Genomic DNA, 144,179 nt, shown 5'->3' with positions numbered 1-144,179 from the left:
GGAATCACAGATTATCTTTCTCACTCACTCTCTCTCTCTCTCTCTCTCTCACACACACACACACATACATACACAGACACTCTCTCCATATATATATATATATATATATACATATACATATATATATATATATATATATATATATATATATATATAGGCATTTCGAAATAAACATCATCCAACCTCCCTATGTTAAGAATGGCTTTCGAGATTGGGGGGGTTATTCCGAAAGCCGTTCTTAACATGGAGAGGTAGGAATGTTTATAATATGCTGGGGCAAGTTGTAAAAATTTGCCTATATATATATATATATATATATAATATATATATATATATATATATATATATATATATATATATATATAAATCGATCGAATAAAAGGTGTCATTAGCCTTGATAGAGAAATCATTAGTCATACTCATACTCATAGTCATCGATAAACCCAAGTCATATAGATAAATTATTTTTATTTTTGAAATCACAATTTTATAATATAAAAAAATCGAAAGAAAATTGACTTTATAATAATATACAGCAAATCTGCATAAATTAAATTTAAGCGTATTTTACGGCCGGGTTACGCCGGGTGTCCCTGTTTATATATATATATATATATATATATATATATATATGTATATATTTAAACCACGCGCGACCACGTGTAATTATCCGGCTAAAGGTAAATCTGTAGCTAACATCATGTGGACTCAACTCAAATTCTCCCATTCAAAACCATGGCGAAGAAAAAGAGAAAAAATATATAGGCATATATATATAGAGAGATATTGAAAAAGGAGTGTATATCTCAAAAATATATCTCTCTTTAAAAGTAAACATTCGTTTATTTTATAAAGGTAAAAAAAATTCGCGTTGCAGCTTTTTGGCTTTAAAGTGCTCAATGTAACACGTATCTTATTTAATTTTCTAATTTTACTCAACGCCTTTTAATGGATAACCTACCCAGATCTTCAACTCACGCGCGACCACGTGTAATTATCTGCCTCCAGATAATTCCGCAGCTAACATCATGTGGACTCAACTCAAATTCTTCCATTCAACACCATGGCGAAGAATAAGAGGGGGAAAATATAGACATATATATCGATTGAAAAAGGAGTGTATATCTCCGAAATACATCTCTTTATAAAATAAACATTCGTTTATTTTATAAAGGTAAAAAAGAAAAAAATCGCGTTGCAGCTATCTGACCTTAAAGTGTTCACTGTTACACGAATCTTATTTAATATATATATATATATATATATATATATATATATATGTATGTATGTATGTATGTATGTATGTATGCCTACATGTATGTATGAATGTATATATATATGCATATATATATATATATATATGTGTGTGTGTATATATATATATATATATATATATATTCAAAAGCGGAATTCCGCTTTTGAATATAAGCGTTGTTGCCTGAAGAGGTCTCTAGTAACTAAACATTAGAAGATCGAAACATGCTCATGACTGTTTAGCAACACATTATTGCTTATGTAAAGACAAATTAAAAGTGTGTATATATATATATATATATATATATATATATATATATAATATAATTAGAAAAAATATCCCAATGGTTTAATATATTAAAATCTATTAGCCAGTGGCAATCTACATATATCAATAAAAATTAAGCCAGGTAAATTGATTCAACTATAAGGCTATATGATTAACATTTCCGTAATAAAGCATTTATATATATATATTTAAAAACCCAAAAACAACAAGGAAAAAAGCTTACATCATATTTTGTATTTTTTCGAATGTTTCAAATTGTTTCAACATCAACTAGACAATTTTAAATGTTGTATTCTTTAAATATCTTTAAGGTTAATACGTATCTAAACATGTTAATATACGTATTTACCTCATATTTCTTTCTATAAGTCTGATGAGATGCCAACCTTGAAGATATTCCCATTGCCATATGGTATGAAATAGATAAAAATAAAAATAAATGAAATAATTAAAACTAAATAAAATTAATAAAAATAAAATAGATAAAACTAAAAATAATTAAAAATAAATAAAATAAATAAAAATAAACCAATAAATAAATAAAAATACATAAAATGAATAAAAATAAATATAAAATGAAATAAAAATAGAGTAAATAAACAGCTAAAAAATGAATAAAAAAGTATAAATAAAAAATAAATAATAAAATAAAATAAATAAAAAATAAATAAAAAATTAAATAAATAATAAATAAACAAAAAATAGAATAAATAAATAAATGAATAAAATAAATATAAATACATACAAATACTCTTATTGATTTGTAAATATACGATTTTTACAGACACAAAAATCAATATCCTCGACGCCTATTTGATTTGGAACCTGATCGATGAACGCACCCAGTGACCGCAAAGAATACACTCGTTTCAATAGATCAAATTGATTCTCATCATATTGCTGTCGAATAATCAATTTTGATTTTTTTACCACCGATTGGAAAATTCTTTCTCTCATTACTTTTGGATCACTTTGATATGGACATTTAAATTAAACCATATATATATATATATATATATATATATATATATATATATATATATATATATATATATATACATATATATATATATATATATATTTTATGAGGTGGTTTCTGTTTTGTTTTCGCCCCTTTAATAAATTTATTATTTTCATGTTTAATATGCATTATTTCACTTCTATTCTTCCTTGCTATTAAATATTATAAAATATTATTAACTATTAATTAAATATTAATTAAATATTTATTAAATATTATTAAATCTCATTACGAGATAATCTGAATATTCTTTATTATATGTTAAGGATAATGGCTTCCTTCACTGAGATTGGATGGTTTGATCTATAGTCAATAAAATAATATAGTGTTTGATTTATAGTCAATAAAATAATATAATATTTGATTTATAGTCAATATAATAATATAGTATTTGATTTATAATCGCTATAATAATATAGTGTTTGATTTATAATCACTATAATAATATAGTGTTTGATTAGGTTTATAGTATGCTTCATACGTATTGTTAATTAAGTGTGATATTTAAAACATTACTATTTTATGATTTTTATCAACGGTTATTTTAAAATCGATATCTGTAAAGATATTGTTTAGCGTTTGAATGTTTTTTTTTTTAATTTCTATTATGAAATATTAATTATAAAATAGAAATAAAATAAAATTTTCTATTAGAAAATATAAATTATGAATGATTTTGTGTACGTACTTAAAGGAATAAATTGTAAGATGGTCAACATCATGTAACTTGTAAGGTAGACTTTTGTCATTTATACACATATATATATATATGTAGCCATTAATGTTTGTATAAATAAAATTAATATATATATATATATATGTGTGTGTGTGTGTGTGTGTGTGTGTGTGTGTGTGTGTGTGTGTGTGTGTGTGTGTGTGTACAGTAGAACCCCAGGTACGGCATATTAATCCATTCCAGGGTTGGTGTAATCGCCGTATGGCTGGGACTAAGCAAAATTTTATACATTAGTAACAAAATAATACACATGTATGTAAGCAATAACATTATAAATAACACCGTCCAGCGGTCAGTTATCAAGTTTTTGGATTGTTGAAGAGTGTAAACGAGTTGATATTCATAAGAGAATATCAGCTATATATGATGCCACGTGTTTCAACCGAAACAATGTCTACAAGTTGGCATCTATATATTCAACGGATTTTTGACCTACAGACTTGAAATCTGGTATATAGGATATTCAGAACAGTTCCAAGATAAATGTAGGCCTGGGAAGTCTAGAGAAGTGAGTTCTCCTGAGGTGATCGTATCAGTCAATGACCTTATTAAGTCTGACACAAAAAGAACAGTAAATGACATTTCAAAGGTTTTGAGGTTATTTGTTGGGTTAACACACACAATTGTACATTGATGACATTGTCTACTCGAAGATCAACTGCCGATAGGTGCCAAAAATACTTACTGCAGAACACAAACGGAAGAGGGTCGACTTGTCCTAGCAGTGTCTCACCCGCTATGAGCAGGATAGTGATGAATTACCGAAGAAGGTGGTAACATGTGACGAGACACGAGTTTGGCACTATGAGTCCAAAAGACATTCCTTTGAGTGGAAGCATGTAGGCTCTTCAGTGAATAAGAAATTCAAGTCCCAGCGATCCATAAAGAAGTTGGTGTTCACGGTTTAGGATATGCAAGACACAATCAACATTTAATTAATTGAGAAATGAAGTACTAAACAGTGCCAACTACTGTGAACTGCTGCGGCAGGCCAAGAAAAACATAAAAAACAAACGTAGAGGTTATCAGTCAAAAGGAGTCATCTTGCATCATGACAACTTAAGGCCTCATACAGCTGCCCAAACAATACAGACTGGGGAGAACTTGAATGCCTACTGGGGAGAACTTGAATGCCTACTAGACACTATCCTTGAGTGTCTAAGGTCTCTCTGTGCAGGGGTTTGTCAGAACAATCTGGCATGAGGATACTTTTCTTTAAAAGTAGACCCTGACCAAATATTCAAAATCACATACTATTCGCAGCCAAAATAAGATCTCCTCACTACGGCTACCCCACAGCTTTCCCGAGGAATGGTGCACCTTCTACAAGTGATATTACCTTAAGTAATAGCACGAAACTGGATACTTCACCAGACTAGATAAATTCTTGTCCTGGAATCCAGTAAGACCATGAGACCAACATGAACTATATACTACAACATATAAAAATGGTTAATTGGGGAGAGGAAAATTGTTCTCAATTTCTTTACTAACACAGTGCTTGAGAGATAAAGAACTTTAATGGAACATTCGAATATCTATGTATCTCATATAGACTTCAAGTGTTAGCCCCAGGTCGTGGACCCCTTGATTTCTGAGTACTTCGACTGAAGTAAAACAAAACAAAAAAAAAATACAGACTATCAACGAGTTTGAGAACTGCTCTCTTATCTCCCTCACAGCCCAGAGTTGCCCCTTCGGACTTTAAACTTTGGTCCCAACAAATCAGCCTCTTTAAGATTTTTCATTTCAGCTATACTATTAAAAATGCCTTGCTCAGGTTACAATCGTTCTCTCCAAACTCTTGAATAAATGTCTTATCGAATCTTGCTTTCCGAACTGCTGGAAAATTGCTTCTGTGATACAAGTTTTCAAGAATTTTGGCGAAATAACTGACCCACTGAACTATCGCCCCCTCCCTATCTTTGCCAAAATCTTGGAATTCTCAATCAATCAAGCAATAGTCCACTATCTCATAAAAAAGAGACAGTATGAATTTAGGTAAGCCTATTCTACTGCGGATATCCTTACTGTAATCTCTGAAGTATATAACATGCACCGGGAAAGGCAGGAGAGGTTAAGGCAATAGTCCTAGATATACCTAAGGTTTTTAACAGGGTATGGCACGACGATCTTCTCATGAAAATTAAATTATATGGTATTAACGGAGTGGGGGCGGCGTTGCTCGGTCGTAAAATACTCTTAAATATGATATTTTAATTTGTCTAGATTTTGTATGTATTATTATAAAGTCGTGATTTCAAAAGTAAAAAAATAAGTATTTGGGTGCCATCTGCTAGAATCGAAACCGAAGCATTAAAAGCTGATGACGTTACAAATGTACCAGCGTGGTACACATATGAAAGGATTAAATATTTGAAATAAACTAAAGATAAATATATAAAATGTGTAATTTTTAAAAAAATTTTCCCCGATTTTTGGCCATTTAAAATTATTTTTACCGACTAAAGATCTATAAAAGAATGCTCCGTAAAAATCCGCTCTGCGAATTTTAATTTCGGAAGCGATAGAGTTTGAAAATATGAGGACAGAAAGGCATATAGCCTGTTATGTATAAGATTACTAGACAGATACTTAACATAATGAAATCCTTCTTAAATAAAAGAAACCCCCAGGTTGTCCTCGATGACAATGCATCAAATTAACATGATACAAGTGCCGATGTGCCATTACAGTCGATACCTGAACCTTTATTGTTCCTCATATTCATAAATGACCTCAGTGATTACATTGTTTCCGAGATGGGTATACTTGCTGATAGCACCACACCCTATAACATACACGAAGGAAATGCAAATGAACATACATCTAAGAAAATTGGCTGAAACCTTAGAGGAAGACTTCCAGTCTGTAGTGGAATGAGGGGAAAATGGACGGTAACACTCAATAATAGTAAAAGTAAGCTTCTTTCCTTTCATTATTACAAGCAACCATCTCAACCACTGATAGCTATGTTAAATGAAAAACTGCCTGAAAGCTCTTCATTTAAACTCCTCGGTTTAACATTCATGAGTAACATGAATTGAAATAATTAAATAGCAGGCATTGCCAAGGCTGCAGTATAGAATGTTGGGCTCTCTCTACCGTGCTAGAAAGATACTCGCACCTGAGTGTCACTATATCTGTAAAAGATCACCATGCGCCCATGCATGGAGTATTGTGGTCCGGTGCATCTGTTACTAGTTTCTCACACTTAGATAGGGGTCAAAGAGATTCGCCAATCTAATAGATCCCCCACTATCATCCAAACTTAATCCTCTGTCACATCGCCGAAATGTTGCTTGTTTTACAAGTATTTTAATGCGATATCCTCCGATGAACCCCAAGCATTTTCCCCTCCTGACATAAATACCTCCGACTAATCCGACAAACAGTAAAATCCCACCCCTATACCGAGATCCCTAGATGCCAGAAAGCATTTTACTCAAATAGTTTCTTCGCTCGAACTGCAAGATTTTGGCATTCACTCCCAACGTACAGCTTTCCTGATTGTACTGACATGCAGAGGTTCAAGTGTAATGTGACCATATATCTTGCTGCCCAACTCCCTACATAGTATTCCTTTAAAATGTGTCTCAAATAGTGGCTCTTTACGTCAAATTAGCTTATTTGAGGTGAAGAAAAGAGTACACTAATGAAAAAACACCCACATTAGAAATTATTGCCGTGTATTCATTTATTAGAAAATCAACAAAATATGCTATTAAGTAATATCGCAATTATTTTGGGAAGTCTAGAGATTGCTATAAATACGGTCTATAAAATATTAGTTTTTCATTTTAATTCTAATGAAGCCTAACCGGTTTTCAGTTTAACATTTTTCAGATTAACATAGTTAAGACTGATGCTTATAGTTGGAAAAAAAAACACTCTGGATTGGGACAAAATAAGCATTGCTTTAATCTAGTAGGAATTCTCCTTACCTGCCCAAGACAAAAAAAAAGTGAAGCGTACGTTCAGTACATATACTATAACTTGCTCTTACCTAAAAGGCTAAGATGTGATGTCTCTATTTACTTGAGTCCCCACGAAGACAAACTTGATGCTGTCTTTTTTTTTTTTTTTTGTGAAGAAAATCGAATTCCCTAAAAGTTCTGGATTTAGATAAAAATTAATACGGTCTAAAAGAATATTTCTTTCACTGACCGAGCACAGACATAATGAAATGCAGTATCAGAAAGATATTACAATCAAAATGCCAAACCTTTACCCGCTCACAACCAATCATTAAGAACCCGAAATGCATTTAAGCCGCAAATGATTTTTAAAGGTTAATATTTCTTTTTCTTTTGTTCTAAAGAAAATCGCTCCGGACAAGCATAAAGCCACTTGATGTAAGGAGCTAAACAATAGCACTGCAAGGTAAAAAAAAAAAAAAACCAAAAAAAAACGTAACAGCGATAAGTGTTAGATTAAATAGATTCTGCTCCAGAAAATTGCAATTCTTTCCTCTTTGTCAGAAACATAGTTCTTGGAATATGAGGACAAATGTGGGGAAAAAATAAAGTAAGAGAGTCTTACGCGACTGCCGATGGTAAACCCACTTTCTACTTTCCTCTGCCGTAAAACGTAGATATAAGACCAACATTCATCGAGCTCTGCTTAATTGGTTTGTCGACCTTCATCGATTATTATTTTAATGGCTGGAAATCTAACCTTTGTTAAAGGAAATATTTATTGCGTCTGCGCTGCTGTATCACTTATTAATGTTTTCACTGTTTTTGCACGCGTCTTTTTTATATCTGGCTATTTAAGTGTTTGTAATCTCTTTCTTCGTGGATGTGCTTGCGTCATACGACAATAGAACAAATTTTTCTCTATTTTCTTTTGTATTACTTTAGATAATTGTTTTCTTAAAAGGTTCAGGACCAACTTGCAATATTTATATACTTTTTACTAGCTGAAATAGCCAACTCAGGAAGAGTTCATTAAAGTAAGAAATATTTGGAAGCCATTTTTATTTTACTAGTGGGTTACATCTAATCCAGACCTTTCGTAGAAAAAAGGTCAATGAGTTTGTCATTTGGATAATGAGTGTCACCAAGATAGGATTAAAAACAATGGATGGAATGGTAACAATTTGATTATCAACAAGTATTTATTAACATAGGACTTGAATACACCTATATTGTTGACAAGATGGGAAGCAGCCTCATGGTGCTTTCTTTCGCAGATGTGATGTTCTAAGAAAAATACTTTCCAAGAACTACCCATCTGTGGAACACGGAGTTGCTTTTCAGTTAATTTCGTTTTGAAGTCGAAAATTATTTATACCCCGCTCACGACGGGATGATGTGATACACGAGTGAGAAAGAGGAACTCTAAAAAAAGGCTAGAACTCTAAAATAAGAACACTCTAGCCCGCTAAAAATGTTTGAGCTGTCCTGTCAGCATTCATCTACAGGGGAGCCTCAGATAGTCATCAATAAATTAACCCATTCTCAATGAGAAACGGTAAAGCCTGAGAGGGTGAAACTCTTATAACTGCACATGATCAGATGAATACCTTAACCAACAGGGAGCAAGTCATCTCAGGAATGGCGTAGACTCTATTAGCTTTGGTAACGAGGAAAATGTTAACAAAATTTGTTCAGAGCTCCTCTTAAATAATAAAATTCTGTTCAGTTTTAAACATTCTCTAACATCCCCCGAGGTGGTGTTTCACCGTCCACGTACATTCATTGACCTATATCCTCGAATGGCCTTTCGGCTTTGATAAGAAGTGATTCATTAAAAATATACGCATATATTTCAAGTGTACATTGCATTACACGGAAAATTCTACTTCTTCTGTTACTTTACCGTATCTACGTTAACATCAAACTATACCACATGAAACAATGTAAGAATCAAGTCCGTTTGTCATTGCTCAGAAAAGTACGTACTCTGATTAGGGATAAATTATGTTTCATGTTAGAATGATTTTTTCCTTTGGCTGAGAAGAGAACAACCATTGCATTTTTATCAGAGTCTTAAAAACCCGGAAGTTGGAGTATTTTAAGAAAAATTATCTGAATGAGTTTTTCTAATGCGAAGATATCCGTTCTGTATAAATATTTTGTTTTTATTTTACTCACGATGTACACCGCGATACAAGTTTACTTTTTATCAAGGGTATTTTAAAAGCCAAACTGTCTTTATTTTTTTGTATGTGAAAGTTTTTTCCAGCTTGTTCACAAACAAGTTCAAGAACAAGGTGTGTCGGAGACGCCCCTCCATGAGATTAATGGACTATCTCATGACGTCACTTCCTCTGGTGACGTCACTTCCGGTATCGAATACCGGTGCCCGGCAGTCTGAGATTGGCACGCGACCAAGCTGGTCGTGTGCAAACGTACTACCGTTGAGCAATGGTATTCTCAACTCGACTTTGCCTGTAATATATATGACTACATATTCGTTTCCTAAAAATTCTGTGTTTCCTTTCGTTTATTACCGTTTGACCCCATAACAGTAAGAAAACAGCCTGCTTATGAATAAATCCAAGAGCAACGTTGTCCGGTCAATTACTAAGGTTTCCAACTGAATGGGTTATTTCAAATATTATATTGATCTTTTAAAGACAACGCGGACAGAGATTTGTTTGGAAACCATGTGGTCATCGCAGCATGAGACAGCAAGTGAACTTACATACACTCTGGATTGGGACAAAAATAACAATTTCATTACTCTAGAGCTATTTCTCTTTCTCCAGCCGAGGATAAATCAAATAGTTTACATTTGATCTCAGCCTGAAGACGATTTGAGCTTTTTTTTTTTTTTTTTTTTTACACAGTGATCACCACTTATCAAGGCCCGGAAGCCACTCAGGGATAAGGGTTATTGCAAGCACATTACGTTAGTGTGGAGATTTGATGAAGTGTTTACTTAAGGGGGCGGTTCATTAGGAATTTGTTAACGTTGGACTTAAAGACATCCAAGTTGTAGTCCGGTGGGAAGCAGGCAAACGGAACAGAGTTCCACAGGCGTGCAGTTCTAAGAAAGAAGCTTTGTTCATGGAATCCGCGTTTTGATTTAGGCACAGATAAAGAGTGGGGGAAATTTTTCACAGTGGATTCATCTAGACGGGTGTTTTTCGTGAAAGATTGGCGAGAGGGGACCAGAGATTGGAGTTCAGACGAGCACGTGCCATGAAAATAACGATAAAACAAGGATAGGCTCGCAACGTCTCTTCTGTGGGAGAGAGGTTGCAGGGTAGAGAAAAGGGCATCCCCCACTAAGCCACGAAGTCTATTTTGTACTCTGTCAAGGCATGATAGGCTGTTTTTGGTCGCTCCTGTCCAGATATGGCAACAGTATTCCATCCTTGGACGTACTTGGCTTCTATATAGATAGAGAATTGCATCAGTAGTGAGATATCTTCTGGAGCGATAGAAGGATCCCACCATCTTTCCAGCGACCTTGGCAACAGACTTGATGTACGTGTTCCATTTCAGATCAGGAGTAAAGGTCAAACCCAGAAGCTTGTCAAAACACGAGGCCTCACCCAGACGAGAGCCATCCATCACAATTGATGCCAGATGGGGATCAGAGCGTTGATGATGTAAGGATAGGAGTTTGGTTTTAGATGCATTAAACGTAACCAGCCACATCTTCCCCCACTGAACCACGCGCTCGAGATCAGAGGAGAGAGACTCAGAGAGAACTTTGTCATTTACAGCCTTTGATGTGTTGCCGTAGATGGTCGTGTCATCAGCATAGATGTCAACGAATGATTTAAGTATGTGTTAGGTTTTCTGGTGTTTGATTTTAGTATGTGTTTTAGCTTTCTGATGTTTATTTTTTTTATGTAAAACTATCTGTCCTGCAGGAAATAGTTTGTTTTGTTTGCACGCTGAAGTATGACGCAAGTTTTAATAGTGTAAGTGGAAACGTCGTAAATGAATGATCCTTCTGTTCAAGGAATAGTGGGAAACAGCATGTGAATTATCGACAACTCATATAGCGATAGCGTTTGGTGGCTATCACCGCCGAGATATCAAACCCCGTGCGTTATGTTGATGTATTGCTCAAGCTTCGTGAAACAATATGAGGTTGACGCGTTTTAGTTACGATTGAAAAAGCACGAATTTAATGAGGGTTTTTTTTCTGTCAATACGTTTCTACCTACGGAATTAATACTTGATTCTGGTTCGTCAGATTTTCTTAGTGATCGATAGACCATGTTGTTAAGAACAATAAAATGTAATTCGATTTAATCTTTTTCTATAAAATAATTTATCCGGATCGGAATTATTTTCGTATGGCCACCATTTTCCTTAAAATAAAGATGAATCTGTATCTTTTCATGGAAACCGCTCTAGACAAGGTATGAAGCCACTTGATGTAAAGAGCTAAAAATGCCAAAAACTAACTAATCATAAGTATTAGAAAGATAGATTATGACCTAGAAAACAGCAATTCTTCCTCTTTGTCAGAAAACATCGCTTATATAGAATGTGAAGGCTAAAGGAAAATATAAGGGAAGCGAGTATTACGAGACTGCCGAAGGTAAACCCAACTTCTAATTTCTAATCGATTAAAAATTTTCTTTCTGATTATTTGGGAGAAGTAAGTAATGTTTGGGTAGAGAAAGGGGACGGGAAAATGTATTAGTCCCTTGCAAGTATATTTTCTTTAATCGGAAAATAAAATTAAGAAAAAACAAAAAAAAAAAACAGCATAATTTAATAAGAAAGAAAAGTTTAAAATAACTCCAAGTTAAATACACTAGTGAACCTCAAACTGTATGTAGATCATCTAAAGTATTATTGAATTTAAACGATATCATTTCGAGAACAATAATAATCATCTTTTACCCGCGTGGACTCATAGTGCTACCAAATTTCCAGTTACATATGCTTTGAATATATTTTAGTACTGCATTTACGAGTTATTTGAGGCTCGTCACATCATACGTAGATTATTATGAGATTGATCACGCTTATAAACCTCTGAACAGCTTCACAACGTTTGTATACGTTAAAACCAACATAAACTCATATTTGTGAGCATGACGTTTATTTAATAAGTTTTAGAGCAGTTGATGTTTAAATGTGTTTGACAGACAACGAAGAGATTAACCAAACTGGTCTCGACAGATATTCACTGGGAAACAAATATTTTAATTCTTTGAACATTTGCAAGGTATGCAAACATACGCATATCTAGTTATTCAGATATATTATTCAATATGTAAGAATATCATCTCTCTCTCTCTCTCTCTCTCTCTCTATATATATATATATATATATATATATATATATATATATATATATATATATATGATTGTTTGCTAATATACCGGGAGACCGATGTTCAAAGACTTAAACATTGATACTTGATGTAACCTTGCTAAGCATTATAAGAGGAAGGGGAAGATCAAGGTAGTATCCATGGAATGGAGTGATGACTTCCGCTACATCGCAGCTTTAAGATCAGTCTCAATCTTTAATAAGCTATTTAGATGCATTTAACCTGTGTAATGTATTAGCCATTTAGATATATTAAAACCTGTATATCGCTTTATTGCAGGTCAATATTTTTTTAATTTTGAAATTGCTATGAAACCCTGAGAAGTAAAATTTGGTGCACTGGAAGAGCATAACAAGGTGCCTTATTTCCCTAATTTTGGTGGAACTTGAACAGATATTTTGAAATTTATGCAATTTTTTTCTATTTTCTGATAATTTGATTGTGGTAAGTGTCTATAAATGTATATTTTCGGTAATAAAACAATATTCTAACTTCATATTTATATGAAATAAAGAACATATTTACTTACAATATTAACCAAAAACAAAAACGAATATTACATTATTTTGTTTAAGGATATATCTGTTTATCAATATAAATCCCAAGCTTCAAAATCACTTTGAATAAACTCTTGTCAACCAATGATTTGTGATTATGTGATGCTATAGGCAAGTTCAAATATCTTCCTCCAAAGTTCATTCTTCGATGAAAATTAAACGCCTCGTTCGTAAACTTTCATCTTTATTATTAACCAGAGCTGCTCAATTGGGTTTATATCTGGAGAAAAAGGTGGCCATGACATCAAATTTTCTCCACTAATCCCTAATAACTTAAGGTAGGATGTTGTAGCCTTGGCTGAGTCGGATGGCGCATTGTCGCTCATAAAAATCAATTTGCGGTGACGCGCCAATGGAAGGTCATCAAGCCATGGTGTCTAATCCTCATTTAAAAATAAAATATAAGACTGGCTTGTCAGTTTGACACCTTCTGGCACTCGAAATGGTCCAATTTGTTCATCGCAGATTATTCCTCGAGCCAAAAACATAACACCTCCACCTCCTTGATGACGGAATCATTAAGGGGTATGGAATACAAGAGAACTCCAAACTTTAGCCCACCCATTTCATTCATTAAGGGTTGCTCTCGCCTGATCGGTGAAAAGAACGCTGGTTTTCATGTATTTCTGAGCCCAAACGTTTTTCCTGATGAGTTTGGTTTTAAACAGGTCTTGCTATGGGCTTAATCCTTCTTGCAATTTCGTTTAAGCCTTCCTGGTCAAGGAAAGTATTCCTGCTTTGTCAACTATAGCAGCACTATTAATGACAATCTGCTTGATAAGTTGACGGCGACTTTTTCTAACATAACGAGCATAAACTGACTTTCTTGTATTTTTGTCCTTTATTGGTGTGATGTTTGGATTTTAAACGAATGAAAACAATGTTCTTCTATCTCTTCGAAGCTCCGTAACTAGATATACGAGAGATAAACCTTCTGCAAAGCTTGTAACAACACGTTTATTTTTCACTAGCTGTTAATCGACCCTTTCCATGCATTTTGGGAGACCTGCAATGAAGTGATACAGACTTAAAATTACCGGAAAATAAAATAGTTAGCATAACTTTCAAAATATGTATTAAAATTTCATAAAAATCAGGGAAATAAGGCACCCTGTAAGGCTCTTCCAGTGCACCAAATTTCATTTTTCTGCGTTTCATAGCAATTTCAAAATTAAAAATATATTGACCTGCAATAAAGCGATACACAGGGTTTATATATATTCAACCATTCAGAGACCACTTTTAACAACATGCCAAGAAGTAGATGGACTGAAATAACAACAAACTTTAAAAACGGTCAGAAAAAAGAATATCCGCCTTAATACAAAGCTGATAGTTTATTTTGGTGTCTTTAACCCCCCCCTCACTTTTTTGCTGATGCGGAGACTTTGTTTAAATATAAAAAAAAAATCTTTTTATCAAATTATTGTTCAAAACATATTGTTTGATTTTATATATATATATATATATATATATATATATATATATATATATATATGTAGTGTATCACAAAAGTGAGTGCACCCCTCATATTTCTGGATATATTTAAATATATCCATGTATTGGGCAACACCGACAAAATAATATATAACTCAAAATATAACACTTAAAAGCTACCCCCCTGCCAACAAAAGTGTTATTTTATCCCTGTAAATTTACAATGAAGAGATATACTTAAATATTTGCAGAAATGTTAGGGGGTTACTCACTTAGGGAAAGTTGTCAATATCAGCATACACTGTACTTAATATTTTGTGTCGCTCCCATCATTATCCAGAACTGCTTTTACTCTTTTGGGCATGGAGATTATCGGAACTTCACATTCCTGTTCCATTTTTCTATGACGATGTTGCAGTGCTGGTGAATATCTGAGACTTTGCACACCTTCACATTCCGCTTGAGAGCCTCCCAAAGATGTTCTATTGAGTTCAGATCATTGCATACCCGCTACCATGCTTACCTGTAACCCTGACACGCTTATCCTTGTACTTCTCACCTGGCAGCCGCCACATATTCTTGCATCAATCGAAACAAAACAAATTGATCTTCATCTCATCAGACCATTCATAAAACATGTTTCCAGTAATCCATGTGCTTTGTTGACATGACTTCAGCAAAGTGTTTGCCGGTTTTCTTGTGTATCGTCTTCAGAAGAGGCTTCCTCTTGGGATGACAACCATGCAAAAACATTTGATGTAGAATGCAGCGTATAGTCTGAGCACGAACAGGCTGACCCCTCCCCCACCTTTTCAACTTCTGTAGCAATGCTGACAGCACTCCTACACCGATCCTTCAAAGAAAGCATTTTGATGTGACGCTCAGCATGTGCGCTCACTTTCTTTGGACGTCCTACCAAAAGTCTGTTCTGAGTGGACTCTACTCACTGTAGATGATCTTAGCCACTGTACTGCTGCTCCGTTTCAGGGTGTTGGCAATCTTCTTGTAGTCTTGGCCATCTTCATGTAGCGCAACAATAGGTCTTTTAAGATCCTCAAAGAGTTCTTTGGCTTCTGGCGCCATGTTGGAACTTCCAAAGATCAGTATGAGAGGGTGTGAGAGCTGCATTCCAAATTTGGGCACATCTGCTCTCTATGCACACATGGGTCTTGTAACACTAATGAGTCACATGACATTTTAGACAGAAAATGACAAACAGTACTCAATTTGTACATTTATTGGTGTAGTCTCTTAGAGGGTGTACTCACTTGTTGGCAGGGGTTTATCTTTTAAGGGTTATATTTTTAGTTATTTCGAGGGAAAAAATAAATTAACTTTGTTATATAAGCTGTACACAGACTACTTTTCATTGTGTCAAAGTGTCATTTTGTCAGTGTTGTCCCATAAAGAGTTACACTTAAATATCTTCAGAAATATACGAGATGTAATTTTTTGTGATACATTATATATATATATATATATATATATATTATTTTTTTATTTGAGGGTAAGCAGTTACATATGGTCGTTACAAATAGACATCTGTTTCAGTCAATGAGACTTCGTCAGACGACCCGGAACCTCTCGACGCCACAAAGAAAAATGGAAAAAAAATTGAAAGAAATTTAAAATAAGGAAGAATATATATATATATATATATATATATGTATATATATATATATATATATATATATGGGGGGGTTCATGAAGAGGGTCTATTGTCTGATTTATACAAACCAGACATTTATTTTCGTTACGTTGACGACACTTTCTGCTTATTTGACAACGAGACGAATGCGGATGCTTTTTGTGTCTCTTAATAACGTTCATCCAGCCCTTCAGTTTACGGTAGACAAGGAAACGAATTCTACTCTTCCGTTTTTGGATGTTTTTGTGTCCAAGACATCCTCGTGTTTTCTTACTTCTGTTTATCGTAAACCAACTTTTACGGGTCTTTATACGCGTTGGGACTCTTTTTGCCCTATAAAGCAAAAATATAATTTAATCAAAACTTTAGCACATAGGGCCCAGATGATTTGTTCTGAAGTTAATTTGGATGACGAACTCAACTTTATTACGAAGACCCTTTGTAATAATGGTTACCCCTTGGATATTATTGAAACTACTATCAATAAGAAAGTTTCTAATTTTCATAAACCCAATGAAATTATAGCTAACAGATGTCCTGTGTACCTACGTCTACCCTGGCTAGATAACATCAGTGAATGTTTTGTTAAGCCAATTTCTTGGTCTGTACAACGGTGCTATTTTGCATCGAACCTGCGTGTTGTTTTTTCAAGTAGGCCTATGTTGCCGTCTATTCGCAAAGATGTTCTCCTCTCCCACCATAATAATTCTATTATTTATTTATTTAAATGTAGTTGCAGTGCGCATTATGTTGGGCGAACATCGCAAAGATAAGAGTTTCGTTTGAAACAGCATGTGCCTTCAAAGATTCGTTATGCAATTTTTTCACACTCGGGTGTTCTGAGTAATACGTATGGTTCTGCGATTTGTGACCATCTTATAAATAACCATGCGTGTGCCACGAATTTCAGTGCTGACATGTTTACGATCCTTAGTAAGTCACACTCTCCCTATCATTTGAAAATTTTAGAGACCCTTTTTATTAAGTTTTTGTAGACCTCTTCTTTGCAAGCAAAAAGAAAATCTTCTTGGACTTAATTTAGTCGCTATGTAATTTCCCCCCGTTTATTTCTGTTTTTTTTTCTACCCCCACCATTCTCATGACTTTTTTGTTTTAAATCGTATTTTCCTCGATTTAGCTTTGATAAGTGAGGAACGAAACCTGGTTAGCTAACCTTTTATTTCATTTTTTAAACTCATTATGCTTTTTGGTCTGTATTTAGCCGTTATATATATATATATATATATATATATATATATATATATATATATATATAGTATTATTCTTTTCTTTTACGCATTAGGGATTTCCTGCTTCTACCACACATTCTGTCTGGTATTTATTTTCTTTAAACTGTAAAGCAATACCTGCTTTTCTGATTAGCAGCCTTACCGCAGAAGCATGCGCTTTTCTTCGGCATCTCTTAATTCTGACTGGGTCTGTGCTAGTATTAGTTGCTAATTCATAATTAAATTAAAAAGGAAACATCACACACAAAAATATAGAAATTGTAAATATGACTTGTTGAACACGTGTGTGTTTGACTTTGGGATTCGGTTGTTCAGGTCTCTACTTCTGAGCTAAACTTCTCATCTTTCAAATTCAGGATACCAGTCAAGCCTCGTGTTTACCTTTCAACGTTTTCTCCTCGACTCTCTTAACCCATCTCTCACATCGTTCTCATAAGATTTCTCTCTCCTAGTTTTCCTGAACCCTGACGCTATTCTTCTCTCTTATTCTCCTTGAAACGCACTCCCGTAGTCATCTTCAACCTATGTCGCGAAAGAGCAAGTTTCTATCAAATATATCTACCTTCGTCCGGAAATCATATATGTTCATTCCTCTCTTCGGTTATTCTTAGCTGACTATTTGAACTAGCCACACATGCCCGTTTCCAAGCTCACTGTTACAGAGAAATCGGTACTTCCTTCCAAATTCTTACTCTTGACTAATTATTCATGGTGTCACTTGGTCTGTATAACACAATGAATATGTCGCTTTCATATTGACATACCATATATTTCAGCATATAAGACGACTGTCACCTAAGACAAGGTACAAAATTGGAGCAAATTTCAATAAATTTATCATATATAGGTTGTATAAGGCGACTGCTTAATCACGAAACTGTGTTTGTTTAGCGGTATCTTATGAAACATTGGTCTTTAAAGATGCTTTTTTAACTTTAAGGGTCGTCTCATACGCTGAAATATACGGTATATATCCTAACTAATTTTTCTCAGCGATCCTGACTGTAAGGATGGGGCGCTCTATATTATAACAAACATCTCATGGACATTTCATTTTTTTCCTAAAGTAAAAAAAAAAACACAAAATATATGCAGATTACATAAATTACAAAATATTCATTTTGAACCCCTTTAAAGAAAATTACAACCAACTATCAATATATTATTTTTACATAGAAACATTAAGTTTTTTCCTCGCGTGTTTCTCTTTTCATTTGTTGGTCAATCTTTCCCTCTCGTATCTTCGAAGCCAGACAGCGATCTCACTACACGCGAACCCCTTTAAAGATTTAAGCACGCACACAGTTAATTGAACCCCTTACTGCTATCACGGGATTCATCTATCATTAATATCTATTACCATAAAATATCTACGCATGTTCATCGCTCCCCTCTCTCTCTCTTTGTTCGCCTTTTTTTCTTTTTATAAACTTAATCACGGTTTTAACTTCTAATATTTTGGCAAACCAATTTTTAAAGTCCATTAGATATGAATTGATATCTGTGATAATTGAACTATTTACTATCTAAAAAGCGCCATTGAAAAATTGAGATGTTTAGCAAGAGCTGTTTTTTTTTTTTTTTTTTTTTTGCAGAGTCAGAAAAAAATTCATTCACTCACTATTTTCTTTTTAAATTTTTGATCGCTGATTTTTCTTTTCTGTGTACGCATCCTTTTTATATAGCTATTGTCTCTATTAACCACTGTTTTAAAATAGAAACAATTGATTTATTGTGTTTCTTTCAGCGTGTTGATGTATGTAGATTTATCTATTTTGTTTACTTTATAGTTGTCCTTTTTTTATAAGCGTCCCATTATTTGTCTATAGAGTTTTATTTTTCGCTCTCTGCATTTGTATGTTTCGGCCTTCATAGTGCATTTCTCTTTATTCCGTCTCTCTCTCTCTCTCTCTCTCTCGTGTCGATCACTTTCTGTTTTCTTTTTTCAGTGAAATAATTTCCACTTCGTCCCACTAAACCTATTTTTCTTAGTTCGTTTTGTATTTTAGTCTTTTTGCAGGTGGTTAGAGTCGATCATGATAGTGATCTGAGGTGCATGTAATGTACACTTATGCCTATATCAGCGATTTACCGATTCAAACCAAACGCACAAGCTGTATTTTTTTTTTTTTAAATATTTTTCATTTTCATATTCTGGCCGTATTAATTCTAGTATTGAGAGTCACTATGGCGCGAAAAAGCGTTAAAAATTTATACAAAAAAACCGCAGACGCACGCAAATATATACATTGTATGAAAAACATGTTGAACACTTGTATGTGTTGTTGGGGTGCCGTCGTTAGACTTCCTGCTTTGGAGCAACGCCTCGTATCTCTCAAGTCAAGATTTTCTCTGAGGCTATTTGTCAAGTTCTAGGCGTTTTCCATCTCCTGAACTCATCTCTCACGTCATTCTTTCTATCGTTCCCCTCGAACCTTTCATCCATCATTCATCTGAACAGCCAGTCTTAATTAAATATACGAGAGACCTTCGAAAGTAATGTATCGTATTTCTTAACTAAAAAAGTTGAAAACTTACGTAGACAGGAGCGGTTCCATTAAAACTAGCGACCTTTTGTGACCCTGAATTGACTTTTATACATTGTCACCGTCATTCTCAATTCCCTTTCTCCAGCGATGGAGTGGTGGCTGTTCATGGGTTTCCGGAGCACGCTTTGTCAATGACATCTGTTTCCACTCTGAAATCGACGAACTGATCCCCTAACTGTGCTGAAATCAACAGCATTGTATTCGGAAACATTAAACAGAGGCTACTGAATTTGGATCTGTTTAATTTTTTCTGTAAACAGGAATTTAATGACGAATCTCTGCTTCTGACGCACGTTAATGACAAGTGTTTTTTTTTCTTAGAATTTTACCTCGTCAATAACTGTAAGGGGGAAATGAATACATACGCTCAGTTATCATAACAATACAATTTGCAATCCCCTCTGATCCATTCGGCCGGAATAAAACATAGGATGGATTTACTTTTGAAACGCTCCTCATTAATAAATAAGACTGTACGTAATAAATGTTTGTTTAGCTTTTCTGTAATTTTCAACCGTTTATAGGAACTAAACACATTTCTTTCACAACTCAAAACCTTCAAAGACAAAAACAATTAAAGATATTTTCTGGGTGAGATTAATTCATAAAATGTAATAGTAATAAGAATAATAGTAGTAGTAATAGTAGTAGTAATAATATATATATATATATATATATATATATATATATATATATATATATATATATATATATACTGATTAGCTGTGAAACAGCGAAACAGTACTGTATGTGGATGATTATAATGCTCCATATCTTGGGTTGAGCATATCGAGAAGTGATATATAAGCTGCCATTAGCGTATTAAGTAACGCTCTTTGGGTAAACAAATTGAGCGGAGGCATTTGAACGATGTCAAAACATCGTTAATTCATTACCCACACAGTATCAGCCGTATAGCGCAATGGTGAGAAGCCATATGTCATTTGGGCGATCCGGTTTTGATCCTGCCTTGAGGCGGTTGCCTGTCTAGCCGCACTGATGAGCTGTGAAACAACGAAACAGTACTGTATATGGATGACTATATATATATATATATATATATATATATATATATATATATATATATATATATATATATATATATATCTTTGTGGAGGTACAGAATTTTATGATAACTAAATATGGATGAACTTTTAACAGACTAAATTTAATAAGCAAAGGTTAAAGAGTTAGCTGGCCGGTTTCGTACCGCGTTCAGTAGAGCTAAATCGAGCTATAATTACGATTTAAAAATAATATGAAATGGAACTATGGAAGGGGACACAGAAAAGTGAGGGGGAAAATGAAAAGCAGGAAAATAATAAAATAGGAACCGCAAAAAGATTTTCTTTTGGCTTATATATATATATGTGTGTGTGTGTATATATGTATATATATATGTGTGTGTGTGTGTGTGTATATATATATATATATATATATGCGTGTGTGTGTACATATATATATATATATATATGTTTTTTTATTTCTTATTACATAGCCAATTATCTAGTGGTTATAACTCAAAATATAGTAAAGATTTCAAAGGATATTAATAAATGTTAAGAAATATTAATTAATATTAATAAACATAATAAATATTAATAAATGTGACTTAGGTACCGCGAGAATTCAAACAAAAACGGTTGTTTTTGTTTGTTTGTTTGTTTTTTATCTTCCCAGCGTCGTTACTGTCTGAGACGCTGAGAGATGAATACGAAAGATTACAAATTAAGCCACTTTGATCTACAAATGTTTAATTTTTAGAATGTGCAAAATTAACAGCAGGAATAATGTTTTATTTGACTTGCACTACCAAGGTAAACTGTTTTCAATTTTGACCCCTGAGAGACAATTTTGTCGGCTAAAAACCAAATCTATAGTGTGCTACAGATCCAAATACTCTGTATATCACATTTCAACTCAGCAGACCAAATAGTCAGAAAGATGTTTAGTGGTGACTTTCCGTACACACACCGACAAGGTCACTTGTATATATATATATATATATATATATATATATATATATATATATATATATATATAATTTCCGTATGCTAGAAGGGTTTTATCTTAAATTTTACACCATTACGCAGAATGTAGAAACTATGCATTAATAGAATTCAGCGTAAAATGAAACTAACCATCTAATAAGAAACCATGAAAAATAGATAAGTAATTAATTTATCAAAGAAATATGAAAATTAGTTAACATTCACGTAGTCGTTTGCATATCCATAACCGGGTATATTAAGAAGGTCGTTTTTATAAAGTTTACATAGAAAATCAATACAAAGAACAAAACTCAACTTTAAAGGTATAATATATACATATATATATATATATATATATATATATATATATATATATATATATATATATATATATACGTCTTATTTTTTATATCCGTATCTTTCTGTTAAGTTACATTATTGTTTCAGCTACCTGGCCGTTTTTTTTGGCCGTCTGTAGCTCCCTCAGACTTTTACAGAAATGTTCATTGTTATTGGATGAAAGAGTGAAAGAGTGAACAGGGGAGGGTGCGAGAAGAGCGGGGGGGAAGAGAGGAAGGGAACAAGGGGAAAGGTGAGAGGGGGTGCTTGTGGGGGGAGTCTGGGAAGTTAATTTCTAGTGTGGCTTAGGGCATATGGATACATGGAGGGGGAAGGGGAATATGTGGGGGTAGGAGGAGGGGCGTTACTTTAAAATTCGAGCCTTAATGTTAATTTTTTTTTTGCGTCTCGTTGGTGAGATGATTTCTTGATAAGTATGTCTTGACCTGTTGGGTGTTCGCTTAGGTTTGGAGGCGGGGGGGCTATGATTCGGTTTATTTATTTAGTTTTTATTTGTTGTTAATTGTTAGGAGATCGTTGCTAGCGGCCACGCGCGCGAGCACACACATGCGCACGTACACACATATATACTTAAAGAAGCGTTCACATGTACACATACATCTCCGCCCAAGCGTGCAAATATATGCACATATGTGCGCATGCATGCATAGACACCCGTGTCGCTCCCGCTTACGTCAAAATTTCCTTAAGGTGCTAAAATTGGGTACGTGTGCGCAAGCATGGATGCTGTCATACACAGATATATACAACCATCGCCGCCTCTACCCCCAAGGAGGCGTGTACACGGGCCCATGCGCGCATATTGATTCAAGCATACCTGCATCCCCACGCATATATGCAAGCGCATGTGCACACACAGATACCAATACGCGTGAACACATACATCGACATATATACACAGCGGCACGCTCTAACACACGTATGTGGACAGCAGGCAGCGGGCACATATACTCTCACATCTACACACGTATACATAGGTACGTGTACATATACATCGGGCCCCATGTACACACGGACGCACACGTGGACGCACGTAATAATGTAACTTAACAGAAAGATACGGTAATAAAAATAAAACGCATATTTGCTCTACAACAGTATTGAGCACTTCTTCAGTTTTTATTGATTACCATTTCTACTATATATATATATATATATATATACATATATATATATATATATATATATATATATATATATATATATACATGCACGTTCGTCGTTTGCGCCTAATTATCATTAGATCAAACCAGATTGGAAACCTGAACTCCATTTACTGACCCACGAACGATGCTGTAGCGACGCTGGAAGCTCGCTATATAATATCCTGAATTCTATTTTAGACTTGAGTGTAATTAAATATTAAGCTAAATTGAATGTAACTGTTTTAACAACCTACCTCATTTGATTCGCCTTTTATTCCCCTATAATTTTACCTGTTAATATTTGACTTCTAGTTGAAGAATCCTAGTGTTCACGTCAATTAAAAAAAATAACTTCAAGCCGAGAAAGAAAAAAGAAACTCCGCACAATGGAAAATTATTATTTAAATATAACTTTAGAACATTAATGCAACATAAATACAACAGAAATCCAATGAACTAGTTAATATTTAGTCGCATAGCCCTTCTGCAATTTAACAGCCTCCAAATTTTGGGACAGTCTCTTGAATTAGTTTGCGGCAGTACTTAGTCGAAAGGAAATCCCACTTCTCTTTAATTTTTATCCAAAGTTCTTCCAGATTTGAAATTTTATCATTGCTGTTGCTAGATATAATGCCATACGTTTTCGATAGGGTTGTGGCCTGACGATTGTGCAGGCCAATCCCAACACGGAGTATCATGCCCTTCAAGGAACCTCTTGACATTGGCAGCTGTGTGAATGAAAGCATTATCCTGCATAAAGATGAGATTATCATCCAAATTCCAGCCGAAATACGGTAGAAAATGCGCAGTCAACATATTAATGTATTTCGTCGAATTAATTCGACCTTACAAGCAAATTATATGTCTGGGACTATTGGAACTAATATCGCCACACACCTAAACCGAACCTCCACCACCTTACAACGTTGAAACTGTGCCCTAGGATTAAAGTTTTCGTCCTTTCTTCGACAGACGTAATGCCTACCGTCACTGCCTAGCCTATTGAACTTGCTTTCTCTGTTAAAACTCACTTTCGACTAATATGAAGAGTCATGATATTCATTGTATCTGACGACGTCCAGACAGAAATCATTGGCTTGCGTCTTGCACCACAGTCTTGAAAATTAATTTCTTTCAATATGTTCTTAATTATAGAAACAAGATTGCATAGTTGTTGGATTTGGGGAGTCGTTTTAAATCTGTTTCTGAGGTTGCGGATCTTGATAGCATTGTCTCTCCTATAAGAAGTGACTCTAGAATGACCAGATAAAGTAGCATCACGAACACTGCCGGTGTTTTGGTGCTTTTGCACAGTAATTTATACCGTTTTCACATCACATTACATTCTGCGGTGGAGATTAATGAACTCATGAAGATAACTAAGAGAAAATTGAGGCCTATGGACTAAATGTTACGTTTTATAACCTGAAACAACAAACATGGCGATTAGATGTGTTTTGTTGCCTAAAAGGTGGATATTATAAGCTGGTTTTCAGCTCATTTTTTGCTGCGGAGTTTCTTTTTACCTTCTCGATTTGAAGTTAAATTTATTAAATTTACGTAAACACAATGATACTTAAAATAAAAGTCAAATATGAACTGGTAAAATTATAGAGGAATAAAAGGCGAATCAAATCAAGTATAGGTTGATAAAGCAGTTATATTCGATTTCGCTTACATTTGCGCTTTTGGAAAAAATGACAAGTGCGAACTTTCTTTTTGGCGCCACTGTATATACATATATAGTATATGTATAATACATCTATGTATAGTATATGTATAATACATATATGTATAGTATATGTATGCATATATATATATATATAATTCGAACATTTATATAATCTGAACTATATTAATTTATATCGGTTTCGAGTATTGAACATAGAAATTCATCGTATGCTATTAAAAACAAAAACAAAAAAACTAAGGCGTTTAATGGTTATTTATTTATTTTTTTATATTTTGGGGAAGAATCTGGACATCGAAATAGAATTAAGAAGTTTTATCAAAGTTTCGTATGCTTGCTTTCCTTTCTAGCGGATCTGCCACTGCAATAAAATACCGGTCTATGCGTGAAATGTCTAATTCCGCGTTTCAGAATGTTCGATTTGTCGCACGTTTTTACAGACACTGCAAGCATCCTTCTAGCATGACATGCCTCGTCCTATAGATGCCAATTAACCATTGATACGTCAGTTATTTCATTGCATTTTGAATTTACATTGGAATGGATTTCAATAAAATATACTTGCTAATACTTCATATTAGGTTTCAAATGAACATTTAGGATCGGATTTTTTCGATTTTCGATACTAATCGGACGAATCTCTGTACAAAACATATCTAAGCACACTGCCAGACATATAAATTACTGTTGCATAGGGATACATATATTGCATAGGGGTACATATGTTGCATAGGGGTACATATTAAAGAAGATGGCGAGGGAGAGAGGGGGACATTTATACATATTACAGTTCTGGGATGCTTGCGACTTTATATATATATATATATATATATATATATATATATACTGACTGGAGATGTATACAAGTTCTTAACACAGAGGAGGGGAGATGCATAATCCTCAAAGGGTTACACAATGTTCATTACCTTTTGAGTGTAGAAAGATGACACATGGCAACAGTCACAAAAACACAATGATGATTCTTTATTCATTGGACCGGTCGAATGCTGATGACGTCAGGAATTCACATTTGGATCTACATCGTTAATCTTCTACCCTTCGCTTCCAAAGAGTAAGCTGACCACTGACTGCCAACTGCCTGACTCTCAACTCTATATGACTGACTCCCAGACTCAACTAACTTCTCACTGATTAACTCTAGCTCCTATATTGAGAATCACCCCTTCGCTATGACGTCAGAAGTGTATTTTCCAAACGTGCTCAATTCACCTGGCTATGCACACGCTTTTGACAACAAAAGAACTATCAACATATTACTCTAACCTATTTTTTAACAATATATTTTTAATTTGTATTTTTCATTCTTTTTGGCTGACCTTTTTTAACATTCCGATTCCAAACAGAATGAATAATCAATTCTTTTTACGATATAAACAATATCTAACTATTTCTAATATAATCTAACAATAGCTAAATTCTAGCATTCCAATTCTTAACATTGCTTACAAGGTTCGAGTCTCGGCTTATCTTAATCTCATTTTCAACTATCTAATACTCTTCTTATTGACATTATTATGGAAAGAGGACAACCCTTTTCCTGTAACATTACCTTTGTGTGAAATTTACAAAAGATAGGCTCAGCCGTTTCTGAACCTATCAGGAAGGAACTCGCACACACACAAAGTGACTCCGATATAATAATGTATATATATATATATATATATATATATATATATATATATATATATATATATATATATATATATATATTCAGTTATTTGTCGCACTAACATTCAGGTTTTTATCATTTATTTTCTATAAAATTATAAACAATTATCAATTAGGCACAAAGCCAATTCAAATATGGACAGGGGGATCTTTGGTCATCCGTGCCACTGTACGTTTTGATATAAAAAAACGTTTATATTATAAGAGTGGTTACAAAGAGTGGTTACAAGAGGGCAAATGGGGACCAACTTCCCGGGGAGTAGGGGAGCTGGATAGAGACAATTCGTATGAAGGGTTGATCCTACATTGACCAAAGTCTTATATGTGAGGTGCGTATTTATTTGCTCCCCCACCGAACAAATTAGGCACAAGGCCGATTTTTAATGTGAGGAGGGAAGCGGAAATGGAGACCAACTCCCCAGTGAGTATTGGAGCTGGATAGTGACAATTGGTATGGAGGGTTGGCCCTACATTGACCAAGGTCTTATAATGTGAGGTTGCCCCCACATATAGTCTTTGCTTGCAGTATCTGTCGGAACAGATGGTATTTATTTGCTCCCCCACTGAGCAAATTAGGCACAAGGCCGTTTTTAATGTGAGGTAAAAACCAGCTCCCCTAAAAGGGGTCACTCTGGTTACCAAAAATAATAATTGTCCCAGTATAGAGGGTTTCCCCTCCATTGACTGGTACAAATTATCTTAAGTGCAGCATCTGCCGGAACAGATGGTATTTATTTGCTCCCCCACTGAGCAAATTAGGCACAAGGCCGTTTTTAATGTGAGGTAAAAACCAGCTCCCCTAAAAGGGGTCACTCTGGTTACCAAAAATAATAATTGTCCCAGTATAGAGGGTTTCCCCTCCATTGACTGGTACAAATTATCTTAAGTGCAGTATCTGCCGGAACAGATACTACACTTTGATCTTAAGGCCAAAAAGGCAAAGAAAAAAGCTTAAAAACCTAAGACCATCATCTATTAACAACAGACCTTTGATCTTAATCAAAAAAGACAAGCACAAAAGTGTGTTACGGACAGACCGACAGACCGACCGACCAACCGACGGACCGACTGACCGACCGACCGACGGAGTGACTTATAGAGTCGTCTGCACGCGACTAAAAATAAAAGAGACAATAGCCTAACAAAAATAAAGAGAAATGAGGACTCAACAAAACGGAAGAAAGGAGGAAAAGCGCAAAAGTCATTCGTTATAGTCCATCCACCGATTCACACGTTCTGCTATCTAAAACTCTCAGACTGCAGGTAATTTGACCTTTTAACAGCTCGGGACATTGAAGGACCCGAGTTATTGACAATCAATGTGTCAGTAGAAGTGAGAAGAAATTTGATTGGCATAGTCTCTTTTCAGGGGCTGTACAAATTTATCCTGTAAAATTTTATTTTCATTTTTGTGAATCCTTTGAAATGAAGCTTTATAATTTGTATATTATTATTTATTTATTTTTTTTTTTGCGGACTGTTATCCTCATCTTCATTGTTTTTGTTTCATCACGTTTCATCTGGGCTTCTTCAGGTGATTAACCGCGACGATATAGGAATGCTGAGTCTCTCAACTGTATCCCCACTAATTACTGCCTTTTATAGTTGTTGTTGACTCACCACGTTTTGACCAAATAATTCTCTTGCTGACTTTACGTAGAATTGAACCCGCTATCTTCAGACAATTCTCACATGGAACCGTAAAAACTCGGCACCTTTATTCACTGCGGGCCTCGAAAGGGGGATCAAGGTTGGACTTTATGGTCTTATAAATCCAATTTTATTTCCTTAACTGGTTGGTCTTCTATTGTCGGGTTCGTACCGAATAGTATTATATATAAAGAATTTCTACCCCATCGCGGTTAACCACCTGAAGAAGGCCAGAGGATGAGCCGGCCAAAACATGGTAAAACAACAACAGCTATGAAGATGAAGATAACAATTTGCAAAAAATGAATACAAAGATATCCTGGTTCCGAAAATAATACTATATCCCATTAGCCCCAAGTCTTCAAAAATGACCATTGCTTTATGCAACAATAGCAACATGACATTACAGAAACGAAACGAACCTTCATTAAATCTCATGGAGATCTTGTTAAACTAACCAATCTTTTCTCCTGTTTTTCTTTTCTAAAATAAAAGCATGATTGTTTATTTTCACATTTTTTTATAAATAACACTATTCATATATCAGTTTTCTATACTACATGTTTTAGTGTCACCATAGATTCGTATTTTTTCTTAGCATAAATTAAAAGCTAAGCAATTTATCGATGTAGAAAAAGAAATAGAGAAAAAAGAAGTTAAAATAAAAGTTCTCAATACATTTAGAAAAGCTTCAGATGGAGACATGTGATCGAATAAAAGTGAATTATCTTTTCCATCTTAAATTAACAGAATACTCGCCGAAAAAACAAGCATGCATCACTTTTATGTCTTGTTACTAAGATTGAAATCGAAACACACTGATGTGAATATGGATCTGTAGTCCTGATTTCTACCTATCATTAATACGTCAAGTCATTCTTCAGAATGATTGCAGAACAATTCTAATCGTATTCCAAATATCATGTACACTAACTGACTTTAAAAAGAAAACTTCATGATAAAATCACACTGCATGCTGACTAATCCAGCAATGTTTTCGAAACATTAAAATAAACGAACCAAAAAAGTGTACATATCTACAACACGGCAAGTGCTCGTCTGAGCTCCACTCTATAGCTCCCTTGCCAAACAATCACAAAATACACTCGACTAGCTACAACTACTACTAAAACTTTGCCCCACTCTCTAAATCTAAACGCAGATTCCATGAATAAAGCTTGTTTCCGAGAACTGCATATCTGTGGAACACTGTTCAACTGGCCTACTTCCCGGCCGATTACAATATGGTAGCCTTCAAGTCAAATGTAAACAAGTTCTTGTTAGTCGTCCCCTTAAATAGTCCAACTTCTACCCAATGTACACCATTAGCGATTACTACACAACCACCTTACATTCATTAACCCTTATTCTCGAGTGGCTTTCGGGCTTTGATAAGTGGTGACTTCGTTGTATAAAAAAGAATACTTGAATACATTTTACAATATCGACTGAACGATACAAGCTTACTCGTTGACGGGCATGGAGGACCATTCAACAATCGATAAATAAACATATCTTATAACAATCAACTATTTTTAGTTACAAACCTTAATATATATTCAGAAAGAATACAACGACTTAATAATGTAATTACTTTAAACAAATGCGATAACGGTGTGGAGAAACACGGCAATAAGCGCCCACGGTTGGCGTGTGCCCACTGTAGGGACGCACTGATAGTCGAACCTGGAAGTCGCCCGACACACAAAAAAAAGTCAAAAATAAGATTAATGTCAATTTGGCCGCTATCGGGGGAATTTAGGTAAAAATGGCACCGGTTAAAATGGCACCGGAAAATGGCAGGGTAAAAAAGGTACTGGTAAAAATGACAAAATGAATAAATAGATAAAAATGGCACGTTGACAACGGAAAAGTGGGAGCGTTCGAGAAGTGCGTGCGGACTAAGCTCTCATTCCCTTAATAATCCCCCCTAAAAAATATTAAATAAATATTTTTAGTAAACATTTACACGGGTAGGGACGGGGATAGGCTTTTTATATAGGCCTAATCATGGTCAACGTAAAACTGAAAATGCCTTTTGTTAGTTTGACCGATTCTTTTAGCAGGCCAGTGTGAAATGTATTTAGAGAAGTATCGATTATAAAATTTTATTATGTGTATATCCACTCTCTTTCTTCATGTATTCGTTTGACTGTTCGTATTATTTATAACCCTAGCAAAGCCATTACCACAGCATCAACGGAAAGCCAGACATATAAAATCCACAGTAGGTTCTTTGATATGAAAGAGGCACGTCCGAAATGAATGTTCTGTGTAGAGCACAACTGAACCATGATACTGGACTTTTGCGTTTTAAACTCTAATTAAAGCCATTATATAAAAATAATTTTATAAAATCAACATTAGGTTCTCTACTTTGCAATGTATACTACAGTGTAATCTGGACTAAGTCACTTCAAAGAGGCATGTGAAGTTCCTCCCGGTGCACCGCGATGGGTCCTCAACTAGAACAGGCAATTAATCGATTTGATTTTTAAAAAATGAACGATTTGACCGATTTGCGAATATGCGAGTGTGAAACATTCGTTGATCATCATTAGCTGTTACGTTAAATTTATATGGGAAACTGGTTTTTATTGTTTCAGTTTATTTTCAGCACAAAATGTTTTCATGCCGTTTACAAATAATCGCTTAAAACGGCAAATCGTATTTTTTTTCATGTCGTTTACAAATAATCGCTTAAAATGGCAAATCGTATTTTTTCTTTTAAAGTAAATCAGCTATAACACCTTTTTTAACAACAAAAGTTAAAATTTCAAATCGATAGAAAAGAAAGAGAATAAACATACAATATCTTCATAAGGATGCCGTATTTATAAAGTACCGGAAAAATGGTTAGCAATAAAATAAAACTGTTTTGTCAAGAAAAATACTGGCAAATATTTATTGACAAGGATAGAAAATGAATAAAGTTTGTATATAAATTTAACATTAAATAAGTTACTATTTCCGAGACACTCTACCAGTTTAGAGCAATCAAGAAAAAAATATTCTCTGGTAGATGAATTCTACTGTATTTATTTTTGTAGGGGTTTGTTAGTTATCATATTCCTATAATGTCATCTTATTTTACATATCAATCGTCTATGGCGTGACGGCCTCAGGGAGCGACACAGCTCCCCATTGGGGGAGATTGAGACCCCCTAAACACTGAGTAAGGCCGGGTAATTATGCTGATATTGTCTGTTAAGCATTATTGAGTGTCCGGACAGCGGCGGGTAACCTCGCTGAAAGGGTGAATTTATTGTATTTTTGTAAAACAAACATAATTTTATTGTTTAGAATAAATGACCAGAGATATCATTTGAAAAGTTAGAACGAAATATGATTTCGTTCTTGGCCTGTCGAAACGTCTGGCTTTTGAGTGCAAGGTCACGCAGGGTCAAACGTCAGGGTGAGCGTGTGAATGAAATCGAGCTGTAATCCCAGGTTTTCAGACCGTGCAAGGAATCGGGACTTCCCTGAAAAACGTGTTGAATTCTGATTGGTTCGGGGAACAGCTTGCCCTACCCCATCACCTTCCAATATAAGCAAATGCCTGGGCTAGAGAGGTGCATATTGAAACCGAATATCGAGACAAAAACACCCACCCAAAAGAACGCCCCTCCCTTCCGTCACGGTTGCCATCGTGGAGAACGAAGAATAAGATTTCGGACTGTTTTCTGGTGTAATCGAACTGAATGATTGTACTTATGTAAAACACCTGTAATTTCGTGAATTAACTTTTAGTAGACTAGATCCCTCTGTGTTTGTTTTCTTTTGACCTGTATGAGGAGCTAATTAATTTTCAGCGGACATCAGCATCGGGAATCGACAACGAGGCCTGCGATGCGGAAGAATCTTGTAAAGAGCTCCTGGGAGAAGACGACCACGACCATTGCAGTTTCGACGGGGTCAGAGGGCACATCTTCTGACCTCCGACTGGGGACTTTACATGTCGACTATTTTCAATTATTTATAAAACAATTCAATTTTATGCAATAACGATCAAATAATACATATCGGCTTGGATTTAAAATCAAAATAATTATTTGCATGTTTCATATTTTCGATTAATTACAGAGCAATTGAAAAGGATATCTAGTCAAGTGTACTAGTGTAATACACTGCTTCCATTCTAAGTGTAAAATATATGCAAACATTACACGGAGTTTTACAGTAATTTAAAAATGTAAACAAGATCTCTCATTAATTATTTACATATTTTAAAAGAATCGGCATTAGTAATTGTATCGAAATCATGAATTTAGAGAAAAAATTGGAAATTGTAACGGAATCGGGAAAAAATCTTGGAATCTTCCCATAAATAATAGATACATACAAACCTCTTTACTTATCTATATACCTACCACTACAACTCTCTTTCTCTATCTCTTAATTTCTTTCTCAACCGTCTCCTTCTCTCTCTTCCTATCTCTCTATCTCTACATATATATATATATATATATATATATATATATATATATATATATATATATCTGTCAACTGTTTCACGAATGCGCATGCGCGTTCGGGAAACACGACAGCTTTCTTTATCTTTATAATAAGATAATAAGTAGGTTAGAAAGCACATTTTAAAGATCACAACGAGCTGAGCTAATGGTTATCGTACTTGACTGACTGTTCTTGGGTTTAGGCATTGATCTCAGCTCGACTATTTCTTTTTTTACTCATATGAAATAAACTGTTTAGAAATAACATATTACTCGCTTGCACATGTCTCAGTTATTTATTTATTTTTTAAACTTCATTTTTTTAAAGGAATTTAACGTTGCGTTTTATACCACGCAGCACCAGGTACATTATCTAGTTATATCTATAAAAGTGAGAATGCGTTTGTTCGAAGACATGTATTAACCTATATATTTAACGAATTTTTTTTTATCTAGAAATGTTTAAATTTGTATATATGGTATTCAGTCAAAATTGAAAAATTGGTACATGAGGGTCGTCGGATTTTTATCTGTTTGTAAACTATTCACGAATGCGCAGCTTCCTAATGTTAAGAATTAGTACGTGTGAAAACACTTTTTACAGGACGTGGAAAGTTGGCCTAATGGTTATCGTACTTCACTCACTGTCTTTAGATTTTGGTTTCGGGCTCAGCACGAGCATTTTTTTTTACTTACAAGAAGTAAACTGTTTTGATGATTCCGTTCAGTCTCGAAAGACAAAGGATGCCCCCTGTAGTGCAACTGCGCGTGTAATGATGTGACAAGCGTTGCGCCATCGCCAACCACACCTTTCTTGAATCGGCATTGCTTGAGTCCAGTGGCAAGGATCACAGTAAACAAAGCTGAGATAAGCGAAGAGCACCTACAGCACATGGTACTGGCCAGGCTCATCGTTGCTTAACTTCGGTGATCTGAGGGGAGCCGGTTTGTCAAACATGATTATACCATATTTAGTCAACTGTTAAGAATAAAGAATACTCGCATGCACATGTCTTAGTTTCTTTCGTTTTTCTTGAATTTTATTTTTTTAAAGGAAATTAAAATAGAATATTTATGCGTCTTTTACGACCGGACAACGCTGGGTAACGCTGGGTGGCCTGATATATATGTATCGCGGGGTTCGAATCGTTCGACTGGTAGTAATCGTGACACCCTGCACTGAAGAATCCCGAAAGGATGAAACACTAGTGTCTGTAGGTATTTAATTATTATAGTAAAAAAATAATTATATATATATATATATATATATATATATAATTATTTTTTTTACTACGAGGGCCGTGCAATGAGTAATGCCTCTGACCCACTTCCAGTTATCTGATCTAGTTGAAATTTTGCATGTGCAATGATTTATATCTCTACGGGTTATGTGACAAATTACAGCTCTGAACAAATTATGCTTTCTGTTTTACAGGTGTTTGAACTGAGTCAGGTGTGAAATGGAGCCTGTTGAATGTCGAGCAGTGATCCGGTTTTTGTATTTGAAAGGACGCACACCACAGGAGACTGTTGATGAAATGAAAGAAATTGATGATGACAATGCCTAATTATATGACCTTGTAAAACGCTGGCATCGTGAATTCAAACATGGCCGGAAGTCTGTGGAAACAGCTCCCAGACCTGGTCGTCTCCTTTCTGCCATTAATAAGGCATCTGTCCGTAAGCTGAGGCTGCCATTTTGGAATATCGGCGCATTACTATTCGCCAAATAGCCCAATATGTCAAGATTAGTACAGGGTCTGTGGAAACTATTATTCATGACCATTTGCATATGCATAAGGTGTCTGCCAGATGGATTCCTAGGTTGCTCACACCATTCCAGAAGCAAGAACGCGTCGAGTGCTCGAGGATAAATTTGGAGATGTGCCAAGAAGATGGGTCAAAGTTTTTCAAAAGACTGATTACACAGGATGAAACCTGTGTCCATCACTATGATCCAAAGCCCAGTCAATGCAGTGGAATCACTTAGAAGAAGGCAAGGGTCAGCCCTCCGCTGGCAACGTTATTCTCACAGTCTTCTGGGACCAGAACGGAGTAGTGATGACAGATTTCCTGGCAAAGAGTACCACAATCACAGGAGCCTATTATGCTTCACTTTTGAGGAAATTAAGGGAAACTATCAAAATCAAGAGGCGGAGCAAGATCAGCAAAGGTACCCTCCTTCTGCAGGACAACGCACCGGCCCACAACTCGCATGTCGCCAGATCAGAAGCACGGGCGTGTGGTTATGAAATTCTCCCTCATGCTCCCTACTCTCCTGACCTTACACCCTCTGACTTTCACCTCTTCCCAGCCATGAAGTTGTTTTTGAAAGGAAAGCGTTTTCCAGATGATGCAGCCTTGATTTCTGAAGTCACGTTGTGGTTGGAGGACCAACCTGGGGTGTTCTACAAAAACGGTCTTTAGAGCTGTATCAAACGATGGGAGAAATGCATAACTCTGGGTGGTTCCTGTGTAGGGAAAGACTAATAACTGCGTCATGTTTCGTTGCTCTACTGCTATGGGAAGTGGGTCAGGGACATTACTTATTGCACGCCCCTCGTATATAAAGTCTTCAATAAATCTCAGTAATAGATAATCGAAAAAATCTGATCAAATAAGGAACAGGCGATTTTGACCAAAGTTGACAATTTATACAGCCTAACATCAGTAGTGCATTTGAGAAGTTTTATTACAACTCAACAGAAAGGCTCGGCCTAAAATAATAAACAGTAAGGTTTTTAATATGACAGGGGTGTTTGAAATAAATGTTTCTGTTAAAAGCACAATTGAACTATGATACTCGATTTTTTCATTTTAAACTTAGATTCAAGCGATTATTACTGCATAAGCAGAAAAGCGAGGCATTTTCAATCAACAGTAAGTTCTTTCATATGACAGTGGAGGGTTTGTAATAAATGTTCCTGATTATCTTTCATGTTACTTAACTTTTGCATTTTAAACTTCAATACAAGCCGTTATATATAAAATGATTTCACGAAATTAACATTAGGTTCTCTACAGTGCAATGTAGACTACAATGCATTGTTGATGAAGTTACTGCATGGAGGCATGTGAAGCTTCCATTCCGATTTGATTGAAAAATGAGCAATTTCACCGATATCGATGAATTTAAAAATATGAAAGTGTGAAACATTTGTTGATCATCATTCAATCCCGGATAACATTGGGTCTCCCTGCTGGTATTTATGATATTAAGAATGTATATTCTACCCTTATCTATCTTAATTTGCTTCATATTGTTTCTATCTGTTACATTTCTGTAGAGTATTGCCTTTTAAAAGTTAAACTACCTTTATATACACATTGCATTCTGGGAAATTTGATAGAAACATTGTTTGCAACGTTTCTATCAAATTACATTAACCACTTGATTAAATAGAAAAGAAAACATGCTCTGCCTGTTAGTTATCAAAAAGAAAAAGGACAATTTATTTTTCTCTCAAAAGTGCATCAAGTTTAATCCGCGCATTTTACGATGTATTTTAAAACTTTTCTCTGACAGACCAGACTAAAACTTAACCCTCTGGTCGACAGTGATTCTTATGGATATGCAATGACGCATCAAAAAATGATATAAATTCAAGTATCCATTTCGCTTTAGATTTCCAGGGGAAAACTTTCACACTGGTGGCTTCTATTAATACGCCATTGGCACCGTATCATTATTACCGCCATTATATGCATGGATACAGTAACAATCGGAAGTAAAATACGAATGAAAGAACACAATCAAGATATTATGTTACTCATAATTAACACGGAAGATATGCAGAATAAAGCTGCTAGTTTTACAGAATTAAACAATACCTCTCGCTTACTCGGAAATGTGATATTGGGAGATATCACCCTTTCCTTTCGACTCCAAGCCGAACCGCCGTTGCTCAAAATGACGAGATACTTTAAATAGGCTAATTAGGAATGTATCGAAGATGCCCATGGCGTAAAATCTTCTACCTTTCTATTAAATTGTGCACAAATGAGGTTATTGAATGGGACAAAGCAGTCGATGAAACACATGTTCCAATGCGGAAGTTTTATAGCAAACCTCACTTTCCCCAATAGTTTACTTCAGCTTGTGCAGGCGCAATTGCCCAAAAGCTACCGATTCAGACGCCAGCAGTCAAAGACAAATCGGCAAAAAATTATGGATATTAGAAATAATTGTATATGCGAAATAAGTCAAATGGCCAAGAGAAGGTATACCTAAATAACCAGAAAACACATTGGCGCAGAAAATCGGAACTCATGAATTCTGAATAGTTCATGGTAGAGTAATAAATAATGTAAAATAAACAATTGTCCACCTATTCAACAACCATAATTTCACTCCCACAGCAGCAGAGTAGGTGAATTGCTCCAACTCCACCTTGAACGCCATAAACCACTCTATCGGAAATTTCTCTTTACAAATGGAAGTCACAATCAAGAACCTAATAATCACTTCTCCCGCCTCTCAGCCTGTCTCACCGTTGCTATACTAATATAGAAATAATCTGCTGCGTTAGCACTTGTCTTCTTAAAACTCTTGCAACAAATGCTTTGTCGGATCTTGCTTCCTTGATAGCTGAAAATTTTCCTGTGTGTTACCATCATTTAAACAGTCTGATAAAAGCAGTGACCTGTTCAATTATCGCCTCATCAGTCTCCTTCCATCTCTTAGCTAAAATATTGGAGCCATTAATCTATCAAGCGCTAGTCTATAACCTCTTAAATACTAAACTTGTTATGACCGATACTACAGATTTATGCAACGTATTCTACTGCGAATACACTAACGATATACTATGAATACGTATACCATGCATTGGACAAAGAACGGGAAGTTGGAACGGTAGCCCTTGATATAACCAAAACCTTTGAGGGATTTTGTATAATAAATGAAATCATACGGGATTACTGGATGAATACTTAATCAGAACGTTCTAAGACAAGACAAAAATGCAGATTACTAATCATCGCCTTTATCCGTTACATAATATGTCTATCTAAAAAAAGATCTGTGTTGGTTATTACTTGATGTATAATCAATATGAAGTCATAAAAATGATTGCGTAGTCTTTATCATTTTTAAAATAAAAACGTGGTTTTATTTCCGAGAATATTAAGCACGGTTATTCATTTTTTATGTGGCGTCGATTAAAAATGGTAAATCAATAATCTGTAAGATAAGGAACAAGGGTCATTAATTTGGAACAATGTTGAAGCAGTGTAATATAAGAAAAACAAATCTGTGGTGATTTTTTTTTTACCTGAATCATAAATAATATCATACGAGTTGCAGGAAAATTCTAGCCAACATTTTGCGATTTTTCATTCTATATTTACTGTCGAACCTGAACAAGATTATCGATCAATTAATTATTGAAAATATTGCCGCTACTTACTAAAACATTTAACAATGGCGTTCCATATCCGACGCCTTGTTATTTATTCTAGTTCGAAGAACAGTTTCTTTTTGACAAATTACAGCATCCGATGGCTAATGCATAATGTAATGAAGTTTTAAATTTAAATAAACCGGATGCGAATTCACAGATTTGTAATTTATCTAACAACAACAACTGTCAACAATTTCCTCTACTCTCTATCTATGCTTAAATCTAAGCTAAAATTCCATGACTAAATTGTTTTCCTAGAACTGGCCGCCCATTGAACTGTATACCATGGGGTTATTTTCCCGTTAACTACAACATGGTTGTTTCCAATTTCAAGTAAAAAAAAAAAAGTTCTTGTTAAGCCGTTTCCCTTAAATAATTGAATTCTGCCCAATTTCCACAACTATTTATCATTATGGTGTTGTCTCGCCCACCTCCTGACTCTCATGATTTCATTACTTCATATCCTCGAGTGGCCTTCCAGTCTTGATAAGCGGCGACTACCTTGTAAAACTTTAGTTAAAGGTTCATCTTATTTTTCTCGTATTACCTGAAGAAGAAAAATTATTGGTCAATTATTCATTGAAAATAATGTACCTAATTATAAAAAAAATGATCTGAAATTGAGTACCACAACAGACGTCTTGCCATGTATTCTAGCTTGTAGAACAGGTTTGAAAAATCAAAGAGTACAGTTGCCAATGAAATTTTGCATTTTTTACATGACAGAACTTGGTCAAAGAACGGCTTTATTGTATGATTATGAAAACGTAGATCCGAATAAATTGTTTACTAAGAAAATGGGTGGAATAAGACAAATCAGGCACATCAGTAGATCCATACCTTCGTTGCTGGCCGTTTTATTACCTTCCTTCTATGAAGAGCACGGCGTTCTTTTGGGCCTGCCTCTTACCAATAAATTAATACTGGCCGAATGAGTGGCTTATAGTTAATGCTATTCGATACTAACAAATATAAAAGTGTCCACTATTGGTACAACAATCGCCACTTGTATCTTATGAATGATCGAATTATGGGACAGATGGAAATAAAAGGCCTTTGATGTCTACATAACTGACGCACTCACGTGTATCAAACAGGTAGCACAATCTGCCAAAAAGAGTTAACAATTAATTTGTTGTTATAAAGTAATCAATAACACATAACAGCAATAAAATTTTTCTTCAGTTATATAAATCTTTTGAATATGGTGTTATAGCATATGGATTTACATTGTAAAAAGATTGTCTAAGGTTATAAAAAGTGCAACGAACGACAAAAAAACGTGCCATGAAATAAGGCAGCGGGCACGTGATCAGAGACCGGCAAGGATGAATTCAATAACTTTAGAAAAACAGAAGATTTAATAATGGTATGATCGAAGCATTCACACTCCATCATGGTTTTGCAGAAGTAGATTCGACGACATTTTTACAACAACAAAAAAACAAAAAGAAATTATAGTAAAAATTAAGGGACTAATTTAGAAAGATTACATTTACTTTTGCAACATGTAATATATATTTATATAGACGTACATACTACTAAGGTAAATACACAACCTAAGTGTTCTTAAAGGAGTTCGGCCTCATGTATACACATCTGACTGTATAAATGTATATAAACTGTATACAGTATAAGACTTGTATGTAAATGAATGGGAAAGATGCACGCGGGTGAGCCTTAAAGAGACGATCACCAAAAGGCCATTAGAACACCCACACACACATTAGGGCAAGACGCACATAGTCGTGGTCACATAGACACGGCTATATAGACACTTGAAATATAAAGAAGATACGCAACATATCAGATGCTCTGAGCTGCACTTTTCCAGATGCAACATCAGTACTTAATGTTAGGATGTATTTAATTCTTATACAAGTATTAGATTGCGTCAAAAGTGATATATATCTGTGTAGCGATAGATCGACCAATCCATTTTTTCACGATCTTACAATAGATTTGATGGAAGACTTTCATTTTAGGTCTACATTGTCTTGATGGAAATTATTTGCACTACAACGATCAATAATATAAGGTATAGTACCACCAATACTTTCAGTTTACTTACTAAACATTTAATATGGTATAACTTTTGTCTCTCCTACTGTGTTTAGAAAGAATCTCTTCTTCCAAAATAAAGCCTTTAAAATATCAGCAATCCCCTTGCACGAATTTTGTTAGTCTTGAGAAATAGAAGCCAACTAGACTTAGTGGTTCTCAACCTTTTTTTACGCGTGGACCTCTTTTTCCTTTCTTTTCTTTGGCGGACCACCTCATAATTATTGGTCAAAAAAGATTTGTTTTTCACTAAGATAAATTTAGAGGTTTTTATAAACAAGAAAATAGTATATAATTAAGTTTTATTTTAAATGAAAACTAATTCAATGCAGATAAAGTATTCTACAAATAATGAAAATAATAATGAAAATTAATAATAATAATAATAATAATAATAATAATAATTAAATGATGATGATGATGATGATGATGATGATGAAAATCAGTAATAATAATAATCAAAATAAAAGTGATAATAATTATTTTCCAGTATCGTGTATTACACTATTACAATGTTTCTGCCATTGGTGAAGCCGATGGGGGTCAGTGCACTTCGACCACGTGAATTCCTTGTAGCATTTACGTCATACACTGGTAAAAACCTTTAATGAACAGTTAAAGTAAAATGTGTAATAGAAAAAGAGATAGGCATATTTATTCAATAAGATTTCTGTGGTTGATGCTGTCCGGCGAGTTCTTTTTTCATATATGGTTCCATCGATGTTAATGATAATCGAAGATCACTTTTTTTCAAAATAACATGTCTATTGCGAGCTTTTGATAACAGTTGAGAAACCCGATCAAATCTCGATTCAACATGGTAAGATGTTGGAAAAGCGATAACGTAGATCAAATGGTACTTTGAAGCAACATCATTTCTCCTCCAAACATTGTACTTTCCATCTTTGAATTTTGCATGCATAAGTTTATCACTTTGTAATTCGATGAAAGGCCCTTGCAAAGATATGTTTATACAAGCAACATAAACTTCGAAACGAATGTAAACCCAAGTCGGTATAACCATAAAGAGTAGATCACTTAATTGAGTTTGCATATCTTCATGCATGTTTTCCATATATTCACCATATAATGCAAGATTTTCATCTTGTAAATCACGGCTAACAGAAGCCGAACAATGGAACTGTTCAAATACACAACGCCTGATATTATTTCATTACAACTGTATTTTCCCCAAAAAAGCAGCAACAGCGCTATAACAAGATATCAGATCAGAAGTTTTTATTATGTGAATTTATTTTTTTCAAATATATCTGATACGAAAAACACATCACATTTATTTGCAAGCAGCTGTTCTCCAAGTTGTGTATTCACAAGGAAGAAAACAATAGATTCTCAAAATGCAATGACATGCTGAAAACAATTTCCCTTTGATAACCATCTCACCTCAGTATGTAATACAATCCGCTCGAGCTTTTTTTTCCGTTTTGTTTACATAATTCATGAAAAAAAGAAAGAATTAAATATAATATGGTAAACTACTCTGGACCAAAGTATCGTAGATTTGCAATAACAGATGCAACATATAAATTCATTACATCTAGGCTAATAGCCTCTATCTTATGTGGCTTACGAACACCATTTTATACACATTCAGAAGAAATATTAATATGCTACATTGCATCTTACGAGCAACCGGGCAACGCCATCACAATCGCAACATCGTTAGAGGAAGGAGTCCCTACTTTTCTCTAATTATTTAGTCCTACCATTGCTACGAGTTGTCACCTGTACGAATACTACACGTTCCACAGAATCTGATTACACCGACCGTATATGGCTTAATACATATACCTAACATAACTTTTTCAATTTCCGATCATAAATAATAAAGGTTGTCCAACCAAAGTATGTTCATTCTGATTCTGAAAATTCCCATATTCCGGAATCCAATTCTTCAATTTATAAACGAAATCTTACGACGATTAAAATATGGCGTCACTTAGAGACATATTAATGTGTCCGGTGTTAAGTTCATTAAACCCATACGTCATTACAGTCATGTAAGATCGAAAAATATAAGATAGAAAAAAAATCGTTAAAATAACTAGTCTCTCACTCCTAGACAAGGTTTTAAAAAAGTCGCCAAACTAATAGGTCCTGACCTATCATCCAAGCTTCAGCCTCTGTCCCATCGACGTAATGTAGCATCCCTCTGCCTGTTCTACAAGTACTTTAACGGTGAATGTTCCGACGAGCTGCAAGCATTTGTACCCCTCTACGTAAATACCCCCGACAAACCCGACAAGCAGTACAATCCCATCCCTTTACAGTAGAGATCCCTAGATGTAAGAGAACCTTCTACTCCAGTAGTTTCTTCCCCAGAACCGCTAGACTTTGGAACTCCCTGCCAGGTTCCTTTTTCCCCAACTGTACTGACATGCAGAAGTTCAAGTATAACGTGAACCGACATCTTGCTGCCCAACTCCCACCTAGTACCCCTGTAGCCTGTGTCCCTAATAGTAGCCCCCTACATCAAAGTGGCAATGTGCCTTGTTTGGGGTGAAAATGTAATTTTAAAAAGTTAAATATTCAGTATACTTGTTTCTTTTACAAAGTTTTAAACACGCTATCCACTATATCCATCGTTGTTCTCGACGACGTTTTCGACGTCATAACCAAATAAGTACACAGCTCTTGCGATCGATTTTTATACTATTAACCATACAACATTTACATTGGCGATATTTGTAATCGATGCATTACATATATATTTATATATTGAAGAATTTAGCCTTCAAATATTTGCGTCTTTTATATTAAAATTTCTCTTAGCAAAGTGTTATGACTCGCAAGTAGCCACAAAGAAGAACAAAACAACGGAGAACAATTTAAACATGTATTACATAAAAAACGGAAAGGTTACAAAGAAAACGTTACAAACGAACAGTGTAGGTAATTCCCGGAGCACGCGAGAGTCGCTCTGGAATTAGATCCCCGCCTGGGACCGCCATGCGTAAAGTTTATATGGACAATGGATAGTTCATTTGGAGGGTGGTTCCCCACAACACCCCTCTCCCAGGCTGATTTCTCCGGATGTGAAATCAGTATCTTTTCCTTTTAAACAGCAGTTTATTCAATTCAAACTAAATAGATTTGAAGATTTTTATAATATACGCCCTGAACTTTTTCATAATCCCGTTTAAATCTTAACTGACAAAAATATTTGCACAGTAAAATCAATTTTATTTCCAGTTACTGTACGTGTTAACTTTACAGTTTTTGTTTTTAATTATCGTGGCATAAATTCTCGTCAGTCTTTTCGGTAAATATTGTCTACATGACTATTTTTTACTATTTTTTATTTTTGGACAAGTTTGGAACAGTTTTGACATTAGTTAGCCATTTTCATTTTTCTTTTTATAGAAATAATCCTTTATTTTATACTGAGATTGAACATATTTTTCTCTCTTTTCTGGAGCCGGCATGGACGTCTGCCATCTTTATCAATGATATGTCCTAGGTGCTTGATTCTTTGTAAAAAGAATGCACACTTGTCTTCTTTGATCTTAAACTCATAATTTTGTATTCAACTGAATACTTGTCTGATAATGTTTGCGTGCTCCCTGCATTGTCCAGGTCGCTCAGCATGGTATCCATGACTTTCTGGAATATCGCAGGTACTACCTTGACTCCAAATGCCAGCCTTTCGTATCTTTTTTTTTTTACATGGAAGTCACCACTTATCGAGGCCCGGAGGAAACTCGAGGATAAGGGTTATTGCGTGTACAGTAATCAATGGTACAATATCGAAGTAATCGTTAGTAATGGAATTCTGATTAAGTGTCTTACTTAAGGGGGCAGTTTATCAGGAACTTGTTTATGTTGGACTTGAAGACATCCGAGTTGTAGTCAGGTGGGAAACAGGCAAATGGAAGAGGCGTGCACTTCTAAGAAAGAAGCTTTGTTCATGGAATCTACGTTTTGATTTAGGTACAGATAAAGAGTGGGGATAAGTTACTGACAGTGGTTTCAGCTAGACGGGTGTTCTTTCGTGAAAGATTGGCGAGGGGGACCAGAGATTGGAGCTCAGGCGAGCACTTGCCATGGAAATAAAGATAAAACAATGCCAGGCTCGCAACATCTCTTCTGTGGGAGAGATGTTGCAGTGAAGAGAAAAAAGGCATCCCCCACTAGGCTACGAAGTCTATTTTGTACTCGGTCAAGGCAGGATAGACTGTTTTTAGCAGCTCCAGATATGGCAGCAGTACTCCATCCTTGAACGTGCTTTGCTTTTATATAGCTAGAGAATTGCATCAGCAGTGAGATATCTATTGGGGCGGTAGAACGATCCCACCATTTTCCCAGCGACCTTGGCAACAGATGTACGTGTCCACTTTCAGATCAGGAGTAAAGGTCAAACCCAGAAGCTTGTCAAAACATTGAGCCTCCCCAAGACTAAAGCCATTAATTTCAATTAGTGCCAAATAGGGATAAGAGCGTTGATGATGTAAAGATAGAAGTTTGGTTTTAGATGTCTTCTTTCACATAAAACTTCTAAGTACAAACCCCGATGAGTATTAATACAGAGGAGGTTAGCGCATTTGTCATTTACAGGAATTTGTAAGTAAGCATCTTTCGGGTCGATCTTAGAGAAAAACTTGCCGCCATTTAATTTCGTGAACACTTCCTCTGGGCTGGGTAATTGATAGTAGAAGTCTTCTAACGACCCGTTGAGTACGGTCGAGAAGTCAGCGCAAACGCGGATTTCTCCGGATCTTTTTTTTTACGTAGACTGCTGGGGCAGCCCACTTACTATATTCAATTTTAGCCAGTATACCGATGTTTTCTAATCTATCCAGTTCCTGATTTATCTTGTTCAAAGATGCGAACGGGACATCATTTTTTTTTTTTTAATTTTTATCTTAAAATCAGCGGCCATTTTTGTGCATCTACGAAGGCCAGGAGAAAATACATTTGAGAATTCATTTTAAAAATGTTTATAAATTTCTCAGTTTCAGCTGGATGGGTTTCTATTTTTTTGCAAAATGTGGATAGTTTTTTTTTCGTTTTTCCCAGAAAGGTGACATTGATGATTGATTCACCCTCCAAATTAATTTTTGTACCATTGACGACCGTCGCCCTTCTGTCGGTTCTTGGCATAGTCAGTTTTCGTAATTTCTTCCATGTTTTGAAATGTATAACTGAAAGATCCGACCCACTGCCTAATTGAAAGTTGATATCCTGCCGAAAATGTTCACCGTTACCTATTTGCGTAGGTTTTCATCTACAACGTCTATAATTATTGTTTGACGTACCCAGCTTTTGTTATGATTTTTCCTGCAGTGTGAGCTTTTATATTACATATCAGGCATCATTTTGTTAAAAATGGATAATCCTTTACCCAGTTTTTTCCCCCACATCTGAAGCAAGGGCTCGGTGCTTTTGATTTTTCCGACTTTTGGGAGTAATTCTCTGTGTACCGTCTCGACGGTTTTTTCTTCGTTTATTTTTCTATATTTGTGATGCCTGCTTCGATATTTCTCGCATCATTTATTATTTCAACTTTTTGACAGTTTTCAGTTAATTTCTGCAGTGTTAAGTTCGGTTCGTTTTCTAACTTCGTAAGAACTCTGCGCCTGATTCCGCATCTTTTCCCTAGATTGAACCTTGTGCAAAAAGAAGGCATTTAAAATTATCTGCCGTAAATTCAGACAACTTAAAGTCATCACAATGCTTGTTCACTACTTCTGCGTACGTGGCAAAGTCGTCATTATGGTCTTTGGTCACATTCAAACTTCTCCATCGCTTATGAAAAAGACGTTTTCGGGGAGAACAGTTCTGTTAACAGATTTGCTGTCTCATTGAACGATAAATCTGCAGTTTTTCGTGTCAAGATGTAATCCACGAATTTGTCATGTTCAGCCGTTTCAATTTTTCACAGCAGCGGTCTGATCTTCTTCTGGTCAGACCAGTTACCGCAGTCGATATTGAAAAAGGCTTCATATCTCCTGAAATAAGCTGCAAATGAATTTTCATCTTCCTCTTACTTAAAATTATGTATTGTGGACCATATTGTATTTTGAGAAAAAGCTGAATCGCGTTCAGAGTGCGCGTTATTCTTTGCGATTTCCGCAAGTAATTCTGTTCGTAATTGACGTTCTGCAAATAGTTCCTCTGTTCGTAATTGATGTTCGGCCAACTGTTTTTGAGCTTCGTCTGCTTGTTTTTGAAATTCCTTTTGCTGGTCGCCTGTTCTTTGTTGGTCGGCTGCTTTAATTGTCAACTTAGTCAAATGTGCTAACGCTAATTTTAGTTTGTCTATTTTGTCTGGTTGGATTTAGCAATTTTAAAACGTTCGTTGTCTGGTTAGAAAAACGTTTGTCTGATTGGACTTAACAAGACGTTTTAATTTTTCCTCTCAGGACAATAAAAAATATATTAATTCAGAGAAACAGTTAATCGTTCAACCCCCCCCCAAATAAAATAAAATGTACATTTCCCTTTGAAAAAAAAGATAAAGCAACGATTTACTTTTTAGTAGAGAAAAACAGCGACGAACTTTTTTTTCTGCAAAAAAACTTTTTTCCCAACTCCTTTTCGTTCCGTAATTGTCTGTTTTTATAAGGTCAATTAACAGCTGTTAATCGTATTTTTTTTTAATTTCCGCGAGTCTTTCAGTCGCAAGTGTTATGTTACACTTTCTTAAACGCGATAAATGTTTGAGTTCAACGTCGTTAATGTTTTCAGAACATTATTTTAGACGTGACTATGTTTCTTGAATCCAATGTCGCCATTGTTATGGGAACACTGTTTTAGACGTGAATACGTATCTCGAATCCAATGTGGCCAGTGTTTTAGGGAACACTGTTTTAGACATGAGTATGTATCTCGAATCCAATGTCGCCAGTTTTACGGGAACACTGTTTTAGACGGGAGTATGTATCTCGAATCCAATGTCGCCAGTGTTATGGGAACACTGTTTTAGACGGGAGTATGTATCTCGAATCCAATGTCGCCAGTGTTATGGGAACACTGTTTTAGACGGGAGTATGTATCTCGAATCCAATGTCGCCAGTGTTATGGAAACACTGTTTTAGACGAGAGTATGTATCTCGAATCCAATGTCGCCAGTGTTATGGGAACACTGTTTTAGACGGGAGTATGTATCTCGAATCCAATGTCGCCAGTGTTATGAGAACACTGTTTTAGACGGGAGTATGTATCTCGAATCCAATGTCGCCAGTGTTATGGGAACACTGTTTTAGACGGGAGTATGTATCTCAAATCCAATGTCGCCAGTGTTATGAGAACACTGTTTTAGACGGGAGTATGCATCTTGAATCCAATGTAGCCAGTGTTAAGGCTCGCAAGTAGCCATAAAGAAGAAAAAAAACAACGGAGAACAGTTTAAACATGTATTACATGCAAAACGGAAAGGTTACAAACAAACAGTATAGGTACTTCATCGAGCATTAATGATCATCCAAATCACATCCTTACATCATGTGTAGACATTTATGCTGACGACACTACCATTTATGGTAGCACATCTAAGACAGTAAACGACCAAGTTCTCTCCAATTTTCTCTCCTCTGATCTTGAGCACGTAGTACAATGGGGAAAGGAGTGGCTGGTTACTTTTAATGCATCTAAAACCAAGCTTCTCTCTTGACATCATCAACATTCTGATCCACATCTGGCATCAATTGAAATGAATGGCTCTCGTCTTCGGGAGGCCTCAAGTTTTGACAAGCTTCTGGGCTTGACCATTACTCCTGATCTTAAATGGAACACGTACATCAAATCTGTTGCCAAGGCCGCTGAAAAAATGGTGGGATCTTTCTATCTATCCGGTAAATATCTCACTGCTGATGCTATTCTCTATCTATATAAGAGCCAGGTACGTCCAAGGATGGAATACTGTTGCCACATCTGGGCAGGAGCTGCTAGAAAGGACTTGTCCTGTCTTGATAGAGTTCAAAATAGACTTCGTAGCCTTGTAGGAGATGTCCTTTTCTCCTCCTTGCAACCTCTATCTCACAGAAGAGATGTTGCGAGTTTGTCTCTGATGTATCGTTATTTTCATGGAAAGTGTTTGACTGAGCTTCAATCTATGGTCCCCCCCCTCGCCAAACTTTCACAAGAAACACTCGTCTAGCAGAAAACACTATCAATAATTCCCCCCACTCTTTATCTGTTCCTAAACCTAAACGTAGATTCCATGAACAAAGCTTCTTTCTTCGAACTGCACGCCTGTGGAATTGTCTTCCGTTTTCCTGCTTTCCGGCTGACTACAATATGGTTGTGTTCAAGTCTAACGTAAATAAGTTCTTGATGAGCCGTTCCATATAAGTTATCAAATTTACCAAATTTTCATTACTAATGATTACTATATTGTCCAATCTCTACTGTACACTCTTTAACCCTTATCCTTGAGTGGCCTCTTGGCCTTGATAATGTGGTGATGCCTATGTAAAAAAAAAACTTAGATCCCCCACCTGGGACCGCCATGCGTAAAGTTTATATGGACGATGGATTATTTCATTAGGATGGTGGTTCCTTACAACACAAAGAAACAAGGAAATAATAAAAACAAATTACAAAACATAAGATAAAATTTTAAAAAAATACAGAAGTTTATTTGTTAATTATATCATCTTTTCCATGCAATTTGACGATACTTATTGTGTTTCCGATATCATGATAATGAATTCCGCAGGTGAAATTGTCGCCGACAAGTAGTTCATGTTAATGGATTATTCGAATATCTATGTATCTCAGATGGAGATATAGTGTTAGCCCAGGAATAGGCCCCTTGATTGCGTGCGTTGTTCGGCTTATGGCATGACTATTTGTCAGCGACAATTTTAAATGTGTTATTCGTTTACCCGAAAAACTTTAAATGTCATCAGATTAAAGTGAATGTGAAAGACGGTGAGAAAAAGCAATTTAACTTTTTTTAACCTTATACATTAACTTTTGTAATGATATATAGACATTACGACGATATTGAAGATGCTACGTCTTGACTGACTTAAAAAGGTGAGCTCTCAAATATTTGCGTTTATTTTATCATTATGCAAAAATAAATACGAAATTTTATTGAACGAAAGTAGAAGTGAATTTGAAAGGGGTAAGTAACAACTAATTTAACTTTGTTTGCAGCTTGAACCTTGCTTTTATTAATGCTATATAGAGAAGCCGGTTATATTGAGGATGTTAACTCCGGACTAACTTAAAGAAGATATTTCCCAAATATTTGCGGGCTTTATTTTATCATTTTGCTGAAATAAAAATTACGGAAGTTTATTTCACGAATTAAAACAATCTTATTTTTTTTTGCTAATGATTTTATTTCAGCAACATATTTTTGTATTAAAATTCCTTAATTATTTTCGGGGAAAAAACCCGTAATAAAAAACACAAGTATTTGGAGCTAAACTCTTCAATATAGAAAAATATATGAAATGCGTCTGTTTGAAACATTTTAGTTTATTCTTTTATTTTTATTATACATTACGAGCGGACACCTAAAAGGCCACACTACCCTACTTTTATTTGACACGTTAGGTGAAAGCACAGTTTAATCACAGCACATAATCAAATCCCCATGTTTAGAATGGGTTTATAGATACTAATGTTGTTATCTCGGCATGGTACATTCAATTTGGCCACGGCCACCAGTGCCTGCTATTTTACAAAGCCGGAAGTGGCTTCCACTAACAACCGTAGTTTAATTTTTTTTTTTTTACAGATGGTGTGAGGAGCATACTTTCACTGAGCAAAGCCGGTACATGGGTCCTCCTAGTATATTATAAATTGAAACATTGCTGTAGACTATGTTTTTATAAAGACTAATTTTAGTTCCTTCCTTTTTGTTTTGAACGAACCTGTTCACTCGTTTCACGTAAGAATGTTTAACTTCATTGAACATTGTTCTTTGTAACCAATAACAATAAATTTGCTAAAATAATATTTGCTTCTATATATCGATTTCTTCTTTTTCCATTATTTATTCTAATTTTCTTTGCAGCTTATGTATTGTTCAAAGCATACTTATTCCTGTTCCAATACAATGGATATATTTCAAATAAAGTTCTAAAAAATCTTACTTTGCTTCGTTATAAAAATCCTATTGCTTTATCTATTTTAGATATCACATGAATATGCATATATGCTTTAAAAAGATCTCTCCCGGTTAGAATATATGAGATAACGCATAGATGTCTAGCATCCACTAAGATGTCTCATTTCTATCTTGAACAAAATAATAAGAAAATGTTAAATAAATATTAGGCTACTCACTTTTTACAATTATTTGTATATCATAATAATACCTGACAAAATGTTTCCACGTTAAATAATTATACAGTGGAATCATGACATAAGATACCCGAATAAGAGAAACACAGAAATTTTTCTGTGGTCCAAAATTAACACTTGTATTAATGTATAGTGTAACCCGGATATAAGAACCCCAGATATAAGTGCAACTCGGATATAAGAGAGGAGCAGGGGCCGGAGCAGCGGGATCTTATATCCGGGTTATACTGTATATGTTCTTTATGTTAAGTACTCTAAGCAACAGTCATCAACTCCGATCTAGTTTAACATATGTTCTATATACATGCTTATAATTTTTTTTAATTTTTTCTCTATTGTTTAGCGCTTGGTGTGAAACTTATAATAACTTCAAAACGAAAAAATATATTTGTGTTATAAATATATCTACCATTGCTCAGTTATCTTTGTAAATATATTACTAAACCAGCGTAAGTAAATATTTCGGTAGCCTACCCTTTGTAACTTTATAAATCATTATGTACTCCATAAGATATTATGTATCTGTTCTAGGGTATTTATCCCCCCCAAATTCATGATAATATTGATTCGCCTGCCCCTATGTAAGCCACACATTTCTACTGTCGAGCAGAGAGAACACTCGCAGTTTAACCGCTCATAGTGAAAAGACTCCTAAACAGAACCACATCATTGGCGACGTATGGATTCGAAAAAAGAACTCACATAGATCTCCTTTGGATACGCAACCAACTTCTGGTCAAGAAACTCGTATTTTTCTTCCTTCTTTGAAAAAGTTAACTGTAGCTCCACAAAGTGTTTTCAACGACAAAAAAACGACCTCGCCTTGGAAAAGTGTATTTTTCATAACGCTGTGAGTAGAAAAAATACAATGCTTTCTATTGCTAAAAAAAGTGACTTAGTTCATTTCTAATGACATTTTTTATTGTCCTTAGAATGTTTTTCTTTATCCAAAAGCCTTTATCTTTTGATTGTTTCTTAAAAGTTTTTTGTTTTAATCACACAGAGAAACTAGTTTTTTTCTTGTGGACTAATCCATGTTTTGCTTATGCAAACATCGTAATTTTTCCTCTTTGCAAGAAGTTATATTCGGTTTACAGTATACATTTGATAAAAAAAAACTTGTTTACTGTGACCAAAAATTTTACTGTCGATAGGCTGCATGAGTTCGTTTCTCGGTAAAACAACGAGAAAAGGGGGAAAATGTATATCTACCCTACAAGGATTGAAACCGAATTCATTCCATAACGAGAATTCATAACATCAACGCGAATACTTTACTGGATATTTTGCTACGGAAAGATTTCAATTCGTTCTATTATACTGAATTCTTGTGGACGACAAAATGCTTCGTTTTTTTTTCTTCTCAAGGGAGTTTAAATAAATTCTCAAATGTCTTTTGTTCTCTGTGGAAATTAAACATGCACGTATTTTTTTTTTTTTTTTGTGAATATTAATTTGGCATATCTTTTCCGCAAGGTCGCTGGTTTTCCGTTTATAATTTCTTAGACAACTATTTGTCTGGTGAGTATATTTACTTTTTTCAAAATGGAAGCACTTTCAAGGCAACTTGTGGAAATGATACGGTTACAGTGGACTCAAACTTTGGAATTACCGAGACAAAAAGAAGAAGAAATAAAAGAAAGGGAAAGAAAAGAAAAAAGAAGAGAAAGAGAAAAAAGGAAGAAGAGAAAAAAGAAAAAGCGAAGCGGAAAGAGAAAGAATAAAAAGAAATGCGGAAAGAAGAGAAAGAGAAGAGGAAAAAAGCAATTGAGCGAAAAAATACTCGAAATGCAAGCACAGGCAAAAAAAAAATTGAACTATTAACTAAAGTAATAGTAATGAACAGCAGCAACGAGAATGTTTTTTTACAAACCGCGATCTGGTCAGCACTAGAAACATTTCACTATCGTCCTGAAAAGAAGTGAAACTTTTGAAGGCTATTTTCGCAGATTTGCTGACGTATTCAGGATTGATTGCAAATCATGGAGCGAACATATAAAGGTTCGTCTTTTATTTCAAAAATTGGCAGCTATGGAACATAATAAGTTCGTGGGCTACATCATCCTTAAACAGACGAGCGAATTATCCTTCGATGAGACAGTGAAATCTTTGATGGAATTATTCTGTCCAAACATCAGCTTATTCCATAAAAGATGGAGATGTATCAATCTGACCCGCAAAGAAAGCCAAGATTACATCACATTTGCTGTAGTCGTAAATAGACACTGTGGCGACTTCAGACTGTACTCATTGACGGCCAACAACTTTAAGGTCTTGATTTTTAATCAAGGCTTAGTCTCGACCAAGGACGGTGAACTCATACGCCGGGCACTAAACAGATTGGAAAAGGAACTAAATATAAATCTTCAACAATTGGCTGAGTAATGCAAAAACATCATCACTGAGAAACAAGACTCTAAAAATATAGAAGAGGCAGGTGTAGCACACATTAGAAAGGTACGAAGTAACAAAAAGTCTTACTCTCCCAAATCAAACGAAAGACAAACATCACCTTCGGGAAAAATCCTAAAACAAACCTGAGTTACGCCCGTTATCCATGCAAAACATGTGGAGAACTCCACTGGCAGAAGGATTTCCATACCGGTTCCGGAAATGTGATCGATGCAGACACAACGGACACAAAGCCTCACATTGCAGGAGCTACGTAAAAATAACAAGAAATCAAGCGGAGGACAAAAATGTACAGACATATGTGACGGTAAAAATGGGAGACAAGAATGTTTGACGCCAACTTGACAGTTATTCGGATTTGTCCACCATAAACACACATACTTGGTGCAAAATAGGAAAACCGAAGGTGATGAGAACCAAGAAAGTGACGCGTTCAATAACTGGAGAAAGAATAAAATTTGAAGATGAGGTTTCCATTAACGTAAAGTTGACGGAAAAAACACTGAATCTCAAGGTGTTTGTATTTAAAAAAAAACTAATAACCTTTTGGGGGCAGACTGTTACAAGACAATGCCACCCCCGTCTTCAAAAAGAAATGCAGCGTACCGGTTGCCTCTATACAAAAGATTGGCGTAGAACTACACAAACTCGTCAAAACAGGAATGTTGACCCCAGTCGACTACAGCGAATGGGCTGCAACACCGTGCATGTTATGAAAAAATCAAAAGATATCAGAATATGCGCAGACTTCTCGACTGGGTTGAATACCGCACTTACCCGCTACCTAGCCGTCAGGGAAATTTTTACGAAATTAAATGGAGGAAAAATATTCTCAAAATAGATCTGAGCAAAACGTCCCTCCAGTTCAATAGGTTAGCTTTCAGGATGAAAGTCGCACCAGCTATTTTTCAACAGATAATCGGCACAATGTTGAGCGGCTTTACTTTTTCGATCGAATACCTGGACGATATTTTAATAAAAAGCGAATATATAGAGGAACATAGAAGTCATGTTTTTCAGGTATTCAAAAATATAAACGAGTACAGCTTTACTCTTAAAAACACCAAATGTGAATTTTTCCAAAATCAAATGAAATACCTTGGAGAGATAATAGATAGAAATTGTAGACAACCCGATCCAGAAAGGTCCATAGCAATAAAAACTATGCCTCATCTACACGGCATAACGACACTGCAAAGCATTTTAGGCTTAGCTAATTACTGTCAAGCCTTCATTCCCAATATGCACACAGAGCGCGCTCCTTTAAATGAACTACTTAGAAGGGTAAGGTTTGGAATTAGACCACGGAATACAAGATGCCGTTCCAAAAGCTAAAAGGGGTGCTCACATCGGAGCTATTCCTAACCCATTACAACCCAGATTTATACATTATCGTCGCAAGTGACGCAAGCGTATATAGAGCCGGCGCGTGTATCCTGCATAAAATGCCCGACGGTTGTACGAAGCTGATAGCACATGTGTGGAAAACCCTACACCATGGGGAAAGGAATTATTTTCAGATAGAGAAAACACCGTGAAAAAACTTCACGTTACTCTGGATGATATAAGGAAAGAAACCGAAAGCGACGATTTTATAAGAGAAACCAAGGGAAAACTACAGGCTGATGAACAAGTAGAGAGGTTTTCTCAACATGCGACCAGGTATTATTATATTGGGAGAGAATAATAGATCCAGCAACCCTCCACTCTTCATGAGTTATTCGCTCGGTTCGGAGTGGTCGACTGTCAGATAACGGTTCTCAATTTACATCCGTGGACTTTAAAGAGTTGATGGAGCAATCCTAAGTGGACCACATCACAACTCCGACTTATCACCCAAGGTCACACGGATAGGCCGAAAGATTTTTGGCCACCTTAAAGAGGACTTTAAAGAAGGCAAAGGACACTCCATCCGAAAAAAGCGTTGCAACAATTTCTTCAGGTGTACCGCATAACGCCTAAGAAAAATACATCATCCCAGATGTCTTCGGAGGAAATAATGTTTGCGAGAAAATTGCTGTCAGTTTTTCAAAAATTATTCCCAAAACAGGTAAAACCCACAGAGACAACTGTTCCCATGATGAACAAAAATAATAATACTTTCTTGGAGCAAAAAACAATCAAGAAGAAGATCGGTCGTATGGTCTGCGTGATGGAAGGATCACATTCCACGCATAAGAAACACTTAAACCAGATATGCAAACGCACTTCAAATAAGTTAAGTGAAACTCCACCGGAAGAAAAGACGGTGGACCTACTGTATGGCACACTTTGCCTGGAACCCCTTCAAACGTCGTTCCGACAGAAAACCGAGAAAGAAAAATTATATTTTACAGAGAAATAAATCTCTGGAGGGACATTTTCTTGGGTAGTTAACACCCCTATATTCATGATCATATGAAATCGCCTGGCACTATGTAAGTCACACATTTCTGCCGGCGAGCAGAGAGCACACTCAGTGTGACCGCTCGCAGTGAACACCAGGACTCTTTCACCTTAATATTGTGACCCCTAAACAGTACAACAACAGTATACGAAAGTCTTCTAAATACTAATAACAAAATATTTATTTTATTATTTTTTGTAGAATAACACGTAATCTATCCAAATGGATATAAATGATTAAGATAAAACCCATACAGTTAAAATCGTTTCCTCGAACAGAAAAACAAAGTTTTGCATTACGTATATGCCCTCACTGACTAAAATTTAAAAAAATATATATTTTTGTAACATATTTACATACTTTCTGTATCAAAATTCATTACATGATTTTGATTTAAGATAAGTGCAATAAAGCCAATATAGGTAGAGCAACTTTATGGTCACTTTTGAAAGTGGTAATAAGTTTTGTGACAGCTTACGACGATTAAGAACAGTTTGCGACTGTCTTCGTTGAGACGGTTAACGACAGTTAAACTTTACGGCAGTTTCAAGTTGGACACGGTAGTACGCAGAACGTATCTTGGACCAGATTAATAGAGCTTTTCGGAATCGAGATGGGCTGACATCAACTGACGAACACAGCCTTGACAAAATTAAGATGTATATTTTAGCTTGTGGTAGGTCGATCGTATCACACACACACACCTACACACACAGAGTGTAGAATGTGTCGGAGTTTATATTTTACGTTTTATTTTATTTTCTTATACCTGTAAACTTATGCGCACTACTTCAATAACTGTAGATGTGAGTGACGACGATACGGTCAGAACATAAGAATACGAAGAGGAAGACCGAATAAACGACGTTCGGTTCGGAAGTGTTGTCGAGCGTGGGTGGTATGTGGTTTCATACTTCTACAGAATCTCAACCGAAATAACCGACAACTAAAGTTAGTGTCAAGTTTACATTCCGTTTATGATTTGTGCCAATGTTTTCTTCGTCGTGCGAAAGCTACTATCACATAAGATCACGTGTGTTTATGGGTGCTTCTCATCTATATCTAAATGATAAATACAAGGTGAAACAATAAAATAATCACTCTGAAGTACACAGCACTAGAGCTTTATTTTAAAACTTTTATTAAAAAAATAATTTCAGATTACTTGATTATGTAGTAGAACTGACATCTATTCAATGCAGCCGCCTTCAGTCTCAATGACCGTCTCGATACGGGTCCGAAACTTGGGGCATGCCTTTTCTACAAACGCCGACAAGAGCTCGGCGAATACTTGGCGAATACTCGGCGAATACTCGGCGGATGGCGGTGATTAGACTGGCTTTGGTGTAGTAGGTGGTCATGTTTGTGATGTTCTCGACGTATGACCAAACGAAATAGTCTAGCGAGTTCAGATCAAGGAGGAGGGTGCAGTGAAAGAAGAATAAAAAGTCGTAGCACACATTCTGAAGCCAATCTTAGGTCTTTTTGGAGTTTTGGATCGGCGCGCAGAGTTCTGATACCACAGCGAAGGTCTAATAGCGTCCATCTGATTGCACCATGGGATCACCACACTCTTCAGCAAATCCAGATACACTTTAGTGTTGACTTTTAAGCCGATTTCGAAGATGTGAGGTTGCATGATGTGGCCCTCACTTTAAACCCCACCAAAGACCATAATCGTCGCCAAAAACTTCGCTGAGCTGTGCCCACGAGCGTAGAACCTTCCGGATTTACATTTTGAGGGTGCTGGTAATGGTCCTGTTGTCATAACTTGGATGGGTAGAGAGCATGAGTAGTGTAACGACGCATCTCTGATGTGGCTCGTTGAACATCGTGTCACTTTCAGAAATAATACACGGCTCCTATCACTTTTGGGATTTTTACACAACTCGCAAACTAGTAGATGGTCTGCACAAAAAGAAAAGATTTTCATCAAACGGAAATGGAATCATGTCGTGTTTTTTAGTACGTACACATTGAATTATTATTTTTCATCATGAAGCGATCATTTATTAAAATCAACAACAAAAGAAAACTAAAACGATTTTTTTAAAATCCTATTAAAATTGTCAACAATATGACTAGCTTCGTACGATGCTAAATTGAATGCAAAGAACAATATCATTAACAGGTAATTCGATGAGTGAAAAGTTCACTGGAATTGACAAATATTGATATCTCTAACCTTCTAGGCAAATGTTTTCTTTTGTAGCTTAATTTAGATCTGTAACATAATCTATATAATTATAAAACTCAAATGACCTTGTAACGTGTGTTGTAACCCAACATCCGGTTTACGACTTCCGGTTGCGCATGCGTACATGAGCACATAATCAACGCGACGATAAAACGTACAGTTTTACTGTGTACGTTTTCAGCGTCCCAATTGTTTTTTTTTTTTCGCGTTTAAATTATCCAAATAAACAATTGTTAATATTTTCTGCATTTTTTTACATCGTTCATTACAGTATTACGCTTGAGTTATTTTAACGCAATTTTCTTACAAATACATCTACTTTAACCCGTAGACAACCATAAGAGCATTTGACAACGACGATTTACCCAGCGCCTTCCTTTTTAAAAAATCTATTCTCCATTTTTTAATACACCTTTCTTCTACACTGCCAACATAAATAAGTAACTCCGAAAATATGTTTTTTTTTAAATTTGCATTACAAATAAATAATCAACGCGACAATAAAACGTATTCTTTTACTGTGTACGTTTTCAGCGTCCCAATTATTTTTTTTCACGTTTAAATTGCAAGATATATCAAAATTTGAATTTAACTTTAAAGATATGGTATCTATTCAGTGCACATTTTCCTATAAGTATAGCAAATCACTTATAATGCAATGGCTGTAAGTTTTTTTTTTTTCAAAAATAAACAATTATTAACAGAACGACTCATAGAAATCTGTCTATATTCCTTTTTCATTTTAATATACTTTCATAGAAATGTTTCTGTTATATAACAAAAAAACTATTTTTCTTACGTCACAAGTGTCACCCTCATACATTAATTCCATAGCTAAAATAACATAACGACCCAACGGGTCACATGTAGTCTAGTTACTTTTAGGAACTCACTCATTCTTAACTGTCATACACATTCTATGATTTCAAATACGAACTCAGTAACTAGATTCTTCTACGGAGTGTGTCTTCATCACGACATGTATTATCTTTCTATTGACATAATTTATTTCGCACAGTTTATTTATAGATGTCTTTACGGATGCTCTGCGTTAATCGAACAGGTGTTTTTCTTCCAAACTGCCGAAATGTCCTTACATAGAACATTTCGTTTTTTTTTTTTCCTGTCTGTTTTTTTTTTTACAGTACTTCAAAGGCGAACATTCAATATTCTCTCGCAAAATTCACCCTTATCCGTTCGTCTGTCCGCACTTTCTCAAAAACTATGCCTTGGGATTTTTTTGAAATGTTGCACAAACATTAAACATGATATGAGTAAAAAATAACAGAACAAACTTTTCGGGAAAACTCCGGTTGCCAACCTGCTAGGGGTGCCTTTCGGGTTAAAATGGCTAAAATTGACACTTTTGTGCTTATTAAAAAAATTGATGCGTTGAATTTTTATAAAACTTTCTGAAAAGTTGTAACTAACTAGTTTCTATATAATTTTGTTTCTCCATACTTCGCGATAACTCTTGGGTGTACCTCAGAGGCTCTTTGAGGGCTAATAAAAACACTCCATTTGTGGGACTATTTTACCATATTTGTCCAAAAATTTTTGTGTATGTCTATTTAGCAGTTTTGCATGGTACCGAACTCAAATTTAAATATGTTAAGGCCTTGAGATCTTTGGGGGTTAAATTGGGGGAGGGCAAATGATGGACTTAGTCATTTCCGTTTCTGCATGGTGCATAACTCAAATTTAAAAATTTTAAGGCTTAAAACTGCACCGTTTGTTCATTTTCACCAGGATTTGATGTCCCTTAGCGACTTGTGGGGCTAAATGGGGTGGGGCAAATACTGTACGTAGTCACTTCTTTATGTCTCGTTCACTGTGCACTCACGGGGAACCATGCATGATTCACTTGTTAAATTAGGATTTGTGGCTAAAAATGCAACAATAAGATTTAACGTATGGTATATGTTTGTTGTTTGTGAATCACACTTGTGTCATGCTCTTTAATATGTCCAAAATCAAATTAATATTAGAGAATATATATATATATATATATATATATATATATATATATATATATATATAAGCAATTAAACAATGAAAGAGCCATCATAATAGTCAGAATATACATTGACCAATTCTACAAGTATATTACAATGAATGTTTCCAATATCATAAATGTTCTGACCCGGCATTACTTAAGTACAATGGCAACTGGGCGCAAAACTGTACAACCAAACGATATATGGCAAACTGGAGATAGCAAGATCTTTGACTTCCTCGACGTAAATACCCCCGACAAACACAACAAGCAGCAAATCTCGCCTCTATACAGTAGAGATCCTCAGATGTCAGAAAGCCTTCTACTCTAATAATTTCTTCCCCAGAACTACTAGACTTTAGAATTCCCTCCCGGGTTCCTATTTCCCCAACTGTGCTGACATGCAGAAGTTCAAGTGTAATGTTTAATGTAAATATACATCTTGCTGCAAAACTCCCTACATAATATCTCTGCAATCATTTCCCAAATAGTAGCCCTCTACATCAAGTGGCACTGTGCCTTCTCTGGGGTGAAAATGCAATAAAAACGGTATGTGAGTTAGTTTTAGGCCTTTTCGATCACAGAACGCCCCAAAATGGTCCAACTGTTATTTTGGTCACCAAGAACAACTTTCACAACACGACAGTTTGGCCTTGATCATCTACACGGGGACCGGGTTCGATGGGGGTTTCTGGTTATTCTGTTTCAATAGGAAAAATCCGCCAATCCAGGGAGATAGGTGCGGCCACACACCATGTTGTGATTGTTTTTGTTGATCCGCAGGCCACAGTCTTCTCCCAGCGCTGAGGTGGCATTCCTCCTCCGGCAGATGTCTCCTGAAAATAAACAACTCAAGTCCACCGTTCGGTCCGGTAGCAATGTTAACAACCTCGGAGAAGCGATAAGTAGAAGACTTCAGTCGTTAGTTTTTTTTTTGTTTTGTTTTTTTAAATATATTAGCAGAAACCATATAACTACAAAGTTCTAATATAACACCATTTTACAAAGATAAATGTATAGGCAGTTGAAATTAAATCACTTCAAACTCCACAGTTCAACACATGGCGCATGATCTGTGGCCGGTAGCGCTTAATTCTAATATAATAGCATTGTACAAAGGTCCCTCTATAAGCAGCCAAAATCAAATCACTTCAGAGTCCACAGTTTAATACGTCTCGCATCATCTAGCAGACAGCGCTTTCAGCCGGAGAAACAGTCACTCATAGTTCCGGATTCAATTTTCGTATATTGTAAATCTCGACAGGTGGGATAATGGCAAACACAATTAAGTGAATCCGTCTTTTCTTTCTATTCTTTTTATGTTGTCACAACAGTCTGCAGGTACAGACATGGGGGCTTGTCAGCGATAGTATCAAATGATAAATTAACAGTAGCGATAGGTTTTAGCCAGACACAAATCTATTTCGTTTGTGAAAATACCATATATGACAAAAGTATTCAACCAGAGTTAGTCAGCTTGCAAGAGAGAAGGGTCGACGGCGGGATTTCAACGTCGGCATATTTTCCAGTAGTCAGGGTCTTCTGTTCAACTCACTGCCAGCTATCTTCTCAACTGACTCCTCGAAACTCAACTCAAGTCCCTACACTCGATCGCATATAAACATATATAATGAGATGATCGGGGAGGGGTAGAGTAGAGCTCCCAATTCCAAACTAGCCAATCGGAAGTCGTTACGATATATACCCTTCTCTTCTAATTAACCCAGTGCCAACTGTGCATAATCGCTTATCGAGGCTACATTTCTATCGAGCTGTTCTCACATCTAGTCGCTCTTAGGAGATGACCTCAAGGTCAGATACTGCTTCCAATCGTAGCCCAAACAATTTACAATACCATTCTCTAAAAACCAATTGTTTTATTGGCAAAACAAGGTTAGTATTAACATTATTATCAATTCCAAATTCACTAACTGAAACCATTTCCTCTGTTTGTGTCGTCGATCAAATAAATGGTGTCAGCAAGGCAATCAGGAATTTCCCGGGATTGTTCACATAATAAAAGCCCAACTAAGCTCTATTATAACCGTTATAATTGTAAAATTCGACCACGATAGGTCGTTTGGTCACAACTGGAATAAGCAGAAAATGATTTACTTTTCCGAAACTAAACTCGTTATTAAGACTCGAATGCCAAGTCCACCCAACTATTTCACACAGTTTCATCTGTACGTATTATTATAGTATGTGTTCTTCAGAATTGTTTGATCTATTTTTGCTTCCTTTGTTCGAGCTCGTTTGATTAGTGGTCTTCGTCAATTCGCTGTTTTGATTCCTCATTAAATGCAGCTTCCTATTCCAGAAGTTTCTTTCCAACAACTGCTGTTCTCTTCGTGTTGAGAGTTTTCATCCTACTTATAGCTTTAAGGCTTTTCGAAACTAAAGATAAATACGGATTTTCTGTCTTTGCGAACATCATCTTTCCTTTTAACTTCTTATATTGAAAGGTGACGATGGTCAAGTGGTTTACAGCACGGACTGACAACCTGGGTGTTCCAAGTTCGAATCCAGTTCGTTCCATAAAAATCACTTTCACTTAGGACGTTGGCAACTTTCACGTGATCTCTACATGATTTCTTTCTAGAATAAAAGTTAATATTGGTGAAACAAATGCCAACAATAAAATCTTCGAACTCATACAGTATGACGATGATGAACTGCTTATATGAAGTGGCTTCATACCTTGTATGCAGCAATCAAAATTGTCTGTCTTCAAGTCCAATGTCAACAAATACAGCTGTAATCAAATTCTGTCAGTTCCACTAACATTTTTTAATCCTCTTGCTTTCAAACTGACAATTCTATTAATCTTTATTCTCGAGTTGTTATTTTTTTTCTGTTTTTTTTATTGTTGTTTATTGTTGTTTGCTGTGTTTGTTGTTGTTTTTTGGCTTTGGTATTTGGTATTGGAATAAAAACCGGGAAAAATTGATTTAAAATTCTTAAATCTAAACATTTGAAAAAAACATTTCAAAATGAATTTTCATCCAACATTTATCGAGCTTTATAAATAAAATAAAAATAAATGTCTAAAAAGATTTATATTTGACTGATCGAAAACAAAATAGATAAAATATCGAATCAGAACAGATACTACAATTTGAAATATTTATTTGCACAAAATAGTTTTTAAAAGCTACATTTGGAACAATGTCTCAAAAATTAGGTGTCATTGATCATCCTTGTTGACTATTACTAAAACTGTCTATTTTACTCTTAACTACAGTCATCTTATTCTTTCCCGGTGTATTACTCGTCCGAAAATCAACTGTCTGCTCCCCAATGCACCAGTGCGATATTTTTTTTTTTACTTCATCTAAAACATTTTATTTTCAGGCTTGATTAATGCAAGTGCGTTTAATATTTTACATTTCAAATTATTGATTTCCTTGCACCAATTATTGTCATTGATGACATTTTCAGCCATAAAAACTAGCAAAGAATTCGTTATATACAAAAATTCAAAGTCGTAATTATATCTTTATCTGAAGAATACTTCATTCTTGTAATTTAAAAATAAAAGCTATGAAATTACTGCAGTGATTTTTTTCTCTCTTTTTGCTATTATAGTTGTTTTTATGTTTTATTTTTTTGTTTTGTTTTTTTTTCGGATATGTTTTAGCGAGCAATCACTTGTTACAAAACAAATTTCCGGCCGTAGAAAGGATTTTACTGGAAGTAATTTCTTTCGCGTTCTGTCCTTCTGGAATATATATCATCGTTAACGAAGTGCTGCTTAATACGCTAATCACAAAAGATATTGAGAATGGACATTTTATTCATTGTTGCAATGGTCGTATGTATTTGTATAATGACATAGACAGTTAATACTGACGAGGAGGGTATCGACAGACCGATGGTCCATGTCATCCTTATTATATTCAAAGTATATTCTTTACTTCGTATTATGTTTCAGTTGTAGGATTTACATTTGAGTTGATTTATCTCCTCTTTAGAAAGTAACACATCAGATCGAGTGTAGTTTTGAAAAGCAAGTACACAATAATAGGACTTCGGCCTACAAAATATGCACGAGCAGCGATGTCGGTATTCCTGGCGATTAGCAAAATCAACCCTTTCTCAAAGGAAGCATAATATCTGGGAAAGTGGACTCTTTAGAACTTGATTAAGCATATATATATATATATATATATATATAAATATATATATATATATATATATATATATATATATATATATATATATATATATATATATATATATACCTGTCGATCCGGGAGAAGAATCTGTGTCAGGACATAGGATATAGAAAGTTATGTCTAACTAGAGAAACCAAGCCAGTTTCTGTGGTTGACATTAACATCACTAAATACATGTGCTTGTGCGCTGGTATGAAGAGAGAGTTCTGCATCTATCCTCTGAAAGACATAGTTTATTAGGGAACAGTCCTAAGACGAGAAAGAACTTCAAGAAAAAGCTACGTTGCAGATTTAGTATAAAGCGCATGACGTCCTGAAATAAACTCTTTATTTGCTACAAGGAAATAAATTCATTTACTACAAGGAAATAAATTCTTTATTTACTACAAGGAAATAAATTCTTTATTTGATACAAGGAAATAAATTCTTTATTTACTACAAGGAAATAAATTCTTTATTTACTACAAGGAAATAAATTCTTTATTTGCTACAAGGAAATAAATTCTTTATTTGATACAAGGAAATAAATTCTTTATTTACTACAAGGAAATAAATTCTTTATTGCTACAAGGAAATAAAGTCTTTATTAACTACAAGGAAATAAATTTTTTATTTGCTACAAGGAAATAAATTCATTTACTACAAGGAAATAAATTCATTTACTATAAGGAAATAAATTCTTTATTTGCTACAAGGAAATAAATTCTTTATTTGATACAAGGAAATAAATTCTTTATTTACTACAAGGAAATAAATTCTTTATTTGCTACAAGGAAATAAATTCTTTATTTACTACAAGGAAATAAATTCTTTATTTGCTACAAGGAAATAAATTCTTTATTTGATACAAGGAAATAAAGTCTTTATTAACTACAAGGAAATAAATTTTTTATTTGCTACAAGGAAATAAATTCATTTACTACAAGGAAATAAATTCTTTATTTGCTACAAGGAAATAAATTCTTTATTTGATACAAGGAAATAAATTCTTTATTTACTACAAGGAAATAAATTCTTTATTTACTACAAGGAAATAAATTCTTTATTTGCTACAAGGAAATACATTCTTTATTTGCTACAAGGAAATACATTCTTTATTTGCTACAAGGAAATAAATTCTTTATTTACTACAAGGAAATAAATTCTTTATTTACTACAAGGAAATAAATTCATTTACTACAAGGAAATACATTCTTTATTTGATACAAGGAAATAAATTCTTTATTTACTGCAAGGAAATAAATTCTTTATTTGCTACAAGGAAATAAATTCTTTATTTACTACAAGGAAATAATTTTTTTATTTGCTACAAGGAAATAAATTCATTTACTACAAGGAAATAAATTTTTTTACTACAAGGAAATAAATTCTTTATTTGATACAAGGAAATAAATTCTTTATTTGCTACAAGGAAATAAATTTTTTATTTACTACAATGAAATAAATTCTTTATTTGCTACAAGGAAATAAATTCTTTATTTGCTACAAGGAAATAAATTTTTTATTTACTACAATGAAATAAATTTGTTATTTGCTACAAGGAAATAAATTCTTTATTTGCTACAAGGAAATAATGTCTTTATTTGCTACAAGGAAATAGTTAAACAGTATCCAGCTTGTGTATAACATTTTACACTTCGCAATCAATTGATGCACTTCTCTGTCTATTTAATAGCCAAGTACATCCAAGGATGGAGTACTGTTTCCACATCTGGGCAGGAGCTGCTAAAATAGCCTATCCTGCCTTAACAGAGAACAAAATAGACTTCGTGGCTTAGTGGGGGATGTCTTTTTCTCTTCCCTGTAACCGCTCTCCCACAGAAGAGACGTTGCGAACCTGTCATTGTTTTATAAGTACTTCCATGGCCAGTGCTCGTATGGACACCAATCGCGGGTCCCCCCTCGCCAATCTTTCACGATAAACATCCGCCTAGCTGAAACCAGTCAAACATTTTCCCCACTCTTTTACTGTGCCATAACCAAAACGTAGATTCCATTAACAAAGCTTCTTTTTTAGAACTGCACACCAGTGGAACTCTCTTCCGTCTGCCTGTTTCCAACCTGACTACAACTTTAAGTCCAACATAAACAAATTCCTGACGAGCCGCCCCCTTAAGTAAGACATTTTATCAAATCTCCAATACTAACGATTACTACGATACTATCCCATGATTACTGTACACGCAATAATCTTTATCCCCGAGTGGTTTCCGGGCCTTGATAAGTGGTGACTTCCATGTAAAGAAAAAAAATACTACATCGTCCAATTTCGTCTCATATCGGTCGTTTCCCCCTGATTGAGGACACCTGCAATTAATGTTTCGTAACAGCACGAAGAATGACAGAATCATCGATTTGAAGAGAGAACTTGCTGACGGAGTATCACCGATCTTCAGACATTTTTTCACGCGATTTCTCTCTTCGCTTCCCACACAGCTGAGATCATCTACTTTTTCAATACACGGCAGGTCTTCGTCAAAATTCCACGGTTGTTTTCCTGATTGGAATCTAACTTTGTAAGCATGGCAAATATAGTTACTACCCTAAAAAAATTATCAAGACTTGGAATCGTTAGTAAAATTAAACTATGAAAGTCACAAGAAGATAAGATCAGACGATTGATTGATCAAAATGATAAGGCGTTAAATCAGAGGTGCTAGTTGTACGGTTGCTATGTGGTTAAAACAAGGATAGATAATCTGTGGGTGCCAAGTTCGAACCTTATTTATTGCACATGAATTGCTTTACAAAAGGTGTTACCCACATTCACGCGTTCCCTCTCGCAAGTACACGATAACTTTCTAGAAGGATTCTAACAAGAAAGACATCAGGAAAGCCAATGCCAACAGTATAATCATATAATTATGGGAAATAAATGAATGAGAGCATAAGCCAATGTTCAGAAGATAGGGTAGGACAAACAAAATTAGATGTTGTGCATTCTAGAAGAAACTGCAGCTGACAGAAGCAGCAGACCAAATATGAAGATAATACTCAATAGACGGGCGAATAATAGATTTATAAACATACAGAATATTATCATGTTTCAGATGGGTTTCCGTCCCCTAGAGAAGAGGGTGAGGCATGAATTCTTATCGACAGATTTGGCGTATTTCCATTTTTTCTTGCCTCTTTACTTTATTTAAACATTTGCTAGCCCTCCCCATTAAATCTAATGCTAACCGAATACACAAATGGGCCACATATAGTACACGCACTATTTCCCTTTTTTTTTGTTATATATATATATATATATATATATATATATATATATATATATATATAAAGCTGAATGTCTGTGTGTGTATGTGTGTGTGTCTGGTCACGAATAGGCTCCTATATGGTTGACTATTTTAAAAAAACTGATTGCATATGAGGATAGAAGATGTATCGAGACACGGGAATGGATATGTTTGATCTGGCAGAACGGTGGTTCATTAAAATTGTGGGGTCTGCGTTCGCGCCTGGTCCACAAAGTATGGAAATTAAAAATTGAAATATTGAAAAAAAAACGTTTACAAGTGTTTTGATATATATGTACATAAGAATACTTTGATAAGTATGTTTCAACTTTAATAGGGATGGTATAATAAAATTGTGGGGTCTGTGTTTGCGCCTGGCCTCCATAGAATGGAAATAGGCACAAACTTTAATAAAGACTTTTCATATCTATCTGCGTAACTATACTTTGATAATTATGTTTCAGTTTGAAGAAATATTGTATAATAAAATTATGGAGTGTTCGTTCGCACCTGACCTCCATAGAATGGAAATATGTCACAAAGTATAACAAGGTTTTTTAATATAGATCAACAGAATATTGTGATAAGTGTTTCGGTGTGAAAAGGTATAGTATAATAAATTATGGGGGTTATCTATTTTATTTTTACTTTCATCATATTTTGCTTTGGTTTTGATACCCCCAAATTCGAAGCTATCTCTTTACAACCCTTCCTTTTCATAACCTATCATACTTTCATAAACCAGAGTCCATTATCTGTAGGCTGTTTTTGAAGCCAGTAAACGACGGTTACTTTTGCTAGTATATATATATATATATATATATATATATATATAATATACATATATATGTACATATATATAGATGTATATATATATATGTATATATATACATATATATATATATATATATTTAGAGAGAGAGAGAGAGATAGGGTGATCCCCCCCAAAAAAAAAAGAACAGAGGACATTCAATTGTTTTTCTGAGCATTGTACAGTGAACGGAGAAAAAAAAGGCCAAAGACACTGTGGCGACTCTAGCCTATTATTGCTACTAGTGCTCCTCGCCCTCTGTCAACTTCAGTTCCCCAACCGTGGTCTGTGGACCCAAAGTAAGTCATCATAGTTGCTATTGCGTGATTCTCCATTGTACAGCACAGATTAACTAACGTACTTTGCATGGTGTATTTTTTTGTAAACAATCAAGATACTATATAATTTGTAGCCTTGTTAATAGAATAGATAAGATATTTTTTCCTTTCAAAAGTATAGAAGAAAAGAGAAGGTGTTCATTACTATGACGAGAAAAATATGTTTATTAGAATAAAGAAATTGATGACAATGACAACTAACCAGATTAGCAATTAAGTCCACAACTCTCCAGATCTTTTATCTCCTCGGATTATAACATAATTAAATGATTGATTTTTTATTAGGACTTCACAATCGTTTATTATTATTAAGGAATGGTTTATTCGTGAATTTTGAATCACAGAAATCTACAAAATATACGGGTGTTATGTCATTTTATATTAATAGTAAGAAAACCCCTCAAACGTCAGAACCTTTGTAGAATTCCGTAGTAGTACGTAAATAATTTTGTAATTCTTTTTTTCATAAAAATTCTGCATGTAACTTTTTTTCCTGCATAATTTCACAGCTAGTGTTCGTCTATAAATGCCTTTGAATGGGCGTGTCTGCAGGTCAAGCGCGTTTTTGGAAGGTCATCTCATTTGAGCATAAACTCCAGGCGTCTTGGTTTGGCCGCAAATTTTTCTATTACCTTATTGTGTAATTCTTTTCTTTGCTCTAAGTCTTTAAGCATTTGCTTTTCAATTGAAATTCGGGCTAAAGACGAAAGTCGATCCTCAGCCATAGTGCATCTCAAACATGATCGTATTCTGTCCAAGGTTGAGAAACTTCTTTCATTTGAAACTGAAGTAGCGGGAATGGTAAGGAAAAGTTGTATCAGTCTCACAGTTTCAGACATTGCAGACAAAAAACCGAGTTCATGAAGCATCTCCAAAATAGCTTTACTTGAAGTACATTTTTTTAAATCATTGTCAGAATTCCAATACCTGAGATCACTTGTCAAGGATTTCAGGTAAAAAATACCAGGGTATTTTTTCTGCAATGCATTTATATGCTGCTTAGGGAATGTACAGGAAAAAACTTCAAACTTCTTCACATCGAGCAATTCAAAATATGAAAAGTCTCCTATGTTGTCGAATCGTTCCTTTAGTGATGAAACGATGTTTTGAATTATTTCAAAATATGCACTTTTGTAGTTGATTCTATTTCCCCTATTTCTTTTTGTGGATGGAGCGTGTGATTTGTCATCTCCATGTCTGTCATCATTTGTTGGATCATATTTTCATAATGTTTATTGTCACACTTGTTTGATATTGATTGAATGAAATCCTGTATTTTATCTTGAGCATATTTCACGTCGAGTTTTCTGCACTGTAAAATGTCAAATAGTTTCTCTGCTTGAGAAAGAATGACATAAAAACACTTAATAAAAAACATGAAAGTGAAATCATTCAATTTTGACAATAACTTGTCGGTTTCACTTAGTGTTGCTTCATCCCATATTTCGCCATGATCAAGAATATCTTCGAGTGCGTTCATTATTTTTTGACGATCGTCTTTTATAACGGATACAGTTTTTGATTTATAAAACCATCTGGTAGCACACAAGGATGGGATGCTGATTTCAAATTTTCGGAACACCCTCTTCTGTTTCGTACTAGATGATGTGAATTTACTGAAGCTGTGTAAATTTGTAAAAAATATTTTCACGCCATCAACTTTTTCCGTACTTTTACTCAAAACTAAATTAATTTTATGGGCATAACAATGGATGAAATCGGCATATTTAAATCCCTTCTCTCTCAATTTAATTTGCACTCTGTTCCGTTCACCTGCCATCACGGCTGCTCCATCATAAGTTTGGAAACCAATTTGGATTTTGCATCATCGAAGGAATTTAAAGACTTCTCGATTACATCAGCTAATATTGTGGCACTTTTTGTCATCGCTCACGTCATGAAATCCAAGGAATCGTTCAATAATTTAGCATCCATTCACATACCTAACAACGATAGAAAGATGTGCATGCATTGCACAGTCAGTTGTTTCATCAGCCTGCACTGAAATAAATTGGGCACTTTGAATTTCAGCGTAAATAACATCAGCAATCACGTTATCAATTGCACATATAATTTCATTCTGTATTGTTCTGGAAACACCTAAACATTGCCTAAAGCCTTCTTTGGCAGAAAGTTTTGATGCAAACACACTGTCAATTTTAGAGAAACACTACAATAATTCTCGATAATTACCTTTGTTAAGACTATCTTACCCTTTATCGTGTCTGCGCAATGTCAGTTCTTGTTTGCAAAGATATACTATTACGTTTATCAGGTGTTTCAGATATTGTCTATTTTCTTCGACCAATTTATTGTGCCTTTCTCTTTCAAGTTTGGCCGATTCACTAATAGCAGTGACTATGTCATATATGTCAAATGTTTTTAAATGCTTATAATTGTTCAAATGATTCATTGATTTCGAATGAATTTTGCAGTCTTTCAAAATATACCTATAATCAGTATAGCCAGTATCAGTCCATGATTGTCCTGATTTAGGCGTGAAAAGCAAGCAAGGCCAACACTTGTTTTTCTTCAGATTTACTCGCACATAACCAGTCAATGTCATTAAACCATTTGGATTGGAACGAACGAGTTCTAACCTTATTCACCAATAAAGGAGTTGGGCGCTCAACTTTGATAATTTCTCACTTCTCGGCTACATTTCTCTGGCCGAACGAAATTTTTCAGGTCTAACACAATATCCATTTCAATTATATCTAATTTTAAATCCAGATCATTAACAGCAAATGCAGTACAACTTTTTTAATGTTTTAGAGAATAATCTGCTTACCCGTGAAACACAGGAAAATTAGTGACGTTATACGCAAAATACAGGGAATTTCCAAAATGTAAATTCCATCTGATGACTCTTGAAACATATGATATCTTGACCAGTTGAAGTTATCCGTTGAAACACTGACAACATTGAAAATCTTAATTTTATACAAAAATTCTAAGATACAAAGAATTGGTAAATAAAGTCCGTGGTAAAATTGAATGTAGTGAAGCGACTTTAATATTTTCGGCAACTGAAGTAATGTTCTCCAAAAACGGCGATTAAATTTCCCCATAGAATAAAAGGTAATATTGATGAATAAAGTTGGGTTTAAATAGCTGTGAAATGATGGATGCAGCAAAAACAAAAATACATACAGGACCTTTATAAAAAAAAATTACAAAAGTATTTACGTACCACTACGAAATTTTACGAACGTTCATTGGTTTGAGGGGGTTTTCTTAGTATTAATATAAAATGACTTAAAACCCGTATTTTTCGTAGATTTCCATGATTCAAAATTAACGAAAAAAACATTCCTCAATAAAAAAAAATTCACTCTCATTCAAAACCTGTTCTTTATTAATTAAAGAAACAATAACTTCATCACTGATATTAACAATCTAATATATACGCGTGGTTATGTTTATAAACAGCTATTCGTACTACTACATATACGTTTGCTTGCAGCAGTAGTAGTAATCGTTCTTCATGTGTTTATGCGTACGTATGTGTCTATAAATTCACCATATACGCAGACACAGCTAGTATTTTCAATTTCGCTTTAAATTAAGATTATTTGTTGAAAATGTATTCAAATAAACAAGTTTTAGTTACGGAATGTAATATATGCAACATTCATTAAAGAAATAGAAATCTGTTAGTGCAAAAACGAATTAAATTTTACTAAAATTTACCATACGGATGATAATAACGATGGCGGCGGCTATAATCTACGCCATATATGCTCTCTCTCTCTCTCTCGCTCTCTCTCTCTCTCTCTCTCGGTCCCTCTCCCTCTTCCCAAGACAGGCGTCAGCAGTAACATTGTGCTCAATTTATTGAGCACGGTACTTTGACTTGATTTTCCCATTGGATACAGCCAAAAGCGAAATTTCTCTAACATTACAGTTATTATGAGGGTTATTGTGTTTGGCACGGATTACGCGTGTTCAACATTATAGCCGCTTTTATGGGATGTTCAATGGATCTGACAGTGGCCGGACAAAAACCATCCGTTCAAAGCCGCATCGTTGTATTATTACCAGATATATTTATGAACTTTTGGCTACCAAGTTATAGAAACTTGAATAGATACGTAATTTAATTGAGATCAGAATAAGTATGTGTGCTTGAAATTAATGGATGATTTTTAATCCATTTTGAATAACATTGACCGAGTTATTGGTCGTGCCGGGCATGAGTGGCACTAGTCCCATCTCTTCCCCTGATGTATATATATATATATATATATATATATATATATATATATATATATATATATATATATATATATAGAGAGAGAGAGAGAGAGAGAGAGAGAGAGAGAGAGAGAGTAGCGGGGAGACTCGACGTTGCCTGAGATTGAATGATGATCTACGAATATTTCGCACTCCTATATTTTTATTTTCATCGCAATCCGGGAGGAAACTTCACATGCATCCTTGCATTAACTTAGTCCAAAATATATGTTATTCTACATTGCACTCCAGATAATCTACTGTTTCTTTTATAAAATTATTTATATAAACTTCTTTCCAGTCAACAACAACAACAACAAAAACATTAAGAAATTTGCGTGCGGGGTTTGGGCCTACAGACTACGTCATGCAAAAAAACAACAAAAAAACCCAACAAAACACATAAATTTTCAAGGCTTATGAAATCCTTTGCAGTTAATGAATTTCCACGTCCGTATATATATATATATATATATATATATATATATATATATATATATATATATATATATATATATATATAATACTTGTTTATTGTTATATAAACATGCTCACCTCCCGCTGCTACAAATAGCCACTTATTTCAATCAAACAACAGATATCATCAGGCAGTATTATCAGCTCTTTTTATTGAGCACTATTTAACAACCTCGTTGAATTCATTAGTCCATTACTTTTGAATATAAAAAAACCCGAGTATATATATATATATATATATATATATATATATATATATATATATATAAAAACGAAACAGCATATATTCGCTTTTGAATATATGTATTAACGTGAGTGTGTGTGTGGGTGTGTATGTGTTGTGTGTGTGTTGCATGTATGTGTGTGGATGGGTGTAGATTGAAAGGAACTGGTCAGTACTTAGTGACCATAGCAAATGTTCTTAATTTACAGACTCCAAGACAAAAAAAACTAAATTCTCAAGTACCTTGTGCCATAAAAACCAAAAGATGGGTTGGATAAAGGGAAAGGGAAATGAAAAAGATGTTTATTATCTTCAAAGACCTCACTTGTCCTCTCACCGTTTTATGACTCCCACCCAGGTTACATTCTAACTTGACAAACGAAATAGGAAAATGTATTTGGTTTAAATATCAGTTTCGACGGTAATTCTTGGCCTGAAGACGTAATCCCCCAACGCAGGTGATTACAGAAACATGTATGCACATATGTAGTCATTAATGTTTGTATAAATAAATTTAATATATATATATATATACGTATGTATGTAGATGCACTTGCATATGTATGTGTGATAAGTAAGTACATGTATATACATATATATATATGTGTGTATGTGTGTGGGTTGTGTGTGTGTGTGTGTTATAAGCATACGTTTATATATATATGCGTATGGCAATTGAATTTTATAATTGACCCAGACAACTTGTCTATAAGGATCATTTTGTCCATTAATACTAATTGCTTCTAAAAGAATAAATGGCGGTTATTTCTTTTATTAAAACCATTGAATAAACAATAAATCATGGGAATTTGGATTATTTTAGTTTAATTTATTTTATTTGCGTATTTAACTAACGACGGGGATCTTGCAGCATATCGGAGAATGCATACTTATTTATGCATATCTTTATTCTATATTCTTCTATAAACACTGATGCTTCATTGGATTAGATTTTATAACCCAATTCCAACCACCTAATACTTTCTGTTTAATGTTTATTAAAAATATATCATCGTTATATAAAGCTCCTTTTAAGCAAATTAAGTTTATTTCTTTGTAGTTAATCAAATAAAAATAACAGAAGTTAATAATACTAAAAATAACAACAATAATAATAATAATAATAATAATAATAATAATAATAATAATAATAATAATTGATAAAATTTATAAGATTCAATATGAATAACAAATATATCCATATATACGGGCCTATGAAATTTAATGTATACCAATTAAATTATCTCCATATAAACTTACATAATAATTAGTCTTAAACCAAATTACCATAATTCATTCTAAAATGCAGATAAGCGAATATTCAATGAATGTAAATAGAGATGTTTTTATACCTATGAAAGAACTTAAAGAACTTATAAAAACTTATAAACTACAAGCACCATTACTAAATAAACAAAGAGATACGACGATTGTACAAAATTATCTATAATTAGATTAGAGACTAAGAATCAAGCAAACTACACATGAATATATATATATATATATATATATATATATATATATATATATATATACAATATACGAATTATAGTAAAAAGTATTGATCTACATTTACCATACGTTTGAAATAGGGTTGCATATATCTCGTTCTATGTATACAACCTTGAATAATTTCCTGTGTTTTTTATTTAACAAATTATCGTTAGACGTGACAATGCGAAAAGATTACAAAGTGCACAAATGGTATTTTTTCTTTTCATTATTTGCCTTAACTAAAACTGGCCATTTTAGTTTATATTTAATATTACTTCTGAGTAAATTCCTAACATATATAGCCAAAGAAGTGGAAGGCATTTTAAATGTGTATATATGCATAAAAAAAAATTCCGCCCACCTAACTCGTAATAAGCCACCACGTGACCGTGACAAAAAGGCTGCCCGGTATACTTTTCGAAAAATCAGTAAGGAGCAGTATGCTTTCGCAATATGGGAATATCACTTTCTCCCATGGTCCTATTTTCTGCCCACCTGGATTTATAACCCCGAACGACATTGGACTCCTTCCGATAATGGACTACCCAGGTTGTATCAACTTCTCTTTTCGCATAATTTTCTCCATATAATTATCCACAACCACTCAAAAAAGTATTTTCAATAATTGTGCTGAAAAGCAAAATAGCGTCCATTCGCAGCTGAACATTTTGCTAACTGCATTTCATTTCCTCTGATCATATAAGCCATTGTTGAAAATCCATGATTTAAGGAAATTAAAATGACCCTTACCATATATTCCTTTTGTCAAGCAATACATTCTTAAATCGAATACATGTCTCTATATGTTGTTTTTTTTTCAGAATTTAAAATTTAACCACGAAACACACACACACACACACATATATATATATAAACTTATATATATATATATATATATATATATATATATATAAATATAAAGCTGAATATGTGTGTGTGTGTCTGTGTGTGTCTGGTCACGAATAGGCTCCTATATGGTTGACTATTTTAAGAAACTGATTACATATAATGATAGAAGATGCATCGAGACACAGGAATGGATATGTTTGATCCGGCAGAACGGTGGTTCATTAATATATATATACATATTGTCTGTTTTTTACTCGGAAACTACTTCGCCAATTTAACTTTTATAGCCTTTCCATGCAATCTAACCGATGCAATTTAAAAGAAATAAAACACAAACATGCACATTTTTTTTTATTTATTTAAATGAGAGCGACAATTATTTTTTGCGGAAGAAAAAGATAGACTATTTCTTGTGTATTATTAAATCTTAAATACTAGTTTTTTTTTCTTTCGAAGAGATTTGTCGATAAATGTTCGGTGGCGGTGATGAAATAACCGTGAAACCAAGTGTTTTCCCGCTGACAACAATCGGCGGCGCTCATGCTATTTCTGTGGTCTTTTTTTCTTCTTTAAGTTTCCCTTCTCGTTCTGACCGAGTCCTCGTCTCTCACATTGGCGACTACAAACGATACTAGCAACGGTTCACAAATATAAAAATAAACACGCAAGAGAAACAAAACACTCCAACACAGCGAACACAAACTTCGACACTTTCCGTAGTTATCACCTGGGCAGTGCTTGCGGGTGTGATGCCATCTGAGCCGTGTGGCAAGATCTCTTTATCTTCGGTTAAACGCTAGTTCATCTAGGCCTATCTAAGTTCACCTGATCTAGTCCGAACCACAACCTGCCTCTAACTGTCTTCAATTAGAAATTGTCTCTGTCATAAATTGTCCGTAAATTAACTATAAATATAGTAACTTCTACATCTGATCTTTTGTCCTAGTCAATACCATAACTTGATGAACAATCCTATTTTAACTGCCTTTGTGTACCTTGGTGAGCAACTTCATCTTATTGTTTTATTACTAGTCTTTTTATATCCTAGTTCTACTGATAAACTTATTCCTCGTTTTTTTTTCTCAGTTTCACTTCATAGCATATCTATAGTAGCACATGGCGACCTGGGTGTTCTAAGCTCGAATTGGGTAGATTCCATAGCATCATTTTTAATTACCGGTGCTCACAACGTTAACTGGGAAGTTTGTGCAAGTACAAGATTCTAACAAGAAAAGGGAAGAGTCGGGAAACTCCATGCTAACAAAAAAACCAAGTCTGTCAAAATATTTGTACAAGGCTGCTCTATGCGAATTTATTTTCATATACAGGTAGAAACCAGCATATACTGAATTTTTTTTTACAAAGAGGTCACGACCTACCAAGAATAGAGGCCACTCGAGGATAAAAGTTAATAAGTGTACAGTGCTCAATGGGATAATGTCGTACTAATTGTTAGTGGAAATTTGGTAAATTAGATTACTTAAGGGGAACGGCTCATTAAGAATTTGTTTACGTTGGACTTGACAACGACCATATTATAGTCAGCCGCAAAGCAGCAAATGTAATAGAGTTCCACAGGTGTGCAGTTCTAAGAAAGAAGCTTTGTTCGTGGAATCTACGTTTAGGTTTAGGCACAGATAAAGAGTGGGGGAAATTATTGATAGTGTTTTCAGCCAGACGAGTGTGTCTCGTGTACGTTTGGCGAGGGAGGACCATAGATTGGAGCTCAGCCGAGCACTTGCCATGAAAATAACGATAAAACAAAGACATGCTCGCAACCTCTCTTTCGTGAGAAAGAGGTTGTAGGTAAAAGACAAGGGCATCCCCCACTAGGTTACGAAGTCTATTTTGAACTCTGTCAAGGCAGGATAAGTCTTTCTAGCAACTCCTGGAGGAAAAATAAAGGTTTACTAGACAATAGTTGGATTATTCTATCGTTCACAAAAGATATCTCACTCTCAACATAATACTCTACTTGTATAAAAACTAAATACGTCTTAAGATGGAGTGCCGTTTTCACATCTGCTCAGAACCCCCTTTTGCTCCCTTGATAGGGTTCAAAACCGGCTTCGAAATATGTTCTCCTTACAAATTCTTTCTCATAAAAGAGGCGTTGCAAGTTAACCTCTGCTCTATCGTTATTTTCATGCGCAATGCTCGACTGAGCTTCAATCTCGGCAAAACATTCACAATACTCGTCTAACTACAACGACTGCAAACAATTTCACCTACACTATTTCTGTGCCTAAAACTAAACACGAGTTCCATGAACGATGTTTCTTCCCTAGTTCTGCCCGTATATAGAACTCTATATCGCAGGTCTGCTTTCTAGCTGATTACAACATTATTTTCAAAGTCAATGTAAAGAATTCTTGTTGAACCGACATCTCTTAAATAATCAAATTCTATCCAATTTCTACCACTACAGATCCTTACGGTGTTGTCTCACCGATTTCCTGTAACACATTAACCCTTATCCTCGAGTGGCTTCGGATCTTGATAAGCAGCGACTCCCTTGTATCTTCATATAACTTCGGTGTCAGTGGAAAAGGATAGATCAGGATACACTGACACAAGTATACTACTCATGTGAAGTAAGCAGCTGACTATTTTATGATTGTCTTCAAGTCCAACGTAAACAAGTTCTTAATGAGCCGTTCCCTTGAAGTAATCGAATTTACCAAATTTACTCTACTAACGATTACTATGATGTTGTCCCATCGACTACTGTGCACTCTTTAACCCTTATCCTCGAATGACCTCTGAGACTTGATTAGTGGTGACTCCTATGAAAACAAAAACTCTCACAAGTTATCAAGAATGGTTTGCCATTTGTTTAGGCTATCAATTAGGTTCACCGTGTTACGATCGAGGACAATCCATCCTTTATAAAAGAACAGCGTTGGGTAGCAAATAGGAAGCCGTTGACAAGGAGGAAACTGTGAAAAGGTTAGGGTTATGACGATAAGAGTCGGTCAAGGGGAGCTAACTCCTTTTCGGCTTCAGACGGAATTACCTCCTTCCTTTTCACTTGCTATGTGAAGACGTGAGAACGGCGCGAGGCAAACGCTGGTGTCCGCCATTCAAGGGGGTGAATTTTTTTTTTCAAAGGGGTAAATGACGATGGAGATATATTACTTTTGTCTGTAGTAGTTATGACACACAAACTGACGTAATAGTGGACTAAGACTGATAGATGTAATTTGTATCATTCTATGTGTTGTTACTTTGCAAATAAATGTCTACGTTGAATCAACAGTGTATATTTTTATTTCTTCTACTATTATCTCTTATCAATGTGCTACATACATACGCACACATGTATGTTTTTCAGCATCATCTTCTGCAAGGCATTAATAGTTATGAATGGGACCTGTGGAACTTCAACAGCGGCATCTTTCATGTGTAACATATTGCTGTTGGGCACTCTGTGGATATTCAGCGTGAATGGAGACTCCGCGATATTATTGCAGCCCCTTTGTTAAAATTGTAATGGTATTTGTTTTTAGTTATCTGGTTAATGCAGTGTCAGAATATATCTGGTTATTACGGTTTATCTCCAATATCCTTATATTAGTTAGTGGCATATTGCCATTGTATTAACACCCGTCGAAAACGAAAGCCTAGCAATATCATTATACCATCTTTAAACAGAACAGATGCTACCCTTGAATCCTAGAGGATCAACGAGGTATATTTTAGGTTCAGCTCAAAAAGGCAAAAGGGGCATAACCTTTTTAAATTTAATTTTACATTGCGTCTTCGGCGATCGGAAGATCCTATTTATTACAAGGGGGTAGAAGGTGATAACATACGAACATTAAAGTAACATATCAATATAGTCATTTAATGTTTGTATTGTGTTATCACCTTCTATTCTCCTTTTTAATAAAAAGGATCTCGGATCAAATAATTTATAATCTGGAAAGTGTGATACCTGTACGTACTTATGTTGAAGGTACTACTATTAATATATAGATGGTATACTGGCATTCTCATTCATAACACAGATAAACAAAAGGAAGGCTCAATACTAGCAGACCGGCACCCAGGATAAAAGCGCCCTGCAGCCTGCTTATACACAAAATGAGAAGAAGTAATCAATGTTGTAAATCTTCTTGCCCATAGTAATGACACTTTAAGCGTGACACGTGTAACTCGAACGTTTACTGCGAAGAGTTATTGGGTTTTCCATTTCTGAAACGGTTGTTATGTTCTGTTCGCGGTAATAAGCTCTCCAGGTTTTAAACACGATAGGCATTCCCCCTTTACATAAGGAGGTTGATTTACGCCTGTCATATCTGGTCTTATGTCTAGTTCTCGGCGTCATTAGGCGTCATTAATTCTCTGGGGAGAATTAATAGTCTTGGCATGGATCTTGGTGTTGGAAGTGAACGCCGTATAAAACAAGGGATAGCATTTTTGTATAAGAAAAGAATTCTTTTTTATTTTAACATTTAAAGGCATTTAAAGAACATAAGAATTGAACTAGTATGCGACTGTCCACGACAAGTCGCACTTCAAACTAGAATACAAATTTCTCTTGCGTTAGAAAACCACAAAGAAATAGAGAGAAAAGAGTGAAATAATCATGCATATATGTGAACGAGAAACAAAGATAATTTGTTAATAGATCTACAGATTCTTCTTGGCAGCTAACTCAATTTAGCTTTTCGACAGCACTGGCCAACCTCTATTGTTTTAGCTCGACTGGGATTTTATAAACATCTGAGCTAAGATTAAATTTGATTGACAACGAGTTCTTAATTTTCCAAGTTAAACAAAGGACGATTGAAATTATTTTAGATAAGTATGACATTTTTAAATGTGGAGAGCTCTAGTTCTCCTCAAAAGGACTTTTTATCATTGTGCCACACAGAAGCTTACATGAGCAACCATTAGGCATTAATAAAAATAAAATCCTGGTTCCTTTTCTCTACCAAGTGCGACGACAACAATAATAATAATAGTTGCAAAGAATAATCGATATAATATAAAGATTTCTGGGAGCGATGATTCGTTCTAAGCAATAACGTTTTTTTTATTGCTACCACTATTCTAATTGAAACATATGAAACAAAAGGTCAAATGGGATCTTAGTTAAAAATATCAAGAATGGCGTATTTCCTGAACAGAAGAAATTAAGCAATGCATTATGGGCCTTAGTTTGCGATATAATTACACAAGAAAATAGCAATCAAAGATTTAAATATGTACGAAATACATTTATGTTATGTCTGTAAATCTCTGCTATGTCTCTGTATATGTTAATAGAGCCTGACATTTTATAACATGAATTCGATGCATCTGCTTTTTTTACATAGGTATCACCACTTATCAAGGCCAAGAGGTCACTCGAGGATAAGGGTTAAAGAGTGTACAGTAGAAATTGGACAATATAGTAACCGTTAGTAATGGAGATTCGGTAAATTTATTAACTTATATGGAACGGCTCATCAAAAACTTGTTTACGTTAGACTTGAAGACAGCCATATTGTAGTCAGCTGGAAAGCAGAAAAACGGAAGACAATTCTATAGTCGTGCAGTTCTAAGAAAGAAGATTTGCTCATGGAATCTACGCTTAGGTTTAGGCACAGATAAAGAGTGGGGGGAACTAAGACTAATAGATGTATTGTTCGATAGTTTTGAATATGCCTGTTTAGTTATCACGATCGGACGTAGAAACTATAAAGATTAATTGTGTGCATTATGGTTTCATATCAAAATCCGAACTAATTACTGATATGCATCCATCTTGTTAAAAAATCAATCGTCGCTCTCTGGAGTCACTGTGATATATCGATTGTTTGTTGCAACTAAACAACATACTATTTACTATGTACGAAGAGTGTTTTGTTTGTTTTACGGCATATCGAACCTTCAGTTTTTTTTTCATGTTAAAATACTTAAGTTATTCTGCATAATTGATTTAACACGATTTGTTACATAGCTAGGGCCACTTTCCCGATCTCAATGTAAATTTATCTTTTGATTATTTTCAGCATTCCTTTTGTCTATAATGCATTTTTTTTTTTTTTGCTAAACCACTTTCGAAAATATGTATTTAATATATATATATATATATATATATATATATATATATATATATATATATATATATATATATATATATATATATATATATAAAGTTTAAATTCAACAGCATTTCTCGTGGTTAACTCAATGGATTAGGTCCTTGCTAATGAAGCCAGAGATGGCTTCTGTCGCCGGGTTCGAATCTATCAACTGGCGTTAATCGTGACACCCTGCACTTATGATTCCCGAAAGGATGAAACACTAGTGTCTGTAGGTATTTAATAAATATTATAGTAAATAATTATACACACACACACACATATACATATATGAACTGATACATCCCATATATTTAACTATTATATATCTCTACTTACATATGAAAAGCACATTGTGTGTGTATTTGTATATGAGTTTGTTCCTTATAGACTCCGAAACGGATGAGTCGATGTTTTTGAAATTTCATAGAGATGTACTTTATGCGTTTAAGAGTGTTTCTAAATAGGTTTGTATCGAGATGTCTGGAATTATAGAAACTCGATGATCGAATATATTCGATTAAAGAAGGAGCGATCTGATTTTTACCAAAGTTAACACCTTTGCACAGCCTAACATCACAACAGTATTTGAGAAGTTTTATCATCGCAAAAGCAGAAGGTCCGGCGTATAAGTTCTACAGTAGATTCTTTGATAAGACAGAAGCATCTCCGAAAGGAATGTGTCTGTTTAGAGCACAATTAAACCATGATACTTGACTTTTACATTTTAAACTTTAATTCCAGCAAATATATAAATATCAATTAATGAAATTAAGAGTTGAGTATATACAGTGCAATATAGACTAACAGGTATTGTAGACTAGATCATGGGGGGAGGGGCATATAAACCTTCCTATCCGTACACCGCGGTGGATCCCCGGCGAGGTTAGACAATCAATAGATTTGATTGAATATGTGCGATTTCACTGAGATCAATGAAAATAAAAGTATTGGAAGTGTGTAACATTCGTCGGGATACGTCGTGTCTTTCTGCTAATATATGTATGATAAGCACTCTACATTCAAATTGATTATCCGTTATTTTACAGAAAGACTAAAAACTCAATCCGTAGGTTGAAAGATATCAAATGTGACGGAGTCATCAGCTGATGTATTAACATTCTTGATTATTCTCTTATATTTATTACGCCACCCAAACATATGTACAGGGTGGAACGATAAAGTTGTCTCTTTAAAGTAAAAAAAAAAACACATTAACACTTTGTTTTAAAACTTTTATTGAAAAACAAAATTCAGTTAACTTCATTATGTAGTAGAGATGACATCTAAATCAGCCGTCTCAACCTTAATCACTGCCTCGATACTGGTCTGAAACTGGTAGCATGTTTTTTATACAAGCGAAAATGGAAGTTCGCCTTTTCTAGGACAACAATTTTATTGTTCCACCCTATATATATATATATATATATATATATATATATATATATATATATATATATATATATACGTGTGTGTGTGTATAAATTAAGTTCACATGTATTGATAAGAATACTTTAAAACTAATATTATTACATTTTTCAATACGTGAGGAGAGCTATTATGAATAAAATACGTCTCATCAAGGCTCTAAAGACTTTAGAACACCGACGAGACATGTTAACGGTGAAACGTTGGTTTATCCGGGAAGACTCTTCCTAATGTTTGTTTATATATATATATATATATATATATATATATATATATATATATATATATATATATATATATATATATATATATATCCATTTCAAAGTCGCTGCCATTTGATTTTTTTTAAACCGGTTCGTGAATAAAAAAAAAAAAATTTTTTTTTACAAACTACTTAAAAATACAAACCAATGAACTTTTCTACCATAAAAGTTACTTTTATTGACTATGGTAACATTTATTTCTTATATATTTATATTATTATATATATAACATTTTCTCTTTGTAAGGAAACATTTTATTGGTCACCCTTGGCTACAGATGGAAACAAAGTTTATATAAAAAAATATATTTTCGCGAAAATTATCTTTATTTCATCATTAGGGTAAAATTTTTGAGTATCAAAACCTATCTCTTTACAACCCCCTCCTTTTCATAAGCTATCATACTTTCATCAATCACAGTCTATTTTCTGTAGACTGTTTGTGAACCCAGTCAACGACGGGTACTTCTGCTAGTATATATATATATATATATATATATATATATATATATATATATATATATCAATAAAGCCGGAAGTGTAATGTTACATATATATATATATATATATATATATATATATATATATATATATATATATAAACTGTTTTTCGCTTTATTGCAAGTCAATATTTGTTTTAAGTTTAGAATTGCTATCAAACGCACAGTTATGAAATTTTGTACGCAAAAAGAGCTTAACAATATGCCTTATTTCCTTGATTTTCGTGGAATTTGAACAAATATTTTAAAAATTTTGCTAATTTTTCTATTTTCTGATAACTTTAAGTGTGTATCATTGCAGGTCTCCCAAAATGCCTAGACATAGTCGATTTACAGCTAATGAGAAGAACGTGTTGCTTCAAGCCTTGCTTGTTTATCTCTCGTATAAAATTAAACCAATGGAAGGACAAAAACAAAAGAAAGTGAATTTCTGCTCGTGATGATAGAAGAATTCACCGTCAACTTATCAAGCCGCTGGGCTACAACAGTGCTGCTATATTTGACAACGATGGAATACTTTCCTTGTCCAGAAAGGCACCTTTCAATGTCTTAAACGAAATTTCAAGAAGAAGTAAGCCCATACCAAGACTTGTTTTAAATAAAACTCATAAGGTAAAAACGTTTGGTTTGGGCTTAGAAATGTATGAAAACCAGCTTTTAAAATGTTCTTTTCACTGATGAGGCCAAATCAACCCTTGATGGATGAAATGAGTGGGCCAAAGTTTGGAGTCGTCTTGGATTCCCTACCCTTCATCGATTCCGTCGTCAACAGGGAGGTGGAAGTGACATGTTTTAGGCTGGAATACTCTGCGATTAACTAATTAAACCATTTCGTGTTCCAGAAGGTGTCAAATTGACACATCAGTAATATATTTTATTTTTAAATGGGCATTTGTAACCATGGTTTGATGATCTTCTATTGGCGCATTACAGCAAATTGATTTTTATGCACGACAATGTGCCATCCCACTCAGCCAAGGCTACGATATTAGTGGAGAACATTTGATGACATGGCCATCTTGTTCTCCAGATAATAACTCAATTGAGCAGATCTGGTTAATAATAAAGATAATAATTTATGAAAGAGGTGTTCAATTTTCGCCGAAGAATTAACGTTGGAGGAAGATTTTTAAAGTGTCCTACATCATCACATCATCTCAAATCCGCCGATTAACATCATCAGTTGACAAGAGGCTATTCAAAGTAATTTTGAAGCGTGGGAGTCATGTTGATAAATGAATGTTTCTTTAAACAAAATAATGTGAAATTCGTTACTGGATATGTTCTTTATTTCATATGAATAGAAATATGAATTTAGAATATTGTTTTATTAACGAATACATTTTAGATCATTGCCTTGATACACGCTTAAAATTACTAGAAAACAGAAAAATTAGCATAATTTTCAAAATATTTGTTCAAATTCAACAAAAATCAGGGAAATATATAATCTTGTTATGCTCTTCCAGTGTACTAAATTTCACTTCTCTGCGCTATATTAGCAATTTCAAAATTTAAAAAATCTTGACCTGCAATAAAGCGATATACATGTTATATATATATATATATGTGTGTGTGTGTGTGTATGTGTGTGTGTATATATATGCACACACACATACACACACACACACACACATATACACATATATATATATAGGGTGACTCAAAAAAACGGGCCCAGACTCTAATTAGGCTCCGTTTCTTGGTGTTTTGTCCGAATTTTTAGTTTATCATATTCAAAACATCACATGAAAACACTAGCGTCTTTGGCCCTTTTTTCTCCGTTCTACAGCATATGTTCTAGATGGCCTCCATTTAGCTTCTTCTTTTTTTTGGGTCACTCTGTATATATATATATATATATATATATATATATATATATATATATATATATATATATATATATAAGTGAACGTGTCTGTGTGTGTCTGTGTACATTTCCCTACGCTATAACTCTGTCAATTTTTAGTCTACAGACCCGAAATTTGATATACAGGGTATTGAGATTTGGGAAAATCGATGTGATCGATTTTTGGCTAGAAATGTGTGCGATTAAGGGGTCAAAGTTCGTGTATTTCGATTATTACTACGAAACGATACAAGTCGGCATGCGCTGGTCATATCTGTTTTTTTAGCGACAATTCGTCCACTCTTTCCTAGACGATTCCAAAGAAGTTAAAGGGCATGTCATGCAAATATATCTTTACTATGTAGTTCCTTGATATCAGGCCCAGTTAGTGTAGCTCCAATTTGGTAAGCTCAGTGAGAATGAATTTAAACCATAGTTATCATTTGTACATATTGATTCATAAATTTATAAAACATCCGTACACAAAATACAATCCATTAAATGTCTAAAATTATAAGGACTTAAATCATAAAGACATCCAAAATAACCCGAAAACTTGAAATAAAACAACCAACATCCATCTTTATAGCATAAACATTTGATTTGTTTCATAAAAAAATGCATATTTATGTGAATTGGCAGAAAAATACATACATTCCCAACGTGATAGCAAGCTTTGAAAGATTGAACATAAAACCATAGATTAGCAACTGAAGCATGCACAGTGAACGAGGCATAAAAAATGACTAAGTTCAGCATTTGTCCCCACCATTTAGTTTCAAAAGATGTCAAATCCTGGTAAAATGAACAAACGGTACAATTTTAGGACTTAACATATGTAAATTTCAGTTCTGCACCATGCAGAAAAAGGAAATGACTAAGTCCATCATTTGCCCCCCTCCATTTAGGCTCCAAAGTCCTCAAGTCCTTAACATATTTAAATTTGAGTTCAGCACCATGCAAAACAGTTAAATAAACATACACAGAAATTTTTGGACAAATATGGTAAAAAAAAAGGCCCCAAAATGGAGTGTTTTTATTAGCCCTAAAAGAGTCCCTGGGGCACGCCCAAAAGTTATCGCGAAGTATAGACAAACAAAATTATATAGAAATTAGTTAGTTTTATAAAAATCCAATTTTTTTTCTTAATAAGCACAAAAAATGTCAATTTAGTCATTTTTAACCCGAAAGGCACCCCTAGGGGTGCAACCAGACTTTTGCCGGAAAATCCGTTCGGTTACTTTTTTACTCACATCATGTTTAATGTTTGTGCAAAATTTCAAAAATTCAAAGGCGTAGTTATTGAAAAAAGAGCGGACAAACGAACGGACGAACGGACAAGGGTGAATTTACAGGTCAACCATCCTTTTGTCGGGGGGACCAATATTTAAATTGCACATTTTATCGTATAGAGTTGAGTATCGTTCACAAGCTCAACGTGTTCTGCTGTTTACAGCACAGCTTGAGAAGTGGTGAGTCATAACTTGTATAGAGTAGGGGTTCGTCTCTATACATTGAATATTTGAAACCTGATGAGGCAAACAGACAGTATGTTTTAAAGTGTTTATAATTGATGTAAGCAATATTTTCCGTGCACTTCAGATAAAAGCGTAAATAGAATTTTCACATGCGTTATCTATAAACAACGGAGTAATGTCGGATGATTGACTTTTAGTGCGTTTACCTCTCTTTAGTTTGTGCTGTTTCTTTATTTTTTCATTTGTTTAGTATAATAGCGATTGCTTGTATATACTTTTTACTGCAATTATTATCGAGTGATATTGCCACAAATAGTAAAGTTAATTGCTGTGATTTTATAAGTCAGATTTATGCACTTTTTCTTCTTTCTGATTTTGCTATATATATATATATATATATATATATATATATATATATATATATATATATATATATATATATATATACAGAGAGAGAGAGAGACAGACAGACAGACAGACCGACAGACAGACAGGCAGAAAAAGGAATTTCTTTATTTTTGTTTGCGATACTTTTAGACGAATTCAATCAATATGAACTAGCATTTTACCTTTTTTACATAGGTATCACCACTTATCAAGGCGAAGAGTCAACTCGAGGATGATGGTTAAAGAGTGTACAGTAGACAATTGCACAATATCGTAATCATTAGTAATGAAAATTCGGTAAATTTGTTAACTTAAGTGGAACGGCTCATCAAAAACTTGTTTACATTAGACTTGAAGACAAGCATATTGTAGTCAGCTGGAAAGCAGGAAAACGGAAGACAATTCCATAGTCGTGCAGTTCTAAGAAAGAAACTTTGTTCATGGAATCTACGTTTAGGTGTAGGCACAGATAAAGAGTGGGGGAAATTATTGATAGTGTTTTCTACTAGACGGGTGTTTCTTGTGAAAGTTTGGCGAGGGGGGCCATAGATTGGAGCTCTGTTGAGTACTTACCATGAAAATAACGATAAAGCAGAGACAAACTCGCAACATCTCTTCTGTGAGAAAGAGGTTGCAGGGAAGAGAAAAGGACATCTACGAGGATACATAATCTATTTTGAACTCTATCAAGGTAGGATAAGTCTTTCTAGCAGCCCCTGCCCAGATGTAGCAACAGTATTCCATCCTTGGAGTACCTGGCTCTTATATAGATAGAGAATTGCATCAGCAGTGAGATATCTACTCGAGCGTTAGAAGGATCCCACTATTTTTCTCAAGATGAGAGCCATTCATTTCAGTTGATGCCAGATGGAGATTAATGATGTAAAGATAAAAGCTTGGTTTTCGATGCATTAAAAGTAACCAGCCACCTCTTCCTCCATTGTACCACGTGCTCAAGATCAGAGGAGAATGAATCGGAGAGAACTTGGTCGTTGACGGTCTTAGATGGGCTACCATATATAGTAGTTTCATCAGCATAAATCTCTACGAATGATGTAAGAATGTGACTTGAAAGCTCATTAATGTAGATCAGGAAGAGAGTTGGGTCCGGATGACAGAACCTCCCCTCATCATCGGTCTTGTTTGAGTGAGTTAACCATTCCACATTCTGAACATTGAAGTCTCCACAGACATGAATATTAGCTGAAGGATAAGCAGATATGGTTGTTGTGGAGGCGATAGAGAGCAAATATAAATGCAGTAGTTTGAGCAAGTGCAACCTGGAAGCACATATAGGGTAAGTTAGGATCTTCCCTGGAGATGTCCCTACCACATGGAATTCCATCTTTAATATAAGCACATATTCCATGTCCATGGCGAGTTTGGGGGTCAGATTTAGAAGTTAAATTCATCTAGGGAAATAGTCTATCCAATGGCAGTTTCGCTTAGAAATAATAGGTCTGGTTTAGTCTCCTGTAATTGGATTTCAACCTTTAGAAGGTTAGAACGTAGACCCCTGATATTCAAGAAGGAGACATACTAGTGAGGGTCTACGTTAGAAGTTGGAGATCCGGGTTTAATCGTGTGTTTTTTCTTGAAACCTTTCATGATGGAGTTTTGGGACTTGTAGACTAGGTCGACAGACTTGCTTGCAGCAGGGTAGAAACAGAAAATAAGAGAGAAATAGAAATGAAGAAATATTTTTTGTAGCACATGAAAAGATAAAACCGTAACAATTGCCCACTAATATGGCATCGAGAGGCCCCACCAGAAGCAACTGCATGACCAGAATCCATTCACCAAATGGCAATACAGCAGCCCTAGTACTTTGCACCTATGACAGGACAACCTCCTCAGTGGTTAATCCAAGGTCCGGGTTCCTGACTATCAGGGGGATAACGTCACCCCAGATAAAACGTTTACCTCAAGCACCCTTACTAGTGACATGGCTACAAGGATAGACATAGAAACAGAAAATTTTCGACATCTCTGGCGGCTGTTCACGAAAATACTGCCAACATAGAACATAGTTTTTCTTCTCCCTTTGTCAGAAGAATCACTCATTAAAAATGACGACTGAGTGAAAAATAAAGAGAAGAAAGAGTAACGGGAGCTGTCGATAACGCATCCACGAAGAATTGTTTACTCTCCATTAAAAAAATATTAAATATTGTATTTAATAAAAGTCCAATTGGCGTGTTTAAGGGAAGGTATGGTGAAAGATTCCCCTTTCACTAACTGAAAATTAATACAATTAATATTTATGCTAACAACTTGGAAGATATAATAAACAACAATTATGAACGAGAAAATCTATTATTAAAACAAAAACACAATAAAAAAATATATATTTAAAATGAATTTGCCAGATAAAATAGCCACTTTTATGTCAGTTGGGAATAACCCCCTTCCTTCACTTAATTAACGTGATGCTATTAAACTGAGAATTACATCCCCCCTCTCTCTCTCTCTCTCTCTCTCTCTCTCTCTGTATATATATATATATCTGTATATATATATGTGTGTATATATATATATAGAGAGAGAGAGAGGGAGAGAGAGAGAGAGAGAAAGAGACGGAGGGAGAGAATATTTAAAAATAAATAGAAAGGTTAGTTAAGAAAGCAATTATCGAAAAGGACGGCTCAACAAGTATTTGTTTACATTAGACTTGAATACGACCAGGTTGTGCTCGGCTGGGAAGCAATCTTTAGCTATTTTGCCTCATAGATAGAGTATTCTAGGAAAGAAACTTTGTTCGTGGAAGTTCTGTTTGTTTTTTTATACAGAGAGAAAGCGAAAGGAAATTTCATTTTTTTTTTTTAGATCAGTCTATTCTTGCTGTGAATGTATTACAGAAGGAACCAGGCGCTGGCAACATCTCTTCTCTATGAAAGAGGATGTAGAGTCGATATGAAATCGTCCCTCACAAGGTAGAGAAATTGGCTTTGTACTCTGCCGAGACAAGCTAAAGACATTTGAGTGGATTCTCCCCATATGTGACAGCAGTACCCCATCTTAGAACGTATTACGTGAGGAGTGAGGTGCCTCCTAGAGCAGTCGAATGATCTATTTTTGAGCGACTTTTGCAGCGGATTTAATGTAAGTTTTCTATTACAGGTCTGCAGTGAAAATCATTGTTAGTAACTTAGAATAAACAAGCCATTTATTGAAACGCGGAAAGAACCATATATTTGAACTGGGCAAAATTGAAGATCCGAGCGTTGGTAGTGAGAGTAACGAATTACTTTTTCTGTGACGTAGTCTTTACAGGTACACACTCGGGAGCTATACGTTGTGTAACCTAGCGCGATCGGATATTTGCTAATGCATGCGAAATTATGAGAGACGTGGAGCACGGAACGAAATAAGGCTCGAGATCACGTGACAGAGGACGATCACGTGGGTGACGTCACAGCCGTAATAATGAGAAAATAAATGTCGTTGTTACAAAGTAAAAGCGAGTTAGTTTTTTTTCTATTACTTGTTTTGGTCTCCTTACAGCGTGCAGTTTCCTTCCAACGTTACAGTTGTGTGCAGATAGTCGCAAGGAAGCTAAGATAAGAAATAACTCGACTCACTTTTTTCGGTTGAAACGACAGACATTTATTTCCAAGTACTTTCTCGAATAATGTCTCGTCTCTTGTTCAAACCTGATGCTCTCTGCCCATGTTTGTAACACGTTTATCTCTGTCCTCTCTCATCGGTCTTCGCACACGTTCATCTTTTTATAATCGTTTTGCTTCTTTCTTGCCGTGACGTCACCTCGCACACAGCTCGGTCATTGCATATAACTTCTATGCACACGTCGGCGCTTGGTTAAAATTCTTCCATTGTACAACATGCTCTAAATTGGAAGAGAAAATAAGAGAGAAAGAGAGAGATAACCAGTGCTCTTCCATGTGATACCATTGGTTGTCGTCTGCATAAATGTCCATGAATTATCTCAGATTGTTACTTGGAAGATCACATAAAAATCAGGAAAAGGGTTAAGGTAAGAAAGTATTCTTGATACATGTTGACATTATTTTCATATACTTCAGACAGTTGTCTATCAACAACTACTTTCATATAAGGTGTTGTTAATTAAATCCGTACTTTTGGACTTTTTATATAAGTAGTGTTATATAATACCATTGTTTAAAATTTAATTAATTATTATCAATCTATCTGTCTATCTATATATTTATCTATCTATTCAGTGATATTGTTAAAATAGTTTTTTTTTTGTTTTTTTTTTACACAGTGATCACCACTTATCAAGGCCCGGAAGCCACTCAGGGATAAGGGTTATTGCAAGTACATCACGTTAGTGAGGAAATTTGCTGAAGTGTTTACTTAAGGGGCGGTTCATAAGGAATTTGTTTACATTGGACTTGAAGACATCCAAGTTGTAGTCCGGAGGGAAGCAGGCAAACGGAACAGAGTTCCACAGGCGTGCAGTTCTAAGAAAGAAGCTTTGTTCATGGAATCCGCGTTTTGATTTAGGCACAGATATAGAGTGGGGGAAATTTTTCACAGTGGATTCAGCTAGACGGGTGTTTTTCGTAAAAGATTGGCGACGGGGGACGAGAGATTGGAGTTCAGACGAGCATCTGCCATGGAAATAACGATAAAACAAGGACAGGCTCGCAACGTCTCTTCTGTGGGAGAGAGGTTGCAGGGTAGAGAAAAGGGCATCCCCCACTAAGCCACGAAGTCTATTTTGTACTCTGTCAAGGCAGGATAGGCTGTTTTTAGCAGCTCCTGCCCAGATATGGCAACAGTATTCCATCCTTGGACGTACTTGGCTTTTATATAGATAGAGACTTGCATCAGTAGTGAGATATCTTCTGGAGCGGTAGAAGGATCCTACCATCTTTCCAGCGACCTTGGTAACAGACTTGATGTACGTGTTCCATTTCAGATCAGGAGTAAAGGTCAAACCCAGAAGCTTGTCAAAACACGAGGCCTCCCCAGACGAGAGCCATCCATCACAATTGATGCCAGCTGGGGATCAGAACGTTGATGATGTAAGGATAGGAGTTTGGTTTTGGATGCATTAAAGGTAACCAGCCACATCTTCCCCCATTGAACCACGCGCTCGAGATCAGAGGAGAGAGAATCAGAGAGAACTTTGTCATTTACAGCCTTTGATGTGTTGCCATAGATGGTCGTGTCATCAGCATAGGTGTCAACGAATGATTTAAGTATGTGTTTAGGGAGGTCATTGATGTAGATCAGGAAGAGAGTTGGGCCCAGGATTGACCCCTGAGGGACTCCAGCATTTATATTGCAGGCCTCCGATTTTTGTCCATCTACCACTACTCTTATGAGCCTATCAGAGAGAAATGATTTAATGATTGAGAAAACATTTCCAGTTATACCGTAGCTGGAAATCTTGTGAAGTAGACCCTTATGCCATACCTTGTCGAAGGCCTTTGATATGTCAAGAGCAATTGCCCTAGAAAGGAAGCCTTTGTCAAGAGATTCACTAATCCTGTGGGATATAACCGTCAGCACATCTGCGATAGATCTTGCAGAGCGGAAACCATATTATGTGTCACTAAGAAGGTTATTCCTGCTGAGGTGGTTGACTATTTCTTTATTTAATATGGATTCCGGCAACTTACTCATAACACACAGGAAACTTATAGGTTTGTATTGAGAGGGAGATGACCTATCACCTGAATTCTTAAATACAGGGCAAACTGATGAGGTCTTCCAGGGAGTCGGAAAGCACTTCTCCTTAAGGCAGCGCTTAAATAGTTTTGTAAGTATGGGAGCAAGTTCTGGTTGAAGTTTTTTTAACACTATAATTGGGATGCCATCAGGACCAGTTGCTTTACTGAAATCTAGGTTCTTTATTAGCTTGGCGACCTCATGCACGGATATTTGTATGTTACCTAGCTTGTTCTGTGTTATAGGAGGAAATATGGGGAGTTGATGGCCTTCGTCGCATAGGGTAAAATTAGCTGCAAAGTTCTTTGCAAATAGTTTGGCCTTGTCTGACGCTGACGAGATGACCTTTGGTCCATTGATAATGGTTGGGATAGAACGCACACTTCTGTTCAGGATCCTATTTGTTATTTGCCAAAACTGGTGGGATCCAAGACGCTGATCAGCTACCTTGGATTTAACAGACTGGGCATATAGCTCTCTTGCATTTTTTATTACTCTTTTACAGTGGTTGCTGGCAGACCTGAAAGCAGCTTTAGTCTCAGTGCATCTATTACGTTGGTAGCTATGGAAAAAGTGATCTCTGTGCGCGATAGCAGCAGCACATTCTGGGGAGAACCATGGCTGGCTGTTAGTTTTTTTAGATGGTATGAATTGGTCTATGCATACAATTAACCATTCGGTCAGATCTGATACTATAGAGGACACATCCTTTTTAAACATGAAGTGCAGAGGTAAATCAGATATGAATGTACGGAAGCTATCCCGGTCAGCCATAGAGTATCGGTATACAGTACGGTGGAGGGGTACGTCTGGGGGCTTCTTATATTTCGTTTTTATCTTAACTGATACGACGGAGTGGTCGGAGGATTCTAGAGGAGAATGAACGGAACATGAACATAGCTCAGGGGAAGTTGAGAGAAAAAGGTCTAGGAGGCTTGCATATTGACCGGGTGTATAGGGAACACGGGTGGGTTCGCGAACAATCTGCGTGAGGTCATAAGCAATGGCAAAATCATGAAAAAACCTCCCCTCATCATCTGTCTTATTTGAATGGGTCAGCCATTCCACGTTATTGACGTTGAAGTCATCACAGATGTGGATGTTAGCTGAGGGATGTGAAGACAGTATGTGGTCTATTTTCTCAGATATGCTCTTAAAGATAGTAACTCCGCTGTTGTGGGGCCTATAGAGGGCAAATATAAATGCAGTGGTGTTAGCAAGTGCAACCCTGAAACACATATAGGGTAAATTAGGATCTTCTCTAGAGATATCCCTGCCACACCGGAAGCCACGATTAATGTAAGCACATATTCCATGCCCATGACGAACTTGGGGGTCAGATTTAGCTGTTAAATTTGAGTATCCGTTAATTATGAACTCATCTAGGGAAGTGGTCGGCCCTATTCCAGTTTCACTTAGAAATAATATGTCCGGTTTCGTCTCCTGTAATTGGGTTTCAACCTCTGGAAGGTTGGAACGTAGACCCCTGATGTTGGAGAAGGAGACCTGGTAGTAGGGGTCTACGTTGGAAGATGGGGTTCTAGGTTTAATCGAGTTTTATTCTGGAGAATAATATATTTTTTATTTTTAATTATAATATAATTATATTGGGAGTTATTCATTGTTCATATAATAAAGTGTAGCAATGGGTTGTAGCTGATGATGTTTAAATAAATTAGATAGGTTAAATGAACAAAATGACTTTGGGCAGGCATACGTGGAAAGGTCGCACATTGAGATACGTGTACTTTTCGAATGATGACGTAACGGAACTGGGGCCAAGAGGTTTTGGAAAGTTTAGTTAGTAGAAGAATGTGATAACTTTCTCATATAACATGACTCCGTTTATACGTCAATATCATATCCCCTGGCTAAACAACATACATACATACAATTTATACGTTTATAATGGGCGTTATAAGAACAATATCCCCGACCTCACTATGTATAATGACTGTTTTAATATCTCCCCATATAACAGTAGCTTAATATACTCTTACGTACATATTTTTCTTCCAGTAGAATTGGAAAATATTTCAGACTTTAATTAAATTTAATCAGTAATAATTAAGCACCATTTAAGCGTATTATTTTCAATTTTATTCTTAAGCTTAAATTTGCCGGAAATCCTTAAATATCTATGAAGAAAGAAAAAAGAGCTATATACTAAAAAATATATTAAGCATGCCTTTTGAACAAGTCTAAATATACCGGACTGACATAATAAACAAAAACAAAAAACGATCTATAATTAAGTTGTTTTTCATTATTTCTTACAATAACATATTGCAATATAAATATTCGTGGACGCGTACTATAAAATTCAAACAAAAAATACATATGAACAAAAATAAACAGGTTATTACATGGGAAAAATAAACTATTTTTCTGAGAACAAGAAATAGAAATATAACATTACATTTTTGTACACATTTATGTTTGGTATCCTAGGAAATACTGACAAAGACGCATTATGCTTAAGAACCAAAATCAGGTGAAAAAAATTGCAAATAACTTACACCAAACACAAGAAAATATAATCTTCTGTAGACTTGCATAGTAATATAATAAATATTAATACATAAATAGTAGAGCCAGCCGGCGGAGATGTCAAAAGGTACAGTGGAACCTCACATTAAAGATATACCAGCTCCGACCACGAACACTCGTTGAATAAGGGGGCATACTAGATTATTACTCGAATACTAATTTTATTTTATTTATTGCAGACAATTATCCTCATCTTTTATTGTTTTTTTCACGACGTTTCAGCCAACTATTCCTCTTGCCTTCGTCTCTTGTCCGCAATAAATAAAATATAATAAAATAATAATCATCTCAATAAATTCCAATTAAATAATATATACTAATCGGTACGGACCCGACCATGGAAGATCAAATAATAAACATGAATTTATAAGACCAAAGAATTCAGCCTTGATCGCCTTTCGGGACCCGTGGCGCAGTTGATAGAGACGTTGAATCTCTACGGTTCCAGGTGAGAATTGTCTGAGGATAGCGGTTTCAAGCCTATCCAAAGCCGTCCAGGGGCTTACTGGACCAAAACGTGGTGAGACAACAGCAATTATGGAAGGCAGTAATTGCTGTGAATGCAGTCAGGAGATTCGAAGTTCCTATCTGTCGCTGTTACCACCTGACGAAAGCCAGATGAATAGTTGGCCGAAACGTCGTGAAACAACTAATAAAAGATGAGGGTAATAGTCGGCAATGAATAAAAATTAATAAATAATACTCATCTCAATGAATTCCAATTAAAAATAATATATACTCGAATACTGTAGCTAAGCCACTCAGCTACTTCATACGAATGTTGTGCGGGATATATCGCATAGCTATTCAGTTTTGTAGACTTTTAAAATGTTTGTTATTGTTTATCAGCTTTTGAATTGTTATCTCGAAGCCTCGTCAAGAGAAGGAATAAAATATTGCCGTATTTTACTTCACGTGAAGGTTCAATGCCGTTTGTTTAACAACTGAAAATTTAAAGATTCCATGAACAAAGCTTCTTTCTTAGAACTACACGCCTGTGGAACTCTGTTCCGTCTGCCTGCTTCCCACCTGACTACAACTTGGATGTCTTCAAGTCTAACGTTAACAAATTCCTAATGAACCGCCCCCTTAAGTAAACACTTCATCAAATCTTCACACTAACTTGCAATAACCCTTATCCCTGAGTGGCTTTCGGGCCTTGATAAGTGGTGACCACCGTGTAAAAAAAAAAAAATTTGAAAAAATAACACAAATAATAATGTTATTAACTGGTCGACAATTACATTTTCGACAAAGCTTTGTATATTGAAATTACTGAGATTGTTTTAAATCATTCGGTATTTCAAAATATGTCGCGCTCTACCGAAGATTTCGAGTTCATGTGATCTCGCCATCTTTAAACTGTTTGTTTATTACGTCAGACGAGTGAGCTCCGACATTTCAAAATACAACCGGTGAGAGACAACACGCAGATCTTTACTAACTGACTTTTCTTTCTCCAACCTTACAGCATGAAAAAAAGAAAAAAAGAAAAAAAGAAAGATGTACAAAATACCGAGGAATGAGTTTGACTCAGAAATATATTCTAATTATAAATTTTAAACGAGTAAAATATTTGTTTATTTTCATAATATTGCGCTGTGATTTAGCTTTTAAACATACCTAATACGGATTCTATTTTAGTGTTTGTTTACTAGTTTTTAGGCAACGATACAACATATAATAAAAAGAAAACACTTAAAAGAATGTCAAAACTAAAAATCTGTACAGGTCGATAGAAGATTTTTTGTGCGTTAGGTAAAAGTTATTTGTTATACATTTTGGGGTTTTTTTTTACCTGTTTTTGCTCTTAGTAACTATAACAGAATTACAATGAAATACTTAATATTGTTGTTGTGCCTGGAAGGGTTGCTAAGGAAAACGCGATCACGGATATGAGTTAAAAATGTACTTTCTATTGAACAAAACAGAATATAGAGGAGCAACAGTCGTAGCAGATGGCGTACTATGAAACTATACACAGATCACTCGACAATCGGTATTTCTTTTATAATAGAATAGCTCATTTCTTGTGCATAGGTGAGACCCCACAACAATTATTTTGCTATTCACACTAATACGTTCACCTTTACTAACCCGGCTGCGCGGAACTTGTACATTGAATATGTTATCAAGCACTTCAACTTTTTACTCGTATCCGTCTGTTTGAATACGTTATCTTATTTCGAATACTCCCTGGACTGCTTCCCTGTCGGTTACATCTTGGTCGTCTTCAAATGAATTTCGCACATATTCTTGTCATAAACCGCTCTATACGTAATCAAACATAGTCCATAGTATTATTCAATGTTATAACTTTTGTAGTGTTCCTCATCTTTCGGTCGATAATTATTTCAGTCTTATTCATCATAATCCACCATGAGGACCCACTATTTCATTAAAAAACGTGCTGAACTGGCGAGCCGAAACGTTTCGAAATTAACACTCAAGATGAAAACGAAAGCCCTAAAAGTAAAAAAAATACAAGCTTTTAATTCTCAACTTTAAAATGAAGAACTCGTAGCAGTGATGACTCTCCCTCTCAACATAAACATCCCCGACTAACCCAACAAGTAGCAAAATTCCACGCCTTCATTATAGATATGTTTTCGATGCCGAAGAGCCTTCTACTCTGAAAGTTCCTGCGAACTGCTAAACTTTGTAATCCCCTCCCCGCATCTTGATTTCTCGGCTGTACTAACATACAGAAATTGAAGTGTAAAGTATACAGACATCTCGAATCTCCTTACTTAAAATACCTTGTAGGCGTGATCTATAATTCACAATAGCCCTTACGTCTCAGTGGCAATTCGTCGTGTTTAGTGTGAATATAAAAAAGATTACCAAGTTCGACATATGAAGAAGGTTGGAGGTTATATAAGCCGTACCCTTGTGAGAATAATATCCAAGATGAGGACAATAGTCTGCATAATAAAAATCCATCATCTATTTTTTTTTGTTGACTACATTGCTAGGTAAAAGTACAGACTATTTACATAACACTCAAACCCTGAATGTTAATAATAATAATAATAATAATAATAATAATAATAATAATAATAATAATAATAATGATGATGTTATTTAAACACGTTAATTTCTTTTCAGAAAATGCGAATGTTATTGGGGAAGCGTCACTTCGATTAATTTACATATTGTTACGTTGTGGTATCATAAAATGATCGTTTGTTGTATATTGGTTGAAATTGGAATGGAGATGATATATTAAAACGTGTCTATTTATAAAGGATTGAATGTTTAATTATCTTACCAGAGTTAATGTCGTTGGCGGTTTCGCCTAGTGGTATTTCTATTACATATGTTCATATGCTGTTAAGTGTGAATATGTGTGTGACATGTCATTTGAACATACCTTCTGCCATTTTGTTGGTCCATCTGGAAATTCTCGTCTGGGAGGGAGACTTGATACCTGTTTTTGGGGACGAAGATTTATTTCACACCAAGACAAGAAATTGATTCTATAGTTTATTTCACTTTCCCAGATGTCTTGCAGAAGGTGGAAAGTGAATTTGGCCTGCGTTGTTCTTTTTCTTCTAGGTCTTATTTCTACCACGTCAGCGTTCGTTCCCCACCCCCAGCGAAGGGGAGAAGACAACGGCAAAGCCGTCTGTTCTCGTCAAAGTCGCAACCAAATCTCCTCGATTCAGCTAACCTGATCACGTGACTCACACGCAATCTAATCAGCTGATCTTAACTTCCTGTCAACGTGTCTACACTGTAATTCACACTCTCCCTCCCTCTCTCTCTCTCTCTCTATCCATTCTCTAACATTCCTTCCCCCATTATTTATAAATATGTATGGCGCAGACATACATTTTTTTTTTACTACCCACTTTTTCTAAGGCAATCCTAAGCTCACCCCATTGGCAAAGGAACTGTCATACCATTATTCGATAAACCATAATTCAAATAAATAAAATTAAATCCACAAATAAACCATGTGGCGCGACTCCTTGCGCTTTCGAAGGTCAACAACTCTCTGTGATCCCATGGCCTCCATCTCGCATCTTAGGATCATGCAGAGATCACAATATCTCTCGTCACGCTATAACGCGTTTCCACAAGCACATGACTCATACGAGACAAAAGATTTTTCTTATAATATTACGAGAGCATTTTCCTATGTCTCCCGCCGAATTACGCATCCGGAGAAAAATCCACTAAAAAACGACACAAAAAAAAATTCTACAACCATTTCGAACATTAGAATAAATATCGACTGAACCTTTGACTCATCCAAACTTAAGAACTAGTTAACCCCTTATTCACCCCAGTAGTGTGTCTTTTTTCCTACATTGCTTAAATCTTATTTCATTCTCTTTTTTAACATTTTATCATTATTATTACTATCATTATTAATTAAGTAACAACATGTTCTTAGTTATAAATTAATCATTATCTCAATAAACTCCAAAACACAAAGATTCACTCCTCCTTCATAAGGTAAAAAAAAATACATGTCCAAGAACAAGAAAAAACCTGCACGATTCTGATGTGAGAAAACATCAATCGCATGAAAATATAAATTGAAAGAAATTCTTATAATCATTCACAAAGTCTCATCTCACCAATAAAAAGTTACAAATAACAAAGCATAGATTCGTGGAAACCCAAAATTGTCCACATCAGCAAATTCTTAGGTCGGTGACATCACCTTTACCACCCCACAGAATCTCAAAAATAAAATAATACAATAAGAGAAAAAACAATTCACTTTGGCAGAAACTGTCCCTTGTTTTTTCACAAAAAAGTACACATTGTTTTTCCTAAAAGTACACGAAACTTTTACAATTTATCCACATTTTAACTGTATATAATTGTTTAACCGATAAATTCATAACAAATATTTGATTGACGTGTTTCTCGTAATTGTGACAAGCCTCCTCATTCACACTCTGTAACTAAAGTTTATATTTCTTTTCTATTTCTTTTTTTTCCTTCTGTTTTCACATTGACTGCATATTCAAAATAAACAATTTATTATCAGTATGTCGATTGATATATTTTTCTTTTTCAATTTCCTCTGTTTTTTTTTCTTATTTCTCTTAATTTAGCATAATATATAACTATACATACTTTAATGTGTCTTTTTTTTCGTTGCGTCTATATATTCTTTTTCACCGCTGTTCAATGAAAGGACCCTACGTTGTTTTATTTTCTTTAATTTTCTTTATCTTTTCATTTTTATGTGTAGTGTACAATATGTTTTTTTCCGATGTGCCTATATAATATTTTTTCTTTTATGGTAACCACCAGGTTCGAGGTTTTTTTTTCCACCCTCTTTCTGAGTGTTCTGGTTCAAAAATGGCACAAAATGTGTGCTGTTAAATGTACGGCGCAGACATATGTTTTCTATGTCTCCCGTCTTAAATAATTTATTCGGCCGGACCCTTTTTCACGGCCCTTATGGCATCATTCAGGGATGTGGGTAAAGTAACTTTATGTTCGTTAACAGCTCTCATTCAGCCATCCCATGCCAATTCCAATATCAAGGCGCTTCCCGCCTTATCTAAAAAAAAAAATGTTGCCGACATCTCATCCTACAGATTTCTGACTTCTAAAGTTCTTACGGATCAGCGGCATATATTCTATCTTTTTTTCTCTCTCCTACTTCAGATTCACTACATAGTGGCCACGTCACCACTACACGTCCGCTCTTGAGTTGAAAGATCTGTTACTCCCAAATTGGGCATTTTCAATCAGCCGAAGCTCACAAGCGGCCCTATCTGCAAGCTTAATCTATGTGGGTGCATTCTATCGCGCACCCTCGTTGCAGCTACAACAAGCCTTTTAAACCCATAGGCATGCAGCCTCCCGTCTTTATTGTATGCGAAGAATATGATCTTTCAACCGGTAAAACCGGTCAGCTTAATCAAGCTACATACAGACGGCGAAAATAGCATTTTTCATAATCGAAAAACCTATTTAAAAAAACCCTTGCAGGGTCCTGTGAATCTCTTCCAAAAAAAAATAGTTAACCGCCTACGTATATTTAAACCTGCCCCTTTTTCAAATTCTAATTTGACTAGACCGACAATTTTATCTTAATCTAATCTTCTGATTTTTCCTTTCTTTTTTTTTAATTACTATTTTGCAGACCTCTGGAAAACAACAATTATACGTTATATAATACAATATCAAATCATCAATACACATTTTTTTAACAATGAACATTAACTTCTAAGTAATTACAGAAAACAACCTTCTTCAGTCCTAAAAAATGTTCAAAAATGCCGTTAAAACTGTCCACGATTTACAGAAACAGTCCATTGCTTCTGACATGAAAAATAGCATCAATTCTTTTTTCTTTTCTTTCTTTTCTTTTTTTAAACCAGTTAAAAACAAGCGATGGCCATTTCCTCTATAAACTTCTGCAACGGTGTAAATATTTCAAATCATGATTGACACAATTCCAGAATAATTTCATCTGTGCGTGTTCCCATTACATTTCTTACTGTCTCATCGGTCCATTGTTTTAAACAGAATAACGTAATTCTTTGTTTTTCCCTTCTAATTTTTACATTAAGTGATATTTTTCTTCGATTCATAACGAGCTAATTCCTAATACGATAAACATTTTTTAAAACTATTTTCTATATATAAAGTTTTACATCTGTGTGTATGTATGTCTTTCTTTTCTGTCTTCGTGAAAAGGTTGTACATGTGTATTACTTTTTTTCTATTGTTCTTTCTTTTTTCTTTTTTTCCAGACATTTTATTGTGTTTTATGTGTTTTTCTTGTCTTTATTTTTGACAAGAAATGTAGTAACCAAGGTTCGATATCGCATCGTCGATGCGAACTGGTAAACGGACACCAAACGAGTGTTTGTTACGTTTTGGTATCATAAAATGATCGTTTGTTGTATATTGGTTGAAATTGGAATGGAGATGATATATTAAAACGTGTCTATTTATAAAGGATTGAATGCTTAATTATCTTACCAGAGTTAATGTCGTTGGGAGTGTCCGTCTAGTGGTCTTTCTATTACAAATGTTCATATGCTGTTAAGTGTGAATATGTGTGTGACATGTCATTTGAACATACCTTCTGCCATTTTGTTGGTCCATCTGGAAATTCTCGTCTGGGAGGGAGACTTGATACCTGTTTTTGGGGACGAAGATTTATTTCACACCAAGACAAGAAATTGATTCTATAGTTTATTTCACTTTCCCAGATGTCTTGCAGAAGGTGGAAAGTGAATTTGGTCTGTGTTGTTCTTTTCTTCTAGGTCTTATTTCTACCACGTCAGCGTTCGTTCCCCACCCCCAGCGAAGGGGAGGAGACAACGGCAAAGCCGTCTGTTCTCGTCAAAGTCGCAACCAAATCTCCTCGATTCAGCTAACCTGATCATATGACTCACACGCTATCCAATCAGCTGATCTTAACTTCCTGTCAACGTGTCTACACTGTAATTCACATTCTCCCTCCCTCTCTCTCTCTCTCTCTCACTCACTCACTCTTCATTTTCTAACACATATCAGTAAAAAGTTACTTTAATATACAGGGTGTCCCAAAATCTTGGGCACATTTTGACATTAAATATCTCGAGAACTATTAAGGATATAAAAACGCATCTGGTATTTTCAGAAAGCTTTCATAGATTGTTCAAAGACGTTTAATGTGAGCACCATTGGTCACAACACACATTAAGCCGATAGTTCAATTATTGCCAAACGCGTCCCACCATTGCGTTGCCAATGGTTGCAACAGCTTCTGTTATTCGGGCCTTTGGATCATCCGCGTCTTTTGAAATGGGAGGCCCATATACCAGCCCTTTCACAAATCGCCACAAAAAAATTACAGTGTCAGATCTTTTTTGAACAAGTGTCCGTGATTCAGTTTTTGCAAATTGAAGCACACAAAACGCCTTTTTTCCGGTTGAGTGAACGCTATTACTGGATCTGAAAAGCAATGAAAAAATCAATAGCAAAATTACAAAAAACATAATGCATTTCGCTGTAAAGCGGCATCACTTTCATCTTACTACTATTCATAGTTAAGGAGATATAAGAACTTGAAATGTGCCTAAGACTTTTGGAACACCCTCTATGCATTAAATGAAAATATCAAAACATGTTTTGATTTCAAGTTTTCCTTATCTTTTTCTTATTTGCGTTATTTGTAAGTGGGCAGGGCCCTTTGCTTCGATTAATTTTCCTAATACATTAACATTTGTTAATAATTAATTTGATACATACATTAAAGAAACAACATTACCACCTGCGATGCTTTAGATTCAAGTTTGCCAGTTTCTTTTGTTTGTTATATTGTTTGGTAAATGTACAGAATAAATGTAAAAAAAACTCTAATCTTCCATCCCCATGCTAAGAATGGGTTTCACTATAATAATGTTGTTTTTTGTAGAAATAAAACTTTTCCTTATGACTAACGACAGATTTGTGGGGAGTTGATTGGATGAAATTACACATAAGTAAATAATTATTTTAATGTATACATTTAATAAATAATTAATTTAGTAAATAAATAATTAATTCAGTATATACATTTAATGAATAATTAATTTAGTATATACGTGTTATAAATAATTAATTTAGCATATACATTTAATAAATAATTATTTTAATGTATACATTTAATAAATAATTAATTTAGTAAATAAATAATTAATTCGGTATATACATTTAATGAATAATTAATTTAGTATATACGTGTAATAAATAATTAATTTAGCATATACATTTAATAAATAATTATTTTAATGTATACATTTAATAGATAATTAATTTAGTATATACGTTTAATAAATAATTAATTTAGTATATACGTTTAATAAATAAATAATTTAGTATATAAATGTAATAAATAATTAATTTAGTATATGCATTTAATAAATAATTATTTAGTATATACGTTTAATAAATAATTACTTTGATATATACGTTTAATCTACATATTAATACGGTAGCGTGTGTGTTATTTATTTTGTGTGTCACGCTTATGTCCGAGTGACCGTCGTTTAAGTGTTGTGAACATCTATTTCTTATAATAAATAATTTTACAAAGAATTCTCCATAAGTTTTGGTTTCGATTTTGATTATAGCTGAAGGAAATCAAGTTATATATATATATATATATATATATATATATATATATATATATATATATAACTGAACGAAACCGAAACCAAAACTTATGAATATATATATATATATATATATATATATATATATTAAGTAATGTGATTTATAATTTAAAAGTTTTAAAATTTTTAAAATTTAAAAATCAAAATTTAATTAAATTAAAAATCAGTTTCATAAGAAGGAACAACAACAAAGTCAATTATCAGATAATTGACTTTGTTGTTGTTCCTTCTTATGAAACTGATTTTTAATTTAATTAAATTTTGATTTTTAAATTTTAAAAATTTTAAAACTTTTAAATTATAAATCACATTACTTAATATTGAATTAGCTCTAGGACATTTAACTATCGAGCTTATTATATATCTAAATTACAACGAGCATTTCCTGTATTTTAATTAAACTAGTAATTTCACTATTACATTAAAATACACTTAGCTCTTTAGACTATTATTCTAATCTCCTTTAAATTTATATATATATATATATATATATATATTCACAAGTTTTGGTTTCGGTTTCGATTCAAGCTGATTCACCCAAGTCATATGGATATATATCTTTTTTTATTTTTTGAAATCGCAACTATCTAATATATAAAATCGATAGAAAATGGACTCTATAATAATATATACGAAATCTGCAAAAATTAAAATATCATATTTATGCGTACTTTACAACCGAGCTACGCCGAGCATCCCTGCTAGCTTAGATAAATACGTTTGCGGTTTTAACAAAATAGTTACTATAATATCAGAGTCTCCATTTACACTGAACATCTACAGAATGCCAACATCAATATATCACATATGAATGAGTCCCCTGTGGAATTTCCATAGGTCTCGCTAAAAAATAATTAATACAGTATATTCGTTTGATAAAACATTCAAAATCCGGTGCTTTTAACATACAATAACAAACACCGTGCTTCAAATTAAAGTTTTGCAGTTTTGCAGTATCTTTTGTTTGTTACATTGTTAAGTGAAAGTACACAAGGTTTGCAACATCATTCTACTCAACCCACGTAAGGAATGGGTTTAAAAATAATAATGTTATTATTTAAACTCGGTAAATTCTCTGCATAACTAATGATTCACTTACCGATCGGTAAATAATTACTTTTAAATATACAGTGTAACCCGTATATAAGATACTTCTTTCCCGGTCCCTATAACTCTCTTATATCCGGGTTATACTAATATCCCGGGTTTTTATATCCAGGTTACACTATACGTTAATACTGACTTTAATTGGAACCAGAGAAAATCTCTCTTGTATCCGTTTGTCTTATGTTAGGGTCGCTTATATCCAGATTAATTTAAACAATAACATCTGTGGTGCTTTATTTTTTTCATTATCACGTGAAGGACAGAATATTTTAAAAAAGAAAAAACACCCTCCCTTGCATGTTAAAATTGTGTTTCAAAATAATAATACTGTTATTGTTCCAGTACAGCACTTTCCCTGCATAAGTACCGACAGATTATTTCCTTTATTTTTTATTTTTCATTTTTTTTTTATTTGAGGGCGGAGAACATAGCAAGATTGTTATTACTCCATGTATTGGATCAGTTATTCCATCACTCACAGAATTCAGTAGCAAAGTTTACCCAGATAAAGTTGAAAACTATGAGCTTTCTCAATGGCTAACATAGAGAACATTTCTACCTCTTAAAATGACATATTATATATGTCATCACTAAATCACTAATTAATGAAATTTCAGATGAAGAATAATCTTTCAGTTCTCTACATTATGCACTTGATGATAGCCATGCTGCATGATACCCTACAGAATTTGTTAGCTCATTAAAATTACCGAGTATGCTACCACGCAAATTACAGATGAATTTATTTTATTCCGGAATCTTAATAGTCCGCGACTATACAATTTTTTTTACAAGGAAGTCACCACTTATCAAGGCCCGGAGGCCACTCGGGGATAAGGCTCATTGCGTGTACAGTACTCAATGGGACAATATCGTAGTAATCGCTAGTAATGGAGATCTGATAAAGTGTCTTACTTAAGGGGCAGTCCATCAGGAATTTGTTTATGTCGGACTTGAAGACATCCAAGTTGTAGTCAGGTGGGAAACAGGCAAACGGAAGAGAGTTCCACGGACGTACACTTCTAAGAAAGAAGCTTTGTTTATGGAATCTACGTTTTGATTTTGACACAGATAAAGAGTGGGGAAAATTACTGACAGTGGTTTCAGCTAGACGGATGCTTTTCGTGAAAGATTGTCGAGGAGGGACCAGAGATTGGAGTTCAGACGAGCACTTCCCATGGAAACAACGATAAAACAGCGACAGGTTCGCAACGTCCCTTCTGTAGGAGAAATGTTGCAGGGAAGAGAAAATGCAATAAGATTGTGTGTTGAACGTATACAACTTCATCCGTAACGTGTTATAGTAATTGGTGTGGGTAAGGGTTAATTAGTATTGATTTCAACAATACCCATTATTTTGTCCGAACCGGTAGTTCAAATTAAAAGGGTTCACGCCCCAATTAAATTGTTTTACTATGACAATAAACGAATCCCAATGACAATCCTTGGTAGTTATGAATATTAAACGCGTATACTTCATGACGAGCCAAAAAAAAAAAAAAAAAAAAATTATGACTATCGCCAAAATTCATACTAGTCAACATAATTTCTACTTAGTGGCGTAGGGTTCAATATCTCTACTATTATATAAAAATCACTTTTTGTGTGCGTGCGTGCGTATAAGTTCCTTCCTTATAAGTTCCCAAACGGCTGAGCTAATACTTTGCAAATTTCACACAAAAGTGATTTATTTGTTTAGCAGTGTGTTTAGATATGTTTTATACAGGAATTCATCCGATAAGTATTGATAATCGAAAAGATCCAATCCTAAAATTAATTTTTTTCTTATAGATAAAAAAGAAGAATTTTTAAAGGGGAATTTTTATACGTTACACCGACAAGGGAGATAATGAAATCTTAGCAAATTATTTGTTCTTAAAAAAAGAACAGAATAATGTACATCTGGAGGTATAACTTCGTGGTAGTGCACCCGAATAGTGATCGAATGACCCCTCCGATGTACTTCACCATTTTATTTTAATTTTTCTTATTAACGAGTTTTATTTACGATAATAAAAAAAAGAAGTGCCATTTAAAATCACCGCAAATCAATTTTTCTTTTGCATATTTTAAAACTAAACATTAATCAGAAACGACATTTCTAGAGCATTCATCGTCAATATATATCAGCTGAAGTTATATTGTAAACAAATACAGACGAAATTTGATGGAAGAAATTATCGTTATTAGTTTTTTGTATTTTTTATATATTATTTATTTATATTTTTGCGAATTAGTCTACCGAGCAAATCATTCCTCGTAATATATAATATTTAATAGCGGATTGATTCTATAATAATACATTCGCAATCTGCATGAATTAAAATATCATATTTAAGCGTATTTACGACCTGGAAACGCCGGCCGTCGGATTAGGGTTAGGGTTATTATAGTCAGCTAGTATAACATAAATCAACGTTTGTATGTTTTGTAATCCTTTACTTTCATTCTGCTACAGGATATTCTACAATTACTATATATTTGTCCATGGCATTTATAAAGGTGTCGTTTAACGTTATTTATTAAATCTATTTTATATTCTATGGCTATATTCCCATTTCACTTCTGGTTTATTATTTATATACTAGAATAGTGTTCAGATATATAGTTTTTTATGATCATTCGTTTTCATTTATGCTTACTTATAAAAGTATTATATTGTAGGAGCGCTTTCCTCTTCGTTCGTTGTTCTGCTCGTTATGTGACAATTACTATAATTCTTTTTCTATTTACGAACGCATCACTTCGTGTCATTTATTAGAAATGTATATTTATATTCTAATCGCGTAGATCCTCCGTTAAAAATGATAGAAAATCATGCTTTTCCAGTGTTCGCATTAATATTGATAAAATATGATAAAATCATTTCGGAAACTTAATTGTTTCATATATAAAGTATTCTTACCATTTTTAATGATAGAAAAATAGCTATTTTTGACTTTTTTAAATTGAAGGATTTTTTTCCGGATCCATTTCAAACGGTATGGATAAGTTGGACTGGCTATTTACTTTCCATATATATATATATATATATATATATATATATATATATATATATATATATATATATATATATATATATATATATAGTATTATATGACAGCCCCTTTAAGAAACTCGTTTCTTATCCTTGAGCACTTTCAGTTGAATTAAGTCGGTCAATTTAGCTTTTATGCATAGATCATCGTATAACGATTAGATTCCTGTCTGACTGACGTAAATGAACATTTAAAATTAAAACGTTTAAATTCAACGTTATGTCACGCGGTTAATGGTAGCCGAATGGATTCGGTCTTTGCTAATCGAACCAGAGATGGCTTGTGTTGCCGTGTTCGAATCTGTCGACTGGTGCTATTAACACCAGTCGACAGATTCGATTTGTGGTCAGTTCATGTCATATACTACTGGTACCATGTAACCGAGTACTACCTGCCTCATGTCGGGTCACCAGTGACTAAACTGGTTCCCCCACCAGACATGTTTGGTGAGGGGGGGCCGCTAGTCTCCCTGAAGAATTAAAAACAAGACCTTCCAAAGGGCGAATGAACCCTTTTTCGGGATCAACGGCCAACTAGCACCGTGTACATTTGTCTGTAGGTATATATGCGTTGGGGTGGAGAGGGCTCTCGTAAGCCGTGGTGAAGGCAACATTTCTAGGAGAAGCAAATCTCTGATTTAAAAAACCATAAAACGGGAGACCAGTACCCGCATTAAGCTGGTCTGCAGTTTTAATTAGTTGCTGGCTATCTTGCTCTTGCTTGTTGCTGGATCTCAACATTTTGAACCGAGAGAAAGAGAGAAAGAGAGACTAAGCTGTCGTACAAAGCTAAGACGCTGTAACATCATCTTTGTATAGATATTCCCTCGGGAATTTGGGCTCATGGACTTTAAGTGTCTGAGGGAGTGGCACTAGTCTGAAAAGACGTTGCAATCATTATATATATATATATATATATGTGTATGTATGTATGATCATGATGCAGTCCGTCAGTCTTGACGATGACTAGTCGGGGCCTCGATGCTTTTTCCCTCAGTGTTGGCGTGCTTCTCTTTCTGTGTGAAACATCCAGTCACAGACATCGCATATGTGAGTGCCAGGGTTGTGTCGTCGATAGTGTCTCAGCTCTAACTCTTCTCCAATCTTTCTTTCTATTTCTTTCTTTCCTTGTGGAAACTGTTCTGCCAGCTATTCCTTTCTTTGGCTTGTTCCTCCCAACTTTCGACATTGATGTTCATCGCCTTCAGGTTCCGCTTTGTTACATCTTTGTAGCGAAGCTTCTGACCTCCTACTTTGTGGGTTCAATTTTCCAGTTCCCCGTAGAAGATCATCTTTGGAATTCGGTTTTCTTCCATTCTGGCAATGTACGTGGTGCATCGTAGTTGCATAGTAGCAAGGGTAGCTTCCACACTGTCTAGGTTTGCTATCCTAAGAATTTCTATGTTTGATGCGTCGTCATTCGATTTGATCTTCAGGATCCTTCTTAGGTGTCTCTGTTGGATGACTTCCAGTCTCCTTTTGTGTTCTCTTTACAGGGTGTAGGTCTCTTCTTAGTACAACAAGCCTGCCAGGACAACCACATATATATATATATATATATATATATATATATATATATATATATATATATAGTATACGAGTTGAAAAATGTCAGTTATTTTTATCATCTAAAAGTAATTCTAGAATTGATGCCTTGGATTTTTATAAATCTTTCTGAAAAGTTGTAACTAACTGATTTCTACATAATTTTGTTTGTGAGGTTAGAAAAAACGATCACGTGCGAATTTGTATTTTTAAATACACAGATATTACAATACATAACCACTTTGCTAAACGACTTCATGGCACGTAAAAAAGAAAAAGGAAAAAAATATATTGTATTTTTTTGTTTTAAATCCTGACGAACGCTTTTTTATAAGCCGTACATTTGAAACTTTAAATAAATATCTGTTTATGTAAAAAAATACAAATTCGCACGTAATCGTTCTTTCTAACCTCACATTTTAAATTCCATTGTCCCCGTGCTTCTTAAAAGTGGATTAATACTTATACTACACATTTCGCGCACGAACAGAGCTCACCACTGGACTTACAATACACAACCACTCTGCTAAACGACATCATGGTAAGTAAGAAAAGAAAAAATACAAAACATATATTTTATTGTTTTTAAAAAAAAAACCTGATGAAGGCTTTTTTATAAGCCGAAAATATAAAACTTTAAATAAATAAATATCTATTTATTTTTTTTTTTAAATACAAATTCGCGCGTGATCGTTCTTTCTAACCTCACATTTTAAATTCCATTGTCCCCGTGTTTCTTAAAAGTGGATTAATACGTATACTATAAGTTTGTTTGTCTATACTTCGCGATAATTCTTGAATGTCCGCTAGGGGCTCTTTAGGGCTAATAAAACACTCCATTTTGGGACTATTTTACCATATTTGTCAAAAAATTTTGTGTGTATGTCTATGTAACAGTTTTGCATGGTGCTGAACTCAAATTTAAATATGTTAAAGCCTTGGGAACTTTAGGGCTAAATGGGGGTGGTGGGGCAAATGATGGATTTAGTCATTTTTTTTGTATGGTGCAGAACTCATATTTACGTACGTTAAGGCCTAAAACTGCACGCTTTGTTCATTTTCACCAGGATTTGACTTCCCTGGGGACTTTTGGAGCTAAATGGTGGGGGGTATGGTGAACTTAGTTATTTTTTATGCTTGTTCACTGTACACTCACAGGGGACCATGCATGCTACACTTGTACTCGTTCACATTGTATCATTTGGTTGTTTAATCACTATAGGACAAGGCATGAAGTCACTTGATGTAAGGAGCTAAAATATATTTCAAAGTAAACCAAAAACCTACCCGATGAAACGTGTTATGAGAACAGATTCCCGCCTCGAAATTATCGATTCTTTTCACTTTGTCAAAAACATCGCTCATGGAATGTGAGGATTAAAGGACAACTTAAGGGAAGCGAAAGTTACAAGACTGCTAAAAATAAATCTGAGTCAACTTTCTAACTCTCTTAACACATATTAATAATTACAACTAATCGTTTTCTTTTGCACCATTCATAAATTTCGACGAATCAAATGAGTATCGTTTCCTAATATTATAGCAAGAATTATTTAAAATGAAATGTAACTATCACACTAACCCTAATGCGAAGCGGGAAGTTTCGTGGGAGTATAAAATGCACAAGCGGACACCACTCGGAATGGGGAAACCATCAACTACATATATAAAGGACCACGTGAAGGTCGCCAACATCCAAAGTTAAATTGTTTTTGTGGAACGAAGTGGGTTATAACTTGGCACAGTCACGTTGACACACCGGCTCTCGCTAGATCACCGAAGTTAAGCAACGTTGGGCCTGGCCAGTACCAGATGGGTGACCATTTGAGAAGGCGAGTCGCTGTATGTATCGAGAGGTATATACCAGGTTGGGAAACTGGCGCGGTCTATCCCTCTCTCGAGAAAAGATGGACCTCTCTTAAGCCGTGATAGGAAGCCCATCTAGTGATGATGTCAAGATAAAAAAAAATACCGTTGGTAGCCCTGGCGAAGCATCAAGTATTCAGCTACGGACAAGACTTGAATTACACTACAAACCCGTGTAGTGAGTTCGATCTAGGTTGCGGCCGCATGCGACGATAACTTGACACACGCAAGGTGTCAGACCGTGTCGTTAACCACTTAGCCACCGCCACCTCTCATCCCTCTTGTTTTATTATTGTTAAACTGAGATAGTTTTTAGAAAATAAGAACTATAGTTTATTTGGGCCATGCATAGTCATAATAGCCTGATTTTCATGAATAAATGAATGCTTGTAGTGTATTTACGTAGAAAGTTTCTGGTTCCTCAATTTCACTCTATTTTTTTTTAACTAATCATTCCACCTGATCAGAGTGATCACAATGAAGCCCCAAGACAATCTATGTTAGCCAACAATAAGAGATAATATAATAAATTCTAATTAAATCTCATCGTTTTTATGGGAGCGCTTTTTTGTGAATGAAATCATTATTAGATTAAAGAATTCATCTGTCTACGAACTTCGATCAAACATAGCATAATTGCGTGTAAATATGGCTGTGTCCGTGAGCATAGCTGGAAAAAAAAAGATGTTAACGCTGCTATAAAAGGCAACGCACACATTTATTCGTAAGAAAATAAAAGCAAAACTAAAAGAAGAAAAATATGGCGAGATACTCTAGATCGTATTACCAGCAAATGTTTCAAATCTTTATTTGCTGATTTCTTTTTATGAAGTTTTCTTATAATTCTCAAACAGTCCGAACGAACACCTGGCACAAATACATGTAGATATATCTTTGGATAAAAATCTTTTATCACGAACCAAGGAGTTATATTCAATTTAGTAAGGTGCATACATATGTGCCGTTTCTTTCAAATTATAGTTTACTGATCGTCATGCTTACTCAGTGTAGCTCGGGTTTCATCAATGTCATTTTAGTCCAAGTTTTAACATAATAATAGTAACGTGTAATTCAGGAAGAGATAGGAAAAATGCTAAACATATAAGGGAAATAACGCGTACATTTTCCTTCTATAATATAAATTTCAGCTGTCTGTTTAAATGTATGTATGTATGTATGCAGGTTTGTATGTATGTATGTATGTATGTATGTATGTCTACCTAAATCTTTCAACAGAGTCAACGTATTTTTACAAGATCGGTATCGTTTTTAGCTCGACACTTCGGACGACAAATAACGAAAAATTGGCCAAAAACATTAATTCCCTGGCCCCTAACTGGGCACTTTCCACAGGGAGGGGTCGCTTTTTTCGCCGATATTTTTGATAGTCATCTTCTCTTTTCGATTGACTAGCCATAATTTAAACTTTCGCCACTCCCGGTTTGGCGATGGGCGCAACCGCAAAGACATCACGTTTTTTTCGCGTTCTTTTCCTTCTTCGCGGTACGGGTTCGAAATGCCTGCCTGCCTGCCTACAGCCACACCTCCAAACAACCGGGCAACGCCGGGCACCCAGGCTAGGTTAGACTGAAATAAAAAATAAATAAAAATAATTTTCTTAAAATATTACACATTTTAGTTGATTATTTCACACATGTCTTAATTTTAACAATCTTTCTCGCTAGAATAATTGTTACGTTTTGGAGTAGCGTTTATATACGTGCCGTGTAATTTTGTGTTGTATTATTAGATGTCTATTGTTGGGTTCTTCACTATCTCAACTCTAAGTTATCGTGTTGCAGTATATTTACGTCCCGTGATCAGTCTAGGTGTGTGTGTGTCAGACATAACCTAAACGCATACATGTATTTCAACATAATTTCTTAACTTTTCAACTGCGTCGTTGTTCATGTGGTTCACCTAGAATTCATCTGTTCTTGGAGGGAAGCAGTGAAGCAGTAACCTGCTTGAAAAGGTGCATTTCACTCCAAGACGATGATTGGTTTTATATAGCTTTTATTCACTTTCCAGGTGTCGATCGCAGAAGAATGAAACATGAGTATCTTTGATTGGATGGTTAATTCCAATCTCCGATTTTAAGACACGTAAGCTCCCTCCCAGGTGATGGGGGACGACCTGTAAAACCATCCGCCCCGCTCAATGTCCAAATTCCAACTCGACTCTATATCCAGTTAACTAGAACACGTGAAAATAAACACGTCCTTCTGGTCAGCTATTCCTAGAGCTTCCGGTGCAACTTGTCCATTTTACACCTCAATATGTTTTGACAACTTTTATCAAAATATAGCTTCACATTTCATCTCTTGTTTACCTCGCCAGTTTGATAGATAGATAAATCGAGATAGATAGATGAATAGATCGAGATAGATATACTAAATATATATATTAATCGACTGACAGATAGATAACAGATGATTTCTTGTGTTCCACAACTATATAACATAATTAATTTCAAAAAGAAAATGAAGCGAATTGCACTCGTATTAAGGACATATTACAACGACAAAAAAGAAGCCTAGACTTGTAAGCCATGTTTAGTTTCAGGACAGTTTCCGATGGTTAGTTGTTCTACATAAGTGCTGGAGGTGACTGGTTCTCAGTAGACAGAACAGTTTCCGATGGTTAGTTGTTCTACTCAAGTCTTGGAAGGTGACTGATTCTCAGTAGACAGAACAGTTTCCGATAGTTAGTTGTTCTACACAAGTCTTGGGAGGTGACTGGTTCTCAGGAGATAGTTCTTGAGTTGGAAGCCACAGAGCAAAAGATTCTTCCCATATTGACACGAAGAAAATATAGTCGAAGTCGCTACGGAAACGGTTTAATTTTTATGAAGCAATTCTGGTTTCTGAATGGTTGGTAGCGGAACGTGAATTAATGTGATTCGTCAGTTCCTAGCAGCATCATTATAAATAGAATATCCCGATTGTACTTAAAAAATATTGCAACAGACATCTGACAGTATAACTTTATGTATTAGAGTATATATATTCGTATTACTAACCAGAATTTAATTGACGTTCTAGACTAAAGATTTATAAGCTGACCAGAAGAAAACCACCGGTCGTCATAAATGATAACACTCTGCCTGAGATCTCATCGTTTAAACGACATAAAAAAAAGAACAAATGCATTGAATTTACTGCTTCAAATAATGGTGTATTTCTCTTTACAATGCTGGAAAAAACATTTATATGTGGCAGTATTCTGTATCTCTACTAATTCACTATTCGCCCATCCATGGAATATCGTTGCAACATCTGAGCTGGTGCACATATAACTACTTTCTCAGACAAGGTTAAAAAGTCTTTAACTTAATAGATCCCAAATATTAACCAAGCTCCAACATCTGTCTTATCGTGCGAATGTTGCAATTCTCTGCCCGTTTATAAGTACTTTAATGGAATTTGCTCTTACAAAGTCGTAGCACTTGTACGTCCACGACAAATCTGAAAAGCAGCAAAGCTCCACCCCCTTCACTGACGATGTCCCTTGATGTGGGAAAACTACTATTACACTAATCTAATAGTTCCTTCCCACGAAATGCTAAACTTTGGAATTCGTTCACTGTTTTCTGTTCCCCAGGCTTTACTAAGCTGCACAAATTTAAAAGTCAACTCAACTCCCCACATAGAGTCTTTCTAGACATGATCTTAAATAGTTGCCACTTACGTTCTAGTGTTAATATGCTTTGTTTTGGGTAGAATAAGAATTTTTTAAAAACTTGAAAATCCTGGCTTCCTTTTTAGTACTTCAGCGGTTAGCGGTGTTGAGTCAAATCTGTTTGTCGGGGATTTGTACATGAGCTGGCAACCCAATAGCAAAGACTTACATTCAATTGAGAACATCCGTACAGTTGCTACGATAGCAAATTTAATATCAGTTGTTGATAACGGATTATTACAAGTTATTAAAAAGACAGCAGAATAAACGTAGGCACAACAAAAACTGGGGGGGGGGGGCAGGCAAGTACTTTTTGACGGATCGTCTTTTTAAAAATCTACTAAAAATCAGGTAATTATCCGATCAATACGAAATTTTCAGCGATTATTAAGAGAAGAATGAACTTTATAATAGTGTACTTATTTTTCATAAACAATATTTATATATATATATATATTAACTCCCCCCTTGTTTTGAGGGGGTTCCAAATATGCTTAAAATAATCATCTGAAACTGAACAAAACATATTGTGTTGTTGTAAGGGACGGGATTATAGATTAAAAAAAAACTTGCTTGCATACCTTATTTTGATGTCTGAATATCAGAACTTCGATTGTGTTTAATTATCCCGCTTTTGAGTTTTGAAGTGTGAAATTCGGTGAATATGTTAAGTAAAATAATAAATTTAAGTTAAGCAAAACAAAACAAAAAAATTTAATATTTATACAAAAAAGCCATTTTAAGATCTTTGATAAATAAATTAACACTTTTTTTTTAGCGAGCCGAATAATGCATGACCATTATTAAACAGGGCATGCTTTGAAGAATCGATACAAAAAAATCGATAAATATTGTGCCCTTTGTGTTAAAAATATCATCATTTTTTCGATCCAGTTTGGAAACGTTTGCCGCCTTTCGACTACGGTGGACCAAATGCGCTGAAATAATTTTTTTTATTCTGCTTTAAATTGCCCCCACCCCATTTTGGAGAGCTTGACCCCCACACACATACACATTAAAAACCAAACTCATACAAATGGTCACCCATCTGGTACTGGCCAGCCTCAGCGTTAATAATACATTGAAATTTTCGTCACTGAAAAATAAGTTTAAGAGTAATCAAATCGACTCGAAGTAACTGGTTGCCTATATGAATAAGTAGAATTATTTGAAATCCAGGTACTTATATTATAATATTTTTGCATATTCTCATAGAAAATCACCCTAAATCTTAGTTAGACAAGAAATAAACAAATTAATTCTATCAAAAACCTTCTTTTTTTAAAACTATTTATATACGTTTTTTTGTGCAAAACAAAAAGCGTCAAGTGTTAACTTTTGGGGAAAATTAAACATTTCAAATTTAATTAAAAATAGTAGAAAAAGTTTTACATTAGTCTGCTTTCTATATGATAAAATTCAGGGTTTTATCTTTCTGGAAAAAAAAAGTTACTCAGAAATAATGGAGTTTAATAAATGTAATTTCGTTTTAAAAAACGACAACAACTTGATTTTTCGGACATTTTTGGCGGTGTCTAGGTAAACGATACAACGCTTTTCTTTGTTGCTTTTTCTAGTATTTTTGTCCAGTCTGAATTTTCTTACAATTTTATTTGTATAACATTTTAAAGTCCGCCCTTTATACTCCTTTATATTTATATACAGTATTTCGAAATTAATAAATATGTCAAATTTAATTACCTAAACCTGGGCGTGAAAGCTAAATATTGACAGAAGAATTAGTTTATTTTGTCAACTATATAACATTATTCAAATAACAACAAAAACAATATTTATGACTTTTAATGTTACGTTAAATATCTGAGGGAGAATCGATGTGAACAGCTAGTTACAGAACAAATGTCAAAATATAATTGCAAAATACTTGATTTTTATGACTTGCATAAATCTCTAGACGACATATATGTATATATATATATATATATATATATATATATATATATATATATATGATTACTTAATTTAATCACATGAATAAATATACGAAAGTATACATTTAGTCGTAAACTTTAAGTATTTACTTCAAGTGCTCAATACGTAAGTAGAGCTAGGTAGTAAGTTATAAAATATACATGACAATTAAACTACCACACTAACCCTAATGCGGCTAGGGAATACAGCGTAGATGAAACGCGGAATATTCTGTGTAGCTTAATTGCCATATATATTCTATAACTTACTATATATATCTATAATATAAAGCTGAATGTGTGTATGTGTGTGCGCGTGTGTGTGTGTGGTCACGAATAGGCTCCTATATGGTTGACTATTTAAAAAAAACTGATTACATATAATGATAAAAGATATATCGAGACACAGGAATGGGTATGTTGTATCTGGCAGAACGGTGGTCCATTAAAATTGTGGGATCTACGTTAGCGCCTGGTCCACAAAGTATGGAAATGAAAAAATTAAAACTTAAAAAAAAAAAAGTTTACAAGTGTTTTTGATATAGATGTATATAATAATATTTTGATAAGTATGTTTTAACTTAAATAGGGATGTTATAATAAAATTGTGAGGTCTGCGTTCGCGCCAGGCCTCCATAGAATGGAAATAGGCGCAAACTTTAGTAAAGACTTTTCATATCTATCTGCGTAAGTATACTTTTATAATTATGTTTCAGTTTGAAGAAATATGGTATAATAAAATAATGGGGTGTTTGTTCGTGTTTGACCTCCATAAAATGTAAATACGTCACAAAATTTAACAAGGTTTTTTAATATAGATCCACAGAATATTGTGATAAGTGTTTCACTGTAAACAGGTCTGGTATAATAAATTATGGGGTTTATCTATTTTAATTTTACTTTCATCATGTTTCTTTGGTTTTGATACACCCAAATTCGAAGCTATCTCTTTACAATCTTTCCTTTTCATAACCTATCATACTTTCATAAATCAGAGTCCATTTTCTGTAGGCCGTTTTTGAACCCAGTCAACGACGGGTAATTTTGCTAGTATATATATATATATACATATATATATATATATATATATATATATATATATATATATATATATATATACTAGCAAAATTCCAGGCGTTGCCCGAATGGACTTAAAATTCGGTTTGGACAGAGCTGCTATACTAAGGATATTGAGCAACCCTCACAAAAGAATGGAAGAAGTAGGTTACAACTTGGACTCCCTCCCTGCGCAAAATAAATCAAAACAACCTTTGTTTCAATCAAAATAGCAGCGAGTGCCCGTGAAACCGAGAAAGTAGTAGCCGCGGTAGGCAGGCTCGAATCTGAAACGCGAAAGAGAAAAAGAAGAGAAAAAGGTAAGTGGCAATCGCTTTTGCCCACGACTTATGACATCCTGACACTGAAAAATAACGTTTATAAACGTAAACTCGTACGTGATTTGCAAAAATGACGTCGCGAGAAGTGACCCCTTGTAAGAAATCGTCCAATTGACCACCACAGAATATTTTTTTTTAATTTTCAGATATTATTGCCAAGGCATCTCTCTTTCAAATAGTACCAGTTTCGACCCGTTCTCATGCGGCTGAAAAAGTTTTAGTGGACGCACACAAACGGACGTTTGAGATTTACAAAATACTACCTCCGGTCAGAAATAGTTGGTGCAGAATTAAAACTGTCCGCGTTTTAGGTTTTGTCACGCACCATTTCAATGTTTTAGGGGGTAACTGGTTGTACTTTAGAGCGAGCTTAATTGAAAAAGAACAGTTTTCATTCTAAAAGTCATTTAGAGTTTAATCTATGCACATTACTTTGTTGACTGTTATATAATCTATTTTTAAAAATACCTGCAGTGGCTATATACATCGATCCTTTTGTCGCCATCATAAATAATATTTCCAAAACAAAAGTTATTTGTAAGTTATAACTTAAAAAAAAAACAGGTGCACGTTTTTGATTGACAAAAGTTGAGAGGCTGCTGGAAAACATATTGAATTCTGAAGTAAACCCTTATGCTATAAATGTCATATATTTATTTCTTGTAAGGATTATATTTGAAAAATAAATCACGGGACTGCATAATAAAGAGTTAATTTCAACACACTCTGTATATGCTAATAAAAAAAAATATGCTTGTTTATTTGGTAAATATATACATATTAATATTCTTCCTCTTGACTGTTTTCTTCCTATCTGCGTACGTGATTATTTTGTGTGTGTGTGTGTGTGTGTGTGTGTGTGTGTGAAAATCGTTCCAGACAACGCGCCAAGTCACTTCCTGTAAGGAGTTAACAAGCAAGAAAGGTGATTATCGCAAATATAGATGTCTATTCGACTTAATCTTGAAAAGACAAAGGCTATAGGAAGAAGGAAAACAGTCAGCAGGAAGAGAGTTCCACAAACTTGTAGTTCTTTGAAATAAATTACTGGTATAGAAAATTGGTTTATTACTTCAAGAAGCAACGATAATATAAAAAATCTCACACTTGAAGAAATTAAAGAAATTATAGGCTGCTGTGTTGCGATTAATGTCATCAATTAAATTGCTTTCGTGAAACACGTAAACACAAGTACCATAATTAAATATTATTCGTATAAACGAATTAAACTTATTTAACCTGGTTCTATGCTTTGGTTATCGAGTGCCAGAAGAATGTGCGAATTACAATACCGAACTTAATTTAACTGACATGAACAAGTTTGATTATTCTTTGATGTAATAAGATGTTTGCTTATGTTGTTGACTTTTAATCTGTTTATGGTTTCCTTTGCTTCTAATTAAATAGGCAACGTTTTATGCGTGTTAAAAAATGAACAACTGATTTTCGGAGGAGTAATTATCACGCAATATCAACGTTTATTAAATTAGATGGACACAGTGTGAGAATTTACCTTATGGCTTAAATGCTGATTTTCAGATTTGTAAGTATGGCGCTTTAAAAGTTAATAAGAAAAGATTGCATTCTTTAGAATTGTAACTGTGGCAATCAAGTGGACAGGTTATGTTCGGATGAATACAAACTTTTTTCAAGATTTTTATTTTAAATCAAATTCTTGAGTTCTCCAGAAATTTTCCCCTATAGTTTGATAAAAGCACAGTAGAATCATGTCAACCCAATGGTTCTGGTAAGATCACCGACGTTAAGCAACGTTCAGCCTGGTTACTATCAAACTGGTGACCGTTTTGGAATACCAGGCGCTGTATGTAGGATGACGTAGACACATCGCTGCAAGAATTACAAAAGCCTAGCGTCGTCATCTCCGCTGACAGGGATATATACGCGACTGATGGCGGCTTGTGAATTTGATATTTTCTAGAAACCCCCTTTTTCTGAGGAAGCCGATTCAACTTGTCTAATGGGGAGCACTTTGATTCGGTTCCGAGTTGATGGAAGAACAACGGACTTTCGGATGATTAACGATCATGATTTATCAATCTTTACTTATATATAAAAGACACCGTGTGCGAGTTCGTTCCTTATGGACTTGAAAACGACTGGACCGATTTTTTTATAAACATTTCACCCAAATGTAATTTATGTGTCTGGGAGTGTTCTTAGATCAATTTTTTTTTATTGGAATGTTTCGATTATAATCGGAAAAATCCAGATAAAAAACGAACAGTCCGATTTTTACCAAAATAAACCTATTATTCAGTATAACATCACAGGTGATTTTGAGAAGTTTTATCGCCGTACAATCAGAAGGGCCCGGCGTTTAACATCAACGGTGTTTATATATATAAATGAATGTTTCTGTTTCTGGCAAAAGTCAACCATAATAATTGACTTTTGAATTTTAACTTTAATTTAAGTCACAATATAAAAATAATTTTATAAAATTAAAAGTAGATTCTCTACAGTGCAATATAGACAAAAAAAAGTATTGTGGAATAAGTCGCTGTGGGAAAGCATGTGAGTTTTCTATTGGTGTTGTGTAGCTGGAGTTCATATGGGCTGTGTATATATCGGGGACTCAGACCAGGGATAACAATGATGATGACAATAATCAGGGAGTGACATTTATATTCTTAGAGCTGAGAGAGATGCGAATTCATTATTGAAGGAATGTGTACATCAGAGGGGAGGAGATACTTTACTTATGATGAAGGAGCGGACACATAATACTTGGAAGGAGTTTATACAAAGTTCGTTAAAGATGATAATCAAAACACATTTATCTTTCAGTTGTAATAACGACACGAAGATAAACAGTTACAAAATATAGATGGTGATTTCTTTATTCATCATCGGGCCGATTGATGATGCCAGGGATTCAAGCCTTTTTGACTACATGGTATATTCTTCTACCCTTCGCCTCTAAGGACATCAGCTTCACTCTCTAAACCTTTCTCTCTGGCTGTGAGTGTCACTCTTCCTGATCTAACTTTAAGCCCCATCTCAATATATTGAGAATCTCCTTTGTTTATGACGTCAGAGGTGTGATCCAAATATGACTTTATCATGTTTCAATTCACCCGTGCCCTTTCACATGTATTTACACACGTCTGATAAACAAAATAAAAATCCGTAAATTAAATTGTATCATTTAACCTATTTGTTACATAACATTTTCGACTTTTGTTTATTGCCCAATATTTTAACTGACATTTTTAATATCCAGTTTTTTCTAAAAGAATTAACAATCGACTGCATTCCTAGGATTTCAATTATCCATTATCTTCTAACACTTGCCTACAGGGTTCGATTCTAGCCTTTTCCTAATATCATTTTCACTTATCTAGTCTACCTTCTTACTTATATGAGAAGAGGACAGCCCTTCTTATGTAACGTAGGTGCATCAGAATCTCGACTAGAGCAAGCAATGAATCGATTTGAGGAACACTGAATTCGATGAGAATAACAGAATTGAAAGTGTGGAACAGTTGTTGCTCATTATTCGATTCATACTATATATCATATATAAATATATTCGATTCATACTATTTATCATATATAAATATATTCGATTCATGTTATATATCATATCATATATAAATATATTCGATTCATATTATATATCATATATAAATATATTCGATTCATATTATATATCATATATAAATATATTTGATTCATACTATATATCATATATAAATATATTCGATTCATGTTATATATCATATCATATATAAATATATTCGATTCATATTAGATATCATATCATATATAAATATATTCGATTCATATTATATATCATATATAAATATATTCGATTCATACTATATATCATATATAAATATATTCGATTCATACTATATATCATATATAAATATATTCGATTCATACTATATATCATATATAAATATATTCGATTCATGTTATATATCATATCATATATAAATATATTCGATTCATATTATATATCATATATAAATATATTCGATTCATACTATATATCATATATAAATATATTCGATTCATACTATATATCATATATAAATATATTCGATTCATACTATATATCATATATAAATATATTCGATTCATGTTATATATCATATATAAATATATTCGATTCATATTAGATATCATATCATATATAAATATATTCGATTCATGTTATATCTCATATATAAATATATTCGATTAATACTATATATCATATATAAATATATTCGATTCATACTATATATCATATATAATTATATTCGATTCATACTATATATCATATATAAATATATTCGATTCATACTATATATCATATATGAATATATTCGATTCATGTTATATATCATATATAAATATATTCGATTCATGTTATATATCATATATAAATATATTCGATTCATATTAGATATCATATCATATATAAATATATTCGATTCATGTTATATATCATATATAAATATATTCGATTCATATTTGATATCATATCATATATAAATATATTCGATTCATATTATATATCATATATAAATATATTCGATTCATACTATATATCATATATAAATATATTCGATTCATACTATATATCATATATAAATATATCCGATTCATACTATATATCATATATAAATATATTCGATTCATGTTATATATCATATCATATATAAATATATTCGATTCATACTATATATCATATATAAATATATTCGATTCATACTATATATCATATATAAATATATTCGATTCATACTATATATCATATATAAATATATTCGATTCATACTATATATCATATATAAATATATTCGATTCATACTATATATCATATATGAATATATTCGATTCATGTTATATATCATATATAAATATATTCGATTCATATTAGATATCATATCATATATAAATATATTCGATTCGTATTATATCTCATATATAAATATATTCTATTCATACTATATATCATATATAAATATATTCGATTCATATTATATATCATATCATATATAAATATATTCGATTCATATTATATATCATATATAAATATATTCGATTCATGTTATATATCATATATAAATATATTCGATTCATGCTATATATCATATATAAATATATTCGATTCATGTTATATATCATATCATATATAAATATATTCGATTCATATTATATATCATATATAAATATATTCGATTCATATTATATATCATATATAAATATATTCGATTCATACTATATATTATATATAAATATATTCGATTCATGTTATATATCATATCATATATAAATATATTCGATTCATATTATATATCATATATAAATATATTCGATTCATTCTATATATCATATATAAATATATTCGATTCATGTTATATATCATATCATATATAAATATATTCGATTCATATTATATATCATATATAAATATATTCGATTCATACTATATATCATATATAAATATATTCGATTCATATTATATATCATATCATATATAAATATATTCGATTCATATTATATATCATATATAAATATATTCGATTCATACTATATATCATATATAAATATATTCGATTCATGTTATATATCATATATAAATATATTCGATTCATATTATATCTCATATATAAATATATTCGATTCATACTATATATCATATATAAATATATTCGATTCATGTTATATATCATATCATATATAAATATATTCGATTCATATTATATATCATATATAAATATATTCGATTCATACTATATATCATATATAAATATATTCGATTCATGTTATATATCATATATAAATATATTCGATTCATATTATATATCATATATAAATATATTCGATTCATACTATATATCATATATAAATATATTCGATTCATGTTATATATCATATATAAATATATTCGATTCATGTTATATATCATATCATATATAAATATATTCGATTCATATTATATATCATATCATATATAAATATATTCGATTCATATTATATCTCATATATAAATATATTCGATTCATACTATATATCATATGTATAAATATATTCGATTCATATTATATATAATATCATATATAAATATATTCGATTCATATTAGATATCATATCATATATAAATATATTCGATTCATATTATATATCATATATAAATATATTCGATCCATGTTATATATCATATCATATATAAATATATTCGATTCATATTATATATCATATCATATATAAATATATTCGATTGATACTATATATCATATCATATGTAAATATATTCGATTCATACTATATATCATATCATATATAAATATATGAATATCATATCATATATAAATATATGAATAACTGATTATCGGATGAGTAAGAAGATGGGCAATATATGTTCAAAACGTACCGAGAATGGATGTGCATCAAGCAATAGAGAAATATATACAAGGAATGTATTACTTACTATTTATGAAATACTGAATATATGCGTATGAAGTATTGTGTGCCTTAATGAGTACTTTTTATAACCGCGTATACGGCATAATTACGTTGACACACCGGTTCTCGCTGGATAACTGAAGTTAAGCAACATTGAACCTGGTCAATAATAAATGGGTGATCATTTGAGACTTCCAATTGTTGTCATTATCTTGTAATTGTTTCCAGTCATCCTGGTCTTCTCCTTGCCACTGGACTCAAACAGTGCCGATTCAGGAGAGGTGTGGTTGGTGATTGCGCAGCCCTTGCCTCACAATTACACTCGCAGTTGCCCCTACAGGGGGTATCCTTTGTCTTTCGAGACTCAACGGAGGCATCGTATGACAGCGATCAGCATTGAAAAAAATTTTTTTCTAAATAAACCGAGTTGTTAATATATTGATTGGTTGGGTGTTTTTGTTTTACGGCATATCAACCCTTTCAGGTTATTTAATGCCGAATCCAAAGATTTTGAAGAAAAGTTTTTTAATAGAATATATTTGTTGTTTTCAAGTCGGTTTCCATTTAACCCATAGTTGGGACCCTAACAGGTACTACCACTCCGTGTCAGAGTGAACCTGGGAGAAATGGCAGTTAAAGGGTGGATCCACACTCCCCAAAGCCTACAAGCTGGGGCCTCACCACTGGATATAGTTTAAGGTCATATCCAGGACCGGGAAGTAAGGGAAAAAGGGGGGAGAGAAGGGAGCTGTTGTTTTTGTTTTTGGTTTTGTAGAACATAATTAAGTTTTACAAAAGAGAATAGAAAAACAAAAAGGAACATCAATGTAGGTGCATTTCGTCTCAGGAAGCCAATAGACAGCCCAATCTAGTAGCACCAGTAATATATTGAAATTATATCGCTGTACAACGAAGTAAATAAAATATGGAGTAGTTTCATGGTCTGAATATCCGATGTTTTTTGCGGGAGAGGTCAAGATCTGAATCATGTGTGTTCAGAAATGAACAGCTTATTTTCGGGTGAGTAATTAATATGTCAGATAGGAAGAGATACACAGACACGTGCTACCGATGCAGAATAATGTAATGCGTACATTGTCTTTGCATCTCTCTATTTCCGGTGCACTGGACAACTTATTCATATATAACATTAAATTAATCAAAGATCTGTAGGGAGGGAATGTAAAAAGTTTGTATCAAGCTGGTATAAGCTACTCTTTCCTTCTCATCTTATTTCCTTTTTATTTCTTCTTTTCTGTATCGGGTGGAAATGTGAGAACGTTAAAATCCATAGCTTTCTACTACGACCACCCTTCCCAAACACTTCCACTACTACTAATACTACTACTACTATTTTTTGTGAGTCCCACCATAAACAGACACCACATCAAGTAATAAGGGTCAAGGAGAAGGAGAAGACCGAGGAAAGAAGGTACTAGCCAAACCTTCGTTGGATGAGTGCAAAGAGGACTGGGACCTTGAGGGGACTTATTACCACCCAAATTCCAGTGAAGACCAATGGTCGTCACCAACGAGTAATCAATGGTAAGCGGATGTTGTGATAACGCAAATTCAAAGGTTATCAAAAGGTGGAGAGTACTGGAAATCTGGGGAGACGTGTTGTCACTTAGACTCCGGGGGACACCACAAGTTGTTCTCGGAAAACGATCTGATGATGGTTTGTGTTAATGCTCCAAGTGAGTAAATAATAATAATAATAATAATAATAATAATAATAATAATAATAATAATAGCAGCAGCACTAGAAACAATACCAAAAAAACTTCGAAAAAAGAATGGGAGAGATTGGAACCAGGAGGATAGCTGATAAGCTAAAACAGATAACAATAATGAAAACGGCTGGAATATTAAGGAAAACACCTCCAGTGCGGAAACTAATGCACATGAACTAGACGCGCAAGCTGAACCTATAAAAACTGCTACAGACATAAAACACAAACAAACGCCAAATAGAAGCAAGAAAATTGAAACTATAATTGTAAAGTAACTCACCAACCCATATCAAAACAAAAGAAGTGGGAGTTTGGCATCAACAGGTAACATACCAAATTGTTGGAGAGGGTCGAGGAGGATGAAATCAATGGTAAACATCTGTTGCTATAACGCAAATTCATCTGCAAAGGTTATCGAAAAAGGTGACGAGTACTAAAAATCTAGGGAGATTTGTTGTCAAGTGAATTGACATCTGTCCATTTATAATCTATAAAAAAAGTCATTCAGAAAAGAAAACAAAACAATGTGTTTTGTGGTGAATTTTCATTGAAAAAAACTTAATTTTTTTTAAAATCATTTTTTTTAGCTTTAAAATGTTGAAAAGAATTAGCTAGAAAATTTTTTTAATTATTTTTAAAGCTTTAAAATGTTGAAAAGAATTAGCTAGAACATTTTTTTAATTATTTTTTTAGCTTTAAAATGTTAAAAAGAATTAGCTAGAAAATTTTTTTAATTATTTTTTTTAAGCTTTAAAATCTTAAAAAGAATTAGCTAGAAAATGTTTTAATCATTTTTTTTTAGCTTTAAAATGTTAAAAAGAATTAGCTAGAATTTTTTTTTTAAATACGTCGTTGTTTTATTTTACTTTTTATTCATTTTAATTATAATATTTTTTTTTAATTTAAACTATCGTAGAATTTCCACGGGTTCTGCTAGTTTAAAGTAATCTTTTTAATCCGTACTGCAAGAGTCAATTCCATAGTTTACCGCTATTCCCGGGCTCCCCCACGCTACTCACACATTTAAAGAGTAACACTCAACACCCAAGTCAACAGAGTTTATGCGATTTTTTGAATGATCTTTCCCTGTTGACTGCGGTATTTCGCTTATTCTCTGCAGTTCTAGGAGGTCACACATCCTAAGCTTTGCCTTCTCCCTTTGAGAAGGATTTATTTTATTGATAATCGCTTGATGTGTTTCTACCGGAGAATGTCGACGGAGCTTTCCAGGCAGGTTTTGCAGGCCATAATAATCCTAAAGTCTATCGAGATGAAGTATGTGATAACGTTTTAACGTTTTGATTTTGCTAACTCACAAACTTCGGAAAGCAAGTTTGCTTAATCTATTAAGCGGCGAGATTTGATGATCTGAATATATTCACCGCGCAGATGGGTAATTTTGATTCAAGGGGTACTCGTCCTGAAGCTTACTTCCGGCTCATAAAAGCGATAGTTTATATTTCTCTTTTTCTTTTTTTTTTTTTTTTTTTTTTGTAAATAAAGTAAAAATGTCTTTCATTTATCGCTGCAACCGTATAAATATAGCCCGCTCCTCAAGACAATAATATATAGAGATAAAAAAAAAACAGAAAGTCTTACTCACATTTTAGACACGATTTATGTCGGGGCCAACGCTTCTAGTTTCAGTTAACACAGAAATAAAACATTTAAATAGATAGCACCATCAAAAAAAATGAAATAAATAAATAAACGAGAGAGGTAGTGATGTAGAGGGGAGCAAAGAAAAGGATGGAAGTTGAGTTATTTTGGAATCGCTATTCAATGTATTAAAAGACGACAGAGATGGGATAGGAAATGTGGACGAGTGGGCGCTGTATGGATGGCGACAAAGAAGCAAAACGTAAACATGGAACGGTAAGTCCAGTAAAAAATATCTCTTATAAACTATCGATCGAATAAGCGCTGGTTAACCAAAAAATCTATAGATCAGTAAGCAAACTTTATGAATGTTCCCTATTTAGTTTTTTTTTTTTTTCGTCCGTGGTGGTGGGGGGAGCAGAACCAAGAACAAATCTATTTTTTTGTGAACCAGTGTTGTGCGTGATTCGAAAATATTTTCGGCTTGAGGGAAAATATCTTCCATCTTCTAGGAATAAGAAAATTCGAAGCTTTCAGTAAGTGGGGTCTAAAATAGGTGCATAGGAAGATTATCCAATTTCTCTCTTTCACTCGCTCTTTTTATTTCCCTACTCTCTCTCTCTCTCTATATATATATATATATATATATATATATAATCATAACACAGGACATTCACTTAGGGTTAATACGAAGGTTTATTTACAAAGGGGATACAAGGCGAGAATCTGTCTCTGTCGGTGTTTTGGAACTCTCTCATTCCCGGAGGAGTATATCTACCTTGTCTGTATATTATTGTACGAGGGACGGGTGCTAGGTCATTCCATTATAACACCTTCCCCCTAAGCTAATTTCTTCCCTAGAATGTGGCTTTACTATTTAGTTGTTTTTTTTTTTTTGTTGCTTTTTTTTTTTAGATTGAACGAAAACGTTCAGCCCTTTTCCTTTTTCTTTCACTTCTCCATACAGTCTGCATTTGTAAATTCTTCGATTTCGGAGAGTGACTAGTTTTCGGAGTTACTGATATTCTCTTGGTATTTCCTTGTTGTTTGGAGGTTCACTTTGGAAAATGTCGTACAGCACTTCCGTTATTAGCTCTCTAATAATATTTATTTGTATGACTGTAAGTTCATTTTCGTCTTTTACTGCTTCTATAACCTTTTCGTCAAGCAATTCACTTTTACTTGGAATCAATCTGGACACACCATCTGCACATACCCTCGTCTTTTTCTTTTTCTTTTTTATATATACTGTGGGTGATGTCAACTCAGAGTAGTTCACTTTTTTAATTACTCCATTTTCTTTGAGTCTTCATCTATTGTTTACATTGAAGAGAATGGAAACTTCCTTTTAGGTTTGAACACCGGTTTATTTTTGTCCTTCAGTTCAAATTTCATTTCAACCTTCGTGCAACAACCCAGTTCCTCAGAAAATTCATTTTTTTTAAATTCTTTTTAAAATCCTTAACAAATTTTGCCGGCAGTTTGGCTTTTTCTATATTTGCAACACTTACGTTTTTACAAAACAAGTTTATGGGTTGCTCCCATAAATTGAATAGTATCATCAAATCAATACCAAATAAATTAGAATTATTTCCTGGTATGACATACATTTTTTGTCTTTGTTATATTTTCATTCAGTGTCACATTTGTATAAAATTCACCTTTGGATTTGAGTCTATTTCCAGAAACACCTCTGGCATTTTTTTCCGTATTTTGTAAGTTTAGATATCCAATTTTCTTCCAAGTTACTTCATCAATTAAAGATATATCACTTCCAGTATCCAGAAGACAGTTGACTTTCAAACCAATAATTTTGACTTCAATATATTTTCTTTTCTTACAATTCATGAACTCTTTTTTAGATTCGATGGTAGTTTTTCTCTCAGGCCTATGGCCTTTTTTCATTTTACATACCGTTGATTTGTGTCCGCACTCCTGGCATATTTTATTTTTAAACTAACATTCTTTTGTAAAATGATTTTTCCTCCACATGTTTATAGCGTATTTTAGTGGACACGTTGTTTAACCCTTTATACTTTGCAATATCTTTCCTTCAATACTTGTCTTGTCTTGTTTTAAATTCAACAGCTTTTGACAATCTTCTGTAACTTTTTGTAAAGTTATCTCAGTGTCTAGATTCATGATTGATAATATCCAATGGACGAATCTCTTTATCTTTAGCGCCTGTAAAACTCTGAACAAATATTAAATATTTAAACATATCTTCTTTGAGTTCTTTTATTCTGAATAATTCACATTGGGCATTTACTTACCCTACATAAGCAATAAAATCCTCATATTGTTTTACAATATTTAAACACATATGACGCGTATAAAATAAATTGTCCTGTTCCCGAAAATTCTCGATAATATATGTATGGTTTCTTTAGTAGAAATATCATCAGATTTCTTCGGGAGAATGAAATGTGTGTATTTTCCTGAGTACCAAGTTTTTGTAACAGCAGAATAATTTAATACAGGCATAATCTACGTATATAATAATATATATGAAATTTGCGTAAAAAAGTATCATATTTAAACGTAGTTTACGGCAGGCAGACCGGCGGGAGCCTATATATATATATATATATATATATATATATATATATATATATATATATATATATGGTAATGCTGGTAATTAGTAAAAACCTGAAGAGAGTGCTCAATACTATTGCAGAGCAAGTATGTTTTTATTTTTTATTACCGTTTTATTTGTTTGGCTACATATGTTTCAGATGTTGGATCATGTTTACGATATAACAGCCTCGTCAGGCCTCACAGAAGTGGTTGTTAGTAATTGGAAGAAGTGTTTTAAAAGAGATACGGAAGAAAAGGTAGACAGGTATTGACAGTATTTCAGTTTTGAAGGTTAAAGATACATTAGATTGTATTGTGTGTGGGGGGTAGAAGATTCAGGTACGCGTGGGTGGAGATATTTGGATATAGGGAGGGGGTGGAGAGAGGATGATAAAGAAAAAATTCAGGGGGTAAGGAAAGGAGGGGGAGTTTCAATTTATAGGTTTTAAATTTTAACTGGTTTTTGTTTTTCAACAAGGTATATTAAGTAGATGAGAGAGAGGGGTGAGCGAGAGGGAAAGAGAGGGAGAATGAGAGGAAAAGAGAGAGAGAGGGGGGAAAGGGTTAGTGTACATGTCATTTTTTGACAAGTATAGGGCTCATTTAAAATTTTCGTAGTCGTTATACGCCTTGTTCTTTCCCGTTTACAATGGGTTGTTTTTTTTAACTATCTAAAACTACTTAAAGAAAACATTATCGCAAACTATAAAAAAATCAGATACAGACCTAGTCAAGGACATCAACTTAGATAGCAAAAATATCACTGACACACTCAAAATTAGCAACAGAGTAGGAAAACTATCAAGTAAGGAAGCATACATTATACTTAAGGACCATAAACCTCACTTTGAAATAAGACCTCAAACGAGACTTATAAACCCCACGAAGCCAGAAATAGGAAGAATAAGGAAAAGAATACTAGAAAGAATTAAATTTACAAATTAAAACCAAATATGAACTAAACCAATGGATGAACACCAATGACACCATTCGATGGTTCAATAATATCCAAAACAAAAAAAGACCGCATTCATCCAGTTCGATATTGAAAGCTACTATCCTCCAATATCAAAAGAACTGTTAGACGAGACATTTGACTTTACTTCATTACTCTCTGATCTACAACCATCCGAAATGGAGATTATCAAAAAAATCTAGTAAAACAGTACTAATCGGCCAAAACACTCAATGGACTATAAAGAACCAACGCGGATCATTTAACCTCTCAGTAGGATCTCTGGATTCAGCCGAAACAACCGACCTAGTTGGTCTCTTCATTCTATATAATCTCACAAAACTATAAATAACAAAAACATTGGACTATATAGAGACGATGGTCTTATCGTAGTTGAAAATTCAAATGACCCTAAATGCGAAAAATTGAAAAAAAACCTTAACTAAAGAAATGAACAGAATGGGTCTAAAACTGGACAGAATGGGTCTAAAACGTAAACACTGTTAACTTTCTCGATATAACTCTTAACCTCTCAAATAACACTTATGAACCTTACACTAAAGACAATACTTATCCACTCTATATACACACAGTATCGAACCACCCAAAACTTATCATTAAACATGTCCCTGCATCTATCGAAAAAAGACTTAGTACTAATTCCTCTAAACTTGAAATATTCAACAAGCATAAAACATTTTATGAAAATGCCCTTAAAGAAAGTGGCCACCCAAACACCATCTTTAATTTCATTAAACCTAATCCATCTAATACCCCAAACAAGAAAAATAGAGTCAGAAAAATAATTTGGTTCAACCCCCTTCAATATAATGGTTAAAACGAAACTAGGCAAAAAAATTCTTCCAACTAATAAACAACCATTTTCTACCCAATCACACACTACACAAAATATTTAATAAAAACACAATTAAGCTTAGCTACGGCTGTACTGATAACCTATAACAAATAATCAAGAAACACAAATAACACTAGCAGAGATAATTGTAACTGCACCAACAAATCCCAATATCCACTTAATCAACAATGTCTACAAACATGAGTAGTCTATAAAGCCACAATTGCACCTGAAGAAAACCCAAACTACAAAAAATACTATACTGGCCTGGCAGATACCTCCTTTAAAGATAAGTTTAGAGTACATAAATGCTCCTTCACAAACTCCAACCACCCTAACAAAACCTCACTAACCTCCCAATATCTTGATCTAATCCAGAATAACCTTACATCAACCATTAAGTGGGAAATCCTTAAAAAATCTAACGTATGTAAATCGTTAAACTCCTCATGCCTCCTCTGTCTAAATGAAAAACTTTTTATATTCAGTTTTAAAGATAGACACAAATTATTAAATAGAAAACATGAAGCCACCATAAACTGCCGGCATTACAAATCCCACCTCCTTAGCAATTATATGCCCTTCTGAAACACCTCTCAGATAACATCCTTTTTGGACCCGATGAATAATACACATAATACATCCATCTACCGCATACACCCAATTACTGTAACATCAACACAACCAAATCCCCTCACTCAACTCTCCTCATACTCTATACGATCTTACCCATCTACACATTCGTCTACCCATGAATCCTACCACCCCCAACCACTTATTAATTACTACTAAAACTCTCAACACTAATATGGGTATACATATGTTGCAATTTTGTATGGATATCTATGTGTGTGTGTGTTCTTGTCTGCATGCGTGTATGTATCTTCATGTGTATGTGTATGTGCGGTCATTATTGAATCTGTATATATCCCTATGTGTGTGTATGTGTATCTTTCTATGTATACGTGCATGGATATATGTGTACATTGATATATGCTTGTATATCTACATCTGCGTGCGCCTGTATGTGTATGCGTGCATCTGGATACCAGTGTCTGTATGTATGTGTATCTATATATGTACGTATGGGTGAGCATATGTATGTAGGCATAGCTATATCTGGACGTACATGCATGTATGTGTTTGTATGTGTGTGTATGCCTATATCTACAATACACTTGACACTGAAAATTGGGTTAAGCTTAACCACTGCCCAAAGCACGATGTTGGGAGCCCCCCTATATATATCAACTTTATGTATAACTTTTAAATCTTTATACCCCATTTTAATTTTTTTCCTAGACATTATAAATTAATCCATACCCAATAAGCCAAGCAAATCAATACAGGCCCCTAAAAATTAAACCAGCAACATGTATTTTAAGCATATCCCAGAGTGCGTCTACCTAACCTCGCATTGTTAACTACACCCGCCTGTTTATTTATCCTTTGTTTTGTTTTTTGTATATTTGTCTACCCAACTTTAATTTACTTGCTAAGCGTAAATGTGCACGTATCTCTCTCTCTCTCTCTCTATATATATATATATATATATGTCTATATATATCTATATATGTCTGTGTATATGTGTACGTGTGTTTTTATCAATATGTATAGTTGTATAATTATATGTACGTGTATAGGGGCGCATGTGTGTGTGCATGTACATCTACATCTCACTGGAGATCCGTGCATGTATCTTCGATTGTATATGTATAACTGGGCCTATATATAGCCTTATGTGTGCTTGTGTGTATGTTTCTGTGTGCACGTGTATGGGTGTGTATGCCCGTGGGTCGTGTGTGTGTGCATGAGTGGGTATAGGTATATTTATATCTGTGTGCACATGTGTGTGTTTGCGTGCATCTGACTGTTAATGTCTATATATATGTGTGTGTGTCTGCTGATGTGCATGGTTGACCGTGTGTGTGTGCGGATAGAGCTGTGTCTGAGTTTATGTGCATATATGTGTTTATATGTGTGTGTGCCTGTATCAGCGATGCTTTTAGCACTGAAAGTGAATTTAAACGTGACCACTGCCCAAGGCGCCATGTTGCGGGCCTACCCCATGTGTGTGTGAAATTAACGATGTGTCTACCTGGCCTCTCATTGTCAAATGCACCTGTGCATTTACTTGTTTATTTATTTATTTATTTATTATTATTTTTTTATTAATTACTTATTTATCCTAGCTTTGCTTTGTTTGCTTGGTATGGGTATGTGCATGTCTGTGTATATATGTATATATATGTATATGTATGTACATATATGTATATATATATATATATGCATATATATATGGGCAAGGCTCCATGTTGGGGGCCCACCCCGTATACATATTAACTTAGTGATGCATCTACCTAACCTCGCAATATAACCACAACCATCTCTTTACTTACTTATTATTTTTATTTATTTATTTATTATTGTTTATTTGTCCGAACTTTACCTTATTTACTTAGTATAAATATAGGCATGTCTGTGTATATATGTATATATGCATATATATATATATAAATATATGTATATATATATGTGTGTGTGTGTGTCTGTACATGTCTGTATGTTTATATTTTTAATATCTATATTTATATAATTGCATATAAGTGTATAGGGGTAGATGCGTAGGTATGCGTATGTATGTATGTGTGTATGTACAGATACTTCATACTGGAGACCTTACTTCCACATATATGTATATAAGTGGGTGGGTGTGTATATGTACGTGTGTGTATATGTTCCTATATATATTTGTGAGTGTATATATGTGTATAAGAGTTGTTTGTATATGTGTGTATGTCTGCATATATTTTGTTTATATATATATATGTGTGTGTACGTATGTGTCTGTGTGTGGGTGCCTAAAAATGTACATATGTCTGTATATGTATGTATGCGAATGTGCGCGTGCGTTAACGTATGTATTTAAAAAACAACCCATTGTAAACGGGAAAGAACAAATCGGCGTATAGCGACTACGAAAATTTTAAATGACCCCTGTACTTGTCAAAAATATGACATCTACACTAACCCTTTCCCCTCTCTCTCTCTCTCTCTCACACACACACACACACACACACTCTCTCTTTCCCTCTCGCTCTCCCTCTCTCTCTCATCTACTTAATATACCTTGCTGAAAAAACAAAAGCCAGTTAAAATTTAAAACCTAAAAATTGAAACTTCCCCTCCCCTTAATTTTTTTTTATCATCCTCTCTCCCCCTCCCCCTCCCTATATCCATATATCTCCACCCACGCCTACCTGAATCTACTGCCCCCACACGCACAATACAATCTAATGTATCTTTAACCTTAAAAACTGAAATAGTGTGTGTGTGGGTGTGTGTGTGAGTGCGTGCAAATATAATTTTTCAATTATATTTAACTTTTTTATGTATATAAATCGTTAATTTTAGAAGTTCAGTGTTATTACAGAGTATATAACAAATTAATGGCAACAATCTATATTCAGAATTTCACGATGTTGACCATCTTACAATTCATTCCTCTAATTCCGTTGACACTTACGAAACTGTTACTGTCAAGAATTGTGGGTGTAAACGGAATTGAAGAATTAAATTGTAAGATGGTCAACATCAATGTCATTTATTTGTTATATGTGTGTGTATATATACATATATATATATATATGTGTGTGTGCGTGTGTGTGTGTGTGTGTGTGTAGAGAGAGAGAAATATAGAATGAGGGGTGATAAAAAGAAGCAAAATTTATCGACGTTGTAATTTGATTGGATGAAAAAAGAAAGTGTTTATAGTGATCAATCAGATGTTATTGATGTGCATACGAAATTTAAGCAATTAAAAATGCTAAGGGATATTCTTGAGATGTCCAGTCAATTTAGGCGTACAACCAGCAAAAATGCAATTTTAAACTTGAACGTAACATACCAACAAAAATCATATTTAAAACTTAAAAGTAATAGAGCATAAAAAGTTATTTCACATTTAAGCATAAGAAATTACGAAATTATCATGTGAAACATAATCGTAACACACCATAAAATGCTATTTCAAACTTGATCGTGACAGACCACCAAGCTGCTATGTCAAACTTGATCGTGACAGATCATGAAATTGCTATCTCAAACTTGATAATGACAGGCCATAAAAATTTTACGTTAACTAGATCGTGGGAGATCACAAAAATGCTATGTCAAACTTGATCGTGACAGACTACCAAACTGCTATTTCAAACATTATCTTGACAGACCATAACAATTCTACGTCAAACTTCATCGTGAAAGACAAGGCTATGTCAAACTTGATCCTCACAGACCACGAAACTGCTATGTTAAACTTGATCGTGACAGACCATGAAATTGCTATTTCAAACTTAATCCTGACAAACCATAAAAATTCTACATCAAACTTGATCGTCACAAACTCTGGAACTGCTATGTCAAACATAACAGACTATTAAAGTATTTTTTTACATGGTAGTCACCACTTATCAAGGCCCGGAAGCGACTCGGGGATAAGGGTTATTGAATTACAGTAATCAATGGGATAATATCGTAGTAATCGTTAGTAATGGAGATATTACGTCATACTTGATCGTGAGAGGCCAACATAGATCTGCGTGGCCTTATAAAACATTATGACTGGACCAATAACTGTTGATTATTATAAGAAACTAAACCTTGCTTTCTGATGAGAATAGTGTTCATTCGAAAAGACCTCGTGGCGTTTAGCACAGCACAACAATTCCGCCATTCTCTGCAAGTTGTCATGATCATGGGAGAAAGATTTGTGGATGATTTACACTTTTAACAAGCGACAAAACAAGGATGCTCACATATGCTAAAGGCAAGCAAAACTAACCGCTTTCTTCCCCGAAGGTTATAAGCAAATATGCTATTCCGATGCAACTTAATGGAAGCAAACTTTTAATACGAATGCGCTCAAAGAGCGACGATATTTGCCAAGGGCCAAACATACCTTACTTGATTATCTAATTTCATGTGTAAATATTCAAATTTTCTCCAGTGTCTTGTTTCGATTTTTAAATTTTTAAGCTTTTCGATTTTGTTCTCGATATAGAAATCAAAATATGGAAGTAAAAATGTGCCTGCGGACTTGCGTCATATTTGTCTATATCCAAGGATCAGAAGAAAGGCAAACGACCATCTTCAAATTAGGTACTGCGAAAGACATAGTATAAAAAGTATATTATAGAGAAAAAGCAATGGAAAAAGTCCTTTAACAGCAGAATTAATAAAACAATGTAACGTCTTTAACAATAACAATAACAATATTTACGGCGTGATTTAAATCAGAAGATGCTGTACACATTTACATAAGAAAATATAAAAACGAGTGTACTGCACACATATATATATAAATATATATATATATATACATATATTTATTTGTAGTCATCGACATACAGTCTTGTTTCGTTGTATCACAACTCCTCAGTACCGCTAGACTAGCACCTCTCCCAAGCCGAAGATTGAACCTAGAACCATCGCGTTGACAGTCAGCAGCTCTACCGATCGACACACTGGAGCGGCGCCCGTAAATTATCTTGCCAAATGTCTATTTAAACAAACATTTGTCCACTACTTTTACAGTGCTCTAACCGCTTGTTTATAAACAAACAATGAGCGTCGACTTTTTCAGCCAATTAAGTAGCGTGTGAGATTATAACAATATTATGTATACACACACGCATATATATATATATATATATATATATATATATATATATGCGTGTGTGTATACATAATATTCTTATATAAATGGTTTATATCTACCCGTGAAAAATGTATTCAGGCTTACGTAATATTTATTGTGGAATGACAATTACTGCTGGTTGAAGGACACGAATTCAGTCACAAACTGAGGCCACCCGGAACTATCAGGGAATGAAGATAATTAAATTTTGTATAATGTCGAGTAAACGGATATACACAATCTACTATAATAGTATTCAATGGCTGATGCCGGAACTTTGCATTAAGCTTATATATATATATATATATATATATATATATATATATATATATATATATATATATATATATATATATATATATGTTGTTTTTGTTTTAGCGATATGTTTTGAATGAATTCAATTATTTACGAAAGTGCATTTTTACCTAAATGCGAGTTGGGAATAATTTTCCTTTTTAACCAATTTGCACCCCCACATGGGGAGCGGTATATATATATATATATATATATATATATATATATATATATATATATATATATTATTTTTAAAATGTAATTATCCACTGTGGATAATTACATTTTAAAAATAATGTATATATATATATATATATATATATATATATATATATATATATATATATATATATATATATGTTCTTTTAGTAGGTTTCCAGACGTTTTTGTACAGGCATTTAAAATAGCTGCAGACACTTGAAAATTCAATATGTTATCACTATACATCTTATGAGGAGGGAACAATGTTTATGATTACAATTGAAAATAAACATCTACAGTAGGAATTATAATACACCCTACTAAAGCCTAATGGTCATAGCTAGCATCAGTTTTTGTGTGGCATAAGAGATTCAAGGAAGGCAGGGAGTCTGTGCGGGATGATGAGAGGTGTGAGAAGAATAAAGAAGTTAGAACACCAGATTTGATAAAAAATATAAAGAAATTTCTGCGTAAGAAGAGTTGTGTGTCTATAGAGACATTAACTGCACAGTTTGATGTCAGTATGGAAACTTACAATTATTCGCGAGGAACTGAAGATGCGGAAGATTTGCGCGAATTTTGTTCCAAGGGCGCTCAGAGAATATTAGAAAGAGGTTGCCATGACAACAAGAAGATAGCTAAGCTGGTTCATTCAGATCTCGCAGTTCTTGATGCTCTGGTATCTTTAGATGAAAGCTGAATTTACTGCTATGATCCAGAAACCATGAGACAGAGTTTCCAGTGGAAGCATGTTGACTATCCCAGACTCAAGAAGGCAAGACAGAGCAAAACAATCCAGAAACATATGATGATAGTTTGTTTATTTGGGTTTTTTTTCACAGCCGGGCATGATCTACATGCACTGATTTTCCACAGGATAGATAGTCAACAAGGAATATTATGTTAAGGTTTAAAAGAAGTTAAGGAAGAAATTTCGTCGGAAGAGGCCAGCACTCTTCAAATCAAGTCAGCGGCATTTCCACAACTCTATTCTTCTCACAGACTATATGACCAAAATTGGCACAAAACACTTCCTCGCTTTCCCTATGACTTTAGCCTATTCCTTAAGCTCAAGAAAAAAACTTAGAGGATGTCGTTATGAGACAATTGAGGAGATGAAAGAAGCTGTGACAAGGGTCACTAAAACGCAAGATGACAGCCGATTAAAGAGAGCAGTTCCAATTTAAACAACGTTAACACTTTTATGCAACCGAACATCACAAGTGAATTTGTGAACTTTTATCATTGCATAAACAGAAAGGTCCAACCTATGAAATCAGCTATAGATTTTTTTATAAGATAAGGGTGCGCTCAATGTAAATGCTTCTTTGTAGAGCATCATTGAAGGAAAATATGCGACTATTGTACGTTTAACTTTAATTCAAGTGATTATGTAAACTAATTTTATAAGGCTGGTGCGCGTTCAAAATGAATGTTTATGTTTAGAGCACAATTGAACTAAAATACTTAACTTAATGGAATTTTAAACTTTGAGTGAAGTCATTATTTACAGATACTTAAAAAAAACACAGTATATTTTCTCCTGTACAATGTAGACCACAATGTAATGTGGACTAAGTAAGTGCGCAGTGGCATGTACACTTTGAGCAGGCAATTGATTCGGGAGGTCCCCTACTACTGCGGGCAAAAAATACTACTATCGATATGATTAAAAATAGCGATTTCGCCGATTTCGATGACAATAAAAGTATAAGAGGATGGAACATCTGTTGATTCTCATTCAATCTTTGACAACATCGGGTCTCCCTGCTAGACTATTAGCCACTATCTTATTTATCTTTAGAACGCCATTTTAGACACGTTTATTATAACGACTAAATGTCTCTAAAATGGCGCTCTAAAGTTACATAAGATAGTGGCTAATAGTCTAGACATAATAAATTTATATGTTGCATCTGTTGGTGCAAACCTACGGTACTTTGGTCCAGAGGGAAATTTCTGCAATGAAAATATTATATACTAGCAGGCCCACCCGGCGTTGCTCAGAACCGCATAAAACAATGAGAAAAATGAAGTTGACTTTGAACATATCTGTTATTCTTAGGAGAGAGGAATTTTTTATGTCTATATATCGTTTGCTATTTCGTGCAAACGAATATTTTACCTAACCTAGGACGTGAATTATACAAATTATGTATGAAATAATTTTAAATTCCTTAGGAAATGTGATTAACAGCACGAATATTAAATAATTTTTCAATTCCTAGGACGGATAATATACAACACATATATTAAATAATTTTCTTACCCCCTGACGGGTAATGTAAATATATATATGAAACAATTTAACATAATCTCGATTGGTATTGTACAACATACATGAACTAATTTCTCTTCCCAGAAAGACCATCGTAATTAAAAAAAAGTGAATTCACTGTTAGAAGATGAATTATTAGAATTTCCAAATAAATACATAAATACATTATCTTGGTTAGTAATTAGGCAACGCTTGCTTCAACAGAAAATTCGTCATTACTGTGTTTCTTTTCCCTCCACAACTACCACCAACACTACAATTTTAAGCAAAATTATATAATTTCTAGAATAGGACTCAGCAGATTTCCCAAATAAATATGTAAATATTATTTCAGCATTGTTCGTATTGCGTATGTAAGCGTTTTATTTAATAAATTGTCAGGTGAAAGTACAGAATAGTTTAAAAAATACCTTATTCTCCCCATATTAAGAATGACTTTCTCAACATTAAAATTTAAAAACATACCCTATCCATATTAAGACTGGCTTTCTAAACAATAACATTATTTCAGCACAGTCCGTATTCCGTATGCCAATATTTAATTTAATAAATTATTATGTGAAAGTACAGAATAGTTTACAAAAATATCCTCCTCTCCCTATATTAAGAATGCCTTTCTAAATTATAACGCTATTATTTCAGCACGGTCCGTATTCCATATGTCAGGGGGGGTTATTTATTAAATTGTTAGGTGAAAGTACAGAATAGTTTAAAACCCCCTCCCCATATTAAAAATGGGTTTCTAAATAATGTTATTCTTTCAGCATAGTCCGTATTCCGTATGCCAATTCCCCCTACCCCCGTTTTAAAAAAATATATGAAATAAAGTAAATATGAGATCGTAAAATTCTACAACCATTTCCGGGACTGATTCCATATCATCCCATCTCTCTTAAGTAAAGGTAAAAAATAAAGAAACTTTGAGATCGTAAACTCCTTCAGCCATTTTCGGGGACTGACTCCATATCATCACATCTCTCTTAAAAATAGATATGAAATAAAGGAAATTTGATATCATAAACTGCCTCAGCCATTTCTGGGACTGACTTCATATACCCCCTGTCTCTTATAATATATGAAATAAAGTAATTTTGAGATCGTAAACTGCCTCAGCAATTTCCCAGACTGACACAATATCCCCCCTTCCTCACTGTTAAAAATATATGTGAAATAAAGTAATTTTCAGATCGTAAACTCCTTCAGCCGTTTCCGGGCCTGACTCCGTATCCCCCTTCCTTTAAAAATATATATGAAATAAAGTATTTTTGAGATCATAAACTGCTTCAGCAATTTCCGGGACACTCCATATTCCCCTCCCCCTCTTAAAATATATGCTGTGTCGGTTATTTTGTATTTTTCTTTAAATGAGGAGGTAATGCCTGGTAGAAAACTATATTATGCTTACTTGGCCTTTTGGCTAAGATCAAAGTGATGCATCATTTAAGCGAAATCATCTATTGACCCCCCCCTCTCCATAAACAGAAAAAGTGGTGGTAATACTGAATGAACAGGCACTAATTCACCACACCCCAACCTCACCTAAAATTGAAAGTTTAGTCATCCCTAGCGGCGTCCAGAGTGCTTTTAAAAGCAACATAAAAAACTTGTCCCCCCCCTCCCATAATCGCGTTGACACACCGGTTCCCGACAGATCACCGAAGTTAAGCAACGTTGAGCCAGTTTAGTATCAAATGGGTGAATATTTGGAAATTCTAGGCGCTGTATGTGTTCTCCGTTTTTCTCGGTATTTTTTCCAGTCGTCCTGTACATACACTTCACTTGCCACTAGTATTAAACAATTTCGTCTCAGGAGAGGTGTGGTTGGAGATTGCACATCTCCTGACACTAAAATTTCACGAGCAGGCACCCCTTCGATGGTATTCATAGCCTGTCAAAGACTGACGGAGCCTGTTGCTGTGGGTATATATATATATATATATATATATATATATATATATATATATATATATATATATATACATGAAGGTAGAAGTGTGCATGTTAGTAATCCCATGACCAAGCGTGGAGTGGGTTACAGATATTGCGCATATAGAAATAATTCCATGATATCACTACATCTACGAGGGGCGTGCAATAAGTAATGCCCCTGACCAACTTCCCATAAC

The sequence above is a fragment of the Euprymna scolopes genome, chromosome 4 (assembly GCF_053919585.1).
Source record: "Euprymna scolopes isolate OS-2025 chromosome 4, ASM5391958v1, whole genome shotgun sequence".
Taxonomy (NCBI): domain Eukaryota; kingdom Metazoa; phylum Mollusca; class Cephalopoda; order Sepiida; family Sepiolidae; genus Euprymna; species Euprymna scolopes.
This window is presented reverse-complemented; position numbering follows the sequence as displayed.